This window comes from Lynx rufus, unplaced genomic scaffold (assembly GCF_022079265.1).
Source record: "Lynx rufus isolate CCGP_SWC_20201006 ecotype Redwood Valley unplaced genomic scaffold, mLynRuf1.p SCAF_4, whole genome shotgun sequence".
In the NCBI taxonomy this organism is placed as follows: Eukaryota; Metazoa; Chordata; class Mammalia; order Carnivora; family Felidae; genus Lynx; species Lynx rufus.
The window spans coordinates 55,685,129-55,827,280 of NW_025814856.1; the positions used below are offsets into that span (position 1 = coordinate 55,685,129).

The 142,152-nt window shown below is 55.1% G+C and overlaps 1 protein-coding gene and 1 long non-coding RNA gene across 5 annotated transcripts; one reads left to right on the top strand and one right to left on the bottom strand.

Moving 5' to 3' along the window:
• Positions 1–23,682: 23,682 nt before the first annotated feature.
• Positions 23,683–113,713, bottom strand: FBLN2 (fibulin 2). Of its 4 annotated transcripts, none has more exons than XM_047095486.1 (18): positions 113,652–113,713; positions 84,095–85,434; positions 54,297–54,408; positions 52,745–52,874; positions 50,369–50,549; positions 47,027–47,236; positions 46,297–46,410; positions 45,591–45,692; positions 42,972–43,112; positions 38,723–38,857; positions 36,708–36,845; positions 34,692–34,835; positions 34,436–34,564; positions 33,846–33,971; positions 31,620–31,736; positions 30,972–31,100; positions 27,420–27,543; positions 23,683–24,604 (listed from the first exon to the last, which is right to left on the bottom strand). In XM_047095486.1, the coding sequence occupies exons 2-18, from the start codon at positions 85,374–85,376 to the stop codon at positions 24,247–24,249; spliced, it is 3,672 nt and encodes a 1,223-aa protein (XP_046951442.1). In that variant the 5' UTR covers positions 85,377–85,434; positions 113,652–113,713; the 3' UTR covers positions 23,683–24,246. The 4 variants fall into 4 exon arrangements, with proteins under 4 accessions (XP_046951442.1, XP_046951439.1, XP_046951441.1 ...); XM_047095483.1 differs by lacking the exon at positions 113,652–113,713 and adding an exon at positions 86,221–86,368; XM_047095485.1 differs by lacking the exons at positions 42,972–43,112; positions 113,652–113,713 and adding an exon at positions 86,221–86,368.
• LOC124523667 (uncharacterized) lies at positions 81,737–83,905 on the top strand. Its single transcript, XR_006965072.1, has 3 exons — positions 81,737–81,860; positions 82,671–82,788; positions 83,208–83,905. It is a non-coding gene; the product is annotated as an uncharacterized LOC124523667 (long non-coding RNA).
• Positions 113,714–142,152: the final 28,439 nt, after the last annotated feature.

Sequence of the window (142,152 nt, forward strand, 5' to 3'; positions counted from 1 at the left end):
GTTTATTCACTAATATGTTTTCTTAATCGACTGTAGCTCCCCGAGGGCAGTGCCTAGAGTGCTGCCTTACACACAGTAGCTGTAAAACACACACCTGAGCCAGAACCTGGAGGCCTCCAGGTGGAAGTTCCTGCGCTCTGACCCCACCCTCCCATCCCCACCCAGGGCCCAGGCTTGCTCTCGGGCGCCCCCCACTGCCCGAGCCGGCCCTTGGCGCCAGACCCTGCAGGCTGCACAGACAACTCCGACTTAAAAAGAGCAGGCATTCCTGGGCGCCCCCCTCCCATCAGCCCTGGCCCCAGGCCTCCCGTGCACGAAGGCACGTGTGCTGACAGGCCGCACGAGTGGATTCCAGGAGCCGAGGGAGCAGCCCGCCGGGCCCAGAGAGGCTGTCCACCGTGGGGCACCACCTGCCCCTGCCCCCCAAGAGCCCCAAATCTGCTACTTGAGCAGGGGGGGAGGGGGGGCTGCTCCTTGGCACACAGGCACGCACACACATGCACACACACTCTATTCAGAAGTTCTACGACCTCAGAATCTTAGGGGTCGGGAAACTTGTTTAATCCTTATTTAGCTTGCGTGGTATTCTTTAAAGTCTGGGGCATGGCGAATTGTACATATCCGAACCCTCAGCCCCCTCATGAGTCCACGCACAAAGGCCCATGAGATCATTCTGAGGCAGAGTCAGCTGGTAGCCCCAAGCACCATCTTCCCCTTCTTTCTCTGATTTTCAGCTGGGCTCCCAGAATAAAGGCCTCATTCCCAGCCTCTCTTGTATTTAGAAGTGATCACGTGACTAAGCTCTAACCATTGGGAAGTATGAAGTGATGCCCAGCATCAACTTCCAGGAGCCTGTCTTAAAAGAAATCTCATACCTGCCCTTTGTCCCTTTTTCTCCTTCCATCCTTCCTCTGTCCTTCTGCTTAGAACTCTGATGTAACGGCTGGAACTCCAGCAGCCATCTTGGACCACAGGAACCAGATGTCCTTGGTTTTGTGATGCCAGAAGCTAGAAGAAGGCTGGTCTCCATGCCAGAACTGTACCACCTAGCTCTGGACTTAAATATGAAAGAGAGATTTCTTCCTCATTGAAGCCATTGCTCTTTGGGGTTTTCATTTACAGTCCGACCCTCTTGTTGCATAGATGAGGCAAGTGAGGCTGGGGTCAGGCACAGACCGTGAGTCAGAGCAGGGCCAGCACAGAACTGAGGCACCGGCCTTATCTTCTTGTAATCCCCTGGGTGGATTCCTCTTGTGATCCCCTGGGAAGTTTCCTCATTTCTGCTTGAGTGGATTACAGAACCCACTTCCCTCAAGGTCATGCAGGCCAGCCTTGGGACCTTCCACTCATGGAGGTCCCAAGGCCCCCAGAGGCAGCCCTGGGCAGAAGCCACCCAAGGCCTGGGCTCCATCAGAGGCATCTGTGCGAGCCTGGGCAAGGCCCCCCGCCTCTCTGGACCTCATGTGCACTTCATCAGCCCCAGTAACTTCTCTCCATGTCTTCCTTCCCTCACTTCCTCCAGAACCCAGGATTCCTGGGTTCAAGACCAGACAGAGGTCACCAGGGGTCCCCCAGCCCAACCCCTGTCCCTTTCCTGGCATCCCTAGTAGATGGTCACCCAGGTGCTGCTTGGACACGTCAGGTGCCAGAGAGAACACTTTCTCCCCGACAGTCCACCCCAGCCCTGCTGAGCTCTGACTGGGACACCTGGGCTCCCAGGCCTCTGTCCCGACCCCACCCCCTGAGCTCACCTGAGGACAGAGGCCAGGACCCGAGGCTGCTCCTATCCTTACTCATGGGCATTTGCCGCCCTGCCACCCTCTGAATTCTGCATCCCCGGAAGACAGGAGAGTGGAGGGAAGGGAATGCCCACTGACTGGGCTTCCCCTCAAGTGCCGGATTTTATTTCCGCAGATTCAAGGCTGCAGAAGCTGACCCGGGCCCTGCATGCTGAGCCCTGGCTGTTCACCCCGCAGAACACTGAGTGCCTCGTACATCCTCTGCTCTAATTTTCATAACAGTCCTCTAACCCCATCATTAGCCCCATTTCCGAGATTAGGAAACTGAGGTGCAGAGAAAGTCGTTCATGGTCGTGGCCCTAACAAATCCAGATTCGACCCCGATGTGCCCGACTCCAAGGCCCGGGCTCCTTCGGGGAGCCCAGCCGCCCCTTGCCCCCAGAGCAGGCCTCGGCCACGGGGTCTGAGCACTGACTGGCCCACCGCCTCCAGGGCCCCTCCCGTGGCCCTCGTCAAGACAAGACTCCAACTTGCAGGAGAAATTATGAATAAGGCAAAAGAAAGTTATCCTGGCCCCTGTGCATGCCTTAAGTATTTAAATTCTTTTTCATAATTATCTCAAATAGTAATTATTGCAGGAGCAGATGCGCTTATCACAGACAAGAAACCACCTGCCTTCCCATTTTTGTCAAAAGTGGAAACACTGACATTATTTCTGCGATTTGCTTCAATAGCTGTTTTCACTGTAAATACCACCTTAACCACAAGAAAAATACCCTGGGAGACGCTGGAGGTATTCGAGGTTTCAGAGGAATTATTCCAAGTGGGCTGTAGGTGTTTCACAAGGACGCGGAAAGAGAGGGGCACAGGAAAGTGGCTTCCCCTCCACGCCAAGGGAACAAGGGCATGGGCCGAGAGAAGGCCTTTACCACTCTGGGAGGGAGTTCGCATGATACTTACTCCCCAACACCCCATCCTCCTCTCTGCCCCCAGAGCCCATCCCACTGCCACCTCCCTGGGCTGGCCGGCCTCTGGAAACACCTCATGTACCCTGAGGGACATCAACATTAGGAGGCTCCCTTCTGGGCTCTACCAGAAACGAGGGGACCCCCTTCTGATGGAAAGTTCTAAGAATTCAAAGACCGAAGGAGCAGGTTTCCAAGCACAGAGCATTGCTCTCTCCTCTGGCACCGGTGGGCACAGGGGAGGCTGGGAAAGACAAAAGAACCTCAGAAGCTATGGCCTGAGAAGCGCCCACCCTAGCAAGCTCCTTCCTCTGGGAGCACTCCCTCTGCCAGAGCTGGCTACCTACCGCCTACAGGGAGTGTGCAAGAGGGCCTGGGTGGTCCAGGTGAGAGGCTGGGGACAGGGGCCTTGAAGGGGCAGGTGCCAGCTCCAGTCAGCATAAGCTGTGACCAGGAAACTGGCATCTCAGATTCTAGTCCTGTGTCTGCCACAGGGTGGCCCTGGCCAGGCTGACAACGGGGTCCCCATCTGTCAGATGGACAGGCAGTCTTGGGGGGGGGTACAAGTTAAGCAAATCCCTCCTGCTCAATATTCCCATCTGAATAGCCAATCTCCCTCCCTCCCTCCCTCCCTCCCTCCCTCTCTCTCTCTCTCTCAGCTCTACACCCCCAAGTCATTAATCCTCATCATTATAAATTATCATCACCGAGCATTTACTAAATGCCAGGTACTGTGCTGAGTACCTAGCATGCATTATTACGTCAGCTGCCTTGCACAGGATTCCCGCACCACAGCCCTACCATCAGCCCCGTCTTCCACATGGGGAAACCGAGGGTCGGGTGTAAGCAAGTTGCCCAAAGCAAGTTAATGAGCCAAGGCACACATCACTGCAAACGATGTTACAGAGACCTACGACGGCCCCCACAGAGATGGAGCTCTGACTGTCCCCATTTCACAGACGCAAGCATCAGGAGTTTAGCACGCACTGTTCCTGCTGCTGAGGAGGGAGCAGCTGCAAGGACCGGCACAGAGACGCGGGGGCTCTGTCCCCAGCCCCAGCTGCCCAACCGCCCCCCAGCGCTCAGGTTCAGCCCTCTGCCCCCCATTCTCTCCCAGTCGTGTTCTCTGCTGCCCCCGTGTGGCCACCAGAGCTGACGCAGCCTTTCACAGCCTTTGGGGTCCTGTGAGACGGCTTGAGTGAAGAAGGGGTGGCGGGAGTGGGAAGAAGGCAGGGGGGCTGGGGAGTGGGGCACAGCCCTTCTCTTGAGTCCCTGTCAGCCCACTTCAGCCACTCCAGCACATTCTTACTTCCGGCCTTCGCCCCGCAGGTCCCTCTGCCAGCCACGTCCTCCTCATTCAGGCTTGCAGCCCTACGATGCCACCTGTCTCCTACCCAGGCCTCCGCTGTTGCTCTGCTCCCCCGTCCATCTTCCTACTTGTCACCACCTGCCATCACATTCTAAACTTATTTGTGGACTGTCCATTTCTCCGGCAAAATAATGTCAGCTCCAGTGTCTGGCACACAGTAGATGCTCAATAATGACTTTTGAACAAATGACTGCTTCAACATCCCCATCCAGTGGTCATTCCAACTTGCTCACCCCCATTATGGGGCAGCTGTGACTAAAATGGGAGCACTTACTCACAAACTTGGGTCCTGTCTTCCTAAGGGTCCCAGCCCTACCCACAGACCTACTGACCCCTCCTGTCCCTCCTGCCCCAGGACAATCTTGCCCAGAATGAGGGACAGGAGCTGGGACCCCTGGGGCTGCACTTGTCCTGGCTGAGCCACTCCTCACAGACAGGGGTCTCCAGGGTTCACTGCACATCTCAGAGTCCACTGAAGGGTCTGGACCTGAGCACAGGAACCAGGGAGCTCAGAGAAGAGCAAAGTTGAGCTGAACATCTCCTTCACTGCAAGCATAGATCTTTGGTAATGTGGCCTGGCAGACGCAGCCATGCACTCAACAAAATAAATTCATGCTGTTCCATGCTGATACGAAGAGGTTTGCAGAAATGAATTTGGTCTGGATATTGATCATGGAAGAGACATATAGGCTCAGCCATCTTCGTCCCACCCACCTCTTTCTGGCCATGTGACCTTGGGCGAGTCCCTTAGCCTCTGACTTCGGTTTCTCTCAGGTACAGTGAAGGGCTAGTGAGAATGGCCACCAAGTTCCTATACAAGCCTCTCTCATTGTGTGACGCAGCTAGGGGAGGCTGCCGCTCAGGTCTGTTGAATACCTACTGTGCGCCATAGCCCGTCCTGGATGCGCCCCCTCAGCCCCGATGGGGGAGGTGACTGCGTCCCGTTCTACAGGTGGGGACCCTGGAGCTCCGAGTGCTCAGCAGCTGCTCACAGTCGTGGCCTGGCACAGACCCTGCCTTCTGCAGCTCGACCTGCTGGGGCCTGCCGTGTTCCTTTTTTTCCCCGGAAGGGAAAGTTTGGGCCAAAGGTCTCCTGGATGCTCCCGGCCCTGAGGATTTATCCATCTGCTTTTCTCGACTTTTGGAGGCTCTGCAGCTCCTGCTGTAAGTGTCTCGGTTTCCGAGCCCGTGAGTCAAACATGATGTAATGAGTGATAATAATTCCCACTCCATGGAGGCGGAACTGCGCTGCCTCCTTCGGCCCTCCCCGCAACCCTGTGAGGCTGATATTGTCATCAACCCCGTCTCACGGGCCAGGAAACGGAGGCACAGAGAAGGTAAGGGAGTTACCCACAAAGAGCTGGTACCTGGCAGTGTCGGGGTTTGAACCCGGGGCCTGGCTCCAGGGTCTGTGCTCCTCACCACTCTATACCATACTGAGATTCAGAGCACACGGAGTCCAGAGTTCTGATGCTGAGATATGAAAGCTGCAGTATCACAGACACAAAAGAGGGCGTAACCTTAATCCAACGTCCCCCTGATCTCTGCCTTCCCTCTCTGGGAAAACGGGGGTGCCCAGAAATCTCTGGGTGCCCATGCCCTTCCGAGAAGTGACCCAAGATCTCTCACTACCTCTGGGCGGCCGCTTCCTTGAGAAGGGGCACCCCAAGGTGGGCTTGGGGCCGCTGCTCTGGCTCCCTCCAACCCCAGTCCACTCACAGAGGCACTACTGGGGGAAGTCTGAGCCGGCCCCATCAGCCTCCCCACGGCAGTGGTGAGTGGCCAGACCAAGGAGAGGGTGGGACCCCACATAACCCCGGTCTTGGGGAACGGCGGCGAGACCCTCAGGGCCAGGCCCGCCACCCACGGGGCCTGGGCTCCTGTACACATTTCCCACAGCGCCGCAGCGCCCCCTGGAGGCGCCTGGCTCCAGCGGCGCCGGGCTCTGGCCTTGGGCGCCTGAGGCCCTTCCTGCTGGAGCGCCGGCAGGGAGTGGGGATGCCCTGGGCGGCAGCGGGGCAGGGGCGCGCCCCGGGAAGGGGAGAGGCGCTCAAGGCCTGGCTGGGAGCCGCTCAGGGACAGGGCGGCTGGCTCCCTGGAGGGCTGGGCCTCACCACCTGCCAGAGGAGACTGACTGGCCCTTCAACAGAGCCCTGGGCTTCTTGCCCCCTTCCCCACACCCCGTTCCCCAACCCCCACCCTCACCCCTTCCAGGCCTGGGCAGCAGCCAGACACACCGGAAGACAGAGACCACACCCCCGAGCCCAGAGGTCACGGACCTTCCGGCCAGCAGCTCTGTCCTGGGGAGGCATGGGCAGGGGTTCAAACTCCCCACCAATCAGTTGTGCCCAACAGGCAGGCCCTCCCTTCCTGCAGCGCCTGAGGGGACAGCCGGAGCCCAGGGGATGTCTTCAGTTGCAATCCTGCTGACAGCTGTCACTGTGGCCAGTGACGCCCACTCAGCAGGGCCCACATTGTGCCTCAATGGGCGCGGGAGCAGGGAGATGGGCTCAGCATTGATTTTTCTTAAAGCAGAACCGTGTGCGGGTGGAAATGCCAGGGCTGGGGACATAAAGGAGGGCAGGGGAATGGAACACCTAAACACAGTGGGTTGGGGCCATGCCGGTGGTCCAGATGCCCTGGGTTTCCTGTTCCCCTGATCCTTCACCTCTCTGCAGTACACTTGGCCCTTTCATCATCTGCTTCACACGCGAGACGAAAGGGAGGCTCAAGGGTAAGGAGGATGGCCAGACTGGGGGTCCCCAGTCTTGGGCACTGGCCCTCAACGAGCACAGACCTCAGGCAGAGTTCCTTCCCCAAATCCAGCAGCAGGTGGGGTGGCCCCCATCAGGCAGCCCTTCCCGGATCTCACAAAGGGAGGTTAAGGCTCCCTCTGCTGGAGCCTAGCGCCTCTGTTTCCATGGCAACCTCTCTACCCAGGACAAAGCGAGGCTTCTGAATTACCCACATCATGCTGGCAGGCTGCCGGAGAGGGAGAGCCCAGGCCTTAGGGTACAGACGGGGAAACTGAGGCAGAGGCTTGCTCTGAGCCCCCCGCAGCCTCCTGTGTCTTCCCCATCATAGCACTCATCACGCCACAGAGTCCATCTACGAGGGACCCCCAGACAATAATCGTACAACTAAATACATAAAATAACATCAGTTGAACACGTTTGGAAGAAAAATATAAAAGGGTAAGGATGTGGGGAATGATACGGGGGCGGGGAAGGGCAGGGACTTACTGTAGATACGAGGACAGGGAAGACCTCCATGAGGAGGTGACAGTTGACAAACGAGCTGATACAAAGGAGGGGAATCTTATGAACACCTGGGAAACAATGTTGCAGGCAGAGGGATCAGTAAGCGCAAAGGCCCTAAAGTGGGAAGGTACTAGACAAGGTTAGGAACAGCGAGCAGCACTATAGCGGACGTGGGAAGAGACTGAAACGAAGATGAGGTCAGAGAGGTGAGCAGGGGCCAGAACTCAGAGGCCTTACAGACCACGGGAAGGAATTTAAATTTATCCTGGGTGTTATGGGAAACCACGGAAGGTGGGAGGCATTGAGGACGGACAAGTTATTTACAATAAATGTTCAGGCAGCTTTGAGGAGAAAGGGTGGCGAGGATGGGAGGGGTGTGGATGAGGGAGGAGGCAGGTGCAGGGCTCCAGGTGAGAGATGAGGGCGGGAGCCAGGCTGGGGGCAGCACAGGCAGGGGACATGGCTGGGTTCCGAAGTGTTCTGAGGACTGATGATGAAGGAACTGCCTGTGATTGGATGTGGGGGTTAGCAAGAAGTAAAAGCTAAAGAAGAGGTTGGGTTCTAGAATGTTCTGAGGGTCCAGCAGGCCAGACTCCCTGATGTAGGTAGGGGGCGAGAGAGAGGAGCCTGGCTACTCCAGGCTTCTTTTTTGTTTTAATTTTTTTTTCATGTTTCTTTATTATTTTTGAGAGAGACGACAGAGCACAAGCAGGGGAAGAGCAGAGAGAGAGGGAGACACAGAATCAGAAGCAGGCTCCAGGCTCCGAGGTGTCAGCACAGAGCCTGACGAGGGGCTCGAACTCACGAACCAGGAGATCATGACCTGAGCCAAAGTCGGACTCTTACCCGACTGAGCCACCCAGACGCCCCGCTACTCTGGGCTTCTAAATGAGCAACTAGCTGACCAACGGTGCTGCGTCCCCTGCATCCCCAATCCCTCTCAGGCTTGCCAGCCCCTCCCCCGCCCCCACCCTTCCCACTGTGACTTCTGGAACTCCCGGTGAGGCCAGCAAACCTCTCCCCTTACTTCTTCACCATCTGAGCTGCCACTGTGGCTCCTGAAGAGCCCTGCTGAGGGGGCTTCCTCTCTGACTCCCGGGGCCTGGAGGGACGGGTGGGCAGCGGTGCAGGGGGACGGTGTAGCTAAGGCCTTGTGGCTCGGGGGTGGGGGGAGCTCCCCCAAAGTTAACAGTGTAGGGGTGGCCGGTACAAGAAGGGGAGGGCCACCAGGCAGACACGAACTACTGGTGCCCCCTGCAGGTGCACTCGTCAGTGAGCACACACCGCCCCTTATGCCTTCCACGCTTGAGGAAACTGAGGCTCACGGAGGCGGGATGTCCTAGCCATTGTCAGTGAGACCAAGGTTGGACTGGCCTCAGGCCCCACCGGTCGGAGACTTGCCCCTCACCACGGCTGCTGGGTGGGCCTGCCCGGAGAGTTCCCGTCCCACGGCACTGATAGGGTGACTTGTGTTCACTTTGGGCCCAGTCTGCAGGGGGACGGTTGTCTCAGGGTGCCTCTGCTCCTCCTGCCCCCCTCCTGGCCAGCTCCTCCAGGCCCCCAGCTCTTGGGGTGGGAACATCAAGGCATAAATCCTGACTCGGCCGACAGCGCCCTGGGGCCGACGCAGAGACCCACTGTCCCCTTCCTGTCCCCACCCTTCCTGGCGTGTTTCACAGGGTCAGAGTGGCTGGGGTGGGGAGGACCAGCTCATAAACCTTGGCCCTGGTCGGGCCGGACCAGCCTTGAGCTTCCGACCTGATACACGATGGAGGAGAGGATGAGGCCTCGCCCAGCAGTGACCTTTCAGGGCAGAGAGAGAGAGAGAGCCACCGGGGGCTGAGCCCCACTGGGGACCCTCAGGGGCCTGTGTGGAAGAAGCAGCAAAGCCCCCGCAAGGTGCCTACAGAGAGGAACCTAGGGCAGATGCTTCAGTTACTTGGTGGCAGTGCCACAGACAAGCCCCAGCCTAGGACCCCCCGACCCTGACTGCTGCTGTCACCACCACTCCGCCCTGCTCCTCCCTTCAACAGACAGTTGGACAAACTCAGATTACCACCTGAATAGCTGGAAAGGCCCCAGCCTTTCTCCCAAGCAGCTCATGGGGGTGGGGAATGCACAAGTATGTTCGTTTATTCACTCAGCAAACATTCATTAGTGCCTCCTTTATGCTGCACCTGGCGCTAAGTGCTGGAGACGCAGAAATGCCGTTTATCTGCATAAATCCCGAGATTTACGGGCTACCCTGCAAGGACGTGTGAAGGCAGTGGGGGCCGGAGCAAGGAGGTGCCAGCTCTCTGGGGGCAGTCCAGACGAGTAGGAGTTCGCCAGGCACTCCCAGCACAGGAAACAGAATAGCGGAGGCATGGAGGTGTGAAGGTGCTTGGAGGGGGTTGGGAAGGGCTGGCAGCTGGGGTGGCTGGAGCGCAGGGAACAGATCGAGAGTGATGGGTGATGAGGCCGGAGAGGTCAGGGTCCACAACGCAGGACTGAGGAACTTGGACCCGATGCTGTGGCGAATGGGGAGTCGTGGTGGGAGTTACACAGGGGAGACCGAAGCTGAGGGCCTCGTCTGCTGGGTCAGCCTCAGACATCTCCTGACATAGCAGGTGGAGACAGCTGAGGCTCAGAAAGACCAGGCATCCTGCCCCTCATCATCCATGGCTAGACAACCTGAGCAGCCCTGGGCAAAATACCGAACCTCTCTGGGCCTCGGTTTCCACATCTGTAAAATGGGAGTGGTCACAGAAAGGAGGATGAGTTTGGTGAGGCGAGGAGGCTTCACTTGTAGCCCACCTGCCTCTCTCAGCGAAGGCAGGGAGGCAGGGCAGGCCCGCCCCCCCAGACCACTCGCTAGCCCTGGGCACTCCCGGGCAAGGTCTCCTCCGGAGGCCAGAAAGACCGGGCTGAACAAGGGGCTATAGGTCAGGCGGCCGCCAGAGCCCAGGCACCAGAGATCAGCATCCCCCCCCCCCACACGCTCCCACCCCTGCCACCAGAACAGCGGCAGACCCCCCCACACACATCGGATGCTCCCTGCCGAGTTTCCACTCGGCCACAGAAACACAAGCACAGACACCTCCACTGACACAGATACCACTGTAGGCCCCGGATAGAGGGTAGCCCTTGAGCTGGTGTGCTTGTGAGAATGCATTTACAACTGCCGTCCCTGCCTAACTGTTAGTGGTGCCTCTTTCTCAAGCGTACAGACCTAGGGGCTAAATTATATGCACGGCCGCCTCATACTGGACACTCACTGCTGTAGCCTTTCTTCTTAAGAGGGCTTCTCAGCTAAGTAGGTGTGTACATATGCAAATTTGTTTTGTGTGCAAATTTGTGTCCTTGTGTGTGCAAATACGCGTGTTTGTGTGTGCACGTGTTGTGTGTGTATACGTGCACACGTTTGTGTATACGTGTGTGTGCCCATGTGTTTCTGTGTGTGCATGCCCGTTTGTGTGTGTGCCAGAAACGTCTTTGGCCGTATGGGGGCATCTGTAAGCTTTTAAATGCCAATTAGACTGAAATTACGGTTATCAAAATACTAAAAGGAAATCCATAATATGGCATTATGCGGGCTCCCTTCTTAACACAGTGAATAGCACGGTCTGGCAGCAGGTCTGACACCCACGGTAATTTCAAAGTACTGATGAGCTTCGATGATATTTTGAGACAATCCGAGAGGCGGTGTGAACATACCTAATGCTGCTGTGGGTTTGCTGCCTGTGTGAACAAGGAAAGGAAACTCTACAACTCCATTAGGTGAGTAACGAACAAAAGATGTCGGTCTTGCGCATCCTTAGACACAGATCCCCTAATTTCTGCCCTGGGATGCTGAGCCTCTAGCCCTCTGCCCCAGCTCCCCCGCCCCCTCAGGGACTCTCCCCGTCGGCGCCTGCGCGGCCGCCTGCAGTCCCGGTCACCAACGCCAGGTGTCGCCGCATACACGCTCAGCGGGCGGCAGCCTCCGCAAGCCCAGACCTCGCTTCAACCTGGGGCGGGATCTGTGAGGCTGGAGGGAACGGCACCCAAGAGTCCACCGGCCCGCCTCTGGGGAGTTACCGCTGCGTCTCCACTCCGTGCCTGAGAACTTCCGATGCTTCCCCAAACCTCTCACTTCGGTGCCAGCGGGTTCCCCTCCCTGGAATGCCCACCCTGCTTCTCCACGTGGGAAACTGGGCAAAACCCACTGGAGGCAGCACGTCCTCTAGGAAGCCTTCTCTGATGCCAGTGTAATAGCCCCCTCTAAGAGTCCACAGCCCCCTGCGGCTTCCTTCTCATCGCAGTGACTGTGCAAATGGTCGTACCTGTTTCTATGTCTAACTCCCCAGCAGACTGTGAGCTTCTGGAGTCTGGGTGGGGCAACACAATGAGGTTTTTCTTTTGTTGTGTTTCTAAGAGACCGTTTTTCAGGGTGGTTGTAGGCTCGCGGCAACACTGTGTGTAAAGTGCAGAGCTCCCATGTACCCCTTTCCCTACACATGCACAGTCTCCCCTACCATCAACACCCATCCATGAATTTATGTCAACACGTCATCATCTCCCAAGTCCACAGTAGACAGGACCACTCTTGGTGGTGTACATGCTTTGAAGACGTATGATGGTATGTGTCACCATTAAAAGTATCATACAGAGTGGTTCCACTGCCCTAAAAACTCTCCGGGCTCCCCTCCTAGGCATCCCTCCCTCACTCCTAATACCTGGTGACCGCTGATCTTTTTACTGTTTCCCTAGTGTTGCCTTTTCCAGAATGTCATATTGTTGGAATCACACACTATGTAGCCTTTTCAGACTGGCTCCTTTCACTTAATAATATGTATCTTAGGTTCCTCTGCGTCTTTTGTGGCTGGATTGCTCATTTCCTTTTAGCACTAAATAATTCCATTGTCTGGATGGACCACTGTTTATGTACCCATTCACCTACTGAGGGACAGCCTGGCTGCCTCCACGTTGGGGCAATTATGAATAAAGCACAACATCCATGTGCAGGTTTCTATGTGGACATAAGTTTTCAACTCCTTTGGATAAACGCCAAGGAGGGTGAATGCTGAATTACACGGTTAAGAGTATGTTTGGTATGGTTAAGAAATTGCCAAGCTGTTGTCCAAAGTGGCTGCACCACTTTGCAATCCTTCCGACAACGAATGGGAGTTTTCACTGTTGCGCATCCTCACCAGCATTTGGTATTGTCGATGTTCTAGATTTCAGCCACTCTACTACATGTGTAGCGCTATCTCATTTTAATTCACACTTCCCTAATAACATATGATGTTGAGCATCTTATCTCATACTTGTTTGCCATCTGTATATCTTTTTTGGTGAGGTGTCTGTTCAGGTCTTTTGCCCGTTTTTAAATCAGTTTATTCATTTTTTTACTGTTGAGTTTCAAGAGCCCTTTGTATTTTCTGGATAACAGTCCTTTATCAGTGATATCTTTAGCAAATATTATCTCCCGGTCTGTCACTTGTCTTCCTGTTCTCCTGAGCCCTGAGCTTTTGCAGTCAGAAACGCCTGGGCCTGAATCTATACGACCTTAGGCAAGTCACATGCTCTAAGCCTCAGTTTCCACTTCTGTAAAATAGGAACAGAAGCCCTCCCTTCTGGTTGTAGAGGGGTAGAGTGAAATCTTAGCAATGCAGAGCTTCTAAGCACAGAGGCTGAAACCTGGCAGGGGTTGCCGGGTAGATGCTGGTGGAACGGAGGCATGTCCGTTCTCTGGGTGGTGCACTTTGCCCACAGTTCCACCATTACGGCAACTGGCCGTCATTAGTGGCCCCGTCCATGGCAGTCCAGGCCCGGCCAGGTCAATAAGTCCATTTGCCAGGAAAATTCTTGTGGGTGGGAATTCTTGGTCCCACAGGCGAGGCAAAAGAGCAGACCCCAGGGCAACCACAGCCTTGGGGCGAGGGACACACCTGCTGTTCAAAGGGAGGGTTGACCACTCTGCCGAAGTCAGGGCGCCATCCAGGCCACGTCCCCTTGAGGACCATTCCTCACTCAGCATCCAAAGCTCTTCCCATCTGGCCTCCCCCAGACCTCGAGCCACTACTCCTGGCATGCCCTTCCCCCCAGCCACATTGGGCCATGGGCAGAGCCTCTAGTGTGTCCATGTGGTATCACGGTCCTCCTTACCATCAAAAACACCTTTCCCTCATGCCCACTGGTCCCCATCCATCCCTCTCCATTGGAGGTAGAGCGTGGGCTGAGGCTGAAGCCACCAGGGGGCGCCATTGCTCCACAGATATGCCAGAACTCAGCTGAAAACTTTGGAAGGAGCCGCCTTTATCCCACTGGCTGCACAGCAGCAGGGAGGGGAGGACAAGGGACCTAACAAAACCATGGGATCTGGCAAGACAGAACTTCAAGGCTCCATCCTGTGTCCTGACCCTCCAGGCCCACCTTGCATGCCTCCTGTGACGGGGCACTTACTACCTCTAGTCAGGCTGCCTGGCCATCACAGGCTGGCTCTTGTGAGAAAAGCGGACTTTGATCTTTACGGACACCATAAGGTTTTAAGGGACCACAGGGGCTGCCTCATCAAGATATTTTAAAAGAACGGCTTTACCCTGGGAAACTATAAGCTGATGTGAAATACTGGCTCAACCAAGCAATGGAGCACATGGGCCCAGGCTCACCGGACGGGGCCCTGGTTTGTGGTGTAGCTCAGGGACTCGGATAAAGCAGGCCTTGGATGCCCGGTGGGGTGCTCAGACACCCCCACCCCCACAGGGGCCAAGGCATTGCTCACCCCGTAGCTTGGCCTGTGTCGGACAGTGAGGTCATCCATGGGGACAGAGGCTGACGTGCTGCCTTTCTGGAAGGCAGCGTGACAAAATGTGGCCAAAATAGGGGTGCAGGCGTCCCGTGACCTGCAGTTCACTCCTGGTTTCCTGTCCTGAGGAGTCCCGAAAGAGGCCCAGAGGCATGAGGACATGGACGTTCACGGTGGCAGAGTCTGGGGCGTCGGTACCCAGGGGCGGCCTGGGTGTTGTCACAGGGTAAACTGTGGGGTGTAGGGGGCGCCCCCGGAGGGCTCTGCAGCAACAGGCCAGACGCACACAGCAACAACAGTAACAGTTTAAAACGGGACGAGTGCAAAGCGATTAAGCAACTGAAGGCCATCTGTAACACGAGACCGTCAAAGAATTAAAAATATGCACACAAAAGAAGGCAGCAGGGGAAGAGGGAAAAGGTAACTTTACGTGGGCGAGACCGACAGACACGACCTCGGCCAGGTGGTCAAGGTCAACACCAACAGTGATGTGTCACGTTAACAGCACGCACCCTTGATATGCTGTGACATCCGGAGTCTTCCTCCCCCCAAACCACAGTCCCTGTGGAGTCGTAAGGAAAACAGCAGACGAGTTCCGTGGGGCGGCGTCTTACAATGCACCCGATCAGCACTCCTCCAATGTCAATGTCATCTCAGACAAGGAAAGTCTGACAAGCCATCAGGGCCAAGAGGAGCCATGACTAACGGTAATGTGGTACCCTGGGTGGCGTCCGGGGACAAAGAAGGGCACTGATTAACAACCCAGGAGATCTGAACGAGAGGCGGACTTCAGTTCATAAAAGCATATCAGTGTTGGCTCACTCATTATGACGAATGTGTGGAACAGCGTAAGACGCTAACAATAAAGAAAACTGGGCGGGGAGGTGTGCAGGAACTGTCTGCACTGTCTTTGCACTTTTTCTGTAAATATAAAACTACTCTAAAATAAAGGGTTTGGGGCACCTGGGTGGCTCAGTCGGTTGAGCATCTGACCTCGGCTCAGGTTGTGATCTCGCATTCGTGGGTTAGAGCCCTGGGTCTGGCTCTGGGCTGACAGCTCAGAGCCTGGAGCCTGCTTTGGGTTCTGTGTCTCCCTCTCTCTCTGCCCCTCCCTGCCGGGAAGGGCAGGATGGGGATGCAGACCCAGACCCCAGGGACATGCGTGTGGGAGAGTGCCAGCCCTCCCCCCAAGGTCTGAAAATCAGTGCAACAGAAAGGCCAGTGGCCCCGGTGCTCCCCGCACGGCCCTCTGTGCACAGACACACCGGCCGTCCCTCGTGGGTCCCAGGAGGGAGGTAAGTATTGTGACGGCACATCGGCACAGACACCCCTCCCAACCCCACTGTGCGGGTGCCTCTGTTTCTAGTTGGCTCTGCCCAGAGAGGGCAGGCAGGTTGAGCACAGCTGGGCCCCAGAGGCACCAGGAAGCCTCAGAAGGGAGGTCAGGGGGCAGGCGGGGGGCCTGCTGGAAGGTGTGTGTGTGTGTGTGTGTGTGTGTGTGTGTGTGTGTTTGCAGGGTGGCTGGCCTCCACCTGACACACTGCTGTGAACTGCCTATCCCCAGGGTCTGGGGGGGGGGGGTGGGCAAAGTGCATGCAGAAGAGCAGAAAACAAAAACAGGAGCTTGAATGTCACCAGTTTTGGCTAAGATAGTTCCAGCAGGCTTGTCTAGTGTGGTGAGTGAGTCACTGGCTTGTCCCGGAGGTAAGGAGGCAGGGGCCTGGGCATGAGATAAGGCTGGAGTGATAAAACCAGGTCCAGAGGCCTTAACCCACCAAGGTGCTTACCTCCCCAGAGGGATCGGCCCCTCTAAGGACCTGCCTTCAGCCCTGTAATCCATTCTCCAGACTACAGCCAGGGGGATGTTTGCACAACACAAATCTGGCCCTGTCCCTGCCCCACAGCGCCCCACGCCGCCTGGATGAGATCAGAGCCCTAGCCGAGGCCTCCCTGTCCAGCCTTCGGTCACTCCCCGCACTCCTCACCCAGTCTCCAGGCATATCAGACTTTGTGCCCATCTCGGGAGTTTGCATGTGCTGTTCCCCTTACCTGGCACACCCTTCCCCACTTTTTACAGCATCCCGTTGGATTTTCCTGTTGCATTTAACGGACGACTCAACCAAACTAGTTTATGCAGAAAAGAAAGTAATCACAGGAAAATTTAAAGGCCATTGGGACCGCAGGGCTGGTGGGGCTCGGGGCTCAGGTGCTGCCGTGGGGACTGTTGGTGGCCTTTAGCAGGGCTGGCTCCGGCCTCAGCATTCACCTGCAGCAACATGGGGGCAGCAGCTCCAGGCCTGATGGCCCCTCAGGTTCAAGGTCAGCCCAGTATTCCCAGGAAAGGTCTCACGGCACCTCCCTGCCTCTCGGACTGCATCAAGGGCCCACCCTGGAACCAATCACCGTAGCAGGAACATGTGTGCTAATGGGTCGAGGCTGAGCACAGACGGACTCCAAGGTCGGGCAGGGAGTCCCAAACAGAAAGTGAGGCGCTGTGATCAGAGCCAGGGGCTTGCAAACGCAGATGCCCTGAAAAGCCCACCCGTTTGGCCTCCCAGCTTTATACACACTTTCCTCCCTCTGCAAACTCCCAAACACGCTCACACATCAATCGAAAGCATCAAAGCCAAGCACCACTGAGCCCAAGCCTCGGCTCTTTGGCAGCCGTGCAATGTAGGTATAACTCCTCATGCCGTAAGTCACCCTCCACACCTAATGTCCACGGTAGAAAGAGGCAGAGAACAGCCACAATAATCCCCATCGCATTCGTACCCTTGGGTGCTTTATGATGAGATCAACTTCAGGTTCAGCTTGTCTCTTGCTGTGGGATCGCAAGGACAGCAGAAAGAGGTGCCTGCTACTGTCTGACCTCCTTATTTTTCCTTCTAAGACCTTGGATGATATGGCAGGCGGACCGTCCAGCGCCTTCACCACCACCAGATGGCAAGAAGTACCATCTCTGGGCCACGGCAGGGGCACCCCCACCCCTCCCCATCACTCAGCCAGCTCCACATTCGGGGCTTCCCCTTTCTGACACCACACTCCCGGCCCCGGTTTCTGCACAGGCCGTTAAGTGGTGAGTGAGAGAAACCCCAACCTAAACCAGTTTATGCAGAAAGGGGTTCACAGACTCACATAACCCAAAAACCCCAGCGTAAGCCTAGTGCCTCTCTCCCCTGGTCCCTTGAACCTTTTGGCTAGGATCGGTTTGCGACAGAGATGACATCACAGAGTAACTATCGCCTCTTCAGCGTCATCTATCCGTGAGTGTGCACGAATTCAGCTCTAAAATCAATGCCAAGACAGGATTAAACGTGCCAGGACTTTGTTAGGGGAAGTGCCTGAGATAGAGAATGGGGAGAGGTCTGGGCAAGAACCCGGGGGAAGGAGAGGGAGAGGGAAGTGCCGAGTGGAAGCATCCCTGACGCCATCAGTCTGAGGAAGGTGAGCAGCACTGTTGGGGATCCTCTGTCCAGTCGGCCATCCATCAGAGGACATCAGCAAGGCACCTGCCTCAGTATCCCTGCAAAGCCCAGCCCCTATTGGGAGCATCCCTTGGGAAGTGTGTGTTCTTGTAACATGGCAACGGCTTGCAAAGCTTGGCAGCTCCGGGTGGGGGTGGGGCGCCTGGGTGGCTCGGTCCGTTGAGCGTCCGACTTCGGCTCAGGTCACAATCTCGCGGTTCGTGGGTTCGAGCCCCGCGTCGGGCTCTGCGCTGACGGCTTGGAGCCTGGAGCCTGCTTCAGATTCTGTGTCTCCCTCTCTCTCTGCCCCTCCCCCACTTGTGCTCACTCTCTCTCTCTCAAAAATAATTAAAAACTACATTTTTTAAAAAGCTTGGCAGCTGGGGTCTTGGGTCGCTTACACACCCATACTTGGAGGTCTGCAAGGCGTATCCTCATGGCGCCCTCCCTCTCCACACAGAGGGTCTGGTGAGCCCATCTGTGTGGCAGGAAAACTCAGAAAAGGGAGGTGAGGAGGGTGACCACAGCTCCCGTCACTGGGGCTGGCCCACAGGTGACCGCCGATACTCGTCCCCTCCTCCCTCTGCCATCAGAAAGTCCCCTCACACCTTTTTCAGGAGTTGGGGGCTCAGCTGGTGGTTTGACCCAAACCACATCCCGAGATAGCTTTTGCTATTTCGCACCTTGACCGTCATGCTTGTCACTGTCTGGGGTTGCTGCGTGCGTCTGTTCACAGGCGCAGGGGCGCAAGGGCTCCTGAGGTGGTCGGGGCTCCTCACATACCCTCCCCGCCCCGCTGTGTCAAAGCGGCCCTGCCCCCTCTGCTAACCAGGGTCAATGACACCATCAGGGTGGAGGCCCCACTCATCACCTACTCGTCCTGGGCAAATGAGGAGACCAATGCACCTGGACAGCGGCTGTCACGGGTAGGCCGATGGGACCTTTGCCGTTCCCCCTGGGAAAAGTGTGCTCCCCTTTAGGGACCAGGACCTCCAACCCTGGGGGCCCCGAGTCGCAAGGACAGGAAGACAAAACCACTCAGTGGCAGGCAAGGCCTCTTCTGCTGCCTCGGATCCCAGACGGCTTACCCTTCCTTGGGGACATAGCATCATAGGGGGTCTCGGATTTAACGGGGTGCCCCCACCCTCGTCGTGTTAGCCTGCTTCCCTCCAGCTGGCACTCCGCTTGCACCTTCAGAAAGCCGTTCCCACACTCTGTGAGGCTGGCGGCCTCCGGGTCATGCGGCATGCACATGACCCGTGGGTCCCCTGGTCACGGGCCGGTGTCTCAGCTCTTCCCCTGCGCCATGTGCCGGAGGGCCACATACTCTGTAAGCCTCCAGACGATGCTTCTTGCTGAGCAACCATCTATCCCAGAATGGAAGGGGGAAGACAGAGTCACCTCGCTACCAAGTGGTCCGTTGGTCTCCTTGCGGAAGAGAGACGAACGGGGGCTCCGCGTTCATGCTTGTTGTACTCAGAGGCACATGACCTCAAAATTCGTGTGCTCATGTAGGGTGGCCAGTCGTGAAGACCGGCTAACATCGCCCGGATGAACCATTTTGTTCTCCTGGCTGGCGGTCATCCTTCCCCGGCGGACGCGCACTCGTCAGCATTAACGTGTCACGCAGAAATCCTCACGCTTGTGCCCGCTCCCACCTCTCTACCCACAGGCCTCCACCCAGAACCCCTGCCTCCAGTCATCCCGCCCTTTCGTGTCTAGACCTCTGGCCAGATGGCCTGTCAACGGCCACCACCCACACTGCCTCACCTCAGGTCACTTCTCCTTCCACACAGTGGCTGGCTGGGACGCTGCCCACAGCACCACCCACTGGGAAGGTGCTCCCTGTCCGCTGTCTTCCCAGGTCACTTCTGGATGTGGCTGTTAGGCAGGTGCATCCATTTCCAATTCACACCTGTACTGAGCTGACCGTTCCTTTAACCAAGCTCTGGCATTTTCTTCCTCTTCCAGCTGGTTGTAGAGAAACTTCCACAAGGCAAAGGGAGAGGCTTGGAACATGGGTGACACGGGGGTCTGAACCGCCTGCTCGTGGAGCCCGCTCACGCCTCTGGTCCTGCTCAGGCTGACCCGTGGATATGTTTCCACCTGACGGCGGACTGTGATGGGCTCATCCAACTTTATGACTTGGTGGGTCTGACAGACCCAGCATGGAGTGAGTGGCTCCAGACGCACAGCCACGTGGTGCCTGTGGTCGACTGTGTGGCCTCCACTAGGGCCCAGATGAACACACATCTGGCCCAAGTGGGCAGGCCGCCTGTATGTCTATCCGGACCCGCTGCAGACCCCTTTCCCGCTGCAGCCCCGCCCAAAGCTGGCAGCTTCTGCCACGGAATCAGCCATCAGTTTAGTCCAGGCCGCGAAGAGACACTCTGGCAGTGAGTATGCCCCATCCCCCAGGTTCCTTGCCCAGGTGTCCCACAAAAGTGCCCCGAGCTCAGTGAAGTCCTGCTTATCCAGCCTCTCATTCTGGCTCTGCTGGTCAAGCACCCTCAAAATCCATCTCAGGATGGCTCTTCTCAGCACCTGCTGGAGTTTTTACAATTCTTGGGTGTGCAGTCTCTTTCCTTCTTTATCAAGTCCAGCACATCTCCTGCCAGGTTATGCTGGGATTTAACCCGAGTTATTGGCCCGGCAGCCAGGAGAGGTGAGGGTGGCTCCCGAGGGGGCATGGGCTGCCTCGCAGGGTAGTGGCAAGCCCCCCCCTCCCCCCCACCGCGCATCTCCAGAGGGTCAAACACCCAGAAGTTTCCCTCCATTTTCAAGGCCTCGGGTTTCTCACCCTGGGGCCCGTGGGTTCCAACTGATCTTGGCTGAGCAGCAAATGTCCCTGGAGCTCCGTGACTCCCACAATCAACCAGGTCTGCAGCCTGCCACTCAGGGGTGTCTGTCCTTCCCCTGCAGCAGGCAGGTGCCTCTTCGTAAGCTGCCTTTGAAGGGCTCTGCCTCACCGTCAGCCATTACCTGTTAACAGCCCCAGATTTCTCCTTGTCCCTCTGCAGGCCAATACAATCTAGCAGTAACCGGCCAGTTCTGCTGTCTCTATGAGCATGGCTCCCTCATGTTTTTCAAATGCGTGCATCATCGCACCTGCTGCAGCATCCCCTCCGCTGGGACCACACGCTCCGGGTGACGTCATTAGCAATGGTGCTGCCACCTTGTGCCGGGGACTTTGCGCGCCCCAACCACCCATCAGCCCCAATACAAACTCCGGACTCCAAAGGTTCCTGTGAGCATCCCTGTTGGGTGATCGTCTGTGGGGATTATCACACATTGAGCCCAGGAGGAGGTAATGCCATCCGGGAGGCCACAGTGACAGTGTAACCAGAAACCCCATACTCCGAGACTCCTGGATTCTGCCTTGTGCGTCTCTTCCATTGGCTCGCTTTGATTTGTATCCTTTTGCTGCAATAAAGCTGTGAAGATAAGCAAGACACTTTCTTGAGTTCTCTGAGTCATTCCAGAGAGTTACCGAAACTGAGGGTGGTCACAGGACCTCTGAGTTTGCAGCCGGCTGATCTGAAGTGTGCCCGCAGCGGAGACCAGCACGGTGGCCGAACCCGCCGTCCCTTCCAAAGGCGGAAGAAGTGGCATACACACGGAGAGAAAGGGCATTGTAGCTGAGGGGGAAGAAAGGAATGGGTTATGCGGTGAGGGAACCCTAGCATTCCACTTATCCAGCGTTACGTTAATATCTCAGGAGAGGCTTGGAGGGAGCGGTATGGTCTCTTAGCTCGATTATACCCGATGGGCAAAGCCAAGCCCTCTCCTGCCTCTGGAACCTGCCAAGGTCGAACGGAAGCTGCCAACCCGAGTGGGCCGACCTGGGAGACGTTTAGTCCTACAACACACAATGGGCTGGGCAAGGTGTCAGTGACAGCGTGGGACCCAGCCTTATCAGCCGGGCCTCACCCACCTGCTGGACACGCTGTAGCACCCGCACCGTGGGTGGGTTTCCACGCGGCATCGACGGCCCTGCGGGTGGCAACGCTGAGTTACAGCCTCCTCGGGATGGAGGAAAACAGCCGGGCTGAGCAACAGCTGAATCTGGCTAACCGCTAGCTCATTTCTGTGCTTCACAGCTCTGCACAAGCGTATCTTGAGGTACCAACGGCGGCAGATCAGGGGGTGAGAGAAGTAAGCTACACGCAGATGCCCAAACATGACCCCTCCGGGGGCTAGAATTCGGCTTACCTAAGGGCAGAGCCCTCAGCGCCTGGGAGGCGAGCTCTAGGCCCCTGGAATGTCCCGACAGGACTGGCTTGGCCTGGGGACGTGGGGCACTGGACAGTCTAACAATGTGACTCATAATGGGGGCTTTGGGGCAGGCCAGATGGCTCTGACCTCCAGGAAGGACTGGACACCAAAGGTCAGCCGTGCTGTCAGTATGACCAAGCTCCAAAAAAGTGCTGGACACCAACGGCTTCCTGGTTGGGAACACCCTGTGTGCGAACTGTCACCCATCACACCAGGAGAGGCACCCCTCCTGGGGATACGGACCCCTCCTACCCTATGCATCATTCCCCTTGGATGATTCTACCTCGTACCCCTTTGTCGTAACAAGGCTATCATCCTGGACTTGGAACTTCCCCGAGTTGTTCAGGTGAATTAATGAACCTGAGGGTGGTCATGGGGACCCCCAAGTCTGTGTCTGGCATCCTAAGCAAGAGCAGTCTTGTAGAGACAGTCCCTCAAACTATGGCTTGCTCCTCGCACTTGCTCCTCAAACTCCTCACAGACGTGGAATTCTAGAATCGCTGAACCTTAAAACCTCTAAAGTCAGAAGGAAATCTTGCTCTCCGAGACCCTCCGGGGGAGCCAGGCACCAAGTCAGATCCTGTGGGCGGGTCGCACAGCAGCCCCGCGAGGGAAAAAGTGCGGGCACTCCCCTCCACTGATGACGCAACTGCAGCCCAGAGGGGTGATGTCACTTCGAGGGTGCACAGGGAGTCTCCCTTGAGCTGGGGGAAGAAGACATAACCATGTAGGACAGGGCCAGCAGCCACCAGCCAGATGCTGCCCTAGCCCCTGCTGGTGTCCCTAACCTGCCTGTTGAGTGGGGGCCTGGCACCTGCCGGTCCCCACCTGCTAAGTGACTATGCCTGACACGGCCACTAGCCCTGGTTTCCCTTGAGGACGGAGCCAGTGAGGGGGGCAGGGAGGGGAGGAAAGGCCATGAGACAGTGAGGCCTCCCCGACAGGCTTACAGCAACCAGCTTTGAGGCCTGCTCATGCCCACTGTTGAAAACGTTTAAATAATCGCCACATCTTACATTGGAAGATTTTACATCAAAATGTGGTCTGGGAGCTTGCCTTGAAGAATGAGAACATCTCGCTGTGCAGTGGGGGTTCCCAGGTGGCAGCATGGCTGGAGCCGTGTGGCACATGCGTTCGCGCACACACACACACACACACACACACACACACACATACACACACACACAGACATGTGCACTGCTGTTCCGTGGCACAAGCCTTCCTTCCACTGCCAGGCACAGAGCACTGTGATTCTGTCTCTGCTGTTTCAATGCCGGCTGCCACCCACCTGCCACCCACCACATCTCGTTCAAGGCCCCTGGAGTCACACACTGCCTCCATCTGAAATCCGCTGGCTTAGAGAAAGAGCCAAGGGGGGCAGCAAAGGTGCATGTGGGGGACTCAGACCTGGGCCCAGACGCCCGGGTGGCCTTGGGCCTGTCTCTTCCCTTCTCAGCCCTCCTCCTCTGCCCCAGCCTCAAGGCCCCAGAAACCTACATGGGAGAAAAAAGATGAATTCTCATCTTGGGGTTCCTGTCCACATCCTCTGTCTGACCTGATGTTTTCAGGCCCCCGTGACCAGGACCAGTCCTGGAGTCTCCAGACGATATCCCGAGTGACAAACCAGCAGAGGTCCACATTTGGGGAAGGAGGAGGAAGAAAAGGAAGAGTAGAAAAATAAGAAGGATCCCATTTATACTGCGATCCCTTCACCCCCAAGGGAGCTCCTGGTTCGGGGCAAACTCCCTGAGTGAGGCCTCGAGGAAGGTCCTGATCAACAGACGCATGGGTCAGGCTAGGGAACCCTGAGACACGCAGATACGGTCGTCAAACGCAAACACTTTACAAAAAAAGTAAACTTTTTTCTTTTTTCACTTTATAACCCTTTGTTACTATTTGAATATATTTTTTTGCAATGTGCATGTACTACAATTCAACAAAACACTTAACATGGTTTTTTTTTTTTTTTTTTTAAAGTAAAGAGCAAGTCACAGTGGGATATGAAATGGAATATCAACTTTGGGGACAGGTCACCCAGCGAAGTCCAAACAACGCGTCGTGGCCGCTGTGTTTCCTCTTCAGTCACTGTTCGGCCTTTGGCCCTCTGACTCCACCCACAGAGCACCTACAGTGACCCTGAACTGCCCTCAAAGCTTCCTCCCTCGGGTTGGGGCACGGGAGAGGCCCAGGAATCCAGTAGGAATCGAGTCAGCAAAATTAAGTTAATTTACAGAGTTAGAGTAAAACCACCACCGTCACCCGGCCCCACACATGCGGTGTTCAGCAACCACGGAAAGGTGTGCACCGGCAGGGGGCGCACGGGTTGGTGCAGGGACACAGCAGGAGGATCCTGGGATTCCGTGGCCCCCGTGGGGCGCTCAGGCGGGCACAGGCGGGCAGGCGTCTCACAGGGCAAAGGTGGTAAAGAATATGTGCATCTTGGCCAGGAAGGTGGTGACGGAGCCCTGACGCCAGAGCTTCATCTCCACGTCCAGGGCGAAGTCCCGGGGTTCACGCACCAAGCGCTGCAGGTAGACGACGCCCGTGAAAGCATTGAGTGGGCGCGTGCCAAAGTAGCCCTCCTCGTTGCCCTTGGTGATGGTCAGGGAGATGGTGTCGCCTGCGAAGACGGGCACCGGGCTGATGCGGAAGATGTGTGCCGGCACGAGCAGACCCGTCTGGAAGTTGAGCTGGTAGTATGTGATGCGTGCCGGCGAGTTCTGGCACTCCAGGAAGTCACGGCATGTGGTGCGCTCGCACTTCCTGTGGGATGCACGGGGGCTCAGTCAGCGGGCCCGGGGGCTCGTGTGCGTCCGCGCCTTCCCGCCCCTGACGTCGGACCATCCGCGACACGGCGCAGGCCTCAGACGCGGGCTTGAGGGCCGGCCAGCCCCGGCTACCGAGTCACCTTACCTCTCTGGGCCTCAGTTTCCTCATCTGTAAGACGGGCTATTAGCCCGTGGTCTCGCCAGCTGGCTGGGCTGAGTTAATAAACGTGCAGGGCTTCACGATAGGCCTGGCACGGTGTGTTAGCAGCCCTCGGTCATGCGTGTGTCCCCCACTTGCCTTCTTCCTCCCTCCCTTCATTCTTACCCACCTTCGTCTGCCTTGTTTGCACTCGCACGCTTGCCATTTGCACAGATTCCTTCCCCGGGCACAGTGTTTTGATGGTTTTAATCATTTTCCAAATTCCTTTTCTTCTGCAACTGACTCTCCATTGGAGCCATTTCCTCTCCTCACTCGGAACGGCCTGCCCTTTTCCAGGGGAAGCCTCTCCGCAGACCGGGGCCAACGGCCCGCGTGGGGCTCCACCTCACCCCCGCCTGAGGAAGCCTGGAGGCTCGGCCAAGCCACGCAACAGTGACAATGGGGGATGAGCCTCCACCAAAGCCACCGGGGGCCTCGATTTCTGAGCACAGCACCCCTCTGTCCCTTCCTGACTCTCGGAGCCACTAAATCACCGTCTACAAGCTCACTGCTTCCAAAACGGACACTGCTCAGGCGCCAGGCCCCAGCAAGCAGCTGTACAGGATCCTCTGAGCAGAGGTCCCCAACCGGTGAAGCGCGACAGGCACCACGACAACCACCACGTCACCAGCCACAAGTGATTGAGGCCACAACTCACCGCCGTCTTTCCTCATCTCAGACGCGTGCCTGCCCCCAGGTGGCGCTGCTCTCATCCCCACGTTGCAGAAGGGGCCACCAAGACCCACAGAAGGGAGGCTACCTGTCCAGGCCGCCCCAGCCACACTCCCCTAAATGTCCCAGCGCGCATGCACGTGGATGCTACGGTGTATGTGGTGCCGAAAAACGGCAAACTGCCAGCAGGGCAGCCGGGAATCATGAACGCATCCATACTGCTCGTGGCGTGCCGCACGCACAGACGTGAGACAGCTAAGAGGGAGAAACTTGTGCCAGGCTAAGAGGGAAGGTGGACACGCTCAGCAGCCATGAGATTTGGCTGCAAGGGGGGGGGGAGGGGCAAGAACTTTGGCCTTGCCCGCTTGTTGTTGAACTACTTTTTTTAAATGTGTATTCAGGGGCGCCTGGGTGGCGCAGTCGGTTGAGCGTCCGACTTCAGCCAGGTCACGATCTCGCGGTCCGTGAGTTCGAGCCCCGCGTCAGGCTCTGGGCTGATGGCTCAGAGCCTGGAGCCTGTTTCCGATTCTGTGTCTCCCTCTCTCTCTGCCCCTCCCCATTCATGCTCTGTCTCTCTCTGTCCCAAAAATTAATAAACGTTGAAAAAAAAAATTAAAAAAATAAAAAAATAAAAAAAATAAATGTGTATTCATTTTTGAGAGAGTGAGCACAAACAGAGAAGGGGCAGAGAGGAGGGGGAGAGAGGATCTGAAGTGGACTCTGAGCCTGTCAACACGGGGCTTGAACCCACAGACTGTGAGATCATGACCTGAGCCGAAGTTGGACACTCAACCAACTGAGCCACCCAGGTGCCCCTGTTGTTAAGATAGTTTTAAAAGCGGATGTCATGTTTGCAATTCTAAAAATGTACATCTGGAAAATACCTTACAAAGTAAAATAAAGTGGGAAACTGAATTATAGGAAAAACAAAAGCACTCTATGAGAACGTATGTTTAGTAAAGAAAGGACAAGAAAGGGGAGCCTGGGTGGCGCAGGCGGTTAAGCATCCAACTTCAGCTCAGGTCATGATCTCGCAGTTCATGAGTTCGAGCCCCACGTTGGGCTCTGTGCTGACAGCTCAGAGCCTGAAGCTGCTTCGGATTCTATGTCTCCCTCACTCTCTGCCCCTTCCCTGTTCATACACACTCTCTCTCAAAAATAAATAAAACGTTAAAATTAAAAAAAAAAGGGGGGACAGGAAGTATGGCAAAATGCCAAGAAGTTATCAACAAGAAGTGTGGTCACCGGTCCGTAAGATGGTCCCGGGTGTCCCGCCTCCTGATGGTCATGCCTCGCGTGGTCCCTCCTCAGGGTACCCACCTCTCACAGTGGCGAGCTGTGTGGCCAGCGGCAGAAGGGATGGTATGTCACTTCTAACATTAGATTAGGCTACAAAGGGCTGTCACCTGCTCTCCTGATGACCCGTGCCAAGGGAGGCCACATCACAAGCAGCCTCATGGAGAGGCCCACGCGGGGAGGAGCTGAGGCCTGCTGCCCACAGCCACGTGAGCGAGCAGCAGGGTCCTGCAGCCCCAGTCAAGCCTTCAGATGACGCGGCTCCACGAGACTTTGAGCTGCAACCACCCAGCTAAGCTGCTGCTGGCTTCCTGACCCTAACAGTCATTTGTCTGTAAAGAGGCTGAGTGTTGGGATAATGCATTACACAACAGCAACTCGTGTGTGTGTGTGTGTGTGTGTGTGTGTGTGCATGCACGCACACGCAGGAGCAGAGATTTTCCGCGAGTTTTCTTCCCTTTGCTCTCCACACCCTGAGCAAGGTGCTTCTAACTTGTACCACGTGTGGTCAGTTAGACCACAGACCCAGTGGCTGGGGCCTGTGAGGAGCAGGAGGGGCAGAGGCAGGCGCCACGGCCTCTCCCCCAGACAGCACGAGACGGGTGCGGGGGTCCCGGGCCTGGGGCCGGGCGGGGGCACTCACGTTTCGGAGACGCGGACGTAGTTCGGAGGGCACTCGAAGCGCAGGCAGCGGAAGCCGCCCCGGATGTTATAGCAGGTCTCGGCCTCAGAGCAGTTGTGGGTGCCCAGCGCACACTCGTCCAGGTCTGGGGGGTGGGGGAGAGGAGGGTGAGGAGTGGGGTCCCCCGGCCAGGGGCAGGAGTCCACACCACCCTGGCCCACGCTGCAGGCCCGGGTCTCAGGGCAGCTCATCCCAACTGTAAGCACACAGCTCCCAGACCACCCTATGCCACACGTACCCACCCAGGGGCCGAGGACCCTGTTCTAAAAACAATCATTTGTGTCTCCTGAGGGCTTCCCATGCTCCCGGAATAAGAACCTAGTCCCTTCATGGACACCACAGGCCGCTCTGGCCCTTCTCCGTCAGAGCTTCTCTCCTTCTCCTTAGGCTGCAGCCCTATGGGACTTGTCTGGGCCGCTCCAACACCCTGACCCCTATCCCACCGCAGGGGCTTTGCATATGCCGTTCCCACTACTGGAACTTTCCCCACATCTTCCCATGGCTGGCTCCTTCTCATCTCTTGGGTCTCAGCTCAGGGCCACCCCCTGCAGGATACCCTCCCCGTCCACCCTATAGTGGTCCCCTCCCATTTCATTCTCCTTCTACTTCCTGTCCTGCTCTGAAACACACTACTTAGTATGTCCTGTGTCCAGCCTTCCCCTCCTCAGTGTGAGCTCCAGAAGGCCAGGGGTGTGTGTCCCTCTTGGTCCTGTGGTGTCCCCAGCATCCAGCAGGGTGCCTGGGACACAGCAGGTGCTCCACACATACGGCCAGATGGAAGTCAGGGACCCCCCATCCCTTGTAAATACAGACTCAAAGATGCACGGCAACGAATGCCCCCCCCCACACCGCACAGACGTGCTCACACTCCCTGCGTGCACACACACAAACAGGCAGATGGCTGAGCACACCCATATGCTCACGCATACCCACACAGATACACAGAATCACAGCCACAGGCATACGAGGAGGGCCCTTTCAGGATGCTGAAATACACACACGCACACACACACGCACACACGTATGGATACGTATCTGACAAATGCTCAGAGAAACACCCATGGGTGTGTGTGTGTGCACGCATGTTGCACAGGCAACCTGTAAGTCAAGTAGGATAAAATAAATGGGTTCCAGAGACCCCGTCCGTGAAGACCAGCTGCTCAGCTCAGACAGCGTGGCCCCTGGAGGCCCCACAAGGGCTGCCCCTGGGGTGAGGAGCAGAGTTCCTGTCAGTAGCTTCCCTGGGAAGCTTCTGGTTTCTTTCTCCAATCCTCCACACTGATCCAGTTTAGGGGTTTCTCCTCACTCAATCCTCATGCCAGGCCTGTGGGGTGAGGGTCGTGGGCCTCCCCAGACACAGGAGGGGCACAGCCTTGCTCAAGGTCGCAGAGCAGTCAGCAGGCAGCTGGGGCCGGAAGCCAGGGGTCCAAATGCGATGCCACGCGGTGGCAGTTACAACAACGGCAGCCAAGCTGCATCTGGAGTCTGCCGCCTGGCGTCCATCCGATGCTTGAGGCCCTGCTGCACTCACTCACTTGTCCCCACAACCCCACGAGGCAGGAACGGTGTCACTTCCCACCCTCACGTGTGCTCAGGGTTCAGGGCTCGAACCCCCAACCCGTCCCAGACTCCAGGCTGTGGGCCACCACCCCCTGTGGCGACAGATCAGCTGACATTCATTCACCTCTCCAAGCCTCCCTCCCTTTCCTCCTATGCAAACTGGGTCACGATCCCCATTTCCCAGGGTGGCGCAAAGGCGAGTGAGAGAAAACAGGGCAGGAGTCAGTGGGACCAGGATGGGCGTGGTTGTCGTCCTAATGGTTCATTAACTGAATCCACATGAAAGGAGGGCCTTCTGCTCTTCCCCCTTTGGCCCCAGCTATGCTTGGGCAGCCCACAATGGGAGCAGGAAGTCCTGACCCGAGCTTGGGCAGGGGTGTGGCGGGAAGCAGGAGGGAGCTGCTTCTTGCTGTCTGCCCACCCAGTGCTGATGGAGATGCCTAGAAGTGAGCAGGAGGAGCGCCAAGGGTCAGCACCACTGCAGCCTGGCCTCACCACGCTCACAGGAAGCTACCAAGGACTTCCCTGTGAGCCTGGGGTTGCCGCCCCTCAGTGCTTCCAGGCCCCTCGTATCTGCGGGGCCCTTGACCCTGGAGCCTCTCTCGGAGAGGTCAGGCCAAAGGGAGAGCTGGACAAGGCCATATACCCAGGGGGTGTATGTACACACACACACACACACACACACACATCTATACTGGCATAATGAGACTGGAAAAAATGCATCTAAGTATCAGGAGTAGTTGCCTCTCCATTCAGGTGAGTGGTTGAATGTTCAGTAAGCACCTACTGTGTGCCGGGCACTGCCCTACATGCCAAAGAACGAGTCACAGCCCCTCCTTCACAGAGCACGTTTCTAGAACACGCTGCCGAGTCTCAATTCCTTCACATTTTTCTGTCCTTTTTTTTTTTTTGACCACTGAAGAGAGGCAGGATTTACTGTGACATATTAACCAGCAGGTTCTGTTCTCCGCTGGCTGTGCTCCTATCCTCCCGCTGGAGCCGTGAGACCTCGGTGGTTGGCCTGAGTCACAACAGGACCAGGGAGCACAAAGAGGGTCACCCCTTAGATCTGAAGGTCAGCGGGCTATAGATGTGGGTACCACTGGTGACTCAGGAAGTGGACATAACCAGGCAGAACCACCAACCCGCGCTCTGGCCCTGTCCAGCCTGTGACAGCATGGAGACTTTTCCAGCAAGAGAATCTGGAGGGGAAGCAAAGGCTATCACATGTGCAGTGGGGCTCCCGTCTCACCTGACCTCCTGGTGGAGGCTACAGATGTAGCAGGGACAGAAGAGAGGTGACCCGTGCCCTCCACCTTGCCCAGGTGGCTTGCCAGGCCTAGCTTTGGTGGCTTCAGGAAGTCCCAATGGAACCGAACTTATAATCATGACCTCCCAACTTAGAAGGAAGATTAGAGGTCACAGAACCTGGTCCCCATCCACGGAAGTAGCTGCAAACTACAAAAGCAGGTGACTGCCCACCTAGTCTGTACATCCCCAGTGACGGGAAGTCCCCCCTCCCCAGTCCCGTGTGGCCCTACCCAGCTCTGCATAGCTCCGGCTGGGACAGTGTCTTTCTGCATGCAAGCTTAGTAGACACAGCTGCCTGCGGATGGACATTACAACCCCTGAGCTACAACCCTGAGGCTGCTCTCCAGGTTCCTCACCCGCCTTTTAGGACCACCACTCAGGATGCCTGTCCCTGCCCCAGGAGAGGGCCCAGAGCTCAGCCCAAGCCTGGAAGACTAGCCTGAGCTGAGTCAAACAGAAGAAGACTGTCTCCTTCCTCATCCCGGGCACAGACCTCAGTTAACGTGGCCACCAGCGGCATCGGCCATTCCCTGTTTATGCACTAGGTGTCATAGCTCCAATCGCACAGCAAGCTGTGTAAGGCTTTCTGGGCCTGCTCAGAGCCTGCCCGAGGCACTGGTGGGGCAGGGACCCCTTGCTTACCCTTGCAGGACCTCCCATTGGCCGTCATGGCGTAGCCGTGCTCCGGGCATGCACACTGGTAGCTCCCTGGCACGTTGATACAGCGGAAGGTACAGAGGATGCCGGCTCCCTGAGCACACTCGTCAATGTCTGTCAGAGAGAGGTCAGCCCCTCGTGAAGCCCCTGTACCCGCAGGGCCCAGCCACTGACAGTCATTCTGGCCCTGCCACAGCCCCGGAGCCCAGGGGCCCATTTTACCAATGAGGACAACAGGGCACAGAGAGGGGGAAAGAGTTGCCAAAACCCACACAGCAAAACGGGACTCCCATTCCAGTGCTCACTCCCTGGGGCTGCTCCATCATTGCTGCTATCAGCGCAGGGCCGAGAAGTTACCAGGCACAGGCCTGGACAAGGTCTGTTAGCGCAGCCTCCGTCTCGCTGAAGCCAGGACCATCGCCGCCACTTTACGGCGGAGAAGCCTGAGGTCAGGGCTGGGGAGCTCCCGCCCCGGGTCACGCAGCTGAGCAGATCGCAGGGCTGAGTCCAGCTCTGATGTGACGCTAAAGCCTGTGTGTGTCCCGCGTGTCCCCGCCCAGCACGGAGCCTCTGGGGGCCCGCAGGGGAAGGCGTGCCAGTGGGTCAGGGGGCCCCCGGGCAGGGGAGGAGTACCTGTGCAGGTGTGCCCATCCTCGGCCAGCTGGTAGCCTTGACGACAATAGCACTGGTAGGAGCCATAGGTGTTGGTGCACTCCTGGCTGCAGCGCCGGGTCTCACACTCGTTCACGTCTGCAGGGAGACCGGCCTGTGGTCGAGGCACAGTCCTCCCGGCCCAGCAGTGAGGGCCAGGGCCCCAGCTGACCTGGAGCCTTAGCTTGGGAAGCCACTCGTTCCAGCCCCTCTCAGGGGCCAGTGGGGAACCAGAGACCCCGGAAAGGGCAAGGAGCCCACCGGGGGAATGCAGCCGAGGCAGGGGCGGGGCCGGGGCTTGCTGGCAGAGTCTCGGCCTGCTGCCTGGAGGAGGCAGCTACAGAAAGATGGGGCTCAGGTCTCCCGGGCGGGGAGTTAGATGCCGCCCTATGGAGAGCCCGTAGCGCCTGGGAGAGACGGCTCTGGGAAGTATCATCTATGCGCCAACCCCTCGAGGGCTGGGGCCTCGCCTGCCTGCCCTGATCCCCAGGCCTGCCACTGCATGGGGCTGGGGGGAAGGGTAAGAGCTGCACATATGGGCGTATGGGCCAAACGATGTGGCAGCCGACAAACGAGAGGTCAATTCGTGGCTCCGCTTGAACATCTGCACCCTGAGCTCCTTGAGGGCAGGGACGCGGCTTTCCCTCATCAACCAGGAACTGCTGAGCTCCTACAACATCCCGGGTCTGTGCTGAACTTGGGGACTTAGCCGGGAACAAGACGGACAAAACCTCCACTTTGCAGAGCTCATGCTCACACGTGTGCTGGTAAAGAAGGGGGAGGGGTCAACTAAATGAGTAAAATAACCAGTATGTCAGAAGGGGCAAATGCTGCGGGGAAAGAGCAGAGAAAGGGACAGGGAGTGTGTCTGGGAGGGCTGAAGCTCTGCAGGCATGTGGGCATCTGGGGGAAGTGTTCCAGGTAGAAGGCACAGTAAGAGCAAAGACCCTGGGGTGAGCGTCTGCCTGGTGCCCTCAAGGGACAGCAGCAAAGAAGCCAGCGTGGTCAGAGCAGAGTGAGCCAGGGGAGGGGAGCAGGAGAAGTCAGTCATGTGGAGCTTGGTCACACTTCCCCGCCCCTGGGCTGGCCCTGTCCCACGGGAGGGCCAGCCCAGGGGTCTCAAAAGGCTCTCCTGCCCAGGAGGGAGGTAAGAGCCCCTAAAATGGGAAGGGCTGGGGAAGACAGTGCCAGCTAACCATGGCTGGAGACCCACATCCCCTTCCCTCGCTGACCCCCTCACCGAGCCACCTCGGGTCTTCCCTCTGTCCCAGTCCTGCCAGGCCTGGTCCGGCCATGCCGCAAACACACATGGGAACAGCATGACAGTCCACACATGTGAGAACTTGGCCTCAGATGCCAGCCCGTGGGCAGGGTCCAGCCCGTTCACGTGCCTGGCTTAACTCACAGTGTGTCTTTGAAAGTTTAAATCCGGGGCGCCTGGCTGGCTGAGTCGGTTAAGCGTCTGATTTCAGCTCAGGTCATGATCTCATAGCTTGTGGGTTTGAGTCCCACATCGGGCTCTGTGCTGACAGCTCAGAGCCTGGAGCCTGCTTCAGATTCTATGTCTCCCCCTCTCTCTGCCCCTCCCCTGCTTGTTCTCTCTCTCTCTCAAAAATAAACATTAAAAAAATAATAATAATAAATTTAAAAAATAAGTTTAAATCCATTGTAACATGTAAAAACCCAGCAGATTTTACACAGATACCTAAATGTCTAGCATCTGGAAAACCAGGAAGATCGGGTCGCCCCAGACTGGTGCTGCTGGGTGGCACCATCCACAGGTGCCGTGCGGCTGCTGCTGTTTGGTGGCCGCTGGGCTCTCCGGGTGGCCAGGAACCCTGCCTCATGTTTCACTCACTTCTGTTCCTCGCCTGGACCCCCAGGCTGTGCGGTCATGACCAGGATCAGAACCCACGAAGGGGCAGAGGCTGGGCTGCCACCCGGGTCTGAAAGGAGCTGCTGTCCGGGGGGTACGGACGCCTCAGAAACCCACCCCTCTGGTCCGAGATGGCCGGGCCCTGGGCCCTCCAGGAGGGCCCACGGCAGGAAAGAGCCGGACCAGCTGAGGCCAGGGTGCGTTTGCAGAAGTAGGGAAGTGGCATGAGGTAGGGACGGGGTCTGTGAAGCTATGAGGCCAGGGCCCGGGCAAGATGGCTTTCCATGGTGGCTGTGCATCTGTGCGGGGTCGGAGGTCGGGGCCAGTGGTACCTTCGCAGCGCTTGCCATCGGCGGCCAGCAGGAAACCGGAGGCGCAGGAACAGCGGTAGGAGCCCAGGGTGTTCTCACACGTGTGCTGGCACAGGCGGCCGGGTGAGGTCCAGCACTCATTCACGTCTGCAGGCGAGCAGTGGGCAGGGCGTGGGTGTCCCGTGGCGACGGCAGGGGTGGCCCGGAGCCCGCTACCCCCACCCCCAGGTAGAAGAGGGGGCTGGGTGAGGACAGGGACACAGACACCCGGGAGGGACAGGGAGGAACCACGACAGGGAACGGCAGAGGCAAAAAGACCGGGGCAGACGAGAAAGGCAGCAAGGGTGTTGGAAGGAGGCTGCAGGCAGAGCCAGGGATGGAGACGGACACAGCAAGGGGCGAGAAAGGAGGGTGGCAGCGACCAAGACCGAGAGAAGCAGGGAGGACAGCAGCAAGGAGGCACCGCCGGGCAGGATGGCAGCAGGCGGTCCAGCCGGGGCCGCCCAGCGTGCCGGCAGAGCAGGGCGGAGGGAGGAGGAGGCCTGAGGGCCGGGCGGGGGCAGCCGGACCCCACGGGGGGGGGGGGCTCCCGGCCACCAGCGCCCACCTACCGACGCAGGCCCGGCCGAAGGCGTCCCGCTGGAAGCCAACTTTGCAGTCACAGCGGTAGGAGCCGGGGAGGTTGTGACACACCTGCCCCTCGCCGCACTGGTGCACGCCGGTCTCACACTCGTTCACGTCTGCCAGGGGAGGCGAGCAGGGCACCCTGAGGCCTCGGCTCTCCCTCTGCGAGGGCCTCCCACAGGCAGAGGAACCCTGGAAGGCCCAGGCTGGATGGGAGGCAGGGAGGGGGGAGGTTGGCCTCACCCACACACTTGGTCCCGTCCTGGCTGGCGTGGTAGCCTCGCCCACAGAGCAGCGGGTTCCTCTGGCACGTGTAGGAGCCCACGGTGTTGACGCAGCTAAAGCCTGGCCGACAGGGCTCGGACAGCGACGTACATTCGTTGATGTCTGCAGAAGCGGTGCGGGTGACGGGGGGCCTGGCACAGCTGAGTCCAGGGTCACACAGGGAGGTGGCCGGTGTGGGGCTCCAGACCAGCCCTGGATAGGGCTGCAGGCTCACACTGTCCCCGTCCCGTGTCCTATGACCCCAGGGCCTTTTCCTCCAAGAACCTCACCCGCTGGGTGCTTCCTACATTCTCACAGTTGCCCTGATGAAGCAGCTGAAGGCAGAGGTCCCCCTAGGACTTCGAGCTGAGTCCTAGGCTACCTACAGTAAGTTGTGCCCCTGCTCTGCATTTTCCCACCAAACCATCAAGCTCATCGTCCATCTCTCCCTCACACTCTGCCCTAGCCTCACTGTTTCCTCATCATCCCATGATGCCCCAGCCCACCACAGGGCCTTGGCACATGCTGCCCCCCCCCCCCACTCTCTGGCCAACACTGCCCTCAGATATTTTCAGGGCTGGCTTCCTCTCTTCCTCAGGTCCCTGCCCCAATGCCACCTCCAACCATTCTAGGTAGATGAGCCCGCCCCCCTTTTTAAGACTGTTTTCTCCACTTGCTTTATTATTTATCAAAGCACCTTTGAATAACTGCCACTTCTATAAATATGTTTGCCTATTCAGTCTCTCCTTCTCCAAAATGTCTCATTAAAGTGCCAGAACTCCCTGGAGCACCTGGGCGGCCCAGTCAGTTAAGTGTCTGACTCTTGATTTCGGCTCATGATCTTGCAGTTGTGGGATCGAACCCTGTGCTGGGCTCCGTGCTGAGTGTGGAGCTTGCTTGGGATTCTCTTTCTCTCTCTCTCCACACCCCCAACCCCTCTCCTGCTCATTCTCTCTCTCTCTCAAAATAAAATAAACTTAACAGGAGTGCCAGAACTCCCTGACATCTAGAACCAGGCACATAATAGGTGCTCCGAAAATGTTGTCAACGAACGAATCAGTGAGGAACTGTTGGCCATCGGGCAGACGCCTCCCCACCTTGCCCTGACCCCGGCTGGGTATCCCAGGGCAGATCACAGGGACCTTCTTGTGCCCACGACCCTGCAGTGACCCTGTGACATTGCTAGGGTCACACAGTGAGGAGCTGTAAAGGCAGTGCCCCAGAAAGGCGTGTGACAGAGCCACACTCTCACACACCCCCGGTTTCCGTCCACACCCAGCGGCCGGCCTTGCACACCTGCCCGCCTTCCCACCTCTCTATCTGCATCTTTCACCCCGCCCCACCCCCACATGGTTGAGCACAGCCTTGGCCATGCCCGCACCAGACGCCGTCAGTCCCGCGGGGGCTCTGGCGCCCTGCCTCTGGGCCAGACGCACTCAGGAGCCCTGGGGGAGGTGAGGCTGCCGGCCAGCAGCTGTGCGGACGGAGTCGGAGAGTGTGAGATCTCAGACCCATGCAAGGACAACCAGGCCACCGTATGCAGGCCTTAACCCAGGAGTGCGGCACGAAATCAGCCCGTCCTTTCGCCTCATCCGCCGCCTCACTAGCATTCTCTACAAATAGAAACTGTAGCGAGTATCACATATAGCAGAGAGAGTAACGTTTTGTGGCGTCTGTGTTCCGGCCGCATGTAAATGTGTCTCTACCAAGTCAAGATATAAAAATATTCCCTGCGGCTAGCTAGGCTAAAAGAATCTGAGACGCACTCATGCCCACAGATGGGTAAGCAGAGGCCACAAGACAAGGAGCTCAGCCAAGGTCAGACAGCTCGGGATAGTAAGCGTTCTGATTACCAAGTGCCTCCTGGGGCACGGACATGCCTATTCACGGGTAGGGACGCCGAGGCTGGGAGAGGGGACGAGCATCCGCAGGGAGGCCCCAACGCCCCCTCCCAGAGACCGCCCTCCCCCCGCCCCGCCCCTGGGCCCTGCTCACCCACGCAGTTGCCCTCGGGGTCCTGAAGGAAGCCATCCATGCAGCGCGGCCGTGCCTGGCAGTAGAAGGAGCCCTTGGTGTTCTGGCACGTGAAGCCCGCCTGGCAATTGTGTTTGCCCAGCTCACACTCGTCCACATCTGCCACGCAGAGGCGGGGTGTCAGGGCTCAGCGGGGTGGGGGCGGGGGGGGGGGGCTGGCAGGCCCCTGTCCGTACTCCCCACCGTGACCTTGACGACGACATCGCCACACTGACCGAGCTCCTCTGCAGTACCAGGCACTGTCCCAAGCACTCCGAGATGGATTTATTTACGCGACGCTCGCAACAAGCCTAGGAAGCAGGTGCTGTGACAAACCCCATCCTCGACAGGGGGGACTGAGGCACACACACGGTTGGAGCACTCGGCGGCACTGGGCTGGGCCCTGCTGCACACTTCCCGGGGCCGGCAGAAAGGAGTGTGAGCGCTCATGCTCAAGGGCCTGTGTCCAGGCCTCTCTGGAGGCGGTGCGGCCGATGGAGCCACACCCAGACAGCTCCGAGCAGGTCACCGAGGGCCCCTCACCTCTGCACGGCACTCCACTGTTTACAAAGCACTGGCACTGCCCTTTGCCTCACGCTCCCTGCAGCAGTCACACCAGGCCTCCTTCACAGACGAGGAAACGGAGACGGGATGCAGGAGGGCCACACACACGCTCAGCCGCGGGGCGGACGCTCGCTCAGGTTTGCCGCTGACTGCCAGACCAGTGCCTGCGTGTGTGTCTGTCTGTGCTCCTGCCACCTGTCCGTCCTTGCCTCCATCCACCCCCTGTCTGGTTTCCAAGGCCTCCACCACTTTGTCACAGCAGCCCAGTCTCTGGGAGGCCCTGCACGGGGTTCCAGGCACCCGGATGTGAACCAGGCACGGCCGCCTTTCAGGGACCACCACATGCCTGCGGAGGCAGCCCCTCCACAGACTAGAGTGGCTAAGAAGGAGGTGGCCAGCACCTCGAGGCGACAGAGCGGCAGCGGGCGTGGGACACGTCCAGGGTGGCGGTGCCCCTTGCCAGGCGTCGGCGTTCTCGGGTTGGGGGTGCCGAGGGGACGGGGCTCATCTCTCATCCCCCCTCCCAGCTGCCCCCACCCCCAGCTCAGGGCCGGACACGGAGCTTGCTAAGCCCCCCACCCACCCACCCCTGCCCCGAGCTCACGCCCGACTCTGGGCCACTCCTCATCCACGGTTTCCGGGTTTGCAACAATTACGCACCTCTGTAGGTCTTACCTCTTTGGTGACATCCTCCTGGACATTTTTAGTTAGAAAAAAAACCATGCTTCCCATCACCTGTGAAACAGGCTCTCAACCCCCTCCCTAATGGGGCCTGCCAACCCCACCCCCATCCTTCCACACTCCCAGCCTGCCTGTAACCCCGAGACTTTCCGTTCTTTGACCATGCCAAGATCTCCCCTGTCCCCAAAGGCCTCACACTCGCTGTTCCCTCTGCCTGGAGCCCCATGACTCCACGTCTGGGTTCCTCGGACATCACCTCCGTGGGAGGCCTCTCTGGACCCCCACCGAAGGGAGCACCCAGCCCACAGACACTCCTGCCCCCCCATTTGCTTGTGCAGCCTCTGTCTCCCTCATCAGGGGGTGACAGAGAAGGACACCGTGCCCCAGCAGCTCAGGATGTATCTGTTCAAATGGTTCAAGGAAAATTCTCCCTCTTCTTAGGAGACTAGAATTTTCCAGTGGAAGGCACACGAGTGAGCCTTCTGTGGAGCTCTACCCCAACGTACAAACAGGGGAACAACTCCACACCAAGACACCAGCAAAGGTCGCAAGCCCAGGAGCACACTCTGGCTCCCCACCACCAGCCTCAGATGCCCCAACCCTGCCCCAAACACTGTCATCCGTGGGGGCTTCCCACAGGCAAGAAACCCAAGTGCTTGGGGCCTGCCAGAGGGAGAAGGCTCTGGGCAGAGTGAGGGTGGGGCCAGGGGCAGGGCACGGCAGGGGTGGGGTGTCCAGCCTGCCCTCCTCACCTGCGCACTCGCCGTCCTGGAAGGCGTAGCCGGGCTCACAGGTGAGAGCCTTGTAGCAGTGGAAGGAGCCCACGGTGTTCACGCAGTGCTCTCCCCGGCTGCACGTGTGCAGGTCTGCCACACACTCGTTGATGTCTGCGGGGGGAGGGGCCGTCAGGGGCCATGGGGTGGCGGCAGGACCTTGCCCTGGCTCGGCCAGCCCTGCCCTCGAGGCCTCAAGGTGCTCACCACCCAGAGACTCACACGTGGTTGGTGTCCACCTGTCTGTGCATCCATTCATTCAACAAAGATTTATCAAGCATCTGCTGTGCCAACAAGCATTGTTCCTGGCACCAGATCACATCCATCAGTGACTAAGACAGACACAGCCCTGGCGGAGGCCCAACAGATAAATACACAAAGTAGGGAGGGGGGTGGTCACGAGTGCTGTGGAAAAGACAGAGCAGGGCCAAGGAAGTAAGGAGTGCGTAGGGGCAGCAGGGAGGTCAGGGAGGGATCATCCGACAAGAGGGCCTTGGAGCAAGTGTCTGAAGGGGTGACAGAATGAGCCAAGCAGACATTCCTGGCAGAGAGGACAATGGACGCCAGGGCCCCGAGGAGGGAGCCTGCCAGGCAGATTGAAGGACAGGCCAGGAGGGGGTGTGGCTGCAGGGGAAAGAAGAGAAGAGAGTGTTTGGAGATGGCAGAGCAAATGGGAGCCACGGAGGGTTCCGGCAGAGGACTGGAACGGCCTCGCTCATTTGTAACAGGGTCCCCTGGCTGGGTGGGAATGCTCCGGGGGGGCAGAGGGGGGAGCGTGGAGGCTGTTAGGACAGAAGATGGATGCTGGGGTTCAGACCACCACCCACGGAGGTGAGGAGAAGCCAGCCGTTTCCGGAAATGCAGTGAAGGTAGAACCGACTGGATCCACTGATGGATGAGACGGAGGTGAGCAAGAAAGAGGAGCTGAGAGGCAGGGGTGCCAGCCCTGGCGATGGGGACGGCTTTGAGAACCAGGCTGGCAGGGAAGGTCAGAGCCTGTGGACACATTGCATTCGAGTGTCAAGAGGCAGCCAGGCACACACGTGAGTTCACTGAAGGGGTCTGAGCGGAGACACTAACCGGGGAGTGGTCAGTCGCTGAGGTCACCCAGGGCACAGGACACAGAAGAGGCCAAGAACCCACTTGGGATGAGCAAGTGGGAAGGGGAGAAGCCGGTGACGGTGTGCAAAGGGAGGGCAGGACACTGGAGAGTCAGCCAGAAACTGCCCCAGGCCTGGCGCTCTGGATGACGGCCGGCCCAGTGCCTGCCGCCTCCACGCTCCAGCAGGCAGGGAGGTGCCCCAGTCGTTCGCTGATGCGTTCCTCCCTTCACACACAGTAACCAGCATCTATCCTGTGCCAGGTGGCCAAGCAGGGGCGTTGGCCACAGCGCCTGCCCTCAAGGGAACTGCCAGCCTGCCGTGGGGACGGGACAGGGAGGAGAGATGCTGGGGAGAAAAGCGATAGGCTCGGAGCCCTGGCCTGTCAGAGTCACTTCTCGGGGGCAGCGACAGGTGAGCTAATTCCACGAGGATGCTGGAGACCAGGTGGAAGGGGGCAGAGCAGGGCAGTGAGGCAAGAGACTCCCCCAGCCTCACAGGTGAGCCAAATGGCATACGGGCCAGGCTGACCGTGAGACTTCAGTGGGGGTGGGGAGGTGGGAAAGGGAGAGTTTGGGGCCAGCAGTTTCCAAGGAAGGCTTGGCTGGGCAAGATGAAGACTTCTGATTCACAGGATGGATGGACAGGGGAGGTATGTTCCCACGACCCCAGAAACGCCAGAGTCCCAACAGCCTGGGAGGAATCATGGTAACAAATAAAAGCAGCCGGTGCTCAGTGAGGTTCACTAGGGGCCTGGCGGTTTACAGATGCAGCTTCACAAACAAAGACATAGGTCTCCCAGAGGGGCTGTGACCGGACCAGTCACACAGCCTGCACGTGGCAGCAGCAAAAACGGAACCCAGAGCACCCAGCCTAGAGCTGCGCCCTTTCCACGCTGCTGTGGGAGAGGCCCCAGAACCCTCCCATCATCTAGCAGCACGGCCCATCTGGGACACTTTTCCCAGGGGCCAAGATGGTCCTCAAAGGGCTGGGCACAAAAGGCAAACAGCAGAAATTGCACGTCCAGCAGGAGTCTTCTGAACCTGGCCCCACCCGATCCCACTGTGGCTTCCATACCTCCGGTGATGGGGGGCTCACTACCTATGCAGGCTGCCTCAGCGTGACACATTTGTTGACATAACAATGACGTCAAATACCAGGACATTCTTCACACAGACAATCTCTACAGTGACTAAGGTGGATGTTATCACTATCTCATTTCACGGATGAAGAAACAGGCTCAGAGAGCTGAACTGATTTGTCTGAGGTCTTACAACAGGAAAGCTCAGAGCCAGGATTTGAACCCACACAGTCTGGCCGCAGAGGCCATACTCTTCATCCGCGTGTGAATCTCCCATGTCACCAGCCAGGGTTCGTGAGCACGCGTGGAGCAAACAGATGACCGGCAGAAGACATCGGTACCCATTTGTGCATGAATAAATGATGGAAAGACCAAGTGCTAACAGATGGTAAGACGAGCAGGTCAGTGGAACAAGAGGAAGGACAGGAGACGCCCATGTGTCTGTGCAGAATGAGCAAGGAGGGAGACACGAAAGAATGAGAATGTGAGCTCATAAATTTTGCTGAATGAAATACACCTTTGCTCTTCTAGTCCCAGAACCTGTTTTCTGGCTACCTGGTGACCCCTTGTACTGCAAGATCTTCTGTCCAGGCCACCAGGGGAGCCCGCACACCCAGGCACAGCACGGGCATCCTGGGAGGGGTGCTTGCAGGCCTGGGCAGGATCCGCCTTCCCAGACATACACACACAGACACGACCCAGACAGGAAGAGCCGCCCAGCCACTGACAAGCAGGTTCGGGAGGGCTCATGTTGTGCCGACGGCTGGGGGGCCAAGGGCAAACATGTCTGCAGCCGCCCCTCAGCCCAGCGCCGTGGGCCCATCTGCCCAGCGGCGGAGGGTGACGAAGAAGAGGACATGTCCAGGCTGGACATGGTCCCCAAGCACAAAGAAGACAGACGGGGCTCTGATCACGTGCCCTGGACGCGCTCTGCACTGCTCCTACCTGCACACTTGTGTTCAAGCTGTTCCTCCCACCCTGCATGCCCTTCCCGATTTCCAAGTCCCATCCATCCGTGGAGACCACTGCAAATGCCACCTTCTCCGGGAAGTGTGTCCAGATGCCACCAGGTGGAGTGACCTCTCCCTTTGCCTGTGCCTCTGCTGGAGCATTTCCAAGAGTCTGTCCTGAGTCCCTGCTACTTTGGGTCTATCTCTCTGTACAGGACCATCACGTTTCCTCCATGAAAATATCAGACCCCCACACTTGGTGCCCTCCCCACTCCCTGTGGGGCACACCTGAAGCCCTAGCCACTGGCCCACATGTGCACCAAGAGGCAGGAGGGGAGGGCCGTTACAGAGCACCGGCCCCACCCATGCTTGGGCCAGGAGCTGGGTACCACTCGGTACCACCCCCTGCCCAGTCCTCTGGCCCCAAGGTTAGAGGCAAGGAACCAGGCTCAGAGAGGGAGCTCCACTGTTCAGCGTCACACAGCAAATGAACACTGAGTGGGGGTGCAATGCTAGGTCTGCCAGACCCCAGCTCCATCCTTCCGCCTCTGGAGGGGATTCTAGTTGTACCTAAGGACAACCTCAGCAGCTGACATCACGTGCTCACGATGCCCCAGGTCTGGGCTCCGGCATGCACATGTCATATAATCTCCAAAAGAGCGTCAATGTCTCCTCTTTTCACAGATGATGAAACTGAGGCTTGGAGAAGGGAAGACATTTGTTCAAGGCCACAGAGCTACTAGGGGCTCCTGCTTCAAACCCAGGCCTCCCTGCCTCCAGACCCCACGGACCCCCATCCTGCTGCCTGGACGTGCGACCTCCTCATCGCAACGCCCCAGCCAAGTCACGCATCAACTACCTTTCTGACTCGCAGGCACGTATGTCCCTGAGGAAAGCAGCCTCCCAGTGGTGTCAGTAGAGAAGCGGGACAGGACACCAGGACAGACAGGGCATGGCACGGAGCAGGGGGGTGCCGGCCGTGCTGAGAGCTCATATGCAAAGGGCAGGCCCTTTAGCATGTGGCCACGGCATGGCCGCTTGGCGTGGAGCAGAGCAGAGAGCCGTGACAGTGGCGGCAGGCGGGGGCTCTCGCTTACCCACGCACTTCCTGTGCATGTTGAGAATAAAACCCTCAGCACAGAGCACCGTGTGGCTGACACAGTAGAAGGATCCCAAGGTGTTGACACAGAACTGTCGCAGGCTACAATCATGAGTACCCATCAGGCACTCGTCTTGGTCTAGGACAGCCGCAGGAGGGAAAACAGAAGGGCCATTAGAGAGGCGTGGAGCATTCAGTGACAGAGAGGGAAACTGAGTCCCAGGGAGAGGCAGGGACCTGCCCAGGGCCTCCCAGCGCATCAGTCGTACCTCTGGGCTTCGGGCCCAAGTCTGCGTTTGTACAGTCACGTGATATCAGAGTCAGAACCCCAGTAAGGACAGGTGGCAAGGTGAGGCTCAGAGAGGATGGCAGGGTGGGACCAGAGGCCGTCTCCCACCCAACTCCGGAAATATTCCACCTCCAGAGACAGCCAAAGGAGCCACACAATGGCAGGTGTTGCAAACTCGAGTGCCTAAGGGACCAGGCTGGCAACATATACAGGAGAAGGGGCCAAGAGGGGGGCTCTATGGGGCACTTTGGGGTCTGTGCTCTGTTCCACTGGGGGACCAGGACTGTGAACCCCTTGTGGGCAGAAGTTTGAAGAGAAACCTGAAATCTTGTCTTTTTTTTTTTTTTTTTTTTTTTTTTTTTTTTAAGTTCTTGAGTTTTCACGGTTGGTAACTTGCTTGATTATTTTAAACGGAGCAGAGCCCAGCAGGACTCCCCTGCAGGGCTGGCTGCACCACTCCAAATGCCACCTGTAACCTCTGGCCTGGACCCCACAGCCGTCACCACCAGGGGTCCTGCAGAGGCCTGGAGACACACAGACACTGGCTTGAGGCCTGACTGGGACCCAGAGGAGTCCCGACACAGGAGAGACACATTCCTCACATTTTCAGGGCCCTGAGAGATGGGGAGCAGGGCCCAGAGGGCACTTGAGATCTGCTCCTACTGCCTGGCCATGGGGTGGTTTCATCCACAGCAGAACACAGTCTTGGGATGACCTGGGTGGCTCAGTTGGTTGAGTGTCCAACTTCAGCTCAGGTCATGATCTCACAGTTGATAAGTTTGAGCCCCATGGACATCAGGCTTGCTGCTATCAGCACAGAACCTACTTGGGATCCTCTGTGCCCATCTCTCTCGGCCCTTCCCCCACTCATGTGTGTTCTCTCTCTCTCAAAAATAAACATTCAAAACACAAGTAAAATAAAATAAAACAAAACAAAAAAAGTAAAGTAAAATAAAATAGGAACACAGTCTCAGCCAAGGGGCTGGATGTGGGGTCCCAGGATGTGGCAGGGATACGGGTATTTTCTCAGATAGACTTAACCCTTTTAACAAATATCATATGACGTCACTCATGTGGAATTTAAGAGACAAAACTGATGAACATAAGGGAAGGAAAGCAAAAATAATACAAAACAAGGAGGGGGACAAACCATAAGAGACTCTTTTTTTTTAAAAAAAATTTTTTTTTTCAACGTTTATTTATTTTTGGGACAGAGAGAGACAGAGCATGAACGGGGGAGGGGCAGAGAGAGAGGGAGACACAGAATCGGAAACAGGCTCCAGGCTCTGAGCCATCAGCCCAGAGCCTGACGCGGGGCTCGAACCCACGGACGGCGAGATCGTGACCTGGCTGAAGTCGGACGCTTAACCGACTGCGCCACCCAGGCGCCCCAAGAGACTCTTAAATACAGAGAGCAAACTGAGGTTGCTAGAGGGTTGTGGGGAGGGGGATGGGCTAAATGGGCAAGGGGCACTAAGGAGGACACTTGTTGGGATGAGCACTGGGTGTTGTATGTAGTGATGAGTCACTAAATTCTACTCTTGAAATCATTATTATACTCTATGTTAGCTGACTTAGATGTAAATTTTTAAAAATAAATAAATAAAATTAAAATAAAAAACAAAAGACTTAAATTAACCCTTTTACCCTTGGACACCCATCAAGGTCACATCTCCAGAACCTGAACCTGAACTAAAGCATTTCCTAGCCCGTCCCACGCTCCAGGCCTGGGAGGTCCTGCCACCAGATATGAGGAGGTGTAGTCTAGAGGTCTCTCAGGCATCATTCACTGTGGGAACCACCCCAGCAGGTGTCGGATCCAAATGCCCCCAAGTCCTGGTCCACCGACGTCCCACCGAGACAAGACCTGGTCCTGATGGGGTCGCCGGTGTGAAAGCCACACGCTTTTGGACCTTCTTTGGCCCTTTTGTGAATGGCAGAGTTACCAACATCTACTGCCCCTTCTTTGGATTTAGTAACAGAACTGAGCGCATGCCATTCAACTGGGGCTCCTACTCCCCAGCCTCGCTCCCCATCAGAGGCAAACGTCACTTCCAGGTCCCGCCTTCACAGCGGGGCATGGACATCCCCCTTTCTCTTTCTCCACACATGACCACAACAAGGACAAGGTGGTCACAAACCAACCTCAGCCTCGCAGACAGGGTGAGTCAGGAGTGTGGTCCAGGGATCTTGTCAGAAATACAAACCCTCGGGCCCCACCCCGGACCCAGGCCGCCTCGTTCTGCCTGCCCCGTCTCCCTTCCGGGGCCCCCACCACAGGCCAGCTCAGGTTGGCACAGGTACGAGAGCAGCCCCTGTGGATCTCACCTTCACAGGACACACCATCCGCCATGATGGCATAGCCAGGGAAGCAGGAGCACATGGCCGTGTCCCCAATGACGCTGCACACCTGCTTGCAGGGCCCGTTGTCTGGGAAGAAACCACACAGAGATCAGGGACCACTGGGCTCATTACCCCCGGCTCCGCCCTCCAGGCAGAAGGAACCCCACACTCCTGGTCCTTTTCACGAGGTCCCCGGTAAACCAGCTCGCACAACTGGTTGGTATCTGGGACAATCGCCACCAACACTCGGATACCAAACCCCTCCCGGGAGTCACAGTGCTGCCAGAAGGGAAGGGGACAGAGAGGACAGAGAAGGAGGGAGAGCAAGGATGCAGAGACAGAAGGAACAAGAAAGAGGAAGAGAGGAAGAACAAAGAGAACTTTCTACGCAGTACTGCAAGCAGTCTCCAAGACAGTTCTCAAGCAAGGATTTTATTCTCTCAGTACTCTAGGAGCTGAGACAAAAGCAGCTAACTGACTTGCTTGGGGTCACACCCTGGCCCTCAGCTCCCCCCATCCACAACCTCACCTCCTACCAGCTACACTCTCAACTCCTGACCTCAGACAGGCGAGACCAACGAAATCCCCAAAGCAGAAGCACCCCTTTGGCAGGAGGCCAGCTTGCACATGCCCAGCACTGGGGAGCTCACCCCCTGCAGGCAGCCCAGACCCACCCCATGGCCCAGGTTACCTTTGCAGGTGTTGGGTTGTGGCTGCGGTAGCAGGATGGTGTTGGAGGCCACTTGGGAGGACTCTGGTTTCAACGCGGACTCCTCTGGGGCCTCCGGCTGTGGGGGGTCACTGTCTGTCATGGGCAAAGCAGACAGGAGGGGAAGGATGCATGTCTTCAGCCTGGCCTCAGACTCAACTCACACCCTGGGCACCACGCCAGGCATGTGTCAGAGACTGCCTCGTTTAATCCTCTCCTCCTACCCATTTCACAGGAGAGAAAACTGAGGCTCAGAAAGCAACATACTACATTACAGCTATTTGGGGCAGAGGAAGAGAGGAAGCAGGGGAGTGAGTATCTATCCCTGGAAAAGCAGCAGGCAGAAAGCACCCCCAGAGCAGGGGCTAAGGCAGCCTTGTAGGCTGCCTGTCAGAGCCTGACCCCCTTGGGCCCAGTGCTGGGGACACAGCTTGAGTTGGGTTGGTGGGAGCCTCTGCAGGCTGGGTCCTGGCCCTGCACTGGGGTCTAGGGTAGGGTGCTGGGGCTGCCCGTGCAGACGAAGCTTCAGATGGAGCAGATGGATTTTCAACCTGCCTGCCTGGCCTTACAAATCCCATTGCTAGAGGCTTCCAATTCCCAGAGATTCCAGCATGTAGGGTGACAGGAGGGGAAGGAGCCCATTGTGGCCATCACAGGACCACCATGCTCCACTGGCAAGATCAGCCCCTGCCCCAGCCATCTGGGCCCTTACCTGGCCGGCAGGTACGGCCATCGTCCTGTAGTGAGAAGCCAGGAAAGCAGGCACAGCGGTACGAGCCCACGGTATTGATGCAGAGATGCTGGCAGAGCTCCCCTGGGAGGAGCAGGCACTCATCCTGGTCATCGCCAGGCAGGCTGTTGGGCAGCTCAGTCTCTGTGCCCAGTGACAGGGCCTCCCGGCTCGCCAACTCTGCCTCTGAAACTGGAGCGGGGGTCAGTGCTCATGATGGGACACGAGTTCACCCAGCGGGTGGCTGACACTACAAGCCCCCATGGAAATCAGTGTAGGTCCTCGTCAGAACCTCTGTGTGCCCAGCTAAGATAGCATGGATGGACAAAGGATGGATGCATCGATGCATGGATGCATGGGTGAATGCGTGGATGCATGGATGGATGGATGGAAGGATGATAGATAATGAATGCAGGGAAGGATAGATGGATGGATGGATGGAAGGATGATAGATGAACTCAGGGATGGATGAATGGATGGATGGATGATAGATGATGAATGCCGGGAAGGATGGATGGATAGATGGATGGATGGATGATGGATGCATGGATGGATGGATGGAAGGATGATAGATAATGAATGCAGGGAAGGATAGATGGATGGATGGATGGATGGATGGATGGATGATAGATGAACTCAGGGATGGATGAATGGATGGAGGGATGATAGATGATGAATGCCGGGAAGGATGGATGGATAGATGGATGGATGGATGATGGATGCATGGATGGATGGATGGAAGGATGATAGATGATGAATGCAGGGAAGGATAAATGGATGGATGGATGGATGGATGGATGGATGGATGGATGGAAGGATGGAAGGATGATATATGAACTCAGGGATGGATGAATGGATGGATGGATGGATGGATGGATGATAGATGATGACTCCAGGGAAGGATGGATGGATGGATGGATGATGGATGCATGGATGGATGGATGGATGGATGGAAGGATGATAGATGATGAATGCAGGGAAGGATGGATGGATGGATGGATGGATGGATGGATGGATGGATGGATGAAGGAACAGACCTCCAGCAACAAGAATGCACCCATCAGAGCCAGGTCCAAGTCTTTGTGCCCTGCAACATGACAGGGCCAGGCCCACAACAGTCCTCAGGAAGCTTTGGCTAAAGTGTTGAACTGGATCCAGACCCCTAGTCTCAGTGACATCTGGGAGGACCACCTCTAGCAACAGAAAGACCCCAAACATGTGTTCTGTCAAACAGAGATCTGAACTCTTACTCAGGCCTCCCTTAGCCATGTCACTTGGGCAGTACTGGGTCTCTCCATGCCTCCCCAGGCTACAGTGGGGAGCAGGTGAGTGTGGCAAAGAAGGCTCCCGGGGTTGAGCTGCACTGGAAGCTCTTCATATAACAGTAATAGGATGGGGAAGGGAGGGGGGCCCGCAGCCCTCCACATTCCTAGTCGGCATGGGGCTTCAGACAGCTGAGCCCCACAAGAGACCAACTGCATGAGGTCACATCTGATAAACATGTTTCGTACTGAGGATGCTTACACTGCGCTCCAGCCCGGTCAGCCCTGGCCTGGCACATGCAGGTGGGGCCGTGATGGCTGGTGGTCCAGCCCAGAGTCCTGGCACTATGGGTGGGCAGCAGACAGACCTGGGCCCGGGCTCCAATAAGCATGCCACACCCCGGGCAGCATTTCTAGGATTCATGTTCAGCCCACCCTCATCAGCATGCTCTTCAAACAATCCTCCTGGCAGGGGGGAAACTGAGGCTCAGAGGAGCAAAATGATTTTGCCCAAGGTCACCTGAGCAGGACTGGAACCCAGGTCAACTTGACCCTGCCATCTACGTCCCCTAAGGCCCAGGTTATCCACCAGTTCCCCACTAGAGGACAGGAACATGTACCTCTGCATCTGGACCCTGACTAGCCCTGTCCCCGTCTTGTGACTCCTGAAGCCTAACTTCCTCCCAAACTTAACCTTGAACCAAACACTTCTGGGTACTCACCAGGCCTTCACACTGCTACAACAGGCCCCTACAGCCAACCCCAGCGAATGGTATTTCCTTGGACTGGACACAGATCAGTGTCCACACTAGCCTGGTAAGGCTAGCCACTCCCTCTTAGTGGAGTCTCTGTGGGTTCACTGGGACACTGCATCAGGCTCCTGCTGGCCCACAGGCACAGTGGAGGCTAACAGTCATGAGTCCAGAAGACATCCCTGGCTAGGGTGACAGAAGCTGGACATGGCACCTAGAACAGTGACCACAGCACGTGGAGGTCAGAAGAAGGAGAAGACCCCGGAGACACTGAGGGCTCAGGCAGCAGCAAATAGCTCCAAGCTCTGCACTGGCACCAGAGTTCTCATACCCATAGCCTATGGCTGTTTGGGAATGGACACAGAGGAAGAGGGCGCAGGGCTGGTCAGCCCTCAGAGGGCTTGTGGTGGTGAAGGGAAGGCCACCAAACAAACCCATAATCCATTCAGTTATTGGCGAGTGACTCTTAGGGGCCGAGCACTGAGAATATAGGGAGAAAAGACAGACAGGGCTGGTCTGAAGGGGCTGATCAGGTGGGCAGGGCAACATTTATGAATGCATTCTCTATACTGGTTATATCCTGTATCCTGAAGACACAGAATGGCACAGTGAGTGGGATGGAGAACACATGGATAAAGGAAGGGTAAATGAATGAATGGATGAGTAAAAGGTTTCCTGGCTGGGCTGGCAGGTGAATACATGAGCAGAAGGCAGATAGATGATGGATGGATGATGGATGGATGATGGATGGATGATGGATGGATGGATGGACGGGCAGAAGGTAAGTGGATGGGCTGCTGGGTAAGTAGATGGGTGAGTAAACAAATTGATGCAAAGATTGATGTGTGAGTGGATAGATAAGGGACAGAGGAATGGATGGTGTACTGGAAGGATGAATGGATGGAGGAATGGACCAGGGGCCAGGAGAATGTGCAGGGGATGGTGAGATGGATGGACGGATAAAAGAGCGGACGGGAAGGAAGACATATGGATGTGTGGATGAACAAAGACACGGGAGGGTGGGTGAGTGGAGAGTGGAAAGGTGGTAGGGGGTTGGTGGTTTGGTGACTGGAGTACATGCGTAGCTGTATTCGATTACCATCTCAGAAATAATAGGGCAGAGTCACCATTGGAGGCTACAGAAGAACTCTACCTAAGAGCTGAACTTGTGCCTCAAGCCACAGGTGACAGTACACACAAGGTTCCTACAGGAGGCAAGAGGGCATCCGACCTTGGCCAGAAGCCCCCAAAGCTCTCTCTGCCTCTCACTCAACTGGCCTACACACCGTGGCCCAGTGGGCAGCACTCACCTCTCCGCGGTACGGCTTCGGGTTCCAGAGGCCGGCGGACCTCGGGCACAATGAGAGGGTCTTCACCCTCACAGCAGGAGAGCATGACGTGGTTGCAGGGGTAGCCCAGGTTGGGGTTCGACTCGCATGAGTGGCCCTCGGCCCGCACACGGAGTCCCAGCCCACAGCAGTCACAGCATTGCTGGAAGGAGAGGGGCCATCACTGCCCACACTCTGGCCCCTCAGAGCCCATCTGCCTTCCTCACAGACCGTGAGCCCATGGGACTCACTCAGGGCCCCCAGGGCACAGCCTGGGTCCAGGCTCGGGGACTGGGATGAATTCATCCTTGTCTTGTTTCTTCCGGCCCCGTACGTGCTCCCTGAGAGCAGTGCTCCCTGTCTCCACTTCCCATGTCTGGCTCAAAGCAGGGCCAATATAAGCTTTTTGCAATAATTAACAATTGGCCACCTATGAAAAGAACCACAAACTAACCCCAGACATACCCACCCCCCCACACACCAATATTGACTAGCAGAACCCAGTTCTACTCAGGCCCCCTAAAAGACAGAATTTCCCTTGAAGTTAGAGACAGGAGTGATATGATGCTTTCAGGAGAGCTTTAAACTAGGGCTGACTCAGCTTGGAAGTATATCTCTTTTGCTCTTCTCTTTCCTTGATTTTGGTTGGTGTGATGGCTGGAACCCCAGCAGCTATCCAGGGTCATGAAGTAACCCGGAAGATGGAAGCTACAAGCTGAAGATGACTGTGCAGAGAAGCAGAAGCCTGGGTACCTGAAGGTATCACATAGATCCACCCCATCCCAAACTGTCTACCTCCAAAAACAAAATAGTTAATCTGTTGAAACTCCTGTGGTAGATGGATTACAACAACAGCCCCGTTCGTTCACTCTTCACTGTTCTGCTGTCTTTGCAATGTGATAGCTCAGTTTCTCCTTCAAAGGAGAGAATCTATGTCCCAACGGCTTGATTGGGCCTCAAAAGGCCGTGCACATTTCTACGCCCGGTGTTGGAACCCAGCCACTAACGGAATAAGCCCAGGTTAGGCTACTGGAGGTTGAGAGACCACATGCAGCAAAGAAAAGCTGGCACAGCCGTCATCATCCCAGAGCGGTGCCAGGAGAGCCATCGGCTTGTGGCAGACGGGTAAGCGAGCCCAGCCAGATCAGCTGAGCATGGCCTAGGTCAGCAACTCATGAGTTAACTCATGAGTTAAGTGAGGCATAAGCCACTAAGCTTTGGGCTGGTGTGTTATGTAGCAATAGCTCATGGATTCTCCAGACCTGCACTTCCCAATGGTGAGCACAGCCACCATGTCCTTAATAGTTTGCATTATCTCTGACCCTCACAGCCACCCCAGAAGACGTGGATTATTAGCCCCACTTTACAGATGGAGAAGCTGAGGCCTAGAAAAGAGGACTGGTCCAGGGTCGAACACACACAGTGGAATGCCAAACTTGCCTGGCACCAAAGTCCTTTCCCTAATATCAGTTTTTAGGAAATTGACCCCAACATGACAAAAATCAAAGTCCAAATCCTCTCCCAAATGGTGCCCTCCTTGTCACAGTCACTCGGGTTCGTGACACAGGCTTCTTTCCACTCCTTCCCTTCCTCTCTCTCCCAGTCTCCCGCAAACACCTCCTTCCGTGGTTTGTTCCTGAGACTGTTCTATGGTCTTAGGTTTGCTCTCGGCCCCTGCTGCAGACAGTCAGCTGTCCACCCCCACGGTCTGTTTCCCCTTCCTCCTGACGTTCAATGGACACACGACCTCCCCAGAATACAGACTGCGTTCCCCAGCCTCCCTTGATGCTAGGTGTGGCCACCGGGCTAAGTTCTGGCCAATGCAGTGGAAATGGAAATGCCTTCTGTCCTCAAGGAAGGCTCTTCCTACCCCCACGTTCACAGCAGCATTATTCACAAAGGGTACCAGGCAGCTGTCGGTGCCCACTGACAGAAGACTGAATGAACTGTGTTACTTCTGTACAACGAAGTGTTATTTCACCTTGAGAAGGAAAGACAGTCTAACACATGCTACGACATGGGTGACCGTGGGGACAAGATGCTAAGTGAAATGAGCTGGACACACAAAGTAAAAAAAAAGAAACAGAAAGCCCTCCGGGGGCAGGAATTTTCACGTGTTACTCATTTCTGCATCCTTAATGCCTAGGACAGCCCGGCACATGCTGGTATTGAATAAATATTTCCTGACTTAATTGGCCGCTATAATAACCGATGATGTTTTCTGTACAGATGAAGAGGCCCCCCACCCCAACCCCAGGCAAGAGTGTCACTCCCTATGGGGGAGTCCCCCAGGGAGCCTGACGCCCCAGCCCTCAAGGACCTCAGGCCCAGGCTACGAATGCCGCAGGTCGGGCTTGCCTTGTACAAGGAGACGCCACAGGTGTCGTTGTCCTCGGCCCCACAGGCCTCGCCCTCCTTGGCCCCCATGACGCCAGCCACGCAGCTCTTTTCCTTCAAGTAGGACACGCAGCAGTGCTTCTGGGCTGTCCTGCAACAGAGGTGTGCATCAGCCACACCCGAGCGCCTGCCCCCATCCAGGAGGGATCACAGGTCCCATTTCACAGAGGAGGAAACTGAGGCTCAGAGAAGGAAGCCCCTCCCAAGACCCACTGTAAGCAAGACCAATGCTGGTGGCAGGGGCATCAGCAAAACTAGCCCATCCCCTGCCCAAGAACACGCGTTCTATTTCTGAGCTTAACCAGGAACACTCGGGGCCTGGAGCCCACCAGACTCCATGCTGTCTATTCCTGACCAATGTGGGAGGGGGTCAGCATCCTGAGGTCCCCACAGGGCTGAGAAAGATAGGGGGACTCAACCCCAGGAAGCAGAGGGCAGCTCAGCCCGGAAGAGAGTAGCCTCCAGGCTCCCTGGCCATGCCTCCCAGGGTCTGTAGGGCTACCCCGGGCAGAGGTAGTTGATGAGCCAGCACACTAATAGGGGGGCTCACAGAGAGGTGGGGTTCAGCCTCACTTGGGAAAGGGCATGTCTCAGTGGGAGCTGTTCAGTGATGGGACTGTCTGTCTATGAAGGAGTGAGTTTCCCATCACAAGACAACACAAGCACACTCTCAGGGCCCCTAAGCTCAAAACTCCTGAATGATAACATTCTCTAACTCCTAAGTAGCTCCTGAACTGGTGCAATGACAGAAGGGAAAGGAAAGAGACAAGGCTAGAACTTAAATGTTTCCAAAGGGTGCACAGTGGTCCAGACATTAGGTGACAGGGGGTCTAACCCTGGCCGTGCTCCTGGGGAGCCGTGTGGCTTCGGGTAAGTCATACCACCTCTCTGAACCTTGCCCTCGTTGTCTAGAAAAACAGTAGGTTGCAAAAGAAGGCATCCTTGGGGAAAAGGAGGTGAATGGCCGGCCAAGACGTCTTCGGGGCCTGGCACCGAAGGGGCAAGGGTATAAATTCTTCCTTTGCAGAGAATACGAGTCAGAAGAAACAATCAACACAGGCAGCAGAGGACGGTGAGAGGCCAGCCTTTTGGAGACGCCAGGGTAGCAGAGTGGGGAAAGAAAGAGGGCTGAAGGCTCCCGGCTCAAAGCCAAGGAGGAAAAGCCCGTGCGGGCCAAGCACTGCCCCAGCAGCAAGGGCAACATACAGCGAGTGAGGCACCCAACCGTTCCTGGAACACTTGCTCCAAATTGTAGGATCTTTTTACTCTGCTCATCAGTCCAGCTACAAAAGTACGTGCTTAGCTTACTCCTACAGCCAGGCTTGGGCTCTCCACACCTGGAGAAAGCCAGCTAGCAGGCTCACAGCAGCCACAACCCAACTGCCCCTATACACCTGGAGACAGGTGAGACTCGTGCTCACCTTGCACTGCCGGGGCCCCGGGGGCCAAAGCAGGCAGGGATCTGGAAAAGGCGAATGGGCAGCTCTTCCTGCTCCAGCGTGCCCACCCCTACCTGCAGGCGTCACCCTCAGCGCCACTCTCGGGGATTTCCAGGCATTCATCATTGTCGATGGCCCACTGCTGTCCAGCTGCACAGCACGTCTCGATCAGATCCTTCGTGGAGACTGTGGGTGGCAACATAGGCAGAGTCACTACTGTGGAGGAGGCATCTGGTTCCAAGGTCTCCCAGGGCCAGCAAGCACGGTAAATGTTGCTGGTGCTGTCCAGACCCCCGTTACTGGGCCGGAGACTCACTCGCCCCCAGCCCACAAGGACGACCTTCTTCACAGAGCTGCCTGCGAGGTTAAGTCCACCCCACGGGGGAGGAGGCGGGGAAGTATGGCCAATACGGGATGAGTGGGGGTACAAAAGCCCAGCCCTGCCTCTAAGGGGACAGCCCTGTGGAGCTTCCTGTGGGATGGAGAACACTGGTCAGCTCCTTCCCTGCCCCCTCCCCAGGCAGCTTCTCCAAATGAACCACCACACGCACAAAACCCTCAAGTCAGGCTCTGCTTCTAAGGAACTTGACCTACGACACCAAGACAAGACAAGGATAAGAAGCAACAGCAGCAGTGAGGGAAGTTTAAAACTCGTCCGGGAAAGTTCGTGGGGGAAATATCTGTGCCTGGGGAGAGGAGGAGGAGGCAGAGGTAGGGGAATGTGTTAAAACTGAAAGGCACAGACCACAGCTTAAAAAAACTGTGATGAATTTGCCCACCCCCAAATTCAAACTGTATAAAAAAGAACCCCATAGACAAACAGAAGAGACTGCTGACAGGTTAGGAGGCATTTCTGGAATGTCTAAAACTGGCAGGACGTCTGGATGGCTCAGCTGATTAAGTGTCTAACTCTTGATTTCAGCTCAGGTCACAATCTCATGGTTCATGAGATCAAGCCCCACATCAGGCTCTGCACTGACAGTACAAAGCCTGCTTGCGATTTTCTCTCGCTCCCTCTTTCTCTGCCCTTCCCCTGCTCATGTGCGTGTGCACTCTCTCTCTCTCTTTCAAAATAAATAAACTTAAAAAAAAAAAACTGGCAAAGAATTGCCAGTGAGAAAATATAATAATCTCCTGAAAATTAATATTAAAAAAAGTAAAATATCTATTAAACTAGAAAAATTTTAAAAAGCAATGCATGCCAGGCACAGGTGAAACCCTCCTGCCCTGGGGGCGGAAGGGCTCACTGGCACAGCCAGTCTGGAAGGAGATGAGGTACTGCTGACACAATTAAGTATATACCTCATCCTGACCCCAGTGGTCCTGCTCCTGGCTGTGCATGCCAGGAAAGTCCTCCCCCAGGCTCACTACAAGGATGCAATGCTTTGACACCATTTGTGGAAAGGGGTTGGAGGCAGCCTAGGTGTTCATCAGTGGAGAAGTGGATGAATAGAATTTGGGGACGTGATCCATGGAGGACTCCACGGCTGTCAGAAATAATAGAATAGACGTACACCCAACAACATGAAGCAGGACACACACACAGCAATGTGGAAGCGCACAAAACAGAGCGCTGGGGGGGGGGGGAGCAGGAGGGGGAGGAAGAAACCAAATGAGATCTATTACACAAATTAAAAATATTGCACACAAAATTATAATATGTTTTTTCACATAAATTAAAAACACACACATGCAAATTAAACAGAAGAGAACATTTACCTCGGGTGGGGCAGAAGTTGGCGATGGGGACAAGGGCCAAAAGGGAATATATACATAAATAAAACAAGAGAGAGTCTTACAGAGACAATAACATGTCAGGTGCCAGAGATGAGTACAATTCACCCAACCATTTGGCTCTGAGATCTAAAAATAAATGACATGCAAAGATAAATCACATCTAAGCCAAAAGACACATGAAAAGGTGCTCAACATCACTAATCATAAGGCAAATGCAAATCATAACCACAATATTAAAAAAACACAAGAAATAACAACCACTGGCGAGGATGTGGAGAAAAGGGAACCCAAAGGGGTTCCCAAAAGGGAATTCAAAGTGGTACAGCTGCTGTGGAAAATAATATGGAGGTTCCTTAAAAAATTAAAAATAGAAATAGCCTATGGTCCAGTAATTCCACTACTGGGTATCTACCTAAAGAAAACAAAACACTAATTTGAAACACCCCTCTGTTTATTGCAGCATTATTTATAGTAGCCAAGATATGGAAGCAACCTACATGTACATCTATATATAATGGAATATTACTCAGCCCTAAAAAAAAAACAATGAGATCCTGCCATTTGCAATAATATGGATGGATCTAAAGGGCATTATGCTAAGTGAAATAAGTCAGACCAAGAAAGACAAATACCATATGATTTCACTTACATGTGGAATGTAAACACACACACACACACACACACACACACACACACACAACAAATGAACAAACAAAAAACCCCAAAGAAAACAGACTCTTTTTTTTTTTTTAATTTTTTTTTCAACGTTTATTTATTTTTGGGACAGAGAGAGACAGAGCATGAACGGGGGAGGGGCAGAGAGAGAGGGAGACACAGAATCGGAAACAGGCTCCAGGCTCTGAGCAGTCAGCACAGAGCCTGACGCGGGGCTCGAACTCACGGACCGTGAGATCGTGACCTGGCTGAAGTCGGACGCTTAACCGACTGCGCCACCCAGGCGCCCCGAAAACAGACTCTTAAATACAGAGAACGAGCTGGTGGCTGCCACAGGGGAGATAGGTGGGGTGGGTGGGATAATGAAGAGAATTACAAGTCACAAATTTCCAGCTACGAAATAAACAGAGATGAAAAGTACAACATAGGGAATACGGTGGATAATGTTGTAATAACATAGTATGGTGACTACATTTATGGTGCTCTGAACAATGCACAGTATTGTTGAATAGATATTTTGTACACCTGAAACTAACATAACACGGTATGCTATTATACTTGAATAATAATTTTAAAAAACAAAGGCAAAGCTCGTCTAGAATACCTACATGCATGCTGGGGGGCAGCAGGGTGTCACAGAATAACTTTGAGCCTGGATCCACCTCTTTGTGCTACCATGTGTAGGCATTTTTTCTCTCTAAAGACTCCATGTCCTTCTCTGCTGTGAAAACCCTTAGCTGCACAACCACTGAAACCTACGAAGACTCTCTAAATGTCTTTGAGCAGGTCACATAACCCAGCAGAGCTGAGGAATAAATGTACCAAGGGATGTCAGCAGCCTTCAAGGTTCCAGGAAAAGAGTGACAGCTCACTAAGAATCACCAGATTCATCCCCTGAGTGGGCATTTCAAGTTATTGAACTCTTCTAAGTTTCAAGTCCCGTTCCTTAAAAGAGGGAAAATAAATTTCAGTAACAACCTGAGGGCTGTACCAGGAGGAATGAAAACAATTCTTAATAACAACCATCTACCAGAAACAAACTCAACATTAGACGCCTGCCTCACTGAAGTGAGAGATACGAAAAAATGCCTACAACACTCTAACTGATATTGTCTTAGAGATAGATACTAGCAGATACAATAAAGCAAGAGAAAAAAAAGAGGCAGTAGAAATAGAAACAAAGAGATGATGGGCAGCTCAATCCAACTTTGGCTCAGATCATGATCTCGCGGTTCGTGAGTTCAATCCCTACATCAGGCTCTGTGCTGACAGCTCAGCACAGACTCGGATTCTGTGCCTCCTTCTCTCTCTGCCCCTCTCCCACCTGTGCTCTCTCTCTCTCTCTCTCTCAAAAATAAACAAACAGCAAAAAAAATTTTACAGAGAGATGATGGTCATTATTTGTAGATGTTATGGTTTCATCTTTCTAGAAAATCCAAAGGAATCAAAACTCACACAGTACTAAAATGAATAGTAATTAATAACAATTATTATTATGTGGTAGCCAAAATCAAAACCAATGTACTCCGTTTAGTGGCTTTCCTATACAAGAGCAACGATTAAATAGGAAAGTAGTAGAAAAAATTCCATTCAAAACAGAAACAAACCTAGAAATAAATCCATCGTAAACATGCTAAATCCACATGAAGAAAAAAATTTAATTGTCTAAAAGATATAACAATATATTTTATTAGAAATATATATCATGAGGCTGGACAAGAAGGTGGGAAGATTCAGTACCTTAAAAGATGTCAATTCTCCTCCATTTAATCTACAAATTCAATGCAACCCAAAATCCCAACACAATTTATCATGAAACTTGTCAGGCTAAGATTCTAAGATTCATCCAAAACAAGAAATGTCTAAGAACACCCAGGAAAAATTCTGAAAAGAAAAGAAGAGCATACTTGAAGGTTCCAATAACTAAAGATACGAGGAGATCAATGAAACAACAGAATTTAGAAACAGAACGATATACATTAGGGAATTTAGTATGTGATAATGGTGGCATTCAAACTCAGTGTGGAAAGGACTGAATATACAATGTTGGGACCTACTTCACACTACACACAAAAATAAAGTCCAAATCCAAAGGCAGGATTAGAAGAAACCTAAGAAAATAATTTTAGGATAAAGAGAGCCTTCTTCAGAAGTAAAATCCACAGAAGAATGAAATTGGACCCTACCTCACACCATATACAAAAATCAACTTAGGGCGCTTGGGTGGTTCATTGGGTTGAGCCTCTGACTCTTGATTTCAGCTCAGGGCGTGACTTTGTGGTGGCGGGATCAAGGCCCATGTCAGGCTCCACGCTAATCATGGAGCCTACTTAAGATTTTCTCTCTCTCCATCAGCCTCCCCATCCCTGCCCACACTCTGTCTCTCTCAATCTCTTTCTCTCAAAATAAATTTTTAAAAAAATACGTTTTCCTCTAAAACATCAACTCAAAATGGATTAAACATTTAAACGTAAGACCTGAAATTGTACAAGTCCTAGGAGAAAACACGGGCAAAGATACTTGACATTAGTCTTGGCAACGAGTTTTTGGTAATGACATGAACACACAAGCAACAAAAGCAAAAAATCAACAGGTAGGATGACATCAAACTAAAAAGCTCCTACAGCAAGAGAAACAATCCATAAAATGAAAAGGCAAGTTACAGAAAGGGAGAAAATATCTGCAAACCACGTATCTGATAAGGGGCTAATATCCAAAATACAGAAGGAACTCATATGATAGCCAAAAAAAAAAATTATTTTATTTTAAAATGGGCAAGGGACCAAAATAGACATATAAATAGTCGACAGGTATGTGAAAAGGGGCTCAACATCACTCATCACCAGAGAAATACAAATCAAAACTGCAATGAGATGTCACCGCACACCTGTTAGGGTTGCTAATGTCAAAAGGCAAAAGATAACAAGTGTTGGTGAGGATGTGGAGAAAAGAGAACGCTCCTGCACTGTGGGTAGGAATGTAAAGTGGTGCAGCCACTATGGAAAACAGTATGGAGGTTTCTCAAAAACAAAACCAACAAACAAAAAACTATGGTTTAGCAACTCCATATACAAAATCTTCCGGGTACACATCTGAAGGAGATTAAAGCACAATCTCAAAAAGATATCTGCACCCCCATGTCCATTGCAGCATTATTTACAATAGTCAAGACACAGAAGCAACCTAAGTGTCTACTGATGGATGAATGGAGAAAGATGTGCGCTGTGTGTGTGTGTGTGTGTGTGCGTGTGTAACGGAATGTTATTCAGCTATTAAAAAAAAAAGAAGGCAATCCTACCATTTTCAGGAACATGTTTGGACTCTGAAGGTATTATGCTAAGTGAAATAAATTAGAGAAAGGTAAATGCTGTATGATCTCACTTATATGTGATATCAAAAGAAGCCAAACTCAAAGGAACAGAGTAGTTTGGGTGGGTCAGGGGGGTACTCTGGGGAGATTGGGAGATGTTGGGCAAAGGGCACAAACTCTGGTAATCTAATGCCCAGGATGGTGTTTGTACACTTGAAAGTTGCTACGAGAGTAGATCTTAAAATGTTCTCACTGTAAACAACAACAAAAAATGGCAACTATGTGCGGTGATGGATGTTAGTGTTATTGTTGTAATCACCTCACAGGGCATATGTAGAGCAAATCATCACACTGTATACTTAAACTTACACAATACTGTATGTCACCTACGTTTCAATAAAGCTGGCGGGGTGGGGGGTGGGGGGAATAAAATCCACAAGTACAAAGGAAAACCTGAATACAATAAAGTGTAAAATACCTGTACGGCCAAAGACAGCATATCCAATCAGCCCCAGCTACTCTCTTACCCCGTCACTCCTGTTCAAGGCTCCTTGAGTAGCATTCATCACTATGTGAAATCTTGTTTACTTATGAGCTTACTTTTCCGCTTGCCTGTTTCTTTCTCTACAACGGCACTGGGGTCTCTGTGGCCACGGAAAGTGATGCCACCATTCCGTGCTTAATCCTTTCGCATTACACTCCGGGCACGTGGGAGTCACGCCTAGCTCAAATACTTCTGGTGATGGGGAGCTCCCTCCACCCAAGCAGCCTGTCCCTTTTCTTCACAGCTCAAGTTCACAGCTTTCTTTTGCTGGACCGAACTCTTACTGCCCCAAGCCTTCTCCAAGACTGCCTTACTGACATTAGGAGATTACAGTGGATCCCTGGGTCTTAGCCAGCCGATATGAGATGGGTGCCCTATCAAAGTAACAGTAGCAGCTAAAATGAAGTGGGAGCTGGGCTCGGGTCCAAGCACTTTCATCCTCACAGTTTCGATGAGTACTCTCGTTTGCCTTATTTACAGCTCAGGTGGCGAGCCAGAACTCCCAAGCCTCAATTTCCTAACTTCTCTTCCCCTCTCCAGGCCTCAGCTTCCCCACATCTGTGGCACAGGCTGCTTGATGTAGCTGATCCTGAAGGCGCTGTCTGAGAATCTAACCAGAACCAGCCTGAGAGGGGGTGCTGCTTCCCTGTGGATCGACTGGAGTTCTCTTCCTGCCCCCTCCTTGATCAGAAGCCAGGTTCCAGCCTGTGCTTGGCAGACTTCCCACCATTCTCCCCTGGCCTGTCCCACTCCAGCTTCCCCCTGTTTCAGACAAAGGAACTCAGAGGCCGTGAACCCTTATGCTGGGAGGGCCACCCACTTGGAGCAGGAGGGGGAGTCCGTATAGGGGCCAAGCCTGGTGCTGCTCGGCACTGTCCAAGATGTGGGAGGCAGAGCCGGGCAAAGCCCAACAAGATGTGTACCCCTGTATCCTTGTCCAAAAGACACACCCGCCTCCCCTACCCCAGGGCTTCGAGGCTTGGCCCAGAGGCCCTCTCCTCCAGGTCTCCTTCCTTGACCACCCCCTCTGAGCTCCCCAGACTCTGTCTTTCCCTCTGGTTCTTTTTAAGTTCCCAGGCACCAATCATTCAAATTTCCAGTTCTAGGGTTTACTTCTTCCCTTCTCCGTCTCCACCCCGGCCCTGGCTGATCTCATCCAGTCTGCGAGCTTCAAGTGCCTTCTCCAACACGATGCCCTCCCCCCACATCTGTCTCCAGCTGTAGTTTTTTGCACACACATGCAGCTGGCTAAGGAACCACCACCGATGCTCCCTGGTGTTCCCACTGCCAGAATCTGTTCGGCAACTGATTTCCCCGGGTCTTCCCTGTGTCAATGAGGGGCCCCTGGAAACCTCAGGACCCTCCCGGGCCAATTCCTCCTTGCTCACGTCCCTCCATCACTCATGGGGCCACCTCGGAAGTGATCCCAGTCCAGCCACCTGGCCCCTCACCCTGCCACCACCACTTGGCTCAACAGGGCCCCTGCTCTCACAGGTATCCTCCTCCAGGCCATTTTCCAGAGGGTGTCAGAATGAGTTCACAAATACAAATTAGATTGTGTCTCTCCTGGACCCACAGGCCCCCAACTGTTATCCCTTCTTTACAAAGCCCTGCTGACTGCCTCACCTCATCTCCTTTCTCTGACCCTCTTTCTCACTCACTCCGTCCACTCCTTGAACTCCCTGGGCTCATTCCTGCCCCAGGGCTTTTGCGTGTTCTGTACTTTCTGCCTGGAATCCTCTGCCCTTTTCCTGTGCCCTGCCCCACCCCCACTGTCTACAGGGCTGCCTTTCTTTTCTCCTTCAGGGCTCTCACCTCCTCAGAGAGGATCTCCCTGACTCCTGTATCTAAACTAACCTCTATGCCAACCCTTTTCACACCACCCTACTCCGCCTTTTAACCCTGCCCTTCCCCAGTCCAGAGTCAGCTCGGGGAACCTGTGGTCCACAGACCCCACTGGATGGCCACTGACGTATGGGATGAAGCACCCCTCCCTGGTGTGGCAATCACAGCCCAGAGTCATGTCCCAGCTCTCACCCTGTACCCTAGCTACACATGCTTCCCCTTACCACTTTGTCTTTGCACATGCTGGTCCATGTTAGGAATGCCCTTCTCTGCTCTGTCCAACTATCCATCCCTAACCAGCCAATTCATATATGACTCTCTCTGAGCTCCCACTGGCACCCACCTCCACCCCGGGGGGACCAGCAGCCCCCTCCTCTGGCTTCATTCACGTCAGCACTCGGTACATGCTTTCACCGTAATGTCACTCTCAGATGACATGCTTGTCTCAGCCACCAGACGGAGAGGGTCTCGGGAGCCGAGACTGGGTCTGAGTCCTCTCAGGGCTCCCAGGGCCTGGTGCTGAATGAAGTATCCCAGGCCCTTGGTGTATATCATGTCAGGGAAAGCTTACATCAACAACATGAAGTCAGATGATTATCTTGATCTTCCAGATGTGTAAATAGAATTTAAGATACACAGCCCCGGACACAAGCTTAGGAAAATGAGGAAGGAGAAAGAAGGCACACCATGGCCCGTCCACCTTGACCGCACCGCCTCTATGCGGCAGTTTCTACCGGGGGTCCCAGTGGGCCCAGACATGTCCGTACCATCACCGTGAACATGGGCTGGAGGACATCGGCAGGCCACTCATCCTCTGAGCCTCCATTTCCTCGCCTGTAAGATGGGCGAATAACCTCTCCCTGCCATACTTCACAAAGTGGGGAGGTGAGAAGATTCAGTGTCTGGCAAAAAACAGATGCTCAGGAATCGGTTCCTCCCTACCCCTGGCACACAGCAGGTGTTTGGGGACTACTCCCCAATTAACTAATTAATTAAAACACAAAGGAACTGGGGTGCCCGGTTAGCTCAGTCGGTTAAGCCTCTGACTTGGGCTCAGGTCGTGATCTCACAGTTTGTGAGTTCAAGCCTCGCATCAGGCTCTGGGCCGACAGCTCAGAGCCTGGAGCCTGCTTCGGATTCTGTGTCTCCCTCTCTCTGCCCCTCCCATGATCACACTCTGTCTGTCTCTGTCTCTCTCTCTCTCAAAAATAAATAAACATTAAAAAAAATTTTTTTTAAACGCAAGGAACAGACTAATAAAGGGGCAGATAGGACAATAATCCCTTTAGCACAGGTAGCCGATGGGGCTTTCAGCAATCTCTCCCTGCCTTTTTTGCTCTCCTCTGGGCTTTCACGGACTCCCTCATTTCTGGCCACTTTGCCACCTCGCCTGAGCTCTTGGCCAAGAGGCCGTGCAGTGTCCCTCGCCTGCTGGTTATTTGCAAGCACTGTGGACAGGACGGGAGGGGCATCTCCCACCGTGACAGCTACAGCCTGGCCCTCTTTCTGGCCTCCAGTGACATGGGCCAGCATCACATCATCCTGGCTTCTGAACACTCCACCACCATCTGCCTCACGGACTCTGGCAGGGAGCCTGCCTCTGACATCCCCGAGTAGCAGAGGGGGAACAAACCCACTCCGGGAAACAATCACCTTCATCTACTAAAGCAGAAGATACCCAAAGCCAATGATGCAGTGATCTCACGTTCAGGTATACGCCCAGGAGAAACAGGTGTCCACGGGCTCCACCTGGAGACCCACAAACAGAAGCCCCGAACTGGAAACAAGCCAGGCGCCCCTCTACAGAAGAAAGGGTGAATAAGCCGTGACAGGACCACACAATGTGAGCACATGCATTACAACCACACACAACAACATGGACGGATCTCAGACAGGACCTTGGGGGGAAGAAGCAAGTCACAGAAGAATACGGCATTCTGCCTTTTACATGAAGTTCAAGAAAGAGAAACAGCGGGGTGCCTGGGTGGCTCAGTCGCTTAAGCGTCCAACTCTTGATTTTGGCTCAGGTCATGATCTCATGGTTCGTGGGTTCGAGCCCCACATTGGACTCGAGGCTGACAGCACAGAGCCTGCTTGGGATTCTCTCTCCCTCTCTTTGCCCCTTCCCTGCTTGTGGTCTTTCTCTCTCTCAAAAATAAACATTTAAAAAAAATGTTTGTAAGTAGTATGATTACAAAATTCTAAGACTCAGACTAAAATCTAAGAGTCTTTAAAAAAATAAATAAATAAAATAAAGTCTAAGAGTCTTTTAAATTGTGACCTAAACAATGACATTAGCCAGACATAAAAGGACAAATATTATACGATTCTACTTACATAGGGACCTAGAATAGGCAAATTCAGAGAGACAGAAAGTAGACTAGAGGTTACCAGAGCTGGGGGAGGAGGGATGGGGAGTCTCTTGGATGGGCACAGGATGTCAGTTTAGGAAGACGAAAATGTTCTGGAGACGGATGATGTACCATGTGAATGTACACGTGTCACTGATTTGCACACTTAAAGCTAGTTCAGGGTGCATGGGTGGCTCGCATCTGAGTTTGGCTCAGGCCATGATCTCAGGGTTCATGAGTTTAAGCCCCACTTGGGGTGAGCTCAAGCCTTGCTTCATTCAGGTGAGCCCTGGTTCTCTCTCTCTCTCTCTCTCTCTCTCTCCCCCTCTCCCTCTCCCTCTCCCTCTCTCTGCCCCTTGTGGAATTCTCTCTCTCTCTCTCTCTCTCTCTCTCTCTCTCTCTCTCTCTCTCCTCCCTCACTTGTACCCTCTCTCTCTCAAAAACCAAACTAAACCAAACCAAAACAAAACAAAACATTTCAAATGGCCACTCTTATGTGTATCTTACTGCAATGAAAAAAAAAAATGCATTGCAATGTAAAAAAAAAAAAAAAAAAAAGTGACCCAGCACTTCCCCATCCAGAAATCTAAACTGACAGACTCCCCTTCCCCACGGGCTCAAACATGCAGGACTGGGATGCTTGTCACAACTGAATTTGTGACAGCAAAGATCCAGAAACAACCCAAATCTCACCAAGAGGGCAGTGATTAAATAACTGATGTTCTATCCGTCCACTCTTACGCAGATGTTAAAAAGAATTAGACAGAACTTCATTACACTTCTATGGTATAATTTCTGAATGTACTATGAAGCATTAAGAAGAAAAGGCTCAGCGCTGTAAAGATGTCACCATCTATCACTTTAAAGGGACGCGCGGACGTACGTGGAGTATTTCTGGAAGGACATTCGGAGATACCGATGACATTGGTTGGCTTGGGGAAGGACCCGACCGTGGGAGGGAGGAAGCAAACTGACATTTCACTGTCTGCCCCTTTTGTATTGTTTATCTGTTTCCCATCGTGTGCAGGTACTGCCCATTCAAGAGGCATTCTGTGATAAAAAGGTCCTGAATTCTGGAGATTATACCGTCCTTTGATCACAGGACAATGGGTGCCCTGAACAAGCCAGCCCAGAGGTCGCGACCCCTCTAGACAGTCCCCCACCTCCCAGACATTAAAGCCCTAAAGAACTGTGCTTGGGAAATGCCGCCGAAAAATGTGTGCACCTGGCAGGAGGGTGATGAGCGGGCCATCTCCGCCAGCGCCCTGTTTGGACAGGATGTTTGAGGGGCCTGAGCAAACAGCCCAGTTGCAGCCTGGTATTCTTAGGAGCGGGTACCTGCAGGCCCTGGGAGTGCCTGGAATCCTCTTATAGTGACTGCAAACTGGACAAGCAAGAAAGATTCCTGAGTTCCGTGTCCCTGCACCAGGATCACAGACACAATGGCCACACACAACCGGAGCTCCCGGGCTGAGCCCACCCGCCAGGGCCCACCCAACTCAGCCCCTCCGAGATGTCTTCCTCCGCCACCCGCCACCCAGCACCCGGGAAGGGCAGTCCCCAGCCTCCGGTGCCCTTTCCAGCACCTCCCATCATCCTGCTTCCTCGTGTGGGGGTGTTTACTGCCTGCCCACACCCGCCCAAGTCACAGGCGCTGGGCTGATGGGCTGGAGGCTGGGTCTCTGCTCTGGCTGAGCCGCCTGCAGGGGCGGATGGGGGGGTGGTGGGGTGGGGGCCCTGCTGGCCCTCACTGCATCTTCCCTTCAGCTCCAGAAAGGGGCTCCTATGCGCACCCCCATTTTACAGAGGAGCAGTCTGCTGCCCAAAGAGGAGGTCCCACTCGCCCCAGACCACATAAGCAGCCAGGATCCTAGGGGAGCGGTGCCTCCAGACTGCGGGCCACTGAGCATAGTGCGGAAGCCAGCAAAGGAGAGGGTGAGGAAGGAGGCAGGCAGGGGGAGTCCAAGATCCTCTGTGGCAGCTGCTCCAAGGGAAGCAGCCCCCCCCTCAACTCCTCAGGCTCCTTCCCCATTGTCACCATGGGCAGAAAAGAGACTTACTTGTATACAGCCCCTCTCGATTTCTGACAAGGCCAACAAGGACAGTCTTTTCAACACCTGGTGCTGGATGAGCTGAATATGCATTTGAAAAAAAGAATGAAGGGGCGCCTGGGTGGACTTCAGGCCCAGGTCATGACCAATGGGCTGTGAGCTCGAGCCCCGCATCAGGCTCTGTGCTGACAGTTCAGAGCCTGGAGCCTGCTTCGGATTCTGTGTCTTCCTCTCTCTCTGCCCCTCCCCTGCTCAGACTCTGTCTCTCTCTGTTTCAAAAGTAAAAATTTTTTACAAAAAGAAAAAAGAATGAATTTTGATTCCTACTAACCACCCCCCCCCCGTGAAGAAACACATCTAAATATGATCTAATGTGAAAGGTGAATCAAGTTAAAATGTCCAGAACATAACATAGGAAAATATCTTCACAATTCTGCGGCAAAGATTTCTGTAAAGAGACACAAAATACATTAACGTAAAAGTAAAGATCAGTAACTTGGATTTCATTAAAATTAGGGATCTGGGTTCCTCAGAAGACAGCATTTGCAATGTACTCATCAGATACCATCATTAAGAGAGTGGAAAGAGGGGGGCACCTGGGTGGCTCAGTCGGTTAAGTGTCCAACTACGGCTCAGGTCATGATCTCACGGTTCCTGAATTCAGGCTCTGGGTCCAGCTCTGCGCTGACAGCTCGGAGCCTGGAGCCTGCTCTAGATTCTGTGTCTCCCTCTCTCTCTGCCCCTCTCCCGCTAATGCTCTGTCTCTCTCTGTGTGTGTCTCAAAAATGAATAAACATTAAAAAAAATTTTTTTGTAAAGAAAGTGGAAAGAGGAGCACCTGGGTGGCTCAGTTGGTTGAGCGTCCAACCCTTGGTTTTGGCTCAGGTCATGAGATAGAACCCCACCTCTGGCTCCTCGCCGGGCATGGAGTCTGCTTAAGATTCTCTGTGTGTGTGTGTGTGTGTCTCTCTCTCTCTCTCTCTCTCTCTCTCTCTCCCCCCCCTCTCTCTCTCTGCCCTGCCCCCACGGACCCTCTTTCTCTCTCTTAAAAAAAAGGAAGAAAGTGGAAAGAAAAGTCACAGAACAAAATACGGTAACATGTGATCCAAAAAAAGACACACAGAATAAAGAACTCCCACGAATCAGCAAGACAAAGAAGGCCAATTTCAAAACAAGCAAACGACGACACAATGGCCAACAGTGATATGAAAATGTGCTCAACATCATGAGTTATGAGAAAATGCAAATTAAAACCATAACGAGATATCACTACATGGCCACCAGACTGGCCGCAATGAAAAAGAATGACAACATCCAGCGTTGGCAAAGATGGAGAGCAACTGCCCGTGGGGAGGCAAACCGGTGATATACTTTGGAAAAAGGGCAGTGTCGGCTAACGCTGACCAAATCCCTTATCGTAGCAATCTGATTCCTAGGTGTCTATCCACCGTGAATGCCTCTGTTGTCCAAAGACTCTTGATAAAAACGTTCACAGCAACTGTATTCATCACAGCCCAAAACTGATAGTGGCCCAAACGGACCTCCATGCTAGAATAGAAAAATAAACCATGACTTGTTTCCACAATGGAACAACAAAGAGCCATCTTGCTAAACGAACCACTGCCATATGCAACATGGTGAGTCTCCAGCTATCTTGAGTGGAAGAAGTTAAATGCAAAACACCACACGGTTCCCATTATACAAAATAAATTCAAGGACAGGCAAGATGGCGATAAAAGCCAGCATCGTGGTTCCCACGGGGGAGGGAGAGTAGGAATGGCTGAGAAGGGGCACCAGGAAAACTCTCAAGTGCTTCAAGTGTTTTATATCTTGATTTGGGGTGGGGGGCTGCCCTGGTGTATTCGTATGTGAAAATCCACTGAGCTCTTCTATTAAGATCTGTGTGCTTCACATATGCTGCACTTGACAAAGAGCATAATAAATACAAAAAAAATAAGAAAATAAAAGTTGTAAAGGGAGTACTGTTACATTAATCAAGACTTAAAAACACTCAAGAGTATCCATGGCATAATTTAGTACAAACTTCTAGAAAGAAGGAAACTCAGAAGATGTAACAACTACATATGAACCAAATAATGTCTAAATCACCCTTGATTAGATATTACTTTACAAAACTAGGCAAAAATACACTTTGGGGACAAGGTGAGGAATAAGAATATGGTCTGAGAATCGGATGGCATTAGGGAATTAGTAACTGAGTTAAGAGTAGGATCATGGTACGCAGTAGTATTGGAGAGAAGCGTCTTTATTTTTTAGAGTTACGTCATATACACGGCGCCAAGACTGAAATGCTTCCATCACACATATACACACGTACGTGTGCACACGCACTCCATCTCAAAGGGGACAGAGGAGCAAGACCTACATAATTAGGGGGCTGAGACTTCCCTGAGCCCTTAGAGCAGCCCCACTGAGGGTCCATCCCAGCTGCCTGGTGTGGGCCGGGTTCCAAGTGGAATCCGGGGATGCTGGTATGTTGTGGCTGGTAGAGCCACAGATACGAAGGGGACTCTCTGGTGGGCTTTGCCGATGTGGAGGGCCTGTGAGGCCCCACGGCACGTGGCCACAGCATGATCTTTGGGAAGCTTTGGGAGATGGTATCTGAGCAGCAGGATGACCCATGGACAGGCCCTACCCTCCACGGCTTTCCAGGGAGCAGATGGTGGGATGGGGTGCCTGCCTTCTGCATTTTAACTGGCCATTTTTACTGAGGCATTTACAGTCGATGAAAAGTCAACTCTGTGCAAAAAAAGAAAAGTAGCTTGCACAGAAAAACAGGCTTTCCTGATCAAGAACAGTGCAAAAACGTTTGACAAGCTTAGTTCTGTTCAAAGGGAGTATGCAGGGGCATCTGGGTGGCTAGGTCGGTTGAGCCGCCAACTCTTGATTTCGGCTCAGGTCATGGTCCCACGGTCTATGAGTTCGAGCCCTACATCAGGCTCTGCGCTGACAGCATGGAGCCTGCTTGGATTCATTCTCTCTCTCTCTCTCTCTCTCTCTCTCTCTCTCTCTCTCTCTCTCTCCCTCACTCTCTCTGCCCCTCCCTCAAAATAAATAAAATTAAAACAAACAAACAAACAAACAAAGGGAGTATAAGGAAGTGGCATCATTTTTAGAGGATGCCACCCTAGAAAGAGTCACCAGACACAGAGAACCTTGAGGCAAACTCTGAAAAGCTGAATGGGACCAGCCCCATCTTCTGAGAAAATAACTTTCCCAGAACAGGGACAGGACAAAGGTCCATACGCTGGGACACAGGAGTGGGCAGCTCACATTCTAAGAATGAACCAGTCATTGGAAGATCACTCCAGAATTAGAACATGGCAAAGAGCCTTCCGAAACAGTACACGTGTCCAAGGGCAGATGCCCATTACGGCCCTTCACCAACTGCTGGCCTTCATCTAAAACACGAGACGAGCTATCCCTCCTTCCGCTCAGGATCACCCCAGGCTACTGGCCATGTCCATGGCCTGCTGAAGCTCACAGAGGCACCAGATCCAAAGGCGAGACCCCTGGCTCGCTGTGCTCCTGGAGGAGGCCTCTCCCAGCCCCCACCCAAGTGCAGCCTTCCAGTATCACTCCAACCTCAAACCAAGTGTGTGGACCTTCCAGAACTTCAAGACACCCGGGATGTGTTCTGTTCCTCCTCAAAAAGCACTGTGAATTACATCTCCTTCGTTATGAGTTTAAGAAACTTGCTGCTACTTAAGACACTCTATGGACTTCTGCTCACAGAGGAGTCTGATGAAATTCTGGGTCTCGGGACGGCATTTTGTTCTATACCTGAATCTTACAAAGGACTGAATTCTATTTCACTGGTCTTTCTGGATAGTTCGATTTAATTACCCGTCCATACATACCACACATATGTACAGTTTAGGAAGAGAGGTTTAACTATAAGGCAACTTTGGTTTCCCCAGGCCAGTTTTTTTTTCCATAAGAGCAAGGTAAACATTTATTTTTACCTTAATAAATAGTGATGGGTTGAAAAATCACAAAAATTAAAATATCACATAAAAAATTGGGTCAGTTTTTTTTTTTTTTTTTTCTCCTCTTAGAGGCAAACAGGAAGCAGGGCGTCACCAAGGTTTCCTGCAAAGCCCCAGGTGGCGGTGCTGACGTGGAAATCTTGCCTGGAGAAGAGGCAGTGGGTGCCCCAGGCTCAGTCACCAGAAGAGGCAGAGGGGCTGCGAACCTGTGATCTCAGGCTCCCAGCATTCCCAGGGGGGATACCACAGGGCCAGGCTGGGGCCCTTCCAGAACCAAATTCCCAGTGACTCTGCCCAGCAACTTTACATTTCTCTTAACTGACATATTTGGGGCTACAGCCCCACCAAGCCCTGACTCCACCTAGATCTTTACCGGATCTCTCCCCCACCCCCCACGCACCTCCATCTTCTGTCCCTGCAGCCTGCAAGGGATTGGCGACTCAGTACTCAGCAGAGCAATGAGCCCATCCCAGGAGCCCAGGAGAGGTGGGCTGACAACCCCACAGTCTACACTGAGGGCCACATCTGGGTGTCAGTGGGAGCAGAGAGCTAGGACGCCAGAGAAGCCACCCAGAGCCCCGTTCTGCCCTCCACTGACTGAGCACCCTCGGGCAAGACCCTTGGCCTCTCTGTTCCTGCATCCAGGTTTCAGGGGCCATGGGGTGACAGACAGGGAATCAAGGGTCCTTCTTTGGGTGCTTACCCACCACCCACGCACTGCCTACCTGCCAAGTGGGGCAAACTTGATGGGGAAGAGACAGAAACCCAGCCATTCTCTAGCCAGGTTCCCACCTCTGGCCCAGATCTCGGCCTGGCACTCCAGACTCACACACCCACTGTCAAGGCAATGTCTCTACCGGAGTGTCAGCAACTGTCTCCCACGCCTCCAGAACGAGACTGTGAGTAGCCCTTGCCCGCAGATTTGGGGTCACTCCTCTCAGGAAGCACATCCCCCAAACCATACCTGGGAGGTGTGGCATCTTGGAGAGATCCTGACCCCTCCCCAGCCACACCTATATATCCATCCTCCACCAAACCTGCTGCCTGTCCCCATCTGTCCTGGATCTGCCCCTGGCCCCGCTCTTCGCGGACAGAGGCTGGCCTGGAGGGGCTGCAGCACAGGTCCCCAAGCAGGCGTGGCCACCTCTACGGAAGACCACAGCTCCTTTAGGACCTCAGCTCTCGCTAGGTTCCCCTTCAGGCCTGGGTGTGAGAGATGCCAATGCTTGCACGGGCCCTGCTGGTCCCCTAACCCCACCCTCACTGTGTATGTGGCCTCTTCACTCTCTCCAGTGGCCCTTTGAGTGTGTCACTGGTTTCCTGGGCTTTGACTCTGCCGGGCAGGGAGGCCTGGGAGGAAAGCATGCTGGGCTGGGAGTCGGGATTTTGGGGCCCATGCCCTGAACTCACAGTCTTTGGCCACCCCTCATCCACCTCCGGCCTCTGTGTCCTAGCTGTGTAATTAGGGGTGGGAAGGGGTAGGGAAGGTGGTGCTCTGTGGGTCTAAATTGTGGCAAACCGGACCACTGCATGCTTCACCGGGGCTTTAATGTATGTGAATTCGTTGGCAACATTTACAAATTGGGAGCCTTCATATAAAATTCCAGGTCCCTGGCTTCTTTTGGACAACCCAAACTTAGGGGCCACGCTGGACCTCCCCTGCCCCAGGGCAACAATCGGAGCTGGAGAGCAGCTGCATTCCAGGTGCCTTCCTGGTCAGCTGGCGGCTCTTGCCTTCCAGCTGCCTCACCTCAAGCATCCGGCTTTGCTTCCCCATCCTGTGCCTCCAAAGGTCTGCTCATTATAGCAGGTACATGCACCCCAGGGTGGGGCTGGGGGGTGTTCTCCTTTTCGGTTCCCACCGGATCCCTGGCTCAGAGCGCGTGGCCCATAAACATGCTGAGTGAGTGAGTGGGACAGAAGAGAGGGTGGAGGCTGCGGGCTCAACAAGACAGGTTCTCTCACTCTCCCCCACCCCCCCACCCCTCTCAGGGGCTGGGTGCTCCCTGCAGCCAGACTGTGTTCCTCAGCCTCTTCCACCCTCCCCGACATGGATCCCAGAGAACCCCGGAATCCCAAACTCTATCCCAGGAAGGGTTCCGAGGGCCAAGGACACACACACCGCTTGGACCCTGTGTGCCCCTTGCGGGCCTGTGACACAGGGCAGTCCTGGAGCCCCGGTCTGCTGACGAGAACTACATACTCGTGCCAGGCAACTAGGCAAACCCGAGGAGGCAGTCAGGGCAAAGGGCTGAGAGTCCATGGTGGCAAACATCTGATTCATTGCCCTCAGTGGCCGTGGACAACCGCCTAACCTCTCTACACCTCAGTTACCCCACCTCTCGTGACAGGGGCGTCACGAGGCTTAGCACCCCGGTACACATCCCGTGACCAGCACGGCAGCAGCCGTGGAATGAAGGCTCCCACACACAGGCCAACCTGTGATGGTGGAGACTCACGGAGAGCAGCCCCTCCCCATCTCTGGGCTGTCGGCCTCACCGTCAGGCTGTGCCACTGAAGCAAAGACCTCAGGGACGGGGCGTTCGCTGACTCAGTTGGCAGGTGCTGAAACAGAAGTGCAGGGTGGGGAGGGAACAGCCGGGGAGAAGCCCTGCACATCTGGAGGCAGCTGGAGTGACAGCGCAGGGGTGGGGAGCAGGGAGTGGAAGCCCCCCACCCAACCCCACTAGGCCTGGCCTCGTTGCTTTTTCACCAGCGGGAACAACTGCCGGCCACCAGAAAAGACACACACATCTGTTCACGTAAACAAAAACACAAGTCCGCACCCGCACGCCCACCCCCAGAGAGCAGGGGCCCTCTGACCCGGGAAAGATGGCAACTCAGTCCTAAGCAGCTGCCCCGTGGGGGCTGACATCCCCTCTCCTACTCCTCTTAGTAATCCTGGGCCAGTAAGATGGCTCCCCCATCTTGCGGATACAGAAACTGAGGCCCAGAGAGCGAGAGTCAACTGCCTGAGGTCACACAGCCACAGCGGCAGAGGCAGGATTCACACCCAAAGATTCACCCTCTGAGGACCAAGCTGGCTCATCTCTGATACGACGGGCCCCAAGCCCATTTTCCCAGTATGGAGACTCCCGGAGTGGACAAGGAGGGCCCAGGAGAACTCCAGCCCACACGATGCTGACCTCAGTCTGCAGAGGTCTCCCCCTCAAAGCCCCAGATGCTGCAGGACAAAGGACCCAGAGGCCACAAAAAACCCTAGCGGGGGCTTGGAGGAGATGCTGGCAGGCAGAAGATACTGACACCGCCCTCGGGGAAGCCCTGAACACAGACTCCTCAGCTCCAGTTCAGCAAGGCACCCAGGATTCTGGGAGGCTCAGGGTACAGGAGGCCAAAGGGCTTGGTTCAGCCTCAGGACAGCCGCATCTGCTGTCTCAGGTTCAGTAGATAAACAGGAAGCAGCCCAGAGCACAAAAGCTGTTGTCCTCCTGACAGAGACCCTGGGGCTGGATTCAGCACACAGGACACCAGCTGTGAATAGAGCCCTCCTATGCAACAGACCCCAGCCCAACACCAGCCTTCTGCCAACCGAGAACACAGCCTCCTACAGGAGGCAGCCGTCAGGAAAGCCCATTTTACAGATGAGAAAACCGAGGCCCGGGCAATAACACAATTTGCCTAAGGTTGCACAGTCTAGGGAGGGGCAGAGCCAGCTCAAACCCGGGGAGCTTTGTACCAGGCCTACCTAAGGAGGCAAACAGGAAATCCAGACATGCCTTAAGCACTGACGAACCCGGGTTCAGACCTGGGTCCGCCACTTGCTCCTAGGCCACGGGCCACACAAACGTTTCCCCCGTTGTGGAAAGGGACTCACTGTAAAGTCGTTTGGGACTAAGTGAAATGAGGTACATGGGGCACCCAGGGCAGCGCCCAGGGTAGATTAACTGCACTGAAAGCCCCAATTCTCCTCCCTTCCTTTATGCACACCCTGCGCAACGTGACCTCACAGCCCTTGAACCTGGGCTGGCCTCATGACCGGCTGGCAACAAAACGTGGCAAATGAAACAGGTCTGCTAGTTCTGAACCTAGGCCCAAGAATCCTTGCCTGCTTCTGGTCTTTCTCCCGGAGCCCTGTTTCCGGGGCGAGAACAAGCCAGGGTTAACCCGCTTGAAGGGGACAGAGTGCAGAGAGCGGAGATGGGACACCCAGGCGGAGGCCGTCCCAGACCAGCCAGTCCCCACAGAGCTGCCAGCCGACCACAGACACTCACAAGCGTGAGCCCAGCTGACATCAGCCACTCCTGGCGGCCCCGTGGACTTGGGAGCAAAAATGAACATTGATTGTGCGGTTGGTTGCCCCTCACACTACTATGGCGATAGATCGTTCATACCGCGACCAAGGTATGTCCCCAGAAGGAAGGGCTGGCGCTGGTGTGCTGAGAGGGGCAGAAAGACCAGCTGGCACCCCCACACGGGGTTGGCCAGACTTGCCGAGGAGCTCTAGGCCAAGGCGGGAGGGGTGGGGGAGCACAAAACCCACATGTACACTAAATCCATCCCACCCCACATGCCATCTTCCACCTCCCAGGCTGGCCAAGTTGAGAACATTTTAGAGCACCTGCTTCATTTTCTCCTTAGCGCCTTGCACCATCTAACACAGATCTTCCATACTCCTGTGACTGTGTGTCCCCCTCCAAGCCCGCCACGGAGTGGGAGCTCTGTGAGGGGGATGGGAGGTCCACCCATATTCTGATCACTGTGCTGTGTCCCCAGCACCCGAAGCCATGCAGGAGGCACTCGGTAACTATTTGTGGAATAAAGAAACGGGAAAACGCATTCTCCTGTATTACAGGTATGAGCAAAACGTGGCACCCTTTTCAAAGGAGGTTGAGCCGACATCTACCAAGGTTGTTAAGTACGCATCCTGTGTTTTCTAAAGAGGAGCACACGGGAGCCAGCACCTCCCAAAAGGGGTGTGTGCGAGCGGTCGCGAAAAGACTGGCTCGAGCAGTTACAGGGCAATACTCTTCCTAATGGTCAGACTTGAAACAGCCCCAACACCCCTTGACAGGACAATGAACAATGGGACTGGGGTCCACACATACAGCAGAGCACCCCTCAGCAATCAGAAGGACCAGCTAGAGCACACGTAACCCGGGGAACCCCGGAAAGGCTGTGCTGAGCCAACAGGAGCCAGACGCAACAGAAAACAGACTATATGGTCCCATTTATAAAAGTCTGAGAGCGGAAAATTCACGTCTGCTGTTAGAAGTCAGGGCGGCGGGTCCCCGGGACGTGCACTGAGGGGGTGACCTGGCTTGTCGCATGATGCTTTATGATCTGAGTGCCTGTCACATGGGTGTGTTCATTTGTGAAGACATATTAATGCGCTGTGTGCTTCTGATAGGTTCTACTGATTATACTTCAATAATGTTACAAAAAATATCTAAAATATGTAAAGAAATGCACAATGACCCAGCGCTCCACACCATGGCATAGCATAAAGATATTCACTAGAGCATTGCCTTTTTTTTTTTTTGACAGAGAGAGAGAGAGAGAGAGAGGGACAGAGAGAGAATCCCAAGCAGGCTCCACACCGTCAGCACAGAGCCCGACTTGGGGTTCCATCTCATGAACCGTGAGATCATGACCTGAGCCAAAATCAAGAGTCAGATACCTAAGCGACAGAGCCACCCGGGGAACTGCTAGAGCGTTGCTTTTCAATGGCAAAAGGCTGGAAACAAGCTGAACATCCGTCAGGAGGGACTGGAAAGTGAAGCTGGAACACTGGCTGGTAAGGGAACTCTCCACATACTGACAAGGAAGAACTCCAAGATGTGTTGTTAATGGCAAAAAAGCACAGGGCAGAACGGTGCGCATGATATGTTAGTGTTTGCATACTGACCAGTGGTTCTCAAGTGTGGTCCCAGGCCCTGGAGGGCTCCCAAGGCCTTCCCAGGGATCCCTGAGGCAGCATTATTTTCATAACAACACTACATCACTTGCCTTCTTCATGCTCTTTGTCCCACAAGTATACAGCAGAGCTTTCCAGAGACAACATGACATTGTGGTGACGCCATCGCTTCAGTGGCTAATGGAATGTGTGCTGTGTGTTCTGTGTTTTCTAGAATTTTCTAAAGTGAGCTCATGAAAAGATGGTCAACATCATCAGGCATCAGAAACACTGCAAATCAAAACTGCAGGTACCATTCCCAGCGGGTGGGATGACTGTACTCAAAAGGACAGACAATAACAAGTGTTGGCGAGGATGCGGAGAAGTTGGAACCCTCACGCATTGTTGGCGGGAATGTAAAATGGTGGGGCTGCCGTGGAGAGCGGTCTGGCGGTTCATTCGATGAGTAAACATGCCGTCACCACATGACCCAGCAATTCTACCGAGAGAACCAGAAGCAGCTGTCCGCACAAAAGTACGTATGTGGGCATCGATAGCAGCAGTGTGCCCCTAATAGCTGAGAGGTGGAAACACAATGTCTGTCAGGGGATGAATGGATGAAAAACACACTAATCCACACCACGGAATGTTATTCAGTCACAAAAAGGAACAAAGTACAACGCTTGCTGCAATACGGATGAACCTTGAAAGAATTATGCTAAGTGACAGAAGACAGTCCCCCGAAGACCACATATTGTATGATTCTGCATCCAGGAATGTCCAGAATATGTGAATCCACAGACGGAAAGTAGCTTGGTGGTTGCGGGGGGCTGAGAGAAGGAGGAAACGAGAAGGGGCTGCTACTGGGTGTGGGGTTTCTTTTGGGAGTGATGAAAATGTTCTAAAAGTGGAGTCTGATGATGTCTGCACAACTCTGATAAAAACTACTGAATTGTACACTCTTAAAGAGGGGACTTTATGGTGCATGATTATATCTCAATAAAGCTGTTCTGAAACAAAGAAGGAAGGCAAGAAAGAAAGAAAGAAAGAAAGAAAGAAAGAAAGAAAGAAAGATGGAAAGAAGGAAGGAAGGAGGGAAGGAAGGAAGGAAGGAAGGAAGGAAGGAAGGAAGGAAGGAAGGAAGGAATAAAGAAAAAGGAAAGGAGAAAGGGAGGGAGGGAGAGAGGGAGGGAGGGAGGAAGGAAGGAAGGAAAGAAAGGAAAGGAGAGAGGGATGGAGGGAGGGAGGGAGGAAGGAAGGAAGGGAGGGAGGGAGGGAAGGAAGGAAGGAACATAGTTTTAAAAATTAAAACAAAGAAACCCACTACAGGCCTAGCCTTGGCCTGTGACCCTAACTATGGGGAGTGGCCATGAAATGCACCCATTTCCTCCAAGTGCTATATGCTGTGGGACAGGCAAATACAGGGAGGGCCCAGCTAAGGCCACTCAGACCCACTGTGGCTCCAGGTGCCCCGTGGGAGCCAGGAACCCACCCACCCCCCACACTGGGAGACTGCAGCCCCCTGCCCAGCTCTACCGACACCTCCAGAAAAGCCCCCATCCCTTCTCAGGATGCCAGTTTCTCTTCCATGAAACAGAATGGCCACACAGACCACGGGAAGAAAGTCTCTGCTCTCACAGGTGCCCCCAGCACAGGACCCGACCCCACTGCCAACCAGGGCCAGGCTGGGGGTGGAACCGGGCAGCGCTGGTCCAGCCAAGCACAGAGCACGCACCCAGTCTGCAGGGCGGGCAGCCCCCTCCCAGCTCCCCCGACAGCCCGCCTGGGGCACACAGGCCTGGTGTGCCCACAGCTGCCAATGTTCAAGGAAAGCCCGAGAGCTGAAATTTACATGAAACCTTCCCATTTCAACCTATTCCCAACAAAATTCCACTGCTTACACAAGTGCTCTGCTGAAAGAAGGTAACGGGCGGACCGAGGGGAGGGGTGTGTGCCATTTTGACAGCACAGCAGGGAGACGCGTGGGCAACACCGGCCCACGTCCTCACTCCACGCAGGCCTTGCTCCTAACGCCTTTGTCCTCACCACAGCCTCGGGCCCGTGCAACCGTGCCATTCTGTCAACAAGGAAAGTGGGGCTCAGAGGGGGTGACGTCCCAGATGTCCCAGACCCCAGATCACACAAGTCAGTGGTGGGCTTCAGACTGAGGACTGACGGTGGACGTGCAGGGTCTGGGAGGGGGGGGGGCGGGACCCTTGCCTGCCCATCCTGTCGCTCGCGGTAGGCCCCACACGGCCCTAGCAGTCAGATACCCCATTTCAAGGCCCTGTGGTTTGGAGTGAGGACAGGAAGGGCTGGCCGGGCCCTCTTGTGAGCTCTCCCGGCCGGGCTCTGCTGCTGAGTAGGGTCACAGCCCCCACAGGGCGACTCCGTCCCCAGCCTGCTCCAGGAGCCTGGAGCTCTTGCAGGAGGTAATTCTGTTGCATGCGACCTGGGCTCAGGGGTCAGAATCCAAACCAGGTTCCCTCAGGCCCCACACAAATTTAAATCTCCCGCAGGCCAAGACGAGAAGAGAGGGGAGGGTCTATGAGGATCCTCTGGGGAACAGGAAGAGTCTAGGCAAGTCCCTTTCCTAGAGTCACGGCCTGGTGATTCTGGGCAGGAGGTAGGAGGGGGCAACTGGAAACCCACAGACATAGGGAAGGCCCAGTGATTGTCCTGTGTCCCTCCTTCCAGCACCCAGAGGGAGTGCTGCACTGCACAAATAAGATCATACCACCTCCTGCCTTATACCTTCAATGGCTCCCCACTGCTCTTGGGACAAAGACCCAAATCTTCATCCTGAGGATCAACACCATCACGGTCCCCTACCCCTCCCCAGCTTCATCCCAGCCACACAGCCTCCTTCCCATCGATTTCACTCCCTCCAGCTACAGGGCCTTTGCACGTGCTGCATCCTCGGCTTGAAGCACTCTCTTCTCTCTGCTTGCCACCTACTGGCCACTCAACAAGCCCTTGTGCCCAAATATTACTTCCCCCAGGAAGCCTTCCCTGATCCCCAGGAGAAGTCAGATCCCCGAGACAGACTCACAGAGCACACCCACCTCCTTCCTCAGCCCTAGTCATGGCTCAGAATGTCACTGGGTCATCTCCCCCACTAACCCGTAAGCTCCCCAGGAGCAAGGATGGTGCTGGGTTTTGTTCTACACTGTCCATTCAGCATCTGCCACAGCCCATGGACACACCAGGCACTCAGAAATGACAGGGATGAAGACAAGAAGAAACGCGAGGGAACCCTGGATCCAACATTCCCTGCATGTGTGTCCGCAGACGAGCTGCCTGATGCCTCTGCTGTGACCTAAGGGGGCGGCAGTGAGTATTAAAGGGGTTAATTATCACAGAGTTCTCACGACGGTGCTGGCACAAGTCACAAACATTACAAGGGGTGTGCAATTAATACAGTTATTTGAGTTTACAGTTTCTCTGTTAACCGGAATGTCAAAGCATCCAAGGATGCCTGCCCTGCAGAATCTGGTTACATGAGGGTCCTGAGTAAGGGGCCCCTTTCCTGCCACGTGGTCTGGGGGCCCACAGGGGTTTGGCTGGAGCCTTTTCCCAGGAGGGGGAAACTCCGACTTCCTGAGGGCCACCCTGCCCCTTGGGGCCCAGAAGGGCAGTGGGGAGAAGTCCTTGGCTCCCTCCATCATGCCAGCCCAGTGGCAGAAGGGGAAGGCACTCTCACAAAGCCCCCTGAGTGACAACAGACATCAGACCCCTTCTCCCCGGCCCAGAGAGCCGGGCATGTGGCTTCCATTAGACCACATCTGGACATGCTCAGAGGCAGCCGGGATCCCTGGCACGGCTCCGCCTCAACGACGAGACCCCCACCCCAGCAGGGCCTGGGGCAATGGCTGGAAACCTCCTTCTCCTGGCCCCAGGGCTGCCATGGCAACATGGCTGGGGGTCATTTCCGGCCCCACGGCCTGCCTCTCAGCCAGCCCCACTGGTGAGCAGGGCAAAGCTACCTCCCCAGCTTCTCCCCACTGAAGGCCCCTCCATCACTTGGGATGATGCCCCAGTCCTCTCTCCCCACAGCAGCAGCCAGGGGCCTCTAACGTCCCCACTTCCCAAAGGATGCTCAGTCGGGCACCTGACCCCCACCCATGAGCTGTGTGTCCTCAGTTGTGGCCACGAAGAAATCTGTGTGTGTGCTTATCCATTTAATACCCATCTCCGCCATCAGACCTCGGAAGGGAAGAGGCTGTGCCAGCCTTGTTCGCTGGCACACCCCTGGCACAGACAGCGTGCTCCAAAAACATCTGTAGATTGGAGAAGAGAGGGGGAAGAACCACGGCTAACAGTTTTAACTACTCAGCAAGCGCTGACTCCATGCTGAGCACTGGGCACGCATCAGCTCCCTGAAACCTCAAGACATCCCCATGAAGCAGGGACTTTCCTGCTTACAGATGGAGAAAACGAGACCGGAAACGGCGAGCCGCCTGCCTAAGTTGTACAGGTAGTGGAGCAGAGTGCATGGATTGGTGGGTGACGGTGGGAACACTGGGTGAGACGAGGAGGAAAGACGGATGGGGTGGTGGGAGGCAGGCCGGTCCTTGTTTATCTGGCCAGGGCCAAGCTCCCCCAGCTCCCAGCGTCCCACACCTTCCTTTTCTTGCACACCAAAAAGTGCAGCCGCCTGTCCATGCCCTGATGACTCTCTCTGGGCTTTCCATGTGCTGGGCCCTCTGCCAGGACAGCCCTCAGATGGGATAAGGGACACCCAATCGGGGGCCCCTGCCCCCAAGCAGCCCTCCTAAAAGGCCACACCCCAAAATCCATCTGAGAAAGCTCACGGCAGAGAAAAAAAAAAAAAAAAAAAACTAGGGCTCCTCAGAACAAAGAAAGTCTCCAAGATTCCAAAGGCCCAGAACCACAGAGAGGCCTCTGGAGCAAGAGGCAGGGGTGGGGGCGGAGGCTACAACCCAAACACACTGCATGTACCATGCTCCAGCCAGGCCTGCAAGCTCTCCCCGGCTACACATGTACTTCATTACAGCCCCCACCCCACCCCACCCCACCCCACACAGGCTCCCCACATCCTGCAGGCTCAGGGCTGGGTGAGGAGGAGCCCCCCTGAAGCCCACTGCTGGGTCTGGCCCACCAACTCCCCCTGTGGGACCTGGAGCCACTCCTCTCTGACCCGCACGCGCTCGGTGCTCAAGAAGAGCCCACCTCCCCGGCGTGTGGGAAGGATCCAGCCACGGCAACGGGGCCTGGCACCCGGGAGGTGCTCGGCAAGGGTAAGTTCTGCGCCCCACTCGCCATGACCGGGCTGGAAGGAGAGCCATCTGGCTGGGGAGACTGACTGCAGGTGAGGGGAAGCCTGCGGCGTCACCCCCTCGCCGCAGAGGCACAAGCTGTGCACAGTCTGTGTCCGACCAGAGCCGCAGGACTTGAGAGCTGTGGGCAGCAGGGTGGGCGTCCGGGAATGCTGCAGAAATCCCAGATCCCTCTCCTCTCTCTCTCTCCCTCTCCCTCTCGCTCGAGAGGAAGAGAGACAGGGGGAGAGCAAGAGGGAGGCCCCCTCGTGCCCCCCGCTCCAAGAAACCTTCCCAGACACCACCCAGGCATCCCTCCCTCACAGCCCCCAGCCTACGGACATGGGCCATAGCGGTCCATTTCTGCCTCCCCAGGGCCCACCAGGGCCTGTTCACAGTGGATGCCTCAAGAAGGCTTATAAGGAACATTTACGCAGAACACAATAGGGATTGAAGGAGACGCAGACTCTCAGCTATGGGGAGGGATCTCTAGACCATCAGACACCCGCCTAGGGTACCCTCAGAGGTGAGCCAGGGAGCCAGGGAGGGGTGGTGGTGAGGGGATCAGACAAGGCATAAAGATTCAGGGAAAAGCTTCCTGGAGGAGGTGCTGCCTGAGCTGGCTGGGAACAGTGTGAGCAAATGGGTGGAAGAGAGGGAATGTGTCAGTATAAGGTGCTTGTGGGATGGAAGGGGAACTAGGGTGAGAGAGGGTGACAGGGGGTGGCCAGAAAGCCCCCACCCATTCCCTTTCATTCACCTTATGCTTACAAAGCACCAACGGTGTTGCAGGCCCTGCTGGAGGCCCTCAGGCATAGCAGAGGAGATGACAGATGCGGTCCCTTCACTCGTGGTACTAACATTCCACTAGGGGAGACAACATTAAAGAAACTATATACTATAATGCCAGGTATTTCTAGGAGAAATTCAAGCGGGGTAAGAGAAAGGTGGGGTGCTCTTTTAACTGGTCAGAGAAGGCCTCTCCGGGGAGGTGACCTTGAAAAGAGAGCTTACAAGAAGGAAGGAATGAGCCAGATGGACACCTGGGAGAACATTTCAAGAGGGGGGAGCAAGTGCAAAGGCCCTGGGGCTAGAAGTTACCTGACAGGGGGTAGGAAGCCAGTGCAGAGTGGGTGAGGGGGAGAGACCCATAGGGACTGAGTGTTTAAGCCCCAGCCACAAATTCATATGTTAAAACCCTAATAGGGATGGTATATGGAGATGGATCCCTGGGGACATAATTAGGCCATGAGGGTAGAGCCCTCAGGATGGGATTAGTGCTTTTCTAAGAGATGCAAGAAAACGCGCCCCTTCTCTCGTGTATCTCAGGTGAGATATACCCTCATCGGCCAGGCAAGGACATAGACAGCCAGCTGCAAACCGGGAAGCAGGCTCTCACCAGACACCAGGTCTGCCGGCACCTTGATCTCGGCCTTCCCAGCCTCCAGAACCGTGAGAAACAAATACTTGTTGTTTAAGCCCCCTAGTCTGTAGCATTTCTGTTAAGAGCAGCAGAAGAGACCAAGACAAGGGTGACGGAGAGGTGGTCCAGGAGGTCACACTCCAGACTGTGCCGAGCCTGTGGCCCGAGAGTGAGTTCTGGCTTCTACTCTGAGTAGGTGGGAGCTAGAGCAGAGTGCTGAGCGGAGCAGGGACGAGAATAACAGGTGTGTAGACAGGACCCCTGGCCGAAAGGGGTGGCGACCTGGTACCGGGTTCTCACAAGGGGCCCCAAGAGGCCACATCCCTTCTGCTGCCACCGCGGGACGGAGAACACAGCCCTGCCCAGAGGCTACTGTCAGGGAGGATGTGAGCAATTAGCTGTGTCTGCAAAACTCCCCACTTCCTGCCAGGGCACCTGTGGACCCCACTGGGCACCGCCTGTCCCTGAGCTAGAACCCTCCTCAGGGACCCTCCAGCCCTGATAAGGTATGCCTAAGAAGCCCTCAAGCACAGCCCTAGAGGCAGCCCAACGCCTACCGCAATGGGGACCTCACCCCTACCTACCCACCCCACCCCCAGAGGGAGAAAGCTCCATCATGTTAGAGTCCCCGGCCCCGTAGTGTGGGGGCTGGGCTGGCTGCCTCTAGCCTGGCCCCACAGACTCAGCTTCCCCTGCCCCAGGCAAGTGTGCAGGGACCTGGGGCACTGAAGGGGCCCTAAGGCCACCCATCCCTGGGCTGAGGGCTCCTGGAGGAACTAGAAGAGAGTCTTACCTTCAGGGTTACCTCTGGGGACAGAATGGACAGAGTTGGGATCCGTGTCCTCCTCTGGCCGAGAATGGAGCAGCACCGGCGGCTGCCTGGGCGCTTCCTGGGTAGGTGGGACCCAGGCTGCCTCACGAGGAGATGTCGTCAGGATGGTGTGGGTACTGGGCTTCGTCGTGCCCTCGGGAGAGCTCGGTGTGGACTGCGTCGGGGGGACGCTGGCCGTGCTTGACACCGGAATGGGCCCGGCTCCCTCTTGCCCGGCCCCGCGGGGAGTGACCTGGGCTTCCGGGATGAGGTTCTCTTCAGGCCCTGCCCTAGCCTCTGCCTTGTCCTCCTGGGCAGGGAGACCAGGCCCAGCTGGGCCTTCAGTGGGCCGGCCATCCAGCTCCCCGGGGCCACCTGCGGCTGGCTGCTCCCTGAAGGTCAGCTCCTCTGTCTGCCCCTGCCCTGCCCCGTGGCTGTCCTCCGTCACTCTCCTGGCTTTGGCTTGCACGGGGGCCGGGGGACCCAGGGCAGCAGCCGCCGTGGGCCTAGGGAGGGCGGCCGGCCAGGGGGTGGCCTGGATGGCGGAGGACGGCTGACTGCCACCTCCCAGAGCGGCTGGGCCCCCTGGGCCCGCCTGGAGCTCTCCCGCCAGGGCTGCTGCAGCTTCCGCCTCGGCCACCTCCTGGTCATAGCTGTAGGGGTCCTCGTAGTGCCTCTCGGGGTCACCCTCCTCAGCATCCGAGAAGTTCCCGGTGGCAGCGGCACCTCCATGGCAACCGGGGAGCTGGTAGCAGATGAGCTCACCCCCGCTGTCGGGACAGTGGCAGGCCCGGCAGGGCGGGAGGTGGACCGTGTGGCCAGCAGCATACTTGCGACCACCGTGGATGCAGCCCACCTGGCCGCACTGCGGGCAACTGTCGGCCACCAGCACGGCCTCGATGCAGTTGGGGGGCAGCTCCGGGCACAGCATGAACTGGCAGCTGATCTTGCCACCACCAGGCGGACAGGTGCACTCGGTGCTGCCGAAGTCCACGAAGTAGGACTGGCCGGCAGGCACCCGGCCACGCACAAAGCCCCCCTGCAGGCAGTCGTAGTACTGGTAGCCTTCACAGGCACAGCCCCGCTGCACACATGTGGCACAGCAGGCGCCCGGCTCCAGGGCCTCCTCGATGCAGTTCTCCAGCGGCGGGCACTCGACACCCGTGCAGTCCTGCCTCGGGGCCGCCGTGCCGGCGCTCGGGCCCAGGGCCAGGGCCACGGCCAGGGCCAGCCAAGCTCCTGCGGGCTCCCAGAGCAGCGCCATGGTCCACGGCCAGTCCAGATGCCGCCTCAGGATGAACTGCGTCCTCTCCTGCGAGGCCCTGGGGGGAGCAGAAGGAACACCCGTCAGCACACAGGTGGACGGAGCGTCGGCCACCTTCACGCAGGCGTGTGCGCCCCTGGAACACGGCACACCCACGCACATGCTCCCGGTCGCGACTGCTCAGATGCACAGACGGGGGCATCCACAGTCACTCAGGCGCCACAGGTGCTGACGTCCTGTCACCAACACAGCCCCAACTCAGGGCCGCTGACCACCCCCCCCGCCCTCACCTGCTTTCTGACATATGCCTCCTGAGAGGGAGCCTCCTGCCCACAGTCACACACACACACACACACACACACACACACACGACCACCCAAAAGATTTCTGTTCTGCAGCCATCCACCCAGCGGCTCGGGCTGCCAGCCAGAGGATGTGGTCAGACAGACGCTGAGCAGGAACAAGCCCCCTCCCCCCAGCCAGCCGAGCCACCCCACCCCGACTGTAGCCCTCAGACCCCAGGGCTCAGGAACACCCCCCAACAGACCTCCTTGGACTACAAGCTTAGCCACAGGAGAGGTTCCTGCCAATGTCCTCAGCTGCCTCAGCAAATGTCACCACCATTCCCAGAATTATCCCCGAAAATTCTGTCCTTCACACCACCCACCCCCACAAGACCTGTCCACTCGCCCCCAGAACAGCTCTCTACCCTCTGCCCTCTTCTCCTCATTTCCCTGGCCCTCCCCCACCTCCAGCCTCACCTCCCATCTGCCCTAGGATATGCCCGTCACGCTCCCCGCCCTCCCCAACTCCACTCAGCCCTTTCTCTGCAAAGCCTTGTGACCTGAGAGCAGCTGACCCCAACACGCTGTGGCCCCAAGCCCTGTCGACGCTTCCCTGCTCCGGCAAGGGCAGATCTGCCATCCGGGTGGGAACCGCCCTGACCCTGCCCTCACTCCCAGACATGGGCTCCTTCTCCACCCACCGCAGCGACCTAAGCTATTGTTTGCAGTCACTTTGCTAAAACCAGCTGGCTTTCTAAAAACAGGAAGGGGAAGAAATACACAATAAAGTGACATCTCTAGTATTTTAAGTGTTTGTCATTGCAAACCTAAAAATATATAATAATAACTTCTTAGAAGTTTCTGATGGGAGGAGAGAGGAAGCAGACAGCAGAGCCACTACTGTTTCTAGAAGACGCAGCCTCGTGCTGCCCGCCTCCTGGCTGCGCCCAGGCAGAGCGGGCGGGCGGGACTGGAGTTCAAGGGTCAGGGGGACAGTGACAGCAACTCAGCAGCATCCAGCACGGCAGGACAAGAAGGTCTGCCTCTGCTGACCAGTCAACAAGAACTGGTGCTGGGTTATGGCTTCATAAGACGGCTTCACGGCCGTTCTGCCTGTGCAGACACTCTGGTGTGGGGAGGCAGGCAATAAACCCACAGCAATTTGGCAGATTACTGAATGCCCGGCAGTAAGAAGCACAATGGAGAAATGAATGACAGAAAGCAAGGAAATGTGACAGGAAGTCACTGGTCTGTGGGAAAGCCTATTTTAACAGGGGTGGTCAGGCAAGGCTTCTCCAAGGAAGTGCCATTTCAGCTGAGGCATGAATCAAAGGAGACGGCCATGTGAATATCTCTGGAGGTAAAGGCATATCTGTATGTCAGCTGGCCAAAGAGCAAGCGCAAAGGGCCCGAGGCAGGACCAGCAGGGGGGAGACGAGGAACAGCAGAGGGCCACCATAGCTCGGCAAATGAGCAAGGATGAGTGTGGGAACAACAGTCAGATCAAGCAGTGCTTCTGGAAGCCTTGGATTGGAGTCTGGAACCACGTGATGGGACTCTTTACTTAAAGGAATTCACCTGGCCTTTGTGTTGAGAACAGGGGAGCTAGACAGGAGCAGGGAGACCAGGGAGAGGGCATGAGATAGCCAGGGTGGCAAGGGAGGGGAAGCAGGAGAGGATGATGGAAAGGGGAATTACTGAGAAGGTAGAACTGACCAGATTTGCTGATGGACTGGATGGGGTGTGACAGGAGAGGAGTCTGGGACGAGCCAAGGTTTTGGTCTGAGCCCCTGGAAGGATGGAGCTGTGGCTTCCTGAGGCAGAGAAAGCTGTCAAAGGAGGGCCTGGTTGGGGGGATGCAGCCCAGTTTGAGCCATGCCAAGTTTGAGAAGCCCAAGGAAAGCCCAAAAGATGGCAAAGACACCGACAGACATCCCCACCCCTGACCCGAGCTGAGAAGCCATCTCAGAAGGCGGGTGGCTCCATAACATGTGACTAGGAATGGGCCATGGGAAGACCCGGGGCCTGTGATCCCCACTGACCAGGGGGATGGCCCTCTACCTGAAGATGGTGGGGCACAAAGGCCCCAAAGCGGCCCTTGAGTCCACTGTCAACAGTGTCATTTAAGGAAGGAAATCTTCACAGACCAAGACTAAAACCCTCTTCCCACCTCTACCCCAATCACACAAACAACACATCCCCCAGGGGCAAACATTCCCACCACCGGCTGGCAGGCTTCTCCCAGACCTTCTCCCAGAGGAACTTTGGTCCCAGCCAGCCCTGCCACACTCCACCCACCCCACCTCACTTTCTCCCATGAGCTGGTCCCCTAGTTCCTCTCGGCCCCCTGGGTGCCCTGGCCCTTGATCCCCCCCAAGCGTCACATTCTGCCCACACCTAGGTGATTCCAGATCTTGGGTTCGCCCATCACTCCCACCCCAGGCCCAGGGGAACCATAAAGAACATCAGGCCCTGACTTTGTGTTCTCATTTGCTGTGCAACCCTGAGCAAGGCCCTCACCCTCTCTGAGCCATTTGTATATAGTGAAGAGCTCCATCACACCTTAGGTCACAGCAGGGGGCCCACAGGTGCTGGTTAGCCGAAAGTGTGTTTTGTTTGTCCCACACAGTGGGTTTTCGGTTTTAAATTAGTTATACCAGCATTTACAAATTAGAAATGTTCATGTGAAAATTCAGGTGGGAAGGGAAGGGAAGGGAAGGGAAGGGAAGGGGCGGGGAGGGAAGGGACAGGGGAAAAAAGGAAATCCAGGTTTCTGACTCTTCCTGAAAACCACCAAGCCCTGGCCACCCTCAGATGTCACACAGGGTATGGGCTCCTATAGTCTCCGTGGCCTCATCACTCACATACATGTGGTTGGGTGTGCTTGAATTCAAGGTCCCCCAAGGTCTGCCCCTAAACTGGAAACCTCACGGTCATTCTATGATCTCCAGCTGAAAGAATGGAAGCCTGGGCCCTCTACACGCTGCTCAGAGCCTCCTGGTGCCGTCTGAAGGTTGCGTGCCCACCTTTGAGAAGGGTCCACAGGTGAAAAGCTTTCCTCCGTTCAAGGATGGACCAAGCTGCTAGGGGAAGGGGTGAGCTCCCTGTCCCTGGAGATAGGCAAGCAGGGCTGGAAACACACAGGTGAGAAGTAGGAGGCCACAATCTCCACACTGCTGGTTCTCAGATTCAAACATGTCCCTCCTGGAGACTCCAGCTGCTGTTTTCCCACGGCCCCCACAGCAAGTGGCCCCCTTAATGTCTGGCTTCTGCCGACACCCCCTCCCTCCAATCTAAAAAGAAGAGCCACAAGAGGAGGGGCTGAGAAAGGGAGCCTGACCTCCCTGCAGGGGGGAGCCCCAGCAGCCAGACTGTGGTCACAAACAAAGAGCCTAGAGCCAGGCTGCCCAGTGCCTGCAGGCTGGGTCACACACTCCCAAGGTGGGAACTTATTAAGGGCCAGGGAAATGCAAAGCAAAACTCTCACAGATCAGACTGGCAAAGCTGGCAAGTGTTTGCACATTAGTAACAAGAAAATTGTTATTATTATAATGCTAGTTGGCCTAAGTGACCACTGGAGCAGACACCCTGGAGAGTGACCTACATGCCATCAGGCCCACATGGGCATGCACCGCGGGCTTGCAGAGTTCTGCCGCCAGCAAACTATCCAAAGAAATCTGCAGCAGGTCCACAGGCCCACGGTCGTCACCGGGTATTCATCCCGTGGTCGGTGGGGATACCACAGCAGGTGCGGGCCACTGTGCCAGTTACCTGTCCCTAGATCCACTCCCCTACCCTTATCCACCCTGCTCTGCACCTGGGAGGCTGACCTCTTCAGACTGGAGGTTCCTGCATCCTTCAACAGCAGCCAGAGGGAAGGAGAGAGAGAGTGGGGAATCTATTCCCCATCTCCCTCCCTTCTTCCCTCCAGGGCAGGGGTTTGGTCACAACTCCAGTTGGGTGACCCTGCTGGGCTCTGAGAGCCGCCTCTCCCCTACCCCTGCAGGCCCAGGGCTCCAAGGACTCCCCACCCACAGCCATGACTCCAAGAACTGCCCCAACCCTGCCCACACTTCTGTTCTAGGTCTCCTCATTAACCACTCCTCTGGTAAACCGTGTGAGCCCCACCCCCACCCCGTTTCCGGCTAGGACCCTGACAGACACACGCCCACGAAGACCCTACAGAACTCTAAGTCAATGATTTGGTGTGCACAGAGCAACAAGGATGGACCTTAAAAACAGAACACTAAATGGAAAAGGTAAGAAAAAGCACAAGCCAGCCCGACACCGTTCATGCGGAGTAAAAATACACCCGCCCAAGGTAAAATACACCATTTGCAAAACGCAGGCAAACAGAAACGCACTGAGCAGAACTGGATGTCTGCCATAGTGGGGAAATGGAATGGTGTGGGGAGCAAAGATAATGGGAATAAACCAACCAATAAAATAAAAGCAGGACCCTGCAGAGACCAAGATAATAGTGTGTTATTATTGAGGAGTATAATTAACTTAACTATTAGTGCCTGAGGTCTAGCTGAATAAACAAAAAGAATCCCACGTCCTAACCAGGCCCCCTCTACAAGCAGGAACCCCACCAGCCTCAGGGAGGGTTCAGTGGGGGGTCCTTCCTGCACCCAGCTCCAGGGTGGGGCACGGTCCCATGACCACACTCAGCCAAATCCACAAAGCTTATCCCCTCTTCACTGTGACTGGTTGAGGGATGGGCCTGGGAACACCAGTGAGACTCAGAACCCCAAGTCCTCCCATAGGGGAATGGCAGTGGGGATGCAGGGCCGCCTGGATGAGGCCCGGCAGCTTCCACCTGGGTCTCTGAGGGCACTGGGCCACCAGGGAAGAGGTGTGACCACCCTGCCAGCGAGACCACATGAGCCCAAGATCCATCCCTCCTGGTCACAGCACTGATGCCCAGAGGCCAGGTGAACACCACTAATGTCCCCAACTGATGCCATGTGGAGCTGAATAAAGGGCCAAGGCAGCCTGAATTCCTGAGCAAATTCCATGCTGCTGTTGTTGTTGCTTTCCTCTGCCAAGGGTCAGGGTCGCTGGTGATGCAGGGACAGGTAACCAGAACCACTGGGATCTAAGCAATGAAAAGCAGATGATCCAGAGGGGGGACACCCCACGGGACAAATGTCCCCCGCCTGTTCAGCACATACGAAAAGCAGAGAGAGGAAACAGACCTGAGACAGAGCAGCCCAATTTGTGTGGGGTCCTGACGGGCCCCAGGTGTGAACTAACCACATGAGAAAGACATTTCAGCTACTTGAGGGGCTGCAAGGACAGAGTAAGGAGCAGCCCATCATTCTGTGAGCTGTGATGGCTGGCACACGCTGGCATTTTTTAAAGATGAATACTTCAGGGTGCCTGGGTGGCTCAGTCGGTTAAGCGGTCAGCTTCGGCCCAGGTCATGATCTCACGGTCCGTGGGTTCGAGCCCCGCATCGGGCTCTGTGCTGACAGCTCAGAGCCTGGAGCCTATTTCGGATTCTGTGTCTCCCTCTCTCTGACCCTCCCCCGTTCATGCTTTGTCTCTCTCTGTCTCAAAAATAAATAAACGTTAAAAAAAAATTAAAAAAAAAAAGATGAATACTTCACCTTTTTTATTAATACTTAATTTGGTCATTGTGTCTGTAATATGCCCTAATATATTTCAGCATGAACAAAGGTCAAAAGCAAAATGGCAAAATGTTCACAACCGTGAGATCTAGGTGATGGGTGTCTGGTGTCCTTTCGGGTCTCTTCTGTTTCCGTTTGCCACTCTCTACAACGAAGAGCCACAGTGGGTGTGTAGGGGGGACTGAAGGCCAGGAAGCCACCGACACTCACATCCCGGAGTGTGTCCCGCTCGGGGGGGGGGGGGGGGGTGACTCTTTGACTCCCTGAACTGGAGATCCCAGAGCGGCCTCCAGGCAGGACCAGCGGGGGGGGGGGGGGCCTGCAGTCACGGTCTGGGCTGCCACAGCTTCCGTCTTTGTTGATCAGACACCTGCTGTGGGTGGGGCCAGTGGGCATTCTGATGTAGCCTGGGTCAGGTTCTCACGGGTGGGGGTGGGTGCACACTCAGGAAGGATCCCTTCCCAGGGAGCATCCCCCAAGATAGGTGGCTAAGCGCACTGTGTGGAGACATGCCTGCTCTCTCACCACCCCTCGCAGGGTTCCAGGGGCTGGCAGCATCAGGAAGGGAAGTCCCTGGCACAGTGGAGTCAGAGGTGCCCTGGGTGCTCGTCAAACCTCAGCTACCCTCCCTCGCTCTGTCTGCAAGCTCCTCTCTCTGCTGCCCTCACTGCTGCTGCTCCCAAACTCAAACACACATCTCTGCAGCACCTCCTACAGCTCCCATCCACAGCAGGCCCAGATGAGAATGGTCTGGGCCGGCCAGGCCACCCTGGTGTCCCCCAGATGGCCCTGGGAGACACCGATTCATCGCCAGGGCCGTTATCAAAAGCGGGGTCTGGCTCTATACAGCGTCAAATCACAAGATAAGGAAATGCTTCCTTTCGCCCGTTCTCTGATCCTTCTGGTCTCGACAAGAGCAGGCTTGCCAAAGCCAGCAAATAAAAGCATGAGACATGCAGTCACAGTGGAACTTCAGATAAGCAACGCGTAATTGTTTAGCACAAGTATGTCCTGTCTATCTTATTCATCGTCTATCTGAAATTCCAATTTAACTGGGCATCCCACATTTTTACCAGGAAACCCCAGACAGAAAGAAAAGCCCAGGTTGGTGCTGGTATGGCTTCAAAACTTTTTAAATACTCACAGGGGGTTCTCTCTTTTTACACAAGAGACAGCTATATGAAAACAATGGGACTTTCAAGCACCTGGGGATGACAGAAGGGAAATAAACACACAAGACACTTGTAGACTCACCAGTTACAAACATGTGAGTCATCAGGACCACCTGGCCCTGCTCCTTCCAGAAGCCCGGCCCACACAGCTGCCCCCTGCGCCCCCCGCGCCCCCCGCCCCGCCCCCCGCAAGTCCAGCCAGAGAGGGTCACAAACCAGCCGTCTGCTCACCGTCCACGTTCGGGGGCCCGTGTGTGCTTTTGAAATTAGTTGCTGATGTTATAACATTTCAGTGTCATTAATGTATAATGAACTTAATGATAACATTTAAAACCAGAACACTTTGGGGGAACCTGGGTGGCTCAGTTGGTTGAGCGTCTGACTCTTGGTTTCAGCTCAGGTCACGATCTCACAGTCGTGAGATTGAGCCCCACGTCGGGCTCTACACTGAGCGTGGAGCCTGCTTGGGATTCTCTGTCTGTCTGTCTGTCTGTCTGTCTCTCTCAAAATAAATAGATAAACATTAAAAAAAAAAAAAAAAGAAGACTTTGCACTGAAGCTAGACCCCCAACTTCTCCAGGAAAACCAGAAGGTAGGACCTGACAGCAGGGTGTCTCTGGTCCACAGCAGGTCCACAGTCATTCCCCGTTGGCATCAGTGGACTCCCTGGTTCCTCTCTATCCCCTCGGACCCTCCTGGGCCTCAGGCTTCTCTTGTCCACACCCAAAGGACGGAGGCCCAGAGGAGGTGGGAATTCCTGCTCCCTCCTGCCCGGGGTCACCTCCTGAAAGTCCTGGTCTCCTGGGTTAGGACCCACCTCTTCTCTAAGTGGTAGACAGTGGGGATTTTGCCCCTTGCAAGGATCCCCCTACTGTCCGGGTGGCACAGGAGGCCACAGTATGTCAATCCTAGCAGATTCTGACAGCATCCCAGTCGTACAAGATACACAACCATGGCGAGGAATGTGGGAGTTACAAACTGTCTTTCACGGAGACCCCCAGAAGCAGAGCCTGACATGGGTTCTCATGCATGTGACTTAGTGGGGGACGACTCTTGGAAGAAAGGGAAGGGACAGAGGGGACAACACTGGGCAAAGATGTGCTACTGGCTGGAGTCCGGCACCAGCCTGATCCCTGGGGAGCCTTGTAGTGCGACTGACACCCCAGGGCTCATCCCATTCAGGGACCTCAGACAGTGACTGGCCAAGGGCCACGGTGGGGTGAAGGGGGAAGGATAACTTGCCGGGCATGCAGTGGGAGGCAAGACCTGTGGGCCAAGGACGAGGATCTGGAGAAGGATGCAGGTGGGAGCCACTAGCAGCCAACACCTGGGGCAGCTGGGGGATGAGTGTGCCCCCAGGTGACAGGGACCAGACAGGGCACCAGCAATGGCCACAACATCTCTCTCTCACACACACACACACACACACACACACACCAGGCAGAGGCAGATAAAATAGTACAGTCCTACAAAGTGTCCCAACACCTACCTTTAATTTATAATTCAGTCTGAGATCACCCCAAGCTCAGAAAGGTGAGAAATAATGTACTGAAACAGCATTTGCATACCCACGTTCATTGCAGAATTATTCACAACAGCCGAACGGGAGAAGCAGCCCAGGTGTCCATCAACCGATGAGTGGATAAATAAAATATAGTCTCTATATACAATGGAATACTACTTGGCCTTAAAAAGGAAGTTCTGACACAAGTCACAACACGGATGAACATTGCACTAAGTGAAATAAGCAGGCACGACGGGACAAATACTGTATGATCCCACTTATATGAGGTCCCTAGTGTCATCAAGCTCATAGAGATTTAAAGTAGAATGGTGGCTGTTAGGAGCTGGGGATGGGGGAGGTGGGGAACTGTCCAACGGGGACAGAGTTTCAGTTTGAGAGACACAAGTCCAGGAGATGTGATGTTTGCACAGCAGCGTGAATGTACTTAATGCCACCAAACTGCACAGTTAAAAATGGCTAAGATGGTCCATTTTATGGTATGTGTATTTTACTACAGTAAGAAGCAAAAACGCATGCACTGTGGGGCCGGAAGTGAGTTATTAGAGAGCACAGAAAGGCAAAGAAAGAAGGATTGCACTGAAGGCCCAACAGGAAACCAGGGCTGTTCCTGAGACCTCCCCTTGATAGTAAGCTTCCTGGCAGCCAAGGCCAGAAGGGAAATCAAAGGATGATCCAATGCTCCTTGTCTGATCAGAGGAAGTCATCTAGTTCATCGAGAAAAATAAACTTGTTCTTGGCACAAAATATTAGCGGGGATTTTAGCTGCTGGCTAGGTTCATATTCAACGATCACTTCCTCAGTGCCAACACAATGCCAAACCCTGGCCCCACAGTTTCCAGGGAAGGTCAGATCACCAGTAAAAGGTGGCATGGGGGTTTGAACCCAGGTCTGTCCAGCTAAGGGAATACAGCCAGAGTCCTTTAGCTTGTAGATATTTATCACACACTTGCTACCTCCCAGCTCCTATTATAGGTACTGGAATGTGGCAGAAAACAAAACCAGCAAATGGGGCCAATGTCCTGGTGGAGGGAAAAGACAAGGAACAAATAAATAAGAAGATAATACGGGCATTGTTTAGAACAGGGACCGGGACCCTTCTTTGGCAAGAGTGGTCAGAGTAACCAACCTCATGTAAGAGGCGACATCTCAGCTGAGACTTGCCTGGCAAAAATGTGGTGGCCATGCAAAGATCTGGGAAATGGCATCTCAGCAGAGGTAACAGTATGTGCAAAGGCCTTGAGGCAGGAACCAGCCTGACACGCTGTGGCTGATATGCAAGGAACAAAGAAGAGAGCAGGACATGGCGAGGTGAGCAGCAAAAGGAGAAAAGGTGGAGGAAGCGATGTGAAACTGAAAAAACAGAGAAGCTCTGAAGAGGAGGTCCACCAGTCCCCCAGGTGCAGTGCCCCCCAGAGAACTCAGCAAAGCATCTAGTGCATTTAGCAGACACTGTTCCAACAGGGTGGTGGGACCAGCACTGCGTCCAGCACACTGAGAATTCAAGAGGGAACTGCAGACATCCTTTTCAAGGAGCCTGAGGAAGATTCCAGTCTGTAAGGTCCAAAACCAGGTAAAATCTGAACATCATACAGGGAATGCAAATATAGGAGGCAGAACTGAAAAGCCAAGTTAGAATGGTCACCATAAAAGTCTGGTGGGGGGGTACCTGGTTAGGGGAGGGAGACAGGGAAGGGCCAGAGGAGCTCCTGGGGGTGGGCGGGGGTCCTCTCGATTCACCCAGGTAGTGGTTACTCGAGGGCTTGTTCAAAGGTACGCTGACTTTTATGTACTTTCTTTGTATGTGTGCTTTTTCACAATAAAAGAGTTTTTTTAAAGAAAAGAAAAAAGGGCCAATTATAGTAGCCCCGGAAAAGAAAACAAGAGCGAGAGAGGGTGTTGGCAGAGACATGGGAAGGAGGGGGGGGGGGTGTGTGTGAAAAACAGTCACAAATTACCAAAAGAAAAGTGATCACGTTTGGCTTCTGTCTTTGCAGTCTTATTTTCCTTTATTTCCTTGTGGGAGAAAGTCTTTATAATTGCTGGCGTCCTTTGCAAGAAGACAGGGCTGGCCATGAGGAGAAGGGTTACAGGGCCAAGGGTTTGTCCGGGAGGTGGGGGTCTGGGAGAGCCTCAGCGGGCGTGTGCCAGCGGACAGCCAGGCAAGGCTGAAGGCACAGGTCAGTGGCCTGAAATCCCCGAGGAGGTGGGAGGAGCTGGGGACAGCGTGCAGGGGGACACCGCATCTCTGAGCTGGGTGCAGAGTGCTGAGGAACATCAGGGCCCCGGGGGGGCCATAGAGAGGGGCAGGGAGCCTTGTGTCCTCACATGCTCACTGGCCCTTGGGGATGGCCAAAGGGGTGAGCTCATGAAAACACTGTGAAAAATCATCCTTCAAATAGAACAGCCAGGGTAGTTTCCCCTCCCTACCCTCTCCTCCCTTTAAAAAAAAAAAAAGAAAGAAAAAAAAAGGAAATGAATAAAAAGCTCCTTACAGGCTGAGCGAGAGCTGACCCTGTGTATATAATCACTAATCTCATTACCAACATAAGCAGGTGAAAAATTACAAAGATGAATGTCCGTGACTTATAATCAACCTTTGAGGAAAGAAAATGTTGCTTTTGGCACTGGGAGGGAGCTGCTATTTTCCTTCCCCACAAGTCACAACTCTGGAAAGAGGAAATGCTCCCAGAGAGGAGCGATGAGAAATGGGCCTGCCCACAGCCACACTGAGCTCACTGCTCTCCCCACCTGGCGTCCAACGCCCTCCACCCGGCCCCAGACGGATGGGCAGTGTCACACCCTTGACCTCTCCCTCTCTCCGGGAGATCCAGGCATCTTCCACCCAGCCCGCCCTGTCCCAGCCTCAGGAGGCTTTTCGTCAGATCTCCTCACACCCCTGCTCAACATCCTGAATGGTTCCCTTGGAGAACCCAGGAAAAGCTATGCATAATACACCACCCTCCACCAATGAAAGGGAAAATGTGAGCAAAGCTTGGTAGTGGACAGGGGGTGGTTTCTGACCATCCCATTGTACATTTACCTGCCTTCCAAGAGCAGCCTGGGGGCTTCATTCTGGCATCCACACACCCCCCCCCGTCCCCCACTATCAGGGTTTCCTATTCCTGTCACGACATGCGGAATTCAGACCCGGACACCAGGCCAGCACGAGTCCAAGAGACCCAATACAGGTGAGATTTGGGGCAAGTGGTCTCTCTCTTTCCCACTGGACTGGACATGAAGTGATTTAATGTCCAGGATCCCTGAAGCCATCTCATCCTCAGGTGGAGGATGGCACCAACACCCAAACAAGAAAAACCCAAAAGGTGGGGAAAACAGAAACAGTGATAGCTGTCGAGAACCTGGACCCAGCCACGCCTAATTGAAAAACTGACAGGAACCCAGCGTGTTAAGCTAACCGGGACCAGGTTTTCTGTCACTTGCAATTGAGAGTCTTAACAGAAAAACGGGCAAATACCAAAAACTTCTGTGTATCATTTTAGGTGTCTCACAGACCCCTGGTTGAAGACCCCTGGCCCAGGAATAAAGTGAAAACCCCTAAGGGTGGCATTCAAAGTCCATCACCATCTAGCCCCACCTATCTTCCAAGCCCATTTCCCTCTGCTGTCTTCCATTCACCCAATTCTTGATAAACTGGAAACTCTGGTTCCCAACCCCTCATCTTTGCTTATATCGATGTCCCAGACCAGGGTGCCCTCTGTTATGAATCTCTGAAGACTAAAATCCCAGCTCCTACTTTAAGGCTAAGCCTTGTAGATAGATGGACAAGTGGATGGCTGGGTGGGTAGGTGGGTGGATGGATGGATGATGGATGGATGGATGGATGGGTAGATGTGTGGGTGGATGGGTAGATGGATGGGTGGATGGGTGGGTGGATGGGTGAATGGGTGGGTGGATGGATGGATGGATGGATGGATGGGTGGTGAGTGGCTGATGAGTGGGTAGCAGGTGGAAGATGGATGGATGAGAAGGTGGATTAGTGGATGGGTAAGTGAAATGGTACGTAGATAGAGAGTTGATGAAGAGATGGATGGGTGAACAGACCGATGGTGGACAGATCATAGATACATGGGTGGGTGAATGGATGGCACACAGAGGACAGACGGAGGGGAAGGTGGGTTAATGGGTGGGTGTATCAGTGTGGGAATGAATGGCTGAGGCACGACTCGATGACCAGGCAGGCAATGGATCAGTGGACAAGTGGAGGCATGAATGGTAGGTGGGTACACAGGTGGTCGGGCAGCAGACAGGTAAGTTCTCCTGATGCTCAATCAGTGCTCTTCCCAGACCCCCCAGAAAACCCTAGAACAAGGCCAAAGGCTCCCCTATAGGCCAGCATCTCAGACAATTCTTGGCCACGGTGAATAGCTCAGAAGCATAGGCCCCAGCGTCGCATTGTCCTACATTCACAGCCTAGCTGAGCAGATTCCCACTGTGTGACCACAGACCAGAAGCTGAGCCTCATTTTCCCCATCTGTTAAATGAGAAGCATCATGCTCTCCCTACAGGGTGCTGTGTGCTAAAACAAAGAATTATGTGCAGAGTCTAGCCCTAGGCATGGCATAGTCAGAGCTGACAATAATTTCCATCCTATTAAAATAAAATTGTTCCAGGGCCTAGAAAAAGAAAAGGGGTGGCCTTCTCTCATTTTGTAAGACTAGGAAAATCCTGATACCAAAACCAGACGTGGATACTATAAGAAGAGAGAAGTATAGGCCAGTTTCACTTATGAATCTAGCTGCCAAGTCCTAAATAAAATACCAGAAAATTGAATCCAGCAGCATATTATGGGGATAATAATATATTGTGCCCAAACGGCGTTACCTCAGGAATGCAAGGGTAGTTCAATATTAAAAAATCAATGCAGTTCAATAAAAGAAAAATCCTAAAGGATCATCTCACTAGATGCTGGGGAAAAAAATTCAATAAAATTTGACATTTTGCAATTAAAAGCTCTGAGACTAGTCAGCTCCTTCTGGTAAAAAGGAACACCTCCAGGCTCCTATGGAAATGGATTCACCCATCCCCCCCCCCCAGAAAATAAACTGGCCTTGGGGGAATTTAATGCTTTTCCCATAGGAACACAGAGGTGGGATTTTAGGCACTGTGGTAGGCCAGTGGGAGAGAATACACGAGGATGTGTGCATGTGTACGTTTGCACACACACACACACACACACACACACACACACAGACACTCCACACGTGCTGGGCCATCTTCCCCTTCTCCAGCCCCAGGCAGTGGGTCACTGCTCCCCAAGGCTCCTGACCATTCCCTTCTCCTTACCTTTGCCCCCTCCCCTTGGCCCAGATCACGCTGTCTATTCAACACCCCAGGGACTTGCTTCCTGCTCCCTGCCACATCCCTGGCCCCCCACCTTGTTCAGAGCTCCAACAGAGCCCATCCGGTCCTACATCACTTCTCTAGCCCCAGTGTAGACAGCCCTGCTGACATCACCACACGCTGTCCTGGACAGGCTCATTCTGCCATCAACTGCATTTCAGAGATCCTATCCCCCACCTAACCAGATGGAATGCCAAGACTGGAAGTTTCCTTACCCATACTTAGGAGCTGACATCTTACACTGATGTGTCCACCTGCTGGTCTCCCCAACTGGACTGTGATTCTGAGGCAGGAATCCTGCCCTCATGTTCAGCCTTGACCCAGGGTCTAGGCCACAGCAGGTGCTCAAAATGCTTTGGGTGGGTGGGTAGATTAATTAATTAGTGTGTATGGCCCCAGAAAAGGACTGACAGAAGACACAGGATGACTTATAAACGTGAGTGTTCCCAACACTCATCCCAGAAGGGTCTTTTTTTTTTTTTAAGTGTTTATTTATTTTAGAGAGAGAGAGAGGGAGAGAAGGAGTGGATGAGTCAGGGAGGGGCAGAAAAAGAGGGAGACACAGAATATGAAGCAGGCTGCAGGCTCTGAACTGTCAGCACAGAGCCCGACGGGGGGCTCGAACTCACAGACCGTGAGATCATGACCTGAGCCGAAGTTGGACACTCAACTCATTGAGCCACCCAGGCGCTCCCCCCGCAAGAAGGGTTTTTGAAATTGGCAAAAGCTTGCCTGAGGTCACCTGGAGAGTCACGGCCCAAGCTGGGAGCCCCCCACCATAACCGCAGGTGCACACCCACCCTTTATACAGAATCCCTTTCCTCATGTGTGCTCTTTGAGCCTCATGACTCCATGAAAGGCAGGGGTGGAGTGTAAAGGGACAGGCAGAAAGAGATGAGACAGAAAGGCAGACAGAGAGCAGCAAAGACCAAAAGCCAAGGAGACACACAGACAAGACACAGACAGACAGGAGGAAGAGATGATGGAGACAAGCAGGCAGGGCCGGCCCACAACAGCCCCAGGCTCCCTTGGCTGCCGCGGCATCTCGAAGGAGGCACCAGCCGGGGAAACTCTGTGACTCCCTCCGGCCTCTGCTGTGCCCAGAGCCCCTATTTATTTGCACGGCCCTGAAATTCAGGAATTTCTCAGGGCTGCCAGTGGGGCGGCAGTGTGCAGCAAATGGTGGGTTCTGGCCCAGGCTGCGGCATAACCGTTGGGCCCCCTGGTGCCATCAGCCGCCCCGCCACAGCACAGACAGACAGCAAGCAGGACCGAGCTCTGGACTCGCCCAGGCTGCTGGGCCACTCCAGTGTGTGACCCTCTGAGAAGCCATCTGCACATGGGCCCAATCAAAGCAGCCTCTCAGCAACACGGGCAGTGGGGGATGGGGGGTAGGGAAGGGACTCAAGGAGATGATGTAGAGACCCTAGCACTGTGCCTGGCAAACAACAGGCACTCAATACATGCTCAATATTTTTAAAAATTACTGTTCCCAGCTACTCTAAATCTGTCACACCTCCTCAAATCTGCCCGTTTCCTCGGTTCCCTCTGCCAGGCACATCCTTCTTCCTCTTAGCAAACTCCTATTCATCCCAACCCCTCACCATCCCCTCCTCTGAGAAAGCTTTCCTCAGAGTTCACAGATGCTTCTTTTGACCCCCCTGCACTCTGTACGTGGAGTGCCTGAATCTTCACAGGGTTCACGGACAAGAAGGATGTGAACAAGAGGATTAGACCAAACCCTCGGAGAGTAACGGACTCTGCCCACATCCTCACCACGGGGTAAGTGTGGTTGGGTTGGAGGCCAAGACCCCACAGCCCCCACCCCCTCTCTCAACTCCCTATTTAATGAAGGTCTAGCCCAGATGGGCCCGCCAAGTGAGATAGGAATGGGGAAAAAAAGTGTAGGCCATTTATACAGAGCAATCCAATGATGCTGTGGGGATTCCCACCCTTTTCTCCTGGCAAGAGAACCCCAATTTCCCTCTGGGGAGCCATCCTCTCTCGGGCTACGTGGACCACATGATCCCAGAGCTGCCAGGCCACCTGACTGCCACATGGGTGAGCCTGCCTGAGAATAACACAGCATGGAGGATGGAGACACAGTCCTAAGGGCATCTTTAGAGCCCCTGGATACAGCCAAGCCTGAAACTACACCCTGTACTTTTCATTCCATGACTTTTCTTTTTTAAGTTTATTTATTTTGGGAGACAGCGAGCATAATAAGCGTGGGAGAGGCAGAGAGAGAGAGAAAGAGAGAAAATCAGAAGCAGGCCCCACACTGTCAGCATGGAACCCAACCTGGAGCTCAATCTCATAAACTGTGAGATCGCGACCTGAGCTGAAATCAAGAGTCAGACGCTTAACTGACTGAGCCACACAGGTGTCCCCATTCCATGACTTTTTTGTTTATGTGATACTTTCTCTCACCTATGATCAAAATAATCCTGACATTTATGATGAGAAAGTCAGACTAGCAACCGTGTTGTCTGCTGCTGACATGACTCCAAGGATGTTTGTTTCTGGAATTAGTAAACTTGGTCCCTGCCATAGGCCCCTCTGGCACTAGCAGTCTGCTCCACTCAGGGCCCGTTCTCAGGGACCGTCTGGAGACAGCCCAGAGAGCCATGTCAATATCACGACCCCACCGCTGGCCGCAGCCCATTGGCCAGGGGTGGAAGTTTCGCCCAAGCTAGGCCAATCAGGGCTCTTCCCCGGGACTCTGAACTGGAACTAAAGGAACACACGGACCATCCGGTGGAAGAGACTGTGAGCCAGGAGGCCTCCAAGCTGAGGGCAGGCACGTTTCAGTCAATTGGAGAGAACCAACCAGGCGCACAGAGAAAAGCAGAGACAAAACGAAGTTGGGGTGTCAGGCAGGCTTGGCGGCATCGGGGTCCCTAGCTGCAGCCTTCTGGGGCCAGTAGGTCCCTAGTCTTTCCTGACAATGCAGCGGAGCCCTCTGCTCCTCCTGAGAGGCCTCAAGCGAACTCCACATGGAGGAGAAATCCCTCACCCCACAACACATAGGCCCCCTCGGAAGCCAGGAACGGGGAAACCATCCTGAGGGACAGAGTCCAGGGCGTGGCGGGGCCACCGTGCCTTACGCTCAGGCCCTACCACCCCCGTGAGACTCCCGAGGTCTGGAACCGAGGGAGGGTCGCTGCTCCCAGCCCATGCACAGGAAGCCACAGCCATTCCAAGGGAGCACACCTGGGTCAGGCATGTCTTGCCTTGGGGTCACAGTGGGGCATTTCAGGCACAGGCAACTGACGTCACCATATCCTCTCCACGGCCAGCACTCCAGTAAACTAGTCTGTCTCCCTTGTCAGGGGGTAAGGTCAGCCACTCCGTTCAAGAAAACAAGTTGCAGGGGTGAGGGGAGTAGGGCAGGACTTTCCCTCACGCCAGGGCACGTGGCTAACTAAGGGCTCACCGGCCATTGCTGTGCGTGTTACTGGCATTATCCATGAGAAGGAACGTTAATGGCATCCGCTCACTGCACTTCACCGCCTGCGAGGCACTTTGCTGCCTAGGCAGGCCTAAATTCCCCATGTCACCCAAAGACTGGGCCCAGCCTCACCTCACCAGGTACCATCAACCTCTTTCCTCAGCGCTGGAGCCCTGGCCCTAAGGCCCCAGCCCCTTACCCCCTTGGCATGGACCCTGGGCCACCCGACGCCTCAGGGAAGGCTCCCCACGCCCCCCCCCCCCCCGCCTGAGAACCAGGGACTTGGTCTCAGAGAAGACATCCCTGCTGGAGGGACTGCAGCCTCCTCTCACAGCCCTGCCCAGCAGGAAACATGCCAACAAGCGCCCAGAAAGTGGGAGGGGGGTCCCCAGCAGACGAGAGGTGCGGCATGACCAGCTAGAGGGGTCTGTCCAAGTGGGGCTACAGAAGACCGTGCAGGGTGAGGTCAGATCTCAGGCACAAAGCCGGGGTCACGGAGGCCTGGGGACAGTAATTATCCCCCTCCTCATTCTCTTTCACAGAGAACATCTCCCTGACACTTGCCAACCTTCCTCTGTACCAAGAAAGGGCGGGTCCCACAGCCGCAGGCTGAGGCAGGGAACAGAAGCAGCTATAGGACCCGAAGTCCTGCTCGGAGGCTGTTACCTGCATTTTCATGGGTATTGCTGATTTAGGGCAAGTCTGATTTTTTTGTCTACTGTTGTGACAAAAGATCTCCTTTTAAATAAATTTAACAGGGGAAGGATTTTTAAAAAGATACTATGGGGCGCCCGGGTGGCTCAGTCAGTTAAGCGCCTGACTTCAGCTCAGGCCATGATCTCACAGTTGATGGGCTTGAGCCCCTTCATCAGGCTCTGTGCTGACAGCTCAGAGCCTGGGGCCTGCTTCGGATTCTGTGTTTCCCTCTCTCTCTGCCCCTCCCCTGCTCACACTCTGTCTGTCTGTCTCTCTCTCTCTCAAAAATAAACATTTTTTAAAAAAAATTAAGAATAAGTAAAGAATAAAAATATACTATGTATAACATCAAGGCACAGGAGGTTGGGAGATACGGCAGAAAATGTGCTAGTATTATGCTAATCATCCCTTTATCAGAAGAGGAAGCCGATACCCACTGGCTTTTTCCCCAAGAAAGGACACAAGGCCCCCTACGGGGCCTGCCTTCATCAGCCCCTGTAATCAGACAACAGCAGCCAGAGACCCTGGGGTGCCGATGGTCAGACAACATTTGAAGGAATCCGCTCTGAGGACATGCCAGGGGAGCAGATAAGGGACACTGAGATGCTCAGACAGCACCAAACCACCACGAGGACAGCTAATCTCTCAGCTCCCGAGGACCAGGAAGGCTGACGCGGAAACCACAGTGAAGAGCTGTGGTCGTGTGTGTGTGTGTGTGTGTGTGTGTGTGTGTGTGCGCCCGCACGTGTGTATGCGCACATGCCTGCAGGGGGTCAAGGAAGGTACAGTGTGTCTGTGTCTTTGAGGAGTTGGCACAGGTCAAGCCCACCCATGCCTTGACCCCTTGTGCTGCCCTGGTCCTCCGAGATCCTGTCCCACTGTGCCTGTCCCATGCATTCCCAGCCGGCTGTGCTCTCCTGCTCAGACTCCTTCCCTGGTCCCTAGGACTCAGGCTACAGACTCTTTGGGGGCTGGGGAGGTGTTCTCAGGGGTCCTGAGAGTTCTCTACCACAGTATTTTTAATGTTGTATTTTCATTGTGAGGAGACAGGAGAAGAACAGAATTTTCTGGGTCACCTAGAGCTCACTTAGGGACGGAAGACACAGCTGGGAATTCAGGGCCAGGATGGGAGACCCAGGCTGAGGAAAGAGCTCTGGGAGGCTCATCAAGGCCTGATGTGTCCTGGGGACACCTGAGTGGTTCAGTTGGTTAAGTGTCTGACTCTTAAAATTTTTTTTAATGTTTATTTATTTTTGAGAGAGAGAGAGAGCCACAGAGTGAGAGTGGGGGAGGAACAGAGAGAGTGGGAGACACGGAATCCGAAGCAGGTTCCAGGCCCTGAGCTGTCAGCACAGAGCCTGACGCAGGGCTTGAACTCACAGACCTCGAGATCATGACCTGAGCCGAAGTTGGATGCTTAACCAACTGAGCCACCCAGGCGCCCCAAAGTGTCTGACTCTTGATTTTGGCTCAGGTCATGATCTCATGGTTCGTGAGTTCAAACCCTGTGTTGGGCTCTGTGCTGAAAGCATGGAGCCTGCGTGGGATTCTCTCCCTCCCTCTCTCCCTCTCTGAAAAATAAATAAAAATTAAAAAAATAATAATAACTGATGTGTCCTGACCACAAGGCCAAGGGCTGGCCCCTACGCAGACCATGGCGTCTCAGTGATCAGAATATAGAGACACAAGACAGGAGAATGGGGTCATGGCACTCAAAGAGCCTAGCTAGCACGCATCAGAGAAGCACTGTGTACCTACCAAGAGCCGTGCTTGGGGCTTTCCACATGTCCTGCAGTCTGCACACTCAGGCTACTAGGCAGGCCACGAGCACCAGGCCCACTTCACAGATGGAGAAGCTGAGGCTGGGAGACACGGCCCTCATTATCCAGGATCGTGGGACGTGTGCCAGCACCCTCCTTGCTTCCCTGGCCTGGCAAAGCCCTCACCCCACCGTCACTCCACACGTCAGGCCCTCTTCCCACATTTCAGGCCACTCCTGGGCATCAAACAGCAGAGCCAGGATGAGGAAACTGAAACCCTAGGAGGTGAGATTAAAGGCCCAGGAGGCCAGGGTCTGCCTGAAGGCAAGAAGCCTCCGGTGGCCACAGGCGGCCGTCCCACTCCCCAGGAGCAACGGTGTGCACTGCCCCTGCCCCCCACCCTCTGGGCCCGGCCAAGTCTCCCAGCCCCGGGCGGGCAGGCGGCCCACTTCCTCACGAGCACTGTGACCTGGGTGGGGTCACTCTGGCCTACAACGCAGCATCCCCCCCACCAGAAAAGCTAGGCTCCCCACCCTCAAGGAAGGAAATAACCTTTCCCCAAACCAGCACTTTCTTTGCAACAATCTCCATATATGAGAAGACAGAGGCATTTTTGCAGTGTTTCCAAATTCCAATAACCGTGAGGACAATGGTGCAAAATGACGCATGCCCTGACCTGACAGGGGCCCCGGGAAGGGACCCGACTGGAGCAGGAGAATGAGCAGTGCGTGCCAGCCGTGCCTGTAATGAAAGGGCAGGCCATCCGGAGCAGGACCCAGAGGCGGACAGACCTGGCTCCCGCTCCGTTCCTCCTCCCCACTTGCCGTGTGACTACAGGCAGGCATGCCCCTCTCTGAGCCTCAGTTTCCCTGCCCTGTCACTCTCACAGGACTTCCACCTACCATTTTACCCCCTCCGGTCCCACCCTCGTGCTTGGGCTGCCAGAGGGACCGTCTAATGCTTTGGCCACGTCCATCCTCTTCTAAGAAATGCCCCAAGGCTGCCCAGCTCCAGTTCACAGACCAGGATGTGAGGTGCTCCATTGTCGGAGTCTAGTCCACCAGCACACCCGTACTTCCCACCTGCCCTTCTCCAAGACACGCTGGGTTTTCTCCCGTCCTTGTCTCTCTCTCACCCTTTTACCTTCACATCACAGTGCCTGTATCACCTCCTCCAGGAAGCCCTCCCGGACCACTGCCAGACTCAGCTAGGTGCCTCTCTGGCTCTCATGACCTCTAGGCTATCCTTCAGGACAGCCCTGACCGAAGCATGTCAGAACTGCCTGTGTGCATCCCTGGGGCCCTCGGGTTAGCATGGGAGGGACACTGAGCCACCCCACACCAGAGGCTACTGCAAGCACCCCAAAACCTTGGGCACACATCCTTGGCGTGATGTCTAGGGAGCCACTGACCAGGAACCTTGACTTCATAAGCCTCTCCCTGGCTGTTCAAAGCAATGCTCAGCCATGGTTCCTAACCCTCCCAGAGAACGACCACAATTCCACTACTCGCCATTGCCCCATAAGGCCCAGCTCTAGGCCCCAGTGGTCTTCCCCCAACAGCCCAGGGGTGCAGAACTTTAAAATCTCAATATGGGTAACCTGGGTGGCTCAGTCGGTTAAGCGTATGACTTCAGCTCAGGTTATGGTCTCACTACTCGTGAGTTCGAGCCCCGTGTCATACTCTGTGCTGACAGCTCAGAGCCTGGAGCCCGCTTCAGATTCTGTGTCTCCCTCTCTCTCTGCCCCTGCCCCATGCTATCTCTCTCAAAAGCAAATAAACATTAAAAAATAATAATAAAAAGTTTTAAATCTCATTCAGAGCTCACCCCTCCCTGAATTGAATGTGTCACACCAAGAATAAAAATGAAAGCCCTCCTGTGGCCCCCAGACCTGGCCTACCAGTGGCTCTCCTTGAGCATGGGGGTCCTGATCTCCACCTGCTCCAGGTCATTTGTACCTGCTGTGACTACTCCTCCCAAAGTGTCTGCTCCCCTGCTTCCTCCGATGCTCTACCCCACCTCCCAGGCTTGGACCAGCTTTGCCATTTCTTCATTGCATGCACGGCCAGCACAGGACACCACAGTGAGCACCCGTAAGTCTCCTGTGTGTGTTTCCTGCCAGAACGTGTTCTGTGGGGGCAGAGGATGTTGTCTTGGGCACTTATTCCAAGCACTTAAAGCAGAACCCAGTACCCAGTGGATGCCCAGGAAATATCTGCTGAATGAAGGAATGAGTGACCTCATTTTCTCCTTCTGTTAACCCTAACAGAGAGAGATATGACACCCATTTTACAGAGGAGGAAACTGAGGCTCAGTGGGGTAAGTCACTGGCCTGATGGGAGCACAGCCTGTGGTGTCAGGACTGTGAATCTGAACCCTACAGGATGCCAAAGCAGGGGATTTCCTGCACCTGACTGCCCCCGGTTCTGGACCTGTAGCCAGCCCGGGGCGGGGGGGCTGACTATGGAAACAGTCTCAGGACTGAACAGTCAATGCCATGGTGCCCACGCCAGGAAGAGCCAGCAGTCACATCACCAGAAGGAAACACACCCACAGGAAAAGGGGGTAAGAAACAAGGAGAGAGAAAAAGGGTGGGATTTTTCTTTTGTCCATTGGCCAAACTTTGCAAAAAGTGACTCTGTTACCATCTAATTTGATCACAGTGGAAACTTTTGCATGCCATGCCAGGAAGAAGTCCGTCTGCTCAACAACAAGGTCAGTAAAGCAGGGAATTTAAAAACCATCCTCAAACACTCCCACTTAAAATTCACAAACCAACAGTCACCCACCAACTGCCCAACTGCTTTTTAATTTGATGTTTTGAGCAGGCAATCCAGTCACATGGTTCAAAAAGCAGAAAATATAAACAAGGCACAGCATGGGGGGTGTCACCTAACCCTTGCACCCTAGCCCCCCACCTGCCCACTCCGACCCACCCCCACCCCCAGGTAACCACACCAGTGAACCTTGTTCTTTATGCACATACAAGCCAATGTGCGTTTGTATTTCTTTCTTCTTCTTCTTCTTTTTTTAGTTTATTCATTTATTGGGGGGGGGAGGAGGGGCAGAACGAGCAAGGAGAAACGGAGGATCCCAAGCAGGCTCCACACTGTCAGCACAGAGCCCGATATGGGGCTCGAATTCACAATCCTCAAGATCATGACCTGAGCCAAAATGAAGAGTCAGACACTGACCCGACTGAGCCACCCAAGTGTCCCATGAATTTGTTTTTCTTATTTGACATAAGAGTAGCATGTTTTAGGGGCACCTGGGTGGCTCAGCTGGTCAAGCGTCTAACTTCGGCTCAGGTCATGATCTCACAGTTCGTAGGTTTGAGCCCCACGTCAGGCTCTGTGCTGACAGCTCAGAGCCTAGAGCCTGCTTCAGATTCTGTCTCTCTCTCTCTCTCTCTCTCAGCCCCTCCCCCACTTGCGCTCTGTCTCTCTCTATATATATATACCAAAAATAAATAAACATTAAAAAACTTGTTTAAAAATTAAAAAATAAAAATTTTTAATAAAAATTTTTTTAAATAGTATGCTTTACATGCCATTCAGCACCTTGTTTTCCTCTCTTAACAGATCTTTTTTAAATTTTTTTTTTCAACATTTATTTGTTTTTGGGACAGAGAGAGACAGAGCATGAACGGGGGAGGGGCAGAGAGAGGGAGACACAGAATCGGAAACAGGCTCCAGGCTCTGAGCCATCAGCCCAGAGCCTGACGCGGGGCTCGAACTCACGGACCGCGAGATCATGACCTGGCTGAAGTCGGACGCTTAACCGACTGCGCCACCCAGGCACCCCTCTCTTAACAGATCTTGAAAGACCTTTCTTTCCACAGAGAGCATCCTCATTTTTTGTAGCTGCATCATATTCCATGGCGAGGCTGTGCCACCATCTACTTAATCAGCATCCATCACCCTGGATCTCAAACGTCTGCCCACAGACCTGTCTCCCCCACCCGCCCGTAGCTTCTCAAGGGTGAGAACTGCACCCCAGCACGGGGCCTGGCACAGGCCTCCTGATCTTATGGCTCGAGGGCATGATTTAAAACAGAAATCAGATCTCACTGCTCCTTCCCTCAAAACTTTTCAGTAGCTTTCAAACTCCCTGCCCTGCCCCTTCTTCACTTCCTCAGCCCCCTCCCTCCCCTCCCTTACCCACTCCCACCTCCTTCTTTTCCATCCCTCACACACACCAAGCAAGGTCCCACCTCAGGGCCTTTGCACTAGCTGTGCCCCTTGCCTGGCATTCTCCCTCACCACTCTGGTCTCAGCTCAGAAATCCTCTCTTCAAAGGACCCTCCCTGCCCACCTGGATTTGGTTGTCCTGCGGACTTAAACTTCTCTACAGCATCTGAAATCAACCTAATTCATTTGTCACCTGACTCACCCCACCTCACCCCTCCAACTAGAAAATAAACTGCATGGGAGCAAAGACAATGTCCGCACTGTCCACCGTGAGTCCCTACCTGGAAGGTGCCTCACCTAGGATGTGACTCCCGCACTTGGCCCAGGGGAGCCAAGCTCCTGCAGCAGCTCCCGCCTGACAGAATTATTCCTGCCAGCCCTCACAGAGATCATGGGACCATGGGAGCACAGCGGCCAGAATCCTGTTGCAAGCTACAACTGAACTGCATCCCCGGGGCCAGGCCTTCGTCCGGGGGAGGCCCTTCGGAGTTCAGGAAGCCCGGGAGGCGGGCTACACCCAAATGCCTCCTGGAAAGCAGAACCCAGGATTCCATCCTCCCCTCCCCACTTCAGGACCATGAGCACCGGGAAGCCATCAGAGGATATCCACTTTACAGAAGGTAAGACTGAGGCCCAGAGAAGGGAGGGACAGGCCCTCTGCACTACCTTGTACAGCCCAGCAGGAAAGACAACCTTCAGCAAGTATGAGGAAGAGGCCAGGGCTGCCCATCACCCCCAGTCACTCTGGAAGGGCGGGTCCTCATTCAGTCAGGCCAGCAAACGTCCAGGAGGTGGCACATCACTAGGGCACTTCACTTACGTGAATGTAGCCATGTACATGTGCTCACAAGAGACAGCATGGGAACTAGGTCTTAAAATAACACAGCAACTGCCCCACCCATGCCACCCATGGAGAGGCCACCCAAGGAATGGGAGCCGGGAGCTGGAGCCTGTTCCCCACCTGGGTCCCTCCTCGCAAGGCATCTTGGGCACCAAGGCCGACCTGGGCTTACTGAGGAAAATGCTCACACCCACGGCCCCCACATGTAAGACCAACGTGAAATCTGACGTCCAACACAGCACACGATGATGCTCCTGAGGCCGTACAGACTTGAGACTCAGGAATCTTCACCCTGGTGGTCACGGGGTCACAGAGACTATGACCATAAAGACTAAAGCAGAGGGGCCTGGGTGGCTCAGGCAGTTGAGCATCCGACTCTCGATTTTGGCTCAGGTCATGATCTCACAGGCATGGGATCAAGCTCCTGAGCGTGGAGCCGGCTTGGCATTCTACCCCGGCCCTCTCTCTCGGTCTCTCTCTCCCTCTGCCCTTGCCCCTCTCCCTGCCTCACTCTCTCTATATAAAATAAAAAAATAATAGTACAATTTAAAAAGCACTGAAGGGGCGCCTGGGTGGCGCAGTCGGTTGAGCGTCCGACTTCAGCCAGGTCACGATCTCGCGGTCCGTGAGTTCGAGCCCCGCGTCGGGCTCTGGGCTGACGGCTCAGAGCCTGGAGCCTGTTTCCGATTCTGTGTCTCCCTCTCTCTCTGCCCCTCCCCCGTTCATGCTCTGTCTCTCTCTGTCCCAAAAATAAATAAACGTTGAAAAAAAAAATTTTTTTTTAATAAATAAATAAATAAAAAGCACTGAAAACTGCTGAGCTTTCAGGCTGATAAAAGGAACCTGGGCAGTCGGTCAGTTTGCATGAAATCTTCACTTTAGGCCCTGAATTTAGCTCTACCCTGACCCCTGAAGAGAAAGCAGCTGCACTTCCCTCGGTCATTCCACAAGCAGTTATTAAGCATCTACCGTGTGCCAGGCGTGGACCTGACTCAGGGAATTCGCCCAGGGTGGATGAGACCCAAGTCCCTCCTCTTGTGGATTCCTTGGGGGGAGGGGGAGAGGGGGGACAAAGAGCTTGGCTGTAGGGTCAGGAAAATCTGGGTTGAAATCCCAGCTCTACCATGTGTCTGCTGGAAAACTCCAAGCCTCAGTTTCCCCATCTGTCAAACAGGGTAAGGATGTGACCTTGCAGAATCAATGACAGGATCTAGGAAGAAATGTGATGGTCAAGGTCTGGCTCTGAGATCATTGCCTCCCTTCCATGGGGCTCCCGGGACACTGTCCCCCACAGCCCAGCAGAAAGTGCCCGCCATCACCACAAAGATGCCTTGCGGTCCAGGTCCTAGCATGCCTTTCAATGCACTGAAGAAGTATGAGGCTCACTCAAGGCTTCCCCAGCCATGGGTGAGTGGACTAGCCTAGACCCCTTCAGGGTGGGCAAGGCAGCAAAAACAGCCTAGTTTATACAGCAGGCACAGCCAACACAGAGGCCTGTGCAAGGCAGGTAGGAGCTGAGAACGTACAAGCAGGCCTGGTGGAGACTTTGGCCAAATGGTGCTCCCTCCCACCCTCAGGGGCAGAAGGCAGGCAGCCCTAGCCAATGGGTACCGCAGGGGGACGTGGACCCTGAGCTGCCAGGCACTGCGATTTTTCAAGTGAAGATGGAAATCCGGACTTTTATGTGAAACCTGCCAATTTGCAAATGCTGGCAACTAATTAAATATTTAAAAATAATAACAACATGGTAAGAGCCAAACAAAACACACAGAGCCAGTCAAAGCTAAGGCTGGCAGGTTTGCACAGCCGGAGTAAGATTCTTTGATTTCACCCATTCCCTGCCCACTTCCCCCATCTCCCAGCTCTGGATGCAGGAGGGGAGGGTGAAAGTAGAGGGAGCAACACTTACAGGTCCCTCCCTCCTCCTGGCGGGGGTCTTCACCCTCATCTGCATGTGGGGAAGGTGAGGCAGGCTCAGGGCCCCAATCTTTCAGCTGCAAACCCACGCTGGGACCACTGTGGAGGCTTGCTCTGCCAGGGACCTAGACCAGTCCCCATTCGAGGGGCTCTGGGTGATGCCCCGCACCCAAATCTTTTTTTAGTTTGGCTTGCCATGGTAACACCTGCTGGCTCACACCAGCTCTGGACCAGTCCAAAATGCAATCACCTGGTAACAGTAAAGACAGAAAAGGGCAACCCTGCTTGGGAGAGCAGGGTGGGGGAAGGGGAGAGGATGCAGGGGCTGATAAGGAGTGAGCAGGCTGGTGGAGTCTGGCCCATCCCCGAAGGCCCCTCCCTAGGCTCTCAATGCTCCCACAGCCTCCCAGGCCCCAGGGCAAGACAGCCTCAGCCAAGAGACATCCCCCCAGCCCTACTCTGGCTCCCAGCAAACTCAGGAGAGCAGTGCCCGTTAGAGTCGGGAGTGTCAGGGCACAGGGGGACCGTGAAGTTGTCGGCGTCTGTGACTCTGTGCAAGACTCAGTGCGTGCGGGGATGTTTGTTACTCCAGCTACGCGCGAGACACGTGTGTGACACATGTGAGATAGATATGCCTGTGTGACAGACACACGTGTGGCAGACACGCATGGGTGCTAGGGGAGGCACACGCGTGGAACGGAGACACAACTGTGTGAGAGAGGCGTGTGTGTCTGGGAGACGCCCGAGCGAGAGGCACGTGTGTATGAGGCATGGGTGTGCAAGAGCGACGTGTGTGGGAGATGAGTGTGAGGACCCGGATCATGTGTGTGAGAGATGGGAGGGGGGGCAGCCCTGAGCACGGGACTTTATGACTGGGGGGATGGGGTGAGGGATGGTGGGTGCGCCCAGGCAGAGGGTGCAGGAACTCCTGGATACTGGTGTGGGTGCCTGTGTGGCAGTGAGCGTGACGGGCGGGGGGGAACTGACGATGTGAGCGTTGACGGTGGGGGTGGTGCCCGACGACGGAGGGACCTGAGGGGCAGGGGGAGAGGGGGAGGGGGCGTAGGGAAGGAGTGGAGCCATGCTGGGGCTGGGGGGCGGTGACCGGCTGGGTGCAGCGGAGGGCAGGGGCGGCAGCACAGGGGGTGGGGAGGGGGGGGTGGCTGGGGGGACCCTGCCCGCGGACCCCGAGACCCCCCGCACCCCCCTCCCGGCGCTGGCCTCAGTGCCCGCATCCGTCCAATGGGACCGGGACCGGGATGGCGAGCCCGCGGCGGGGCGGGTGTGGACACCCCGTGGCTCCGGGCGCCCGTCCGCGGGGCGGCCGAACCGTCGGGGCGTCCGAGGGCCCCCAAGCCACCGCGGCGAGCGGCGGGCTGGCGGGGCGCGGCGCGGGAGAGGAGGTGGGGACCCCGCGCGGCAGGGGCTCGGCGCGCACTCACCGCGGGGCGCTCCGCACGTCTGGCCGCCCGTCCGTCAGTCCGCCCGGCCGTCGGCGCGTCGAGAGCCGCGAGCCCCGGCTGTGCGCGGCGCGGGGCGGGGCGGAGGCGCGGAGGGGCGGCCCCAGCCAGCCCCGGGCCCCCTCCCCTGCCTCCGCCTCCGGGGCGGGGTCTCGCCGCGGGCCGGGGAGGGGGCCGAGCCCGTGCCTCTGGCGGCGAGCGGAGCCTTGCGAACCGACGCCCAGAGACTGCCCCCCCCCCCCCCGCCCCCAGCGCGTCCGCGGCGGAGCCCTGAGTACCCGACCCGCCCGGCACCTCTCTTGCCCCGCCCGGTCTAAACTCCGAGTTCCTCAGCCAGCCTGGGCCTCAGTGTTCCCACCTAGGAGATGGGCTCAGCAACCCGGGGCACGCTGGGAGGGCCTGAGGGTGTGGGTACCACGCTGCCAAGGGGCAGGCGGTGTGATAGGGGCAGAAGGCAGGCTTCTCCGTCCCCCTTGCTGCCCACCCTGGGAGCTTCCGCGCTCCGCCTGACCTGCATGCACCCCCACACTGCTACCGCAGGTCCTTGGGCAGATGGTTCCCAGCCCCGGCTTCGGGGCAGTCCAGGTTTGTCCTTTTCCTCGGCGCATCCAGCTAGCTGCCTGTGACCCCGGTGTGACCTCAGCCTCCTCATCTCTTGAATGGGTTAACCCCGACTGGTGATGGGTAGCCCAGGAGAACCGGGTGTCATACCCACACCACAGGCCCCAACAGGTGGTGAACACACTGCAAAAGGGAAACTAAATGTCAGTTACTGTGGCTGTCATGCCCCGAGTTGAGGCAGAGTGGGGCATCCCCCGTCTGACTAGGAGCGGACCAGGAGCCTGTGCCTGGCAGGAGGCCCCGTGGGGACCAGCAGTTGGCCCTGAGCTAGCCTCCCCCCCCCCACTTCCTCTCTGCCAAGGGCTCGAAACCCCATCCCCAAAACACACAAGCAAAATCTGGTGCTGCCAGTCCCACATTTAGCCCCAGGACAGCCCAGGTGGAACAGAACTGACCCTCAAGCCTTTGGGCCCTGCAGGCCTGGACTCTGGCACAGGGACCCCAAGCCCCCAGCCCCTTCCCACTCTCTAGCGTCCCAAAGGCCAGTCAGCCCCGAAGAGAGTCAGGATCCTGGAATTCTGTCCTTCCATCCCTCTCTGTCCCTCTCTTTGCCATCTTCTGTCTCCCGATTTCTCTTTTTATTGTGGCAAAAGTCACAACAGCATAAAATTCGCCATTTTAACCATTTTAAAGTGTCCAATTCAGGGGCATTTAGAACATTCACAACTTTCTCTGTGGTCCTCTCTTGGCCACGTCATCTCTACCTGTCTGTCCGTCTGTCTCTCTCTCTCTGTTGCTGTGAATCAACTTCTATCTGCATCTATCTTGGCCGGGTCTCTCTCTCTCAGGTCTCTCACTCTTGCCCCACTTTGTCTCTCCTTTCCATGTCTCTGTCCATGTCTCTGTCTCTGCTTTCATACCACTCTATCTCTCCATCTGACTCTCTCTTCCTTGGTCTCTTCATTTCCCTATGACTCTATCTCTTGCTCTCCTTGTGTTTCTCAGTCCCAGGGCCACACCTCTAGGACCCTAAGCCCAGACCAGGACCTCCAGGACCGTCTTCCACCTGCCCGGAGACAGGTAGCCCAACAGTTGCCACCTCCCATCTGGGCAGCAGCCGTGCTCCCCCACCCCCACCCAGAGTTCTCGCTGTAGCCCAGGACAAGGATAAGGCCGCCAAGAGCAAAGGCAGAGAGAAGGGAAGCAGCTTGTTCAAGGTCACGTGGCCAGGAGGAGATGAAGCCAGGAAGTGCCCAGGGGCGAGGACGGGGCTGACCAAAGAAGAGCCAGGAGGGGATGGAGGGCCAAAGCCTGAACTGAGAACGTCGGTCCAGCCTGCCCCAGCTTTCTGTCTAACCCTGGGCTCTCTGGGCCCTTTTGCCAGCTGGAGCTTTCTTTTCCCCAAGGGCCTTTGCACATACCTGCATCCTCATGACTGGCTCATCCACGTCACTACCCTAAGACCCCGGCAGAGGTGGAAACTACCACTCTCTCACTGTCTACCCTCTCTACTCTCCAGAGTACTTGTCACTAGCTGACTTTTTTTCTTCATTTAAAAGCGACTGTAGGCAGCATAGCCTGCGGTTAAGAACTCCACCACTCACCAGCTGTGTGACTTTGAGCCCGTTACTGCACCTCTCTGGGCCTTGAATTCCTCAACTGTAAAATGAGCAGAAGGACGACAGGGCCTATCTCAAGGGGCTATTGGGAGGATTAAGTGAATCAAAAAATAAAAGTATTGTGAAGAGGGCTTAGCCCAAGGGAGTGTTTAGCAAATAGCTAATGAGTGAGTGATAGATTGAATCCTTCCTTCTGTCAGCAGGGGAGGAGTCCTGGGGCATAGAAGGCACTGGGCCTTGCCTCCCTTGCACCCTAACTCACCGCCCCCTGGCGAGGCTCCCTTCCCCCTCTTCCCCCACCCCCACCCCCCACAGGTCCCAGGCCTGGAGGAGAGGCAGTGAGCCAAGATTTGGCCTCACCTTGCAGCAGAGGCGGAACCCAAGGCCTGGCCAGCTTTCACAAGATAAAGTGGAGACACGTTGCCCGTCCTCTGTTATCTGAGCTGCAGATGTGGCCAAGGCAGCTGACTCCTCGGAGTCCTGCCAGGGCTGTTATCACACACAGAGCGCGCATCACCCACCAGGAATTTGGGGCCCGGGGCCTGGCCGAGACGCCAGGGTTGGAGGAAGTTCCAGGCCGATAAGGCGCAGATAGTGCTCACAGTGGGCAGCGGAGTTATTCACATCAGCGACAATGTGACCAGCCCCCCGGGCACCGAGACGCCGCGGCTCGCAGGCCGGGAGCACACCTGTACCCCCTGGCCAGCGGGGCTGGGGAGGAGAAGGCTCGGCTCAGGCTCAGGCTCACTGGGCTTCATGAGACGGAGTCCTCGCTCGGGTGGCCTCAGGCAGGTCACCACACCTCTCCCGTTTCTCTGAGAAACGGGAATAACGATAACACCCCCCATACAACAATAGCCTAGGGCCTAGGAGCAGTGAACTTGCAGCCAAATGGCCTTAATTTAAAGCCACATCCCCGTGTGATGTTCAGCAAGTGGCTTCAACCCTCTGGCCTCAGCGCCCTCATCTATAAAATAGTTCCTGCTTCATAGGATAGTTTTGAAGTCAAGATGCGGAGAGCAGAGTTCGGCGTGTGATAAGCCCTCAATTAAATGTTGTTGTTGGAGCACCTGGGCGGCTCAATCGGTTAAGCAACCGACTTCGGCTCAGGTCACGATCTCACCACTCATGGGTTCGGAGCCTGACACTGGGTTCTCTGCTGTCCGCGCAGAGCCCACTTTGGATCCTCTGTCCCCTGCCCCTCCCCCTTTCATTCTCTCTCTCTCTCTCTCTCTCTCTCTCTCTCTCTGTTTCAAAAATAAATAAACCTAAATTTATTTTTAAGATTTGTTGGTGTTAATTGCACACAGCCGAAACCAACGTGAGCCTGCAACCCACCTGCGTGCAGACAGCACGGGGCTGCCCACTCCTTGAATAATGGGCCCGGGACTCCACACCAGAACTTCTCCGGCCGCCACTTCTGAGAGCTGATGGGAGGGGATGGGAGACCCCTTCCTCTGCGCTGGGTTCACTTAGTCGTAGCTCCTGCCTTCCCTCCCACATCTCTTGTGGCCACAGTGACTGGACAGTATGAGGCAGCTGTGTGTCCCTGGCCACAAAGAAAGCTAGGAGAGAGGGTGTTTGGGCCCAGCCAGACCGCCAAAAGGGAGAATCCCACAAATACGGGAACGATATTCAAGGATGATGGTGGCGATTTGCAGACAGAGGCTCTCCTCACCCAGGGAGGAGGCATTGCCTGCCATCCTGCTGTACAACTGAGACCCAGGGCGGCATCTACACTCAAGCTCTGGAACAAGGCAGTCCTGGAGAATCACGCAGGCCCTTTTATTTTTATTTTTTTTCAAATGCCAATGTCTGCATTCTACTCCAGAACAATTAAATCTATGTTGTCTCCGTGGGTGCGGCGAGGCCTCGGTATTTTTTCTAACCCCCAGCCGACTGTAAGGAACAGCCAAGTATGGAAAACACTGCTTCAAGGACTTCCCTCTGGCTTTCTTCTTCCAGCTGTGCCCCTCCCCAAGGAGACACCAAGGAACTGTGCCCACCTGGGGCCCATGACGCCTCACACCAGTCCTTGAATTCCCTCCCGAGTGGCCCTGAACCCCCGGGTTTGTGCTGGCTTCTTCCACTCATCCCTCCCTCTCCCCAGGACTGGGCCATAGCACCAGCAGACACATCCCAGGCCCGAGGGGTGGCTGCGGGCAGCTGCCGGCAGGTGACGTGAATGACGTTCCCAATCCGTGGGGACACAATCGGTCCTTGGAACCCAGGCCCGGACCTCACCCGGTCCTCCAGCCTCTGCCCCCACGCACACCCCTGTCTCTACCCAGTGAAGAGCTGATTATACACTGGGAACTGATTCTACACCCCACTTCCCTGCCTTTCCATCCACCTGAAAGCTGTTCCATCCAGAACAGTCATGCCCCACTCTTCATGTTAGAAACCTAACTGTAGACGTTTTACGCAGACCCCTGGCCTCCTAGCTAAAGACACATCCCCAGCCCCCCGGCGGCCAGGTAGGAGGTGTGGCACCACTGAACAGAAGCAGAAGTGATGTGGCCTTCCCCTTCCCTCCCCCCTTCCTGCTGGCTGAGTGAGGACCTGGTGGTGGACAGAGAGCAGGAGAAGCCAGCCTGTAGAGCGGGCAGAAGTCGCGCTTGGGTGAAAGGAACCCCTGAGCATCGCGGAGCCACCATACCCGGCCTGGATCATCCCCTGGAAGAGAAATAAGCTTTCAAATGCACAAGCCAGTCTCTTAGGGTCTCTTGGATAGAGCAGCCTAACCTGTACCTAACTAATAACCCCCATCCCACTTCAACCACTGGCCCCGGTGCTCCATGAACAAGTCACAGACGCTTTGTATGCACTGTTCTTCCACAGGCGCTGCGCTCATGGTTCCTAGGCCTCCATGAACACCCGTGCAATCTACATCGGCCGTGGCCACCAGCCTCCCGAGTGTCCTGCACAGAACCCTCTTCTCTCCATTCTGAGTCCACGGGTTTTGTTCGGATGGAGCCTTTCCTCCCTTCCGGGGAGGAGTGGGGGGCACCTGCTAAAGTAATCCGTCCAGATGAAGGGAGGAGCCCCTTTATTTCAGGCGGACTTCCCGCGTCGGAGCCCGGGACGGAGGCGCTCTTCGTGCCGCATTGCCCGGCGGCGGGTATGAGCCTGTGGCATGGGAGCCACCGCGTAGGGAAGCCTGCTAAGAAGAAAACACCAGCTCAGAGGAAAGCCGGGCAGAGAGGAGAGAGAGACGGCTTTCGGATGGCCTAACATTTAAGCACCTGATTATAGCTTGGCCTGGCCAAGCCACCCCTGGATGTTTCAGTCACAAAGGCCAATACATCCCCTTTGGGGCTTCAGCCCATTTCATTTGGGGCTCTATCACTTGCACCCAAGAGTCATGACCAACAGAATTGGTCTCATCGAGGCAACGTTACCAACCACGTCTGGCGCCTGCACTCCCCAGGCTTGCTTCCGACACCGGGGCTAGTTAGCAATATAGGGATCAGATTTTATGATGTCCAGACTCTCCCCAAAGGTGCTTTGTCCTGAATGAAGGAGACAATGGCCGGAATGAAAAATAAACTCCTATCTGTTAATCATACACTGCGTGCCAAGCATCGATTTGAATAGGCACCTTCTATTGATTCATTCATTTCATCCTCCAAACGATCCTAGAGATGCTGGATATTATTACCCCCATTTTACAACGAGTCGGGCTTAGCGGCACAGCCAGGGCCCCTGCCCAGAGCGGTCTGACTCAGAGTCTGGACCCTTCGCCCTGCCCTTGCAGAGGGAGGAATGGAGCACGCTGCAGTGAGGCCGTGGGCTCCCCTTCCTCGGGTACGTGAGCAGGGACTGGGTGACCCCTTGCCATAGTGGTCGGAGGGGCTGAAGCACACAGAACGGGGTGTGCGGAGAGAAGAGGTGGGGAACACGTTACAATTTTCCTTCTGCTCTGGGGCTTCTCTGCACTTTCCCAAGCTGTCGGCTTCTTACAGGAAAGCTGGCCAGCCCGACGCCTCCCATCTGGGAATGGTCAGCCCCTACCTCCTCGAGGCCCGGCTCGCTCGGCTCATTCGTGACTCACTCCCACCCGTCTCTCCGCCTGGTGTGATGAAATTTCTGGCACTTCTGAAAAGTTCTGGTCACCCCAGACGAGACTTGGTTCAGCCTTGCCGTTCAAGCCAGCTCTCCTGGCAGTGGGCAAGACCCACTGAGCGCTGAGCTCAGAGGCTGAGATCTACCCAGTGGGCTGCAGGGTCTCAGAGCCCCTTCCCTACTGGAGCAGCCCAGAGAGGGAAGGGATTTGCTTAAGGCCACACGGTGAAGCCCAAAGGGGCCGAAAGGGGCCCTCGAGACGGCGAAAGCAGCCCAGAGGTCCCAGCAAGCGTCTTGTCCGCTCTGAGCCTCAGTTTTCCCACTTGTGAAATGGGAGAGGCTGGCTCTGATTTTAATAAATAAGTTGGAGAAAACATACAATAGAACAGTTAACACCAGCAGATCTACCTTCGCGAGAGAACGCCTTCCAGCCGCTTTTGTTCTATACGTATGTGTGTATATATAGGAAAGTGTGCATATGCATGGACGTATTTACATACAGATGTGCACAAATTCTAACGGACATTTTTTTTTCTGCTCCATTTTCCTCTCCATATATCGTAGCCATTTTTCTATGTCAATAATGTATCTACACAATCACTGTCAACAGCTGCAGAGAATTCCACTGTCTGCTTTTGCCACAGTTTACTTATTTGATCCTCCACTGATCATTCCTAGTTTTCTTTATTATAAAAACTGATTCAGGGCGCCTGGGTGGCTCGGTCGGTTAAGCGTCCGACTCTTGGTTTCGGCTCAGATCATGATCTCACGGTTCGTGAGTTCCAGCCCCATGTCAGGCTCCACAGCTGGTAGTGTGGAGCCTACTTGGGATTCTCTTTCTCTCTCTCTCTCTCTCTCTCTCTCTCTCTCTCTCCTCCACTCGCACTGTCTCTGTCTGTCTCAAAATAAATAAATAAACTTAAAAAAAATTAAAAGCTGATTGGAAAAACAACCCTCAATCTGTGTATTTGGACACTTGTCCCCCTCCAAGAAGTTGCAAGGGCAAAAGGCATGTACGTTTTTAATTGCTTTTGAGATATACTGCCAAGGACCCTCCCCGGAAGTTGTACAAATTTCCTCCCACCAGTAATGGTGAGAATACCACCCCTGGGTGTTCTCAGTCTTGCTGATGTTTAGTCCATCTCTTAGGTGAAGGTAGTATTCTGTTATTTGAAGTCGACCATCTTTTTAAACAGTTACCAACTACCTGTGTTTCTTCTAGAACTCCCGTACATATTCGTCATTCATTTCCACTATTGAAGTGTTCAACTTTAGCTCGACCATTTTTAACCATTCTTTATATAATAGGAGAGCTGGCCCTTCATCTCCCACGCACACGCAGCAAACACCCCTGTTTTAACTTTGGTGCTATACTTTTTTTACATACAGAACCTGTAAAATGTGATGTAGAAAAACCTACCGCTACTTTCCTTTGTGCCTGGAAAGGCTTTCCCCATTCTAAGGTAGACGTAGTAAGCTACTTATGTTCTCTTACGGTGCCTTTTTCACCCATCCATCCATCTTTCATTCATTGTTGCCCTTGCATCTAACCCCAAGGCCTCTGGCCACCCCACCCCGCACAGCTGGCGGCTGGGTCCTCCAACACACTGCCTTGCTGTGGGGCAGAAATTTCCAGTAATCCCTGGAAGCTTCCCCTTCTAGGAATGTGCGGAGGGAAGGCATCTCTGCTTAAATAACAAATCTTGGCCTCTGAGACTCAAAACAATCTCTGGTTACCTGACAGGGCTTGCCCAAGCAGTCCTCGGATATCAAAAAGGTTAGAATGCGGGTAATTATGGCCACCAGGAAGGCGCATCACTGAGACCTCCTGCTTCAGGCGGCACAGGTGGCTGCCCATCCCTGTAGAGCCACCATTGCATTTCTGCTGAGGCCACAGTGAGCTGCTCCCCACCCCATCCCTCCCCGTGACTACTAATGCAGGATCATTCCAGCAAGACTGGGGCTTCCCCCAGCAGGAAACTGGCCAAGGGCTCCCCCTCATCCGGCCTGAAGCTTTCAGGAATCGCGCCACATTCCAAGATGCTTCCTCCCCGTCCTTCTCCCTTCCCCATCTCTTGTAGCAAGTGTCTGAGCTGCACTGGCCTGAGTTTCTCCTGCCTTCTCCTGCTCCCTCTCCCAGTAATGTCCTCTCGCATCTATCCTGTCTTGGCAAAATTAGTTTCGGCTTCTTGACCTAAACTAATGAGATGATAAAGGTAGTAACTAAAGTCGTCACTGTTACATGCTTATAAAGCTCGGCTACAGCCATCTCTCTTGTATCCCTCTCTCACATGCTGGAGGTTAAACGCTGTTCCTACTTTACAGATGAGAAGACTGAGGCTCAGAGACAGGATCTCTGTCTTTGGTCAAAATCCAGGCTCTCTCCTTCCCACCAGGAATCTGGGGAGTGCCCGTGGCCCCCGGGAGTACCAAGGTCTTCAGTCTGGGTATCTGGGTCCGTAGCATTTCCCCTGGGGCCACAGCCCAGAAGGCTCTGTGTTTGCTCCTCCAACTCTGAGACCCTTGGGCCCCTCTAAGCCGTACGAATGTCAGGCAGACAGTGCCCAGAACCCCCTTCCCTGGGTGCAAGGAGCCCAGGTCCCCCTGCCCCAACCAAACTCAGAGGAAGGAGCCAGAAACTCAGCTATGGGATGGGAAGGCAGCATGTCCATTCTTAGGCAACTTTAGGTGTTGGGCGAAAAGGTGATTGCCTTCTTCAATTCCAGTCGTGCCCTCTGTTGCTCCAGACTTTCCTTCTCTTCTTCAGTCAGAGCCCCAAGGCTGCTATTGTCCACGCCAAGCCACCCCAGCTCCTCCGGTACCCCGCGGACAGCTCGTCCTGTCCCCCTCCCAGGGCCGGGCCAAGCTGAGCACAGGACCCGGGGGCGGTCTGCACGGCCCAGAGAGCATTCACCTTCCACATTCCAACCTTTAGACTTCAGGTAATGTGGTCCAAGGTAGAGGCAGTTATTTCATGCCAACACACACTGACTCCAGGATCTCTCAACTTCCCAGCTGAGCACACAGGGCTCCTTGGCTCTGCGCTAACCCAACTGGGCTCGGGAACCTGTGAGCCGGCCAGGCCATCTGTCCTGGGCATCTGCACTGAGCTGCCCTCTGGTCCCTTTCCAGCCCACGCAGTTCTCCCTGAAGCCTGCCGGGCCTCGTCTTCCTTCCACCCTCCTCACCGAGGCCCTGATAAGGCAGCCGGCAGGGGACTCACACCCTCTGCAGCACATCAGCCAGCTGGCTCCGACCCCAGCGGGCAAAGAAGGTCCCCGGTGAGGTATATCTTAATCCCGCATCGCTATCTGTCCAGCCCTGGCCTCCTGACATGCTCGGGACGTGGGCCCAGTCTTGGCTTCACATACCTGATCTCCACTCACCCTGAACCCCACCCCCCCAACGGAATCCTTCCTCAGTGTCTGTCCATCCATCTGTCCACCCACACACAGGTTCTGGAGCGACGCTGCTTGGGTTCGAGCCCAAGCTCTGCCACTGACTAGCTATGTGACCTGGGAACGTTCCATGCCTATGTCTCAGGGTTCATAGCTGGAAAGTAACCTCCAACAGCAGCGTGCTCTTGTGAGGACTGAGGGAGCTAATACGTGGGAAACGCTTAGGAGGCGGCTTCCACACGGCAAGTGCTCAGTGAGTCCTGGCTATTCACTCAACAGGTCTTTCCTGAGCACCCACTCTGGGCCAAGCATGGGGCCCAGCAGGAGGGCAGACTCCCCCTTGCCGTCACGGAGCCTGCCACGGATATACATTCAGCAGCCTCGCCAACAAACAGTAAGAAGCACCCTGAAGAGGCCGTGCAGGGGAGGCAGCGTGGGGCAGTGGTCAGCCCACAGATGCTGGCGCCTCAGTGTCTGGGTCCTAGCTGCATGATGACCGGGGGAGGCTCCCAACCTCTCTGGACCTCATTTCCTCCTCTATACACGGGGACAATTGTTCCTAACTCATCAGGTTTCGTGACGGTTACATGTGCTCACAGGTGGGCAGGACCTTTACAGGGCCAGGCACATGGTAAATGCTTAAGGAAAGTGCTCCCTGGGGGTGCTGTGGAAACTGGGGCACTTTTTGAAGGAAGGGCTGTGGGACAGAGGATGTGGCAGGCAAGGGGCCACAGGAAGAATTAGGCGCTTCTTCTCAGAGCGAGGGGAGTCCTTGGAGGATTTCAATGGAGCCCCCAACGAGGCGGGTGGTAGACTCCAGGTGGGAGATGATAGGGTTCAGACGGGGGTAGTGGCACCGGGAGGTGACAGGATCGGAGAGATACTGAGAAGAGAGACTGTGCACTCACACGGGCGTCTCACCAACGCAAATAGGAACATTTACAGTATGTCTGCTTACATCGGTTCCAAAACCAGCCCGAACTAAATAACAATTTGAGAAGGTACTAACTTGTTGAGACCTTGCAGCTGGGGAGGGGCTCAGGAGAGGATGTGATGTTGGGAGCCCGGAAAGGGAGAGGCAGGGATGACTCCCCAGCTTCTGGTTCAGGAGGTGCCCCTGATTAGCTGGGGAGGGGTGCTGGTCTGCAAATCATAGTGCACTTGACTCAAACAGGCTTAAGCCCAAAGAAGGGAGATGGTAAATTCCATAAAAGAGCAGAGGGATGGACTTCAAGCATGGCTGGATCCAGGTCTGCAAATGTCTCCAGGAACAAGTTTCTCTCCCCTTGTCCCTCAGCTCTCCTCCCCTCTCCTCCATTTACCGCCAAAAGCACCTCTCCTGGTGACCAAATTTCCCAGCAGCTCCCGCCTCCAACCCTTTCCATCCAGACAAAATGAAACACTAGTCCACTCATCTTAAAGTTCTCTCTGATTGGAGGGTCTTAAGTCAGGTGCCCAGGCCTAAACGAATCACTGCAGCCAGAAGAATGGGCTGTGCTGATTGGCTCAGCCCAGGTCCTATGCTCTCCCCTAAAAGCCTGAAGCAGGGGTGGGATGAACTTCTAAATGGAAACTGGGGGCCGCTGCCAGATACTGGAGAGGAATCCATGAATGGCCCCGGCAGGGTGGGTGACTTGCAGCCTTGGACCTGAAGCTGATTTTTGTCGACATTAGATTCAGACAGTGTCAGATAATAGCACATATTTTTAAAACATGTTCTCTGTAAAATCCCCAACAGTCACAAGGGGACTTCATCAAGTTTGTCAGTGATTGGCTGTCAGCCAAGGGAGCCCCTGGCTAGTCCAGCCAATGAGAGCCCAGAGATTCCTGGATCTCACACGTCATTGACTCACACTAGGCTGGGTACCAGGGGCCAGGCGCAGCGCAAAATGCGTCTGATAGGAGAGTCCTCGCCTGTGGTTGGTGACTAATAATAAAACAAGCAGGTTACGCCCATTGCAAAACTGTTAAGCCGGCAGGAGGGAATGTGATACGAGCCCAGTGTCTGATTCCAGTTATGTGGAAATACCAGAATGGGGGACTCTGAGAGACAGAGACTACCAGACCTAGAAATCCTCTCCTGCGCCCCTCCTTAGCTGCAAGCCCTCTCCAGTTTATGCATCCTCAAACTGTTATTGAGTTCGGGCTGGTTGTGAACTTGACGTAAGCAGACACACTGTAAATGTTCCTATTTGCATCGATGAGAGCCCCCTATCAGTGCCTGTAGCTGTTCCTTCCTTTCTTTTTAGTGCTGTATAGTATTCCTCCAACTGGCTAACACAGAGCGATTCTCTCCTCTACGGCTGTTTAGGTTGTTTTCTGGGTTTTCTTTCCTCTTAACAAATAGCGCTGCTGTAATGATCCTTGTACCGGTCTTCCTGTGACATTTGTTTTAGTGCTCTAGGGCCAGCGGCCAGGAGAGGGAGCGCTGAGTCATGGGGTGTGCACATGTTCAAGTTCACCGGCTCATGCCAGACTGTTGTTTCAGAGGGTTTGTACCCATCCCGCCAGCTGCCGCTGAGGGCTGCACCTCCTCGAAAACCCTTGTCAACATTTGCCCGCGCAGCAGGTGTGAGATGGTATCTCGGTGCGGTTTTAATTTCCGTGTCCCTTGTCACTAACGAGGATGAGCATCTTGACATGTGTTTGTCAGCCATCTGCGTTGCCTCTTTTATGCAATTTCTGCGTATGTCTTTTGCCCCTAAAAAACATTGTATTCTTCTTGGAAATCACTGATTTCTAAAGCACAGTCCGGCCATGTGACTCCCCGCCTTTAAGCCCTTCTGTGACTCCCAGGGGGCCTCAGAGTAAAGCTCACGCCCAGTGGCCTGGCCAACAAGGCCCTACAGTGGTTTGGCTCCCATCTGTGTCTCCATTCTTGATAGGAGCTGTTTCCTGACACTCTCTTCTCACATTCTCCCCTCCCCTCTTCCCCTTGCTTGCCTACACCCTGCTTCTGCAACCTTCCAGCTCCTGCTTGCTCTGGGCCACTGCCGGAAAATGCCTCCCTCTCCCTACGGACCCCACATCCTTGCCTGGCTACTTCTTTCTCAGCCTTCAAGTCTCAGCTAAAACATCACCTCCTCCAGGGAACCCTCCTGGATTCTCCCCACCCCCACCCAGACTGTAGGGCCACAGCGCCTGCTCACTCTGTCTCAGGGCCACCACCCCTGTGCCGGAAACTGGACGGCAAACTCCCTGAGGGCCAAGACAGTGACTGCTCTGCAGGCTTATATTCCTGGTAACTGGAAATGTGGCCGCAGTCGGCCAGCTCTCTAAGAATCTGTGGAAGGGGGAGAAGGAGGGAGGGATGGCAGGGGCAGCACGGGACTGTTAAAGAGAAGCGCTTTCACCAACGCAGACCCCGGGAGGGACCCAGGGGCCACTAGGATCCAACACTAAGGTGGAGGAGGGGAACTGGGTCCTGCCTCCCCCCTGACGGATGGAGCTTTCTAGACAAGCCTGATATCTTCTCTCAGTTTCCCCATCTCAAAGAAGGGATCCCCAGCCTTCTTCCCATCAGAGATGTGCCCCTGGATGGCCGGCCTGAGGTCTGACCTACAATTTCAGGCCCAGTGAGCTGGCAAACCCCGGGCCAGACAAAGGGGCCTTGTTCCCAGCCTCTTTCACGGAAACTCCCCCCCCAACAGCTTGGCCCCAGCTGAACAAAACCACATGCCAACACGTGGGAGGAGGGGGTGGGTGTGCAGGCAGCATCCCAGCACCCCTCTCAACTCCGGGCCCTGCCCAGAGTGCCAGAGGCCACAGACGCTGAGGAGAGCTCCCCTTCTGCTGCCCCCCACACCCCCAGCCACTCCCGTCTGAGTCTCCTGTGGGGCGGGGGGAGCCAGCCAGAGCGTGTGCCCTCTTCTCCTGTCAAGCGAGGCTCACGCCAACCCTCCAGGCAGGCCTTGCCACCAGGCCCACTTAGCAGATGAGAAATGCGGGAGGCTTAGAGGTCACGGTCACGAGCCCTGGGCTCAGCCAGGAGAGGCAGAGGGCGGACCACACGTGGGCAGCCTGACTCCACTGCTCTGCTGCCCTGAAGGGTCCTGCCCGGGACCACACCCCAGCGCACTCTCTGCCATCAAGGTGGGCTGCAGGGGGCGTCCTCTTCCACCAGACCTCACCCTGGCCTCCCTGCAAGAACACGCGGGCCGTGTGGCTTCCCCTCAGAGAGTCTGAGAGTGGAAAGGGACAGGGTGTCAGCGCCGGCCTGCCCGACAGCTTCCAGGGGAAGAGGGGGAGGCCCCAGCCCCACTCGCCACTTCACATCTGGAAATCTGAGTATCCACCCTGCCTGCCTGCCAGCCCTCAGAAGGTCTCCTGCAAAGAACTCAAGTTCCCAGCCTGCCACCCACAAGCTGTGTGATGCGGGGCAAGGGCCTCCCCTCTCTGAGCCTCCATTTTCTCACCCTCGAAATGTGAGTGAGGGCTGGGGGGGTGGTGGGGTGGGGGGGGGTGGGGACAGCACAACACGGAGAATGTGCCAAAGCCGAGGCCACTCGACCCCCCAGAGTTGCAGAGGGAAAATAATGGAAGGATCAAGTGTGGGCAAGAAAGTGAAGCAACTGGAATTCTTGTCCGCCGCTGGTGGGAGTCTCACATGGTACAATCATTTTAGGAAACTATTTGGTGGGATTGACTAAAGCTGAGCACATGCACAGCCTATGACCCAGAAATTCCACTCTTGAGTGTCGACTCCAGAGGAGGACAGCATGTGTCCTCCAGAAGTGAGGACAAGACCTTGGTCCCCAGCAGCCCTGTTCGTGATTCCCCAGCCCGGACACCCACGCAAACGTCCAACAGCAGCGGGATGGAGACGCAGGTCGCGGTGCGTTCGCACAGCTGAGGGTACCGCAGCGCGGCGAAAGCAAAGAGTTCACGGCCACGCGCACCAACACGGATGTAGCTCACTAATACAGCTCCGAGCTCAAGTCGGGCTCAACAGATTACACACGTATGAGTCCGTTGTTTACCAAGTTCGACAACGGGCAGAACGAATCCCTTGCCATTAGGAGTTGGGAGCAGGTCCCCTGTGTGCGGTGGTGACCGGAAGGGGGCACGGGGGCGACTCTCAGGGGGCCGGCTGGGTTCTGCTTCTTGATCTGAGTGCCAGTTTCATGACTGGGTTTGATTTGTGAAAATCCAGCATGCACACACTTAGGACGGAGGCCTAAGGGGTTAATAAAGGACAGGGCTGTGGGGTAAGCCACGATGTCCCTCACTGGTCTGCTTCTGCTTTTATTAAGACTCTAAAGGGATGGCTAGAGAGTGGCCCAGTGGCAGACAACATCCATGCCCTGCCCGTCACCTGTCAGCCCGCGAGGGACGTCACTGTGGCCTCCGTGGTCCCCGCTGCACACACCAATGTCTTCTGTTGACAAGAGAGCACCTGGCCTGCAGGACAGCCCCAGGTGCCGTGCGGTTCGTGCCTCCAGGAACAGCCTCAACCAATAAAGGGCAGGACTGGTGGGCGCACATCCCAGCTTCCTCGGCCCATGCCGGGCAATTCTGAGGTTTGCCCTGCACAGTCCCCTCAGGGTCCCCAGCTGGCTCGTGCCCCAATTGCCTCCAATAGTGACTCTTTGGTAAACGCAGCTTTTGTTGGCTTTCTTCCTTCCCCTGCCTCACATCGTCACTGTGGTTTCTGGAATCATATCCCAAATACACTACCTGCACTCAAATCCTTGCCCCACGTCATCTTTTGTAACCCTAAATGTCAGGACAAGAGAGAATGACGGAGGGAGGGTCCCCATCAGGGGAGGGAAGCCAGTCCCAGATCTGACGAGAAGACCCCATGTGGCCATGGGCAAGTTACCTGCTTATCTGAGCCTGTCAGTAGCACTGGGTGCTGAGATTCTCACTTTAGCAGGAACTGGTGGCCATGACCCAGAGCTGAGGACAAAGAAGTCCCCGAAGCCCACATTTTAAAGAAAGCCAGACGAGGTGCCTGGATGGCTCAGTCGGTTGAACCTCCAGCTTCAGCTCAGGTCATGATCTCACAGTTCATGAGTTCAAGCCCCGCGTCGGGCTCTGTGCTGACAGCTCAGAGCCTGGAGCCTGCTTCGGATTCTGTGTCTCCCTCTCCCTCTCTCTCTGCCCCTCTCCCACTCACACTCTGTCTCTCTTTCTCTCTCTCAAAAATAAATAAACATTAAAAAAAGTAAAAAGAAAGAAAGAAAGAAAGCCAGAAGCCAATGAGGGACGGAAGCAGCCTGCAGCTCCAGCCGTCATCCCAGGAACCCTCTGCCCTACCCCATCAGTCTGCATATACAGACCACCAGGAGGAGGGGCATAAACTGTTGCTTATGGGGGCAGGAGCCAAGCTTCCTTTCCCCCCCCGAAAAGTAAAGCCCCCTCAAAAGCCAGAATGCTAAGGGATTGGGTAGATCTGCAAGGAGGGGAGGTGGGCGCCCCACTCTCAGTTTGGATGTCATCTCTTGGAATGGACCAGGACCCCTGGGTCCTGGGCCTGTGTGCGCAGGGGAGAAGAGAGTGGGAAAGATGGGGCAGGGCAGGCAGAAGGCACAGGGACTGCCTGTCAGGGCCCATGGATGGTCACCACAATAGGGGGCCAGGTGTGGACTGCCTTGCCAGTTCCTTGCCCTATGGGGATGCCTGGCTATGGGGGGACGACAGCAGCAGGGGACCTTGCTGGGAGCAGGAAATGAGCAGGTAGGAAGGAATCCAGCGGCATCTAGGGGCTTTTTGCAGAGGGGGCTTCTCCCAGTAGGGCTTCGGGAAGAATTACATGTGCCCAGGAATGTGCTGGTGGGGATGGAGGCCACACTAAGGATACTGTCGGCATTGATAGCCTGTCAGTGCAGCCTAGGAGGCTACAGAGATGGGCAGAGAGAGGCTGGCCTTCCTCCCGGCAACCTCCTGCCTCCCCGCGCTGGATTGCAGAAGAGGGTGGAGAGAGCAGGGGAAGACAGGCCACGCCCTCCCCACCCTGTCCAGGGCCACAGGCAGAATCCAAATCTGAAGGAAAAAGGAGAGGTGGGGGAGGGAGGAGATTTTAAGTCCCTAGGGACCTGAACCTGACTCTTCCTGTCAGAGAACTCTAGGTTTTGTCCCCAAACCCTGTCCGCATCTGCCACACCAGGCCCCTACCCACTGTGCAGACTAGGGGAGTCGGCGGGGGGTCTCTACTCCCTTAGTGACTTTGCCAGGAGCCACCAACTTCACACATCATGAACCCTCCCCCCAGAGCCCTCCAGGCTGCACAGATGGGCTCATGCCCACCCAAGGCCCCACCCAGGGCCCTCCGTCTTGGGGCCCTGTCCAGCTTTGCTGACTGAGCTCATGAGCATGGCCGGGGTGTGGATGTGCTGAGAAATAGAAGCTTTCCGCCCACCCCCACAAGTATGGGAAGGTAAAGCACAAGCCAGACTCACCCCGAGACACAGAGGCAAAAATCCTAAACGAATAGGGACGAACCAAATCCAGCCATCTCTAAATAGGTAATGCAGCACGTGCAAGTATGATTTATCCAGCGGCACGAGTCCGGCTTAACTCTGGAAGAGCAAATCATTTCGTTCGTCACGTACGTAAGCGAAAGGAGAACAACCATACGGGCGTCCCCATAGGTGTGGGGAGAAGAATGTCTTTCCTCAGGGCAGCATCTCCTCACAAGCCAGGAACAGAAGGGAGCTTCCTTCATCTGATAAAGTAGACGCACACCCGTAAACTTGTATACGCAATATGCAAACTCAACTTCTACCGAAAATTGCAGGTAGAGCCTGAGCTGAACGCGCCCATCTCACTTCCATACCAGTTCCCTCCTCCCGTCAACAAGCGTCCCTCTGCTGGGTGCGGAGGTCACAGCAAGGCCCAGGGCGTCTGTGGAAACAAGCATGCTCATCGGCTGTGCAGAGCCCTCATCCTGTTGCAGAGGGATTAGATGCCTTAGAGGTTTGGGAACAGACAGGACCCGCCCCAGTGCCACCACATTAGCCTCCCGGCCTGCCTTCGCCTCCCCTCCCCCCCAACATGAATATCATTGCCACTTTTTTTTTTAATGTTTATTTATTATTGAGAGACACGGAGAGACAGAGCACGAGCAGGGGAGGGGCACAGAGAGAGGGAGACACAGAATCTGAAGCAGGCTCCAGGCTCTGAGCTGACAGCACAGAGCCCGATGAGGGGCTTGAACCCACGAGCCGTGATGTGACCTGAGCTGACCCAGGCCTGAGAGACCCAGGCCTCTCGGGCTGTATAACAGACACCGAATGAAAACCTGACGGTGTGAGTGGTGGCTGGATGCTCAAAGAGAAACGTGGTGATTCAGCCGCACACCCCTCCTCCAGCCCACTTTGCTCTTGGGTCCCCACCGCCATCTGCCCAGCCCCACAACCAGTCCTTCGCCAGCAGGATGAGTGTGGCCCTTTGGCCTGTGTCCCCATTCTTCTGCTCTGCCACCTCTCCCTTGGTTCACGCAGACCCCTGTGCCCACCTCACTGTGTCTTGCTGCTGCCTGGCTCCCCTCTGATCTGCCCAGAAAGTGGCCATTAGGAGGCGCTTTCGGAAACGCACCTTGTCCACAGAACTCCTCTCCCTAGAAACCTGCCTCGGCCCCAGTGCCTTGAGGATGGAGTCTGACCGCATCATCCTGGCCTTCAAGGCCCATGTGAGCGGGCTCAGCCCTCCCCTACTCCCTGTCTCGTGTCCCACACATCTGCCCCCCTTGCACACCACACCGTTCGAACCCCCGTGCCTTTGCAGATACTGTTTCCTCGCCTTTTTCCCTGGTAAACTCCCACTTGCCCTCCAGAACCCGGCTCAGGCATTGGTCCCCCACCCCTGTGTGTCTGCCTTACAGTTCTGATCACCCTCACACCTGAGTCATGACTGACCCCCCACGGCCAGCTGAAGGCCTGGAACAAAATGGGGCCAAATGGATAAATAAGTGGATGGAGGGATGGATGGGGGCAGAGATGGGTAGAGAGGGGACTAGGCAGAGGGATGGAGGGATGGACAGAGGCTGGATGGAGGGAGGAAAAGACAGGGAAGGGGGCTGGAGCAAGGGAGAGGTGACTGGAGGGACAGACGGAGGGAGGGAAGGGAGAGGGTGGGACGTGACAGCTCGCCTTACTCCGCTGCTGGTGAGGCCCTTGGGAAGGGGACGGCATTTTTATCTGCCCTGTAGATCTCCCACAGAGCCTGACCCAGGGGTGAGTGTGCAGCAGGAACTCAGTAAGCTGACAATGAGCCCAATATGGATGTGCAGGAAGTGGTGACCAGGGTGAGGAATGGGGCCCGGCGGGTGGGGTGGAGGGAGCAGTCAGGAGGCTGGGGGCTGGAGAGGTGAGACACTGATCAGCTACAACAGAGGCAGAACCAGCTGGGCTTGGTGACTGGGGACATCGAGGAGGGGGAGAGGGGGGCACAGGGTGTGGAGCCAGCTCAGGGAGCAGGGGTGAGCCTGGGATGGACGTGCTGAGTATGACTGTCCATCGGGGCTCCACCCAGAAGCAGGATTGGAGTTCAGGGGAGTGCTCTGGGCCAAACCAGGTTTGGGGTTTCTAAAAGAGAGAGGCTAAAGGAACATGTGGGATTGAGGGAAATTTCCAGAAGATCTGGGTGGGAAAAGCCAGGGAATGGAGGCAGAACCTTGGGGTGGGGTGAAGAGGGGGGTGAAGCCAGTCAAGAGGAAACCAGAGAGAAAGGCTTGGGGAGGAGCCAGGTGGGAAGCCCCAGAGAGGCGCAGTCCACAGAGGGTGGCAGAGAGGGTGCACAGGGGGCATTCCGTCAGGGCATGCTCCCTGCCCTGAGGCCCCCTCTCCCGTGCTGTCCTGCCCTTGGTGTCAGACAAATGAGTGCAGAGAAAGAATGAAGGAGCTAGGGCTTGGCAGAACAGTCATCATTTGCTGCAGAGTGGTGGGGCTGTCCACCAAGCAGAGGCAGCCAAAGGTCACGTTAACAGAGATACAATGTGCAGAAAGTGGGAGTGGTGGTTCTGGTAAACTCGTCCCGGTCACAGCTGCCCCCAGCCCTCTCTGGGCTCCATCTGGAACCTGGCCATCCACAGCAACAGTTTGGGACCTCTTACCTCCTCCTACTTCAGCTGTGCCTTCAGGAACCCCCTCCCCGGCCCAGCCTTGCCTTCTACTCCGACTTGGGATTTAGAGCCACCTTCTGTAGGACTCAGTTTCTCAGACCCAATTCAGCTCTTTCTGTGGCTGCTTTGACCCAGTGGCCGACCTAGTGTGTTGGACACTCAGGATCACTGTTCACAAGCCCTGTTCTCTATATGCCAAACTTTTTGCTTGTAATAATCACAAAATGGAAATATTTTATGTGTGAACAAACATGTGCACTTACCCAGCAAAAGCGTTTCATTCCAAGTTTGCATTTCTTTTCACTGTACGAAATTTTAAGCTTAAATAAAAACTCTGTGTGGTCACACAGAAAGGACCTAAGTCAGATACTGCTCCTTCCATCGTTATCATCACTGTGCAATTAGTGATTGTCTCAAGTCCACTGCCCCACACGAGAGTAGACGGTGCCACAGGCGGGTGGAGACGCCAAGTTGCCCAAATGTGGGTTCCTGGGTGGCTCAGTCGGTTAAGCATCCAACTCTCGATCTCGGATCGGGTCTTGATCTTGGGGTGTGAGTTCAAGCCCCACCTTGGGCTCTGCACTGGGCGTGAAGCCTACTTAAAAATGAACGAATGAATGAATGAATGAATGAAATTGCCTGAAGGCTTCCAAACTGTCACAAACTTGCCCTCCAAACATATGCTCGCTGTTAAGTCCCCACGTGTCTGCGTGTCTGTGTAGGGGGAGTTTATACATTAGCAAAACATGCGAATCTGCGGCACGCATCTATATTATTAAAACTTAACAGTATCTACTGTAATTGTTTACAACAGGGAGGAATATTTTTATCACTGATCCTTTTTTAGAATTCCCAGAGCATGGTGATAATAAAAAGCAGACCGCCTTTTGGTGGGGTTTGTTACTGATTCAAATCAAATCATGTACAGTCCACACACCCCCTATGGGCTGTGCCAGGAGAAACTGGTCCCACCGCCTGCCCTTGGTCCGTCGTGGTCCTCGAGTGGCACCAGCTGTGAAAGAGGCTTTCTCCTACTGCCCGGGCCTAGCATTGTGACCACCACACAGGGCTGTGGCTGGAGCTTTTGTCTTTTTCTCTCGGCCCACCTGGTAGGCCGGTTATCAATCGGGTGGCCACCCCGACGGTGTCCTGGCCAGGGCAACCACCAGGCCCCTGACGTGAGTGGCAGGACAAGCCCCGGGGGGGGGGGGGCATCTCTGAGAATGAGGACACTTCTGGCTCTGCCCTATTATTCCAGAAAGACACTTGTCAGGGTCCCTTCCTCACTCTCCCAGCCCGGATGGTCATGAGCCCACTGCCATGGAAATGCAACCTAGTGGCCAAGCCCCCCTCCAGCAGGAATCCCAGGCTCGGCATGCGGCCTGGATTAACCCGTGTCTGCTCTGCCAAGACTGATGACCCTCATCCCACGTGCGGACGGGGCCAGCCTGAAATCTGCGTCTCACAAACGGCCTTTGTTCTTCTGCCCCTTGCCCCCGGCCCCCATCGCGGCCTTCCCCACAGCCCGGGAGAAAGGAGGCTTCCTGCCCTGTGTCTATCACCAGCAGGCTCTGCGCTGGCCTGCCCTTGTCCTGCAGCTGGGAAAGTTGCTAGAGAGGCCAAGCGTGGGCTTTGGTGTCCCCCCCAGGGGGGTTTGCTCCCGATGGCCACACACGAGCTACACAAATACGGGCCCGTTCCTGAGTTGCCCTGTGCCCTACTTCCTGGATCTAGAGATGTTCGACCTCCCAGAACATATCTGAGGGCGACGGGGGATCACGTCCCCCTCCCTCCTTGCCACGATTCCAACACCCAAGCCTGGACCAGGCCCCTGGTAGTCACAGAGACTCCTGTGTGAGCTCCCTCCCCTTCACGGTCCACCCAATGTCACTGTGTCCCCGACCACACTGAACTAGTGATCTCCCTCAATCTCTGGATTATTACCCAGAATAACACTTGTATATCATACCAGCGGTCCTCAGATATTTGGCTCTCACGATCTTCGGATAGGGCTGCCAGGTTTAGTACATAAAAACACAGAATGCCCAGTTCAGTTTGAATTTCAGATAATTACCAAATAACCTTTGTAATATGAGCGTGTCCCAAAGACCGCATAGGACAAACTCACATTTTATCTGGCGACCCTATTCTTTACGCTCTTAAATAGCATTGAGAACTTCAAACAATTTTAGTTTATGCGAGTTGTAAATATCACCATTGGATATTTGGAAACTAGAATGGAAAACTTGTTTGAATATACATCTATTTTCTTAAATAATAAATAACATATTTGTGTGAAAAATAGCTACTCTTTCAAAATGAAAAGCCAATGAGCTTGCATTTTTGCAAAGCTCTTTCTTTAATGGGTGGGAAGGGATGCTTGGAGGGCAGGGGCCTCCCAGATGTGGGACAGAGCTCTGCCCCCACCTGGGCAGCTGGCCACTCAGCCTTTCCCGCTGCAGGCCTCGGAATCCAATGAGAAGTCCCCAGGAACAGTGTGGAAAGAGCTGGAGTTGAGAAAACAGAGGCCCAGAAGAGCGGGGGACTCTGCACATCTCTGCAAAGCTCAAACTACAAAGGGCTGGGTGCCCCTCAGAGACCTCCCCAGCCTGGGGGAGGAGGAGGGAAAGAGGGGGGCAGGCCAGGGCCAGGGGCGCAGGCGGGGGGCATCTCTGCCGTGCCGGGAAGCAAGGAGGGAGGGAGGCAGGAGAGCACAGGGTGAAGGTGCAGCCCATGAGCCCGCGGCTATCGATGGGGCAGCCGGTCATTCACAGTGAGCTCCGTGGTCTCCCATTGGTGACGCTCCACTCTCACTTCCCTCTTGTCCTAAGTCATCACAAGTTTCTGTAAACAGTCTAACCCTGGTGCTGCAGGGCCCCAGGGCAGGACCTCCAGCATGCTGGGGCCAGGGTGTCTGAGAGAGAAAGGTCACCCGACCCCCACCGCAAGGCCTGAAGTTGCTGGGGAGGGAGGGAGGGAGGGAGGGAGGGAGGGAGGGAGGACGTGGGTCAGAGTCAGCAGGGGCACTGTGATCCAAGCCCGCCCCCTACCCCCCAGCCCCTGACTAAGGAGGACGCTGTTTCAGGATCAGCCTGGGAAGGCATCAGCTCTGAGGATGCCCAGGGCTGCCGTGTCTAGTGACATGGGCACTTGGTGGAGCGTGCCAGCTGTGTCTGCCAAGGGGGCACTTTCTTCTAACGTGCACGGGGGCATGCTGAGGTCTAGCACTGGGGCCTGCTGCGTCTTGCCAGCCCTCCCGGAGAGGGAGCTCTGGCCCCTGGAGCTTCGGCCCCAGGCCAGGACACCTGGTCCCAGTCCCCGGCCCTGCGGTCTGACTGTCAACCCCGGCTGGACACCCTCTCCTCACTGTCGGCAGGTGCCGCCTCCCTCCCCCCACCCAGCATTCCATGTGTCCAGCCACCATAGGCAGCTCCTTGAGTGAGCTTTGTTCCAGCATCCTTTGGGAAAATATTTACTCACCGCCTGCAGGCTTCTCCAGGCTCCCGTTTCCAGCTCTCAGTGGGGAGCGCCACGGTTCGCACTGGACCCTGGCCACCAGCCCCTGGCGCTGGGCTCAGCAGGCAGGGCCCACTCTCCATCCTGTGACCAGGAGATCTTGGCAGAGCCCCGGTCAAGCCTGCACCTTGCCCTCTCTTTCCCACCATCCGGCCCACGTTCCTGGGATGGGCCCAAGTTCCCATGGGCAGAGAACGTGTCCCTGGGCTGGCATCGTCTGGGAGAGGCAGCTGAGGCCTGGCCTAGAGGTTGCCAGGGACTTGGGAACCGATGCCAGCACGAGCATCACCCGTGCCCGCTTCCTCGGGCACCCTAGACAGGGAAGTGAAGGTGGAGGAGGACAGAGGCACGGAGCACCAACTACACCCTGGGCCTTTCGTGCACACTGTGTCCAAAGTTCACACATCGAGGGCATGACTCTCCTGTTTGTAGAAGAGGACGTGGGGACTCAGAGAGGAGAAGGGCCTTGCCCAAGGTCACGCAGCTAAGAAGTGACATGGGTGGGATTTGAACCCAGGACCCAGTCTCCAATGCCCCTCAAGGCAGCCTCTCCCTGTTTGGGGCTGGGCCTGACCTGACCAGTGATGGAGCGGGCCACAGCCTCCTTTCCGCCAGCAGGTAGGGTTTGGAGTCAGTGGCCTGGAGCCCCGGGTTCACAGTGACCCTGGGGCCCGAGTGTCCATACAGGAGCCATGTTCCTCAGGCCCGTGAGGGGGCTCCTGTCTCAGTTTCCCCTGCTGCCGAGAAGGCTGGGTTCTGCTGCCTCTCCCGGTTCCAGCGCACAGGAATGAGACTGGGGTCTGCCTCCCCCGGATCTGCCTGCCCGGGACCCAGGACGTGCTCCCCCAGCCCCTCCCCTTCCCGAGGGCCCCCGCGGCTCGCTCTGCAACCCTGCGCAGTTCTGGGGAATGTGGTCCATCTGCGCGGCCCAGGGGCCGCTCTGCCCAGCCCAGACCCACGCTGGGTCCGGGCAGGGGGTAGGTGGTGGACGAGGTGGGATGGCTGAGGCTGTGGTAGGGGAGACGCCCCGCCCGCCGGACGTGCACACTCCACTCATAAAAGGGCAGTGCCTGTGTCTGCCTCCCAGGTGCCATCGGGGGTGTGGAGTCCCGAGTGGCTCCTGGTGCCCAGCGGGCACTCGCCAAGTGTCGGCCCTTTGCGCCACACCTCCTGTCCTCTTGCCCCACGGTCTTGGGGGGGAGGAGCACTCAGAGAACAGCAGCTCCGTGCACTGGTGTTCAGGTGGAGGTGAAGGACCGAGGTCCTGGGGGCAGCAGGGCTACCCCGGGTCACCTAGCATGACCTCCACCGGTAGGGGCCGCGCAGGCCAAGGAGACAGGGGAGCCAAGGGGCGGGCGGGGCTGCGGCTGACAACTGCTCTCTCTTCCAAACAACAGCAGGGGACGGCAGCCAGAGAGTCGGGACAGCCTGTTCCCATAGCTGGGCCCAGGGGAACCTGGCTGACCACACCTAGCTCTGCTGGACCTAACATCTGCTCAGCAGCCAGCCCTGTCCCTCTCAGGCCTCCATTTTTAATCCCATGCAAAGGGAGGTGGGACGTGAAATACCCCGGGGCCCACAGGTCCACTTTTTCTGCTGCTGATGGAGCTGGCAGACCCTCCCAGGGGGCAGGTGGCCCACGCCCGGCCTCGGGGGCAGTTCCCAGGCTAAAGGAAGAAGGAATGGAGGAAGGGTGGGGGGGGTGGGGAGGGAGGAAGGCAACTTTCACCTATACTCTGCCTCCTTCGCACAGCCTCGGGGCACTCACAGCCTCTGTGTGGGCACACTGAGATCCGGAGATGGGGAATGACAGCCCTGCGCCACTAGAAGCCCGGCAGGAACAACTTACGGTCATAATAATCGTGACAACTCATTTCTGGAGCATTCACTACACGCCAGGCATTGTTGTAAGTGCTTGGCCTGGGCCCACTAATCCATCCCTCACAGCCTGGCTAAGACCCACCCCCCCACCCACCCCCCACCCCCCGTACTGAGATTATCCCATTTTACAGATAAAGAAACTGAGACCAGGGAGGTTAAGTCATTCACCCAAGGTCAAAGGAAAGTGGACCCCAACCAGTGCTGTCCAGCGGATCCCAGAGCTCCCTCATGGGCGGAGAGGGAGAATTTGGTTCCTCCCACGCCCACTGGCGTCTCACCCGGAGCCCCCCAGGCTGGCTGCCAGCAGCAAACCAGAAGCCTCAGGCAGAAAAACCATTGTGTTGGCCCAGGGCTCCTGGAGGGGCCTGGGAGCTCCCCTTCTCTATGTCCCGCTGCCAAGAGGTGCTGACTGGGAGAGCAGGGAAGGGCCCGGAGGGGCGTAGGGAATGGGGAGTGCTTGCTCAGGAGTGGGGTGGGGGCCCCATGGATCCAGAGGGGACACGGGGGCCCCCTGCCCCCAGAAGTGTCAGGGAGAGGTGGATCTCTAGCATGACCGGCCAAAGACTGTTCCTGGCCTGTTCCCCCGCAGCCTGGAGGGCAGGGACAGCCCCGACAGGCACAAGCCAATTTCCCTCACAACTGGAACAGTGACAGGGTGTTTATGGAGCACCTACCAGGTGGCAACAGGCCCTGCTGTGAGTGCAGGCTGGCAGGGCAGACCAATCCCCGCCCCCTCACGGCCTGGCCGCGGGGGGGTGGACAGTGGGATGAGCTGTGACGAAGGCTGTTCACTGAGCACCAACTACAGGCTGGTGGTTCCCACACCCACCTGACCCTCCCAACGACCCCGCAGGTGGGTGTCAGCATTCCCATTTTGGATAAGTGGCGACTGAGGCTCCAGATGAGGGGGTGGGGGGTACTTGTCTGGTGTCACCCAGCTAGAAAAAAAAGGCAGTGCCAGGACCCCGTCCCAGATCATCTGACGCCTGGGCCCACAGCCTCCCCTAAACCTTTCCTGGAAACTCCTGGCGTTTAGGGTCGTGGGAGTGCGCTATCCCGCACAGGGCAGAGCGGGGTCAGGGCCCCGGCTGGTGGGGAAGCCTCCCCCAGTGCTGGGAATGGCAGGGGGGCTGGACCTCACTGGACACCATCCTTTCTTTTACAATGATACATTATTTATCCAGCTTAAGCCACACATATGTGAACTCTCCAGATAATGCTGTTAAGCAACAACATAGTTATAATTTAACCATTGAAGAGGAAATGAAGTCTATACAATGTCTGCTCTGTGTCCCTAGAAAAATTACTATTGCAAACCATTTTTAGGCCTACCCTTACCGTAGGGTAAGAACCGAGGTGCTTATTGAGATAAGAAAATGACTTGTATCTACACAAATGGCCTCAAACCGATGCTGTTGTTGTTGTTGTTGTTGTTATTGTTGTTGTTATGTCTGTTCCTTTTGTTCTGGTTTGTTTTTAGGCAGGCTTCATGCCCAGTGTGGAGCCCAGCACGAGGCTCAAACTCATGACCGTGAGATCAAGACCTGAGCCAAGATGAAGAGTCAGATACCTAACTGACTGAGCCCCCCAGGCACCCCCGTTAGGTCTGCTTTTAATGGTCGTTCTGTGTCCTCTCTTGTTGTTGGACTGTATCTCTTTTCTTTTTTTAAGTTTATTTACTTATTATGTGAGAGAGAGAGAGAGAGGGAGAGAGAATCCCAAGCAGGCCCTGTGCTGTTCAGTGTAGAGCTCGACACGGGGCTTGATCTCACGAACCTGTGAGCCAAAACCAAGAGCTGGACACTTAACCGATTAAGCCACCCAGGCGCCCCTGGACTCTATTTCTAAAAGCACTTCAAGGTCTGCTCTGGAAAGTGAAAAACAAGCTTGATGCATCTTGTTGGTGACTGGACTGTCAACAATTCTGTTGTGAGCACGGCTCAGCAACAAAGGCAACTTATCAAAAGAATAAATTCTACTAAGCTCGAGCTCAGGAAGCTCTGGGTACTTAATGACTGAAATTGGGGACTTGACACAGCATGGTTTTTAGCCTGTATAGCAAATTCGTGCCAAATAAAGTTCCACTTCCTTAAGACACTTTACTGCCACCTGCTGGGAAATTGTCCTGATAAATACACAAATACATTGTGATAGCAATGCACATAGCCCTATTTAGAATTGTGTAGTGCACAACTTGTACAGCTGTTCATGGCAGTTCTGTTTTGATGTCACCAGAATGTTTATCACATCTTATCACATTTTATCTTTTTCTGCCTCCATTTTACTCTTTCATACCTTAGATGGGCTTTATCTTTGTGGTCAAAATATGACTGCTCTATAACTCAAGAAACAAGGTCCCTTCCCTTCTCACCCCAAAATAAAAAAAAAGTCTAGGTAAGGACTCTGGTCCAGGTTGAATAACATTGCATCGCTAAACCACCTCTGTGATCATGGAAAGGGGACGTGTGTCAGTCAGAACAGGCGAGGTTATGCTGTGTAAGAAGCCACCCAAGACCTCAGTGGCTTAAATGACAAAGGGTTATTTCTCACTCATACTGAATGTCCACCCATGTTTGAATGGGGACTCTGCTCACCTTGGGCTTTCAGGGACCCAGACTATCAGATGCTATGGCTCAAAATGTGCTCCTACCATCACCATGACAAAGGGGACAGGAGGACCCAGAAAATCACCCACTGGCTCGGAAGGCTTCCACCCAGGAGGTGCACAAGCCCCTGAGCTCACAGTCCATAAAGAAAGTTCACGGCTACATCCAACTTCAGAGGACAGGGGGGTGGGGAGGGGGGTACAGCCCTGCCCTGGCCTGGAAGGAGGGGTCTGGATGAGGATGCTCTGAACTTGAGTCACGTTGTTACCTTTGGGGCAGGGCAGCTAGGCTGGGAGTAGGCAGCGGACTGTGATTGTTACAGCCTGGGACTGGGGAGTAGGAGTTCCTCAGGAAGCGGGGAGGGTACCAGCTGCCCCAACAAATGCCCAGGGTAGCAGCCAGGAGCCAGCCAGCACAGGGTGGGAGGGCCGTGTGTCAGCCAGACAGCGCAGAGCAGCCACACCCAGCCCCCCGGACACTGTAGCCAGCAGGAGCCCCGAGGGCCCCACAGGGACCAGAAATCCAGGGAAGAATCACACAGACTCCAGCACAGGGAGAAGCGCCCAGGTGGCCCTGCCTGGATTCCTCAGAGCTGTCTTAGATGCAGCATCTCTACCTATGCAGTTCTTGGGGCGGCCGCGAGTGGGTGGACAGGTGCCAGGTGAAAAAAGAAAGCTTGCCGACACCCCTTAGAGCTGTGGAGCCCATTTTACAGAAGCTATCAGCGCTGAGATGGGTCAAGGAACTTTCTCAAATTCATGGAGCTAATTGGGA

Coding starts and splice junctions, on each gene's coding strand:
- FBLN2 (XM_047095483.1), bottom strand. CDS start 86,342: ATGTCTGGGAGTGAGGGCAGGGTCAGGGCGGTTCCCACCCGGATGGCA. Junction 85,435..86,220: donor TTGGGGTCAGCTGCTCTCAG/GTCACAAGGCTT, acceptor TGCTCCCCCCAG/GGCCTCGCAGGAGAGGACGC. Junction 43,113..45,590: donor GGATGGTGTGTCCTGTGAAG/GTGAGATCCACA, acceptor CGGCTGTCCTAG/ACCAAGACGAGTGCCTGATG.